Below are 144,179 nucleotides of genomic sequence, written 5' to 3'. Positions count from 1 at the left end.
CATCAAACACATCATCAATGCAGTTTAACCCTTGTGCTGCATTAGATTTTTAACACCGTTGAGTGCATTAAGGACCAAAAATGGCCACATATTAAACATTGCCTAAAATATTATATATTATTATTATTTTCCACTTTTACCAAGTTAAATCTTTTAACCAGCATCAGTCCTCATCATAACTACCAAAAATGTATTCAATTTCAGGATTTTAACCCTTTAATTACCAGTTTTGTTTGCGAAACCATCGATTTGTATTAGAGGAGGAACCACAAAAATTCAATTATTTTCAATAAACTAAATGCAAAGAGAAAACTTTAGATTTGGATTATCACAGTCCAACTTTGCAAAAAAATCCCACTTAGCGCGTTAGAGACCAAAAATGGCCACCTATTAAACATTGCCTATTGCCTAAAATAAGGTGCATTTCCACCCATAGGGAATAAATATGTAGTGACGTCATCTGGTGGAATACACTATGTAATGCAAATATAATGCTTTTGCTTCAAAATGAAAGGATGTTTGTGCAAAAATCATGTTTCATGTATTACTGACAGCCTCGGATTTAAACAACGTTTTAATGGGTTTCAATGGGCCATTTTTGGTCTTTATGGTGCTGAGTGTTACTATTTGATCTACACAGTGTGTGTTATACATATTTTGCAAAATGGGATCAAAAAAAAAAAGCATTAAAACAGCCAAAATGGTCAAAGAAATTAAACTGCAAAAGACCAAAAATGTCCCTAATGCAGCATAAGGGTTAAGACAAATCCAGACACACACACACACGCCTCCACATGCATGCATGATGACTTTAAATGTGATTCTCTCTGTGATCATTGCTGGACTATTTAGATAGATTGATAGATTTCTTTATTGCCATTGTACAATTTACAAGCAAGGTAGACAGTTAAGAATAGTTCAAGTACACATGTGATCCTGGACCACAAAACCAGTCACATGGGTATATTTGTGGCAATAGCCAACAATACTTTGTATGGGTCAAAATTATCGAATTTTTTTTTTTAGGATATTAAGTGAAGATAATGTTCCATAAAGATATTTAGTAAATGTCCTGAATTTAAAAATATATTTTTGTGAGTGGATGCAGCAAAAAAATAAATAAATCTCAATGTATAATGTGTATTGCAATGTGCAAAAAAAATCTAAATCTCAATTTCAAAAAAATGACCCTTGTGACTGGTTTTGTGGTCACATATTACAATCAAAGCACCCAAACTGCACGTTAAAAAAAGGCCCATCACACAAGGAGCATTATTTAGTGCCTCATCTTAATCAAATGCAGTCCTAAATTGAACATTGACGGCGCTATCAGGGACATATTCTCTGTGACCAGCAGATGGCAGCATGTTGATTAGGATTGGCGCTATAAAGCTTCATATCTGAAGTGGTCAACCATAGGATGAGTCCAAATGATGTTTATTCTCATTAAACAAGACTCACTTCATCCACGATGAAGAAAAACTACAAAGGATATCTCTTTAATATCTCAATTGTTTCTCCTAGAGTATATGGTGAGATTAAATGGAGGGCAAATGGAGACTTTTGCTGAAAGTCTTCCTGCTTCTCATGTGGTTCTTTTTGAAGTAATAACTGCATGCTTTCATACAAACTTTCATTAGAAATGCCACATGCACATTGCATAATGCTTACTGTGAACATAATGCTTACTACAGTAATATAGTATACACTACATATGAAGTATAGTAAAGTAAGTATGCACATACATTATGCTTGTATTCAATTTCAAACATAAACACGATGCAGTGGTTCGCAACCAGGGCTTTAGCAAACTTACACATAATTTAAATTAAACTACTAGAATATATAAACAATTTTATTTAAATGTTATGTTATAAAATATTTATCCTTAATTCTTATCCAGTAAATCACGGATGACTGGAAAAGTCATGCAAATTCATTGGCTAATAAAAGTTGGAACCATAAAGACCATTTGGGTGTGGAAAACTTGATTTCCTCCCTATTTACATTAAAATCAATCATTTCATAAAAAAGGACTGGATCGTTTATGGTTAACTCTTATTTGAAAAAAAAAGTCCCTGTGAATTGATCAGCAAAAGATTGCGTTTCTATTTACTGTATCACATTCTAGCGTTTGTCACGCAATAATCGGTTGAGCCAGTGTTGATGAACCTTAGAAACAGACATCAGTCTTCCATATAACAGCCCACCCTTCCTATACACTTACTAGCAGACAGATTCCCAGTTGGTTCGGAGTGGTTTGGTCTCCTCTGCAGACCGCCACATCAGTGCCGCAGCTGCACAGGTCAGTGTTTAAGCCCCGTCTCCGCCTGATCACGTGACGCATTCTCACTCTATACCAGTGTTGTAGTCGAGACCAGTGATGCGCGGGTTGATCCGAAATGAGCGGGTGCCTGCGGTCACCCGCGGTTACGGGTCATCCAAAAATGTTTTTAATGATGGTCGGGTCGTTTGAAAAAAGATGCTAATTAAACATTTGTATTAATATAGTACTAGATACAATTTTTGATGAAATATACAGCTCTACACATTATTGGCTGAATAACACGAAGATAACACACAAGCTCAGTCTAAACAGTTCTCGGTTCTGTACTGGTGATTCGAGAACTGAGAACTCGTCCCTGTGCGTTCGGTAGTACGCAGTATCAGCTGCTCGTGTTCATCACTTCTCTCAACAGTGGCACCAACATGTCTCGGTTCAGTGAACTGTTGGAGTTACTGGAGTAAAATATAATTGAGGATATTGTTTTATTTCGATTCGGAGGGACTGTCAGGCATGTCTGAAAGTGAGTAACTTTAGTAACTTGTGGATCAGCACTGACGCAAGACGCGAACTGTTTCGAACGATTCAGTTCGATTTAGTGTACTGGTTCAACCGGTTCACTAAAAAGAACCGGTTCAAAAGAACGATTCGTTCACGAACCGGTGTTGTGCCTAATTCCGACCCCCCGGCAAAAGACTACCCCCTTTCGCGTGCACGCGGACAGTACCGTCGTGTTTCCGGTAGATGGCAGTTAAAACACGCAACGTTCGGTTAAACGCTTCACTGATCCCCACTCCAAACGTTCAAATTGAAGAAAATCTGTTATTTTCCTGTAGATGGCAGTATAAACTCAGAAACGTAATTGCTTTTCAACCCTAATCGTAAAGGAAACTGGCACGTCCGTAGCAAATCTCTTTTGATAAACGCTTCGATGGCGTAATTTGTTCCATTTTTTCTTCTTCTTTTTTTCTTTTCTGCTTAGATGCAAACCAAGCTATGCATTATATTGTCACTTACACCGAAATGTTTATAATATTCCAATAAATTTATGAAATAAAATACATACACAAGGATTTTGTCTTGGTACTGAAGCTTCCAGTGCACATAATACAACAAGAAACATGATAATAATAAAATATGAAAGTATAAAGACACGATAGGTTTAGTCATAATGAACTTTAACAGATTATGAACATATTTATTTAGTATTTTATAAATAATTTCTTTTCTCTAAGTACACAAACGCTGCCTAAAATGGGTCTGAACACCAACACAAGCAGCAAAACTGTTACATTTCACTCTATTAACATGGACAGATTTAGTTATAAAGGGGGTATTATTTGGGCAGGCCGTTTTTACCCACCTGCCTGGATTATACCCCCCAATTTCTTCTCTCTAAATACCCAAATGCTTCCTAAAATGGGTCTGAACACCAACATAAGCAATACTGTGTGTAAAATGCTATATTTTACTCTATTAACATGGACAGATTCAGTTATAAAGGGGGTATTATTCGGGCAGGCCGTTTTTACCCACCTGCCTGGATTATACCCCCCAATTTCTTCTATCTAAATACACAAATGGTTCCTAAAATAGGTATGAACACCAACACAAGCAGCAATACTGTGTGTAAAATGCTATATTTTACTCTATTAACATGGACAGATTTAGTTATAAAGGGGGTATTATTTGGGTAGGCCGTTTTAACCCACCTGCCTGGATTATACCCCCCAATTTCTTCTCTCTAAATACCCAAATGCTTCCTAAAATGGGTCTGAACACCAACACAAGCAGCAATACTGTGTGTAAAATGCTATTTTACTCTATTAACATGGACAGATTCAGTTATAAAGGGGGTATTATTTGGGCAGGCCGTTTTTACCCACCTGCCTGGATTATACCCCCCAATTTCTTCTCTCTAAATACCCAAATGGTTCCTAAAATAGGTATGAACACCAACACAAGCAGCAATACTGTGTGTAAAATGCTATATTTTACTCTATTAACATGGACAGATTTAGTTATAAAGGGGGTATTATTTGGGCAGGCCGTTTTTACCCACCTGCCTGGATTATACCCCCCAATTTCTTCTATCTAAATACCCAAATGCTTCCTAAAATGGGTCTGAACACCAACACAAGCAGCAATACTGTGTGTAAAATGCTATATTTTACTCTATTAACATGGACAGATTCAGTTATAAAGGGGGTATTATTTGGGCAGGCCGTTTTTACCCACCTGCCTGGATTATACCCCCCAATTTCTTCTCTCTAAATACCCAAATGGTTCCTAAAATGGGTCTGAACACCAACACAAGCAGCAATACTGTGTGTAAAATGCTACATTTCACTCTATTATATGGACAGATTTAGTTATAAAGGGGGTATTATTTGGGCAGGCCGTTTTTACCCACCTGCCTGGATTATACCCCCCAATTTCTTCTATCTAAATACCCAAATGGTTCCTAAAATGGGTCTGAACACCAACACAAGCAGCAATACTGTGTGTAAAATGCTATATTTTACTCTATTAACATGGACAGATTCAGTTATAAAGGGGGTATTATTTGGGCAGGCCGTTTTAACCCACCTGCCTGGATTATACCCCCCAATTTCTTCTCTCTAAATACACAAATGCTGTCCATGTTAATAGAGTGAAATGTAGCATTTTACACACATATTGCTGCTTGTGTTGGTGTTCAGACCCATTTTAGGAACCATTTGTGTATTTAGATAGAAGAAATTGGGGGGTATAATCCAGGCAGGTGGGTAAAAACGGCCTGCCCAAATAATACCCCCTTTATAACTGAATCTGTCCATGTTAATAGAGTGAAATGTAGCATTTTACACACAGTATTGCTGCTTGTGTTGGTGTTCAGACCCATTTTAGGAACCATTTGCGTATTTAGAGAGAAGAAATTGGGGGGTATAATCCAGGCAGGTGGGTAAAAACGGCCTACCCAAATAATACCCCCTTTATAACTAAATCTGTCCATGTTAATAGAGTGAAATGTAGCATTTTACACACAGTTTTGCTGCTTGTGTTGGTGTTCAGACCCATTTTAGGAACCATTTGCGTATTTAGATAGAAGAAATTGGGGGGTATAATCCAGGCAGGTGGGTAAAAACGGCCTGCCCAAATAATACCCCCTTTATAACTGAATCTGTCCATGTTAATAGAGTAAAATAGCATTTTACACACAGTATTGCTGCTTGTGTTGGTGTTCAGACCCATTTTAGGAAGCATTTGGGTATTTAGAGAGAAGAAATTGGGGGGTATAATCCAGGCAGGTGGGTAAAAACGGCCTGCCCAAATAATACCCCCTTTATAACTAAATCTGTCCATGTTAATAGAGTAAAATAGCATTTTACACACAGTATTGCTGCTTGTGTTGGTGTTCAGACCCATTTTAGGAAGCATTTGGGTATTTAGAGAGAAGAAATTGGGGGGTATAATCCAGGCAGGTGGGTAAAAACGGCCTGCCCAAATAATACCCCCTTTATAACTAAATCTGTCCATGTTAATAGAGTAAAATATAGCATTTTACACACAGTATTGCTGCTTGTGTTGGTGTTCAGACCCATTTTAGGAACCATTTGTGTATTTAGATAGAAGAAATTGGGGGGTATAATCCAGGCAGGTGGGTAAAAACGGCCTGCCCAAATAATACCCCCTTTATAACTAAATCGGTCCATGTTAATAGAGTAAAATATAGCATTTTACACACAGTATTGCTGCTTGTGTTGGTGTTCATACCCATTTTAGGAACCATTTGGGTATTTAGAGAGAAGAAATTGGGGGGTATAATCCAGGCAGGTGGGTTAAAACGGCCTGCCCAAATAATACCCCCTTTATAACTAAATCTGTCCATGTTAATAGAGTAAAATATAGCATTTTACACACAGTATTGCTGCTTGTGTTGGTGTTCATACCTATTTTAGGAACCATTTGTGTATTTAGAGAGAAGAAATTGGGGGGTATAATCCAGGCAGGTGGGTAAAAACGGCCTGCCCAAATAATACCCCCTTTATAACTGAATCTGTCCATGTTAATAGAGTAAAATATAGCATTTTACACACAGTATTGCTGCTTGTGTTGGTGTTCATACCCATTTTAGGAAGCATTTGGGTATTTAGATAGAAGAAATTGGGGGGTATAATCCAGGCAGGTGGGTAAAAACGGCCTGCCCAAATAATACCCCCTTTATAACTAAATCTGTCCATGTTAATAGAGTGAAATGTAGCATTTTACACACAGTTTTGCTGCTTGTGTTGGTGTTCAGACCCATTTTAGGCAGCGTTTGTGTACTTAGAGAAAATAAATTATTTATAAAATACTAAATAAATATGTTCATAATCTGTTAAAGTTCATTATGACTAAACCTATCGTGTCTTTATACTTTCATATTTTATTATTATCATGTTTCTTGTTGTATTATGTGCACTGGAAGCTTCAGTACCAAGACAAAATCCTTGTGTATGTATTTTATTTCATAAATTTATTGGAATATTATAAACATTTCGGTGTAAGTGACAATATGATGCATAGCTTGGTTTGCATCTAAGCAGAAAAGAAAAAAAGAAGAAGAAAAAATGCAACAAATTACGCCATCGAAGCGTTTATCAAAAGAGATTTGCTACGGACGTGCCAGTTTCCTTTACGATTAGGGTTGAAAAGCAATTACGTTTCTGAGTTTATACTGCCATCTACAGGAAAATAACAGATTTTCTTCAATTTGAACGTTTGGAGTGGGGATCAGTGAAGCGTTTAACCGAACGTTGCGTGTTTTAACTGCCATCTACCGGAAACACGACGGTACTGTCCGCGTGCACGCGAAAGGGGGTAGTCTTTAGCCGGGGGGTCGGAATTAGGCACAACACCTGTCATGTCTATGATCACTACAGTCTGCAGAGAGATGGAGGCGGCAAGAGAAAAGGTGAAGACTGGGGAGTGGAAGCTGCGCAAATACACAAATAGAAAGTAAAAGTGCGGGAGACATTTGCTGAAATAATGAAAGATGATGACCAAAGTGCTGGCTTGCCTTTGTTATGTGTAGGCCGTCTTCTTGCGATGCTGTGTTGTTATACGTCTATGGCCCAATAACGCTCCGATGACGATGAGCATTTACTACTTTAAAAAAATGCGGTCAGGAAGCGGGTCGGGTACAATATTTTTTTTACTTTTTTTTGCGGTCCGAGTTGCGGGCGGGTAGTTGAAAACGTCGGTCGGTTGCGGGTTGTTTATACATTGACCCGCGCATCACTGGTCGAGACCACCTCACTCGAGTCCGAGTCGACACCGAGACCAGAGAGAGTCGAGTCCGAGTCAAGACCGAGTCCATAGAGAGTCGAGTCCGAGATCAGAGACGGTCGAGTCCGAGTCGAGACCGAGACCAGTGAGGGTTGATTACCTAATTTACTTTTATTTACTTAGAGAAATCCTTTTTTTTCCCTGAATTTACTTAGAGTTTAAAAAATATGATCAGTTTAGGGTAAAAAGGCAAAAAATAAAGGGTAAAAAGTTTGTCATGCGCAGTTGCGCACTAGAAAATCACCAATCACTGGGCGTGTCAATCAATTTAAAGAAATATTTTATTAACATACATTAATAATCATGAAAAATATTTTTAATTGAACTCGAGTGGACTCTGGAATAATTCCGAGTCCTAAAAAAAAAAATGTTCGAGTACGAGTCAATTCCGAGTCCAAATGGACACGAGTCCATGACAAGACCAAGACCATTAAAATATGGTCTCGAGACCGAGTCCGAGACGAGTCCGAGTCTCGAGTACTACAACACTGCTCTATACGCTAAAAACACGTTCCCCTCGAAACACCCCGATGCACGACCTGATCATGTGACACATTCTCACTCTACCATTTCACAAGATGTAAACAACACTGGTCCAGAAGCACTTCCTGTTTCAGTTTTTTAACGCTACATAAAAGCTGGGATAAAATACAACCAACAGAACATTTAAAACTGAATCTTAAAGTTAAACAAACATCTTTAAGATGTTTTCTTTACATGTGAAATGAAGAAAACAGTTACAAACTGAAACAGGAAGTGCTTCTGGACCAGTGTTGTTTACATCTTGTGAAATGGTCTATACGCTAAAAACACGTTCCCCACGAAACACCCCGATGCACAATGTCCAGCTCCACTAGAATCCTGCTGGAATCTTCACCAAACTTCCTTTATTTTATTTTTTTTATCTAGTTCCTAATGCCCTGGCTCTCTCACCTCGTCGATGATGCTACTAAAAATAAAGTCACTTTATTGGCTGATTGGAAAAGGGGAATTCCTCTTGAATGCGTTGTGATCGTACACTGATGCTCTTGTGTTTGCATTCCTCTCAGCTGTATGCCGCCTCTATGCGAGGTCTCCACCAATCGCAGCCTGGATAACCTGGACTGTTTGATGGCATCAGGGGACGCGGGTCTGCAGAACTGGGACACTGATGGGGGGTTCGGTCAGCGCTGCTCCACGCTGGGACGAGGGTCTAACATGAGACAGGTCACAGACATCCTTTCATTTATTTTCAATTATTAATGCATCATTGTTATCATTGCTAAGCGCATTGTAGCTATTAATACTTAGTTTAATGCACAATTAACTGGTGCACATTATCATAAATTAAACAGAACTTGAATTGAAGGAGGCCAGCCCTTACCTGACACCCTAGCAACCATATAGCAACCCCCAGAGCCCCCTAGTAGTCAAGTCATCTTCATTTATATAGCGTTTATAACCATATTGATTGTTTCAAAGCAGCTTTACAGTGATTATATACTCTCAGAAAAAAAGGTACAAAAGATGTCACTGGGGCTGTACCCTTTCAAAAGGTACACTTTTGTCCATTTTAGGTGCTAATATGTACATTTCAGGTGCTAATAAGGACATTTTAAGTGTTAATAGGTACATTTTAGGTGCTAATATGTACGTTTTAGGTGTTAATATGTACGTTTTAGGTGTTAATATGTACATTTTTGGTGTTAATATGTGCATTTTAGGTGCTAATAAGTGCATTTTAGGTGTTAATATGTACATTTTTGGTGTTAATATGTCCATTTTATGTGCTAATATGTACATTTCAGGTGCTAATATGTACGTTTTAGGTGCTAATAAGTGCATTTTAGGTGTTAATATGTACATTTTTGGTGTTAATATGTGCATTTTATGTGCTAATATGTACATTTCAGGTGTTAATATGTACGTTTTAGGTGCTAATAAGTGCATTTTAGGTGTTAATATGTACATTTTTGGTGTTAATATGTGCATTTTATGTGCTAATATGTACATTTCAGGTGCTAATATGTACGTTTTAGGTGCTAATAAGTACATTTTAGGTGTTAATATGTACATTTTTGGTGTTAATATGTGCATTTTATGTGCTAATATGTACATTTCAGGTGCTAATATGTACGTTTTAGGTGCTAATAAGTACATTTTAAAGGGTTAGTTCACCCAAAAATGAAAATTCTGTCAGTATTTACTCACCCTCATGTTGTTCCAACCCCGTAAGACCTTCGTTCATCTTCGGAACACAAATTAAGATATTTAAGATATTAAGATCGCTCCTGCATACAGTCCATAGGCTTCTTGAGGGACTGGCTCTTGTTGTCCTCGAAAAGTCATAAAAGACATTGTTAAAATAGTCCAAGTGACTACAGGGGCTCAATCTTAAGTTTATCAAACGACGAGAACACTTTTTGTGAGCAAAAAACAACAAAAATAACGACTTTATTTCAACTATTGGTTTATTTCTCCCTCTGCGCGAGTCAGGTTACTAGTTTAATAGCGTAAGCTTCTGTTATTGTACATCACACGCATCACACACACATGACCAGCGTCGGCCAATAGTGAGCCTACGTGTGACGTAGCTCTACGCAATCACACTACGTTAACTGACTTACAGGCTCATGGAGAAGGAAGTGAATAGTTGAAATAAAGTCGTTATTTTTGTTGTTTTTTTGCGCACAAAAGTGTTCTCGTCGTTTGATAAACTTAAGATTGAGCCCCTGTAGTCACTTGGACTATTTTAACGATGTCTTTAATGACTTTTCGGGGACAGCAAGAGCCAGTCCCTCAAGAAGCCTATGGACTGTATGCAGGAGCGATCTTAATATCTTAAATATCTTAATTTGTGTTCCGAAGATGAACGAAGGTCTTACGGGGTTGGAACAACGTGAGGGTGAGTAAATACTGACAGAATTTTCATTTTTGGGTGAACTAACCCTTTAAGTGTTAATAGGTACATTTTAGGTGCTAATATGTATGTTTTAGGTGTTAATATGTGCATTTTAGGTGCTAATATGTGCATTTTAGGTGCTAATATGTGCATTTTTAGTGTTAATATGTACATTTCAGGAGCTAATATGTCTATTTTAGGTCCTAATATGTATATTTTAGGTGCTAATATGTACGTTTTAGGTGTTAATATGTACATTTTAGGTGCTAATATGTACCACTAAGGTACCAATATGCAGCCTTTGGGTACAAAAGTGTACCTTTTGAAAAGGTACAGCCCCAGTGACAGCTTTTGTACCTTTTTTTCTGAGAGTGTAGGAAATTACGGCCATGTCCACACTATTGCGTTTTCATTTGAAAACTTATATTTTTCTCTCCGGTTTGGCCTTCCGTCCACACTGAGATGTTTCTGTTTAGCACTCGCAGAGCAAACGCTGAAATGTGTCAGAGAGGTTTTGCTGTTCACTCGACCTCAGGAACAGAGTGTTCCAGATTAAAAATGCTGTAAGACATCCTAAAGCTAGTTTAAGGAGACGTGGAGGGTGGGAAATCAGTTTGAGGGCATGTTATCGGGAGGAGATACTTGGCTGTTCGCCTACATTCCCTCTCAATATGCTGATGAAGACATCAAGAAAGCCAGTCGAGGGTCTGAAATGTTGATGATTTCTAAAGAGGGAAGAGCATTGATTTTTTTGAAGATCTACTTTGCCTACTGGGATTACTGCGAAGGCTGATGGATGTTTCATGGAGAAGTTGTTTCTGAGATTGGAAGAACGCTGTCGGAGAGTCAATGTTGGTGAATCAAAGGGAAAAAATTCCTAGGACTTATCTTGTGACTTCTTTTTTTAATTCAATGAGCTTTTTCACTTTAATTACTGCAGTTTGGTATGTTTGTCTATTTGTTTGTCAGGTTTATTTGTCAGGTTAATCTGTTGTGTCCCTGTGGAAAGTGTCAACTCCTGGATGAACAAACACAAACTTTCTCTTTACTCTTCACCATCTTAACGCTCATTCAGGCTTGAAAACTACCGCTGCTTTTCCTTCGAGAGAGATTGAAACGTGATTGTGTTTTGGTTGCAGGATAGTTTGGAAAGGTCATTTTAATCACAGAAGGACTCTTTCTTCCTGATGAATTTGGAGAAAAAAAGAGAGGACTATTATATTTCAGGTTTAAGACATCCTACTCTGGCTGCTTGAAAAAGCAAATCCCTTTGTAAATAATTTGTATGTCCTGCTTAAGTTATGGAAGGTATATTATATTATATAATAAATTACAAATATATAAATATTTAAAGGAGTTCACTTTTTAAAAAAAAATTGCTGATAATTTCACCCCCATGTCAGCCAAGATGTCCATGTCTTTCTTTCTTCAGTTGAAAAGAAATTAAGGTTTTTGAGGACAAAATTCCAGGATTTTTCTCCATATAATGGACTTCAATGGGGACCAAACGGTTCAAGGTCAAAATGACAGTTTCAGTGCAAACTGTTCAAAGGGCTTTTAACGATTCCACATGACGAATAAGGGTCTTATCAAGCGAAACGATCACTTATTTAATAAATAAATAACAAATTTTAAGTTTTATAAGCTCAAATGCTCGCCTTGCTCTGTTCTGTGACGCACGTTTGTGACTCTCCCGTTCATCAAAATGAACGAATCTTTTTCTGAGTCTTATGGTTCATTCAGTGAACGAAACGAACAAATTGACTCAAAATGAATGAATGAATGAATAATTTTATTTCTTTTCATTTCCTTTTCCTCTTCAGAACATGATCATTGATAACAGAGCATATTTAAACAAAATATAATAAAAACAAAATCTCAGCATGTTTAAAAGAGAAGAAAAAGAATATAGAAAAAAAAAGGAGAAGGAAGAAGCTAACTTATATTTACCTTCCCCTTTTACAAATCTAGATTTGAAACGGCTACTGTTTTCTCTTTACAAAATAACATAATTTAGAAAATAAATAAAAAATGAATAAAAAATAAATAAACAAATAAAAAATGAATTGATTTGTTCATTTTGATGAACAAGTTCGAACAGGAGAGTCATGAACGCTCACCACAGAACAGAGCAAGGCGAGCATTTGAGCTTATAAAACTTAAACTTTGTTATTTTTTTATGCCACATTTGTTGCATAGACCCAATGGAAACCAGTCAAGATTCACAAAAGCATGGAAATCTGCTGTTGGATTTAGCGCCGTTTGCTCTTCATGTCCGCTCCCGGCGCATCCTTCACGCGGGTCGATTCAACCTTCATGTGTCCTTTCAGGTGGAGCAGTGCTACGGGGGACACGCGGCTTACGGCCAGGTGGACTCTCACACGGTGGAGGCCTTGGATCTGCCCACACCGACCTGCTTCCGGTCTCGAAGCCACAGTTACCTGAGGGCCATCCAGGCCGGCTGCTCGCAGGACGACGATACGGACTCCGATGAGACTCCACCTATAACCTCATCCATCAGTAGCTATAACAGCGTCACCAGTGAGTATCGCACGCATGCAAACGCACCTTCAGAGAGGATCACATTAATGGATCTGCTATATACAAAGTTCTGTCATGAAACTCTAGATGCTTGCAATCATATTATTCTCTATAGGGCAAAGCTGATTGGTTCCTTCTGTATCAGTAGCCAATGAGCTCGCAGCTCAGCCCTCAAATACTGTTGCAGTGCGCTTTCAGAAACCCTCCACCTTCCCCAGCTCCACCTGTACAGATCATGTTCAAGGTTCAATTTATTTATAAAGCACATAATAATACAACAGGAGTTGACCAAAGTGCTGTACATAAGATACAATAAAATAAACTGTACATAACATGCTGTACAGAGGATTTATTTATTTATTTAGAAAAGGGACAGTGTACATTAATAAACAACATTCTTAAATATAAATGTACCCAAATTAGCCCAAAGGCCAGTTTTAGTGAGGATAAAAAATCAGTGAATCACAGTTAAATTCTACGCCTTTCTATCTCAACCTCTCAATAAAAACCAATTACACCAATACGTACTCATCGACAATCAGGTTATGGATAAATTGAATAATCATGAACAAATTATGGACAAAACATGGACAAATTTTACACATTTCCATGACCTATTGTTTCCAAAAACCTATTACATCATGGACAGTCCAATGCTAATGCAAAAAAGTAAGTCTTTAAGTGACCTTTAAACTCAATGATGGTCATGTACGTTATATTGTACAGCAGCAGCACACGGCAGTGTGTCGTGTGTGTGTGTGTGTGTGTATTGGCACTAGCGAGTCCCGTACTTGCAATAACAACAGCAGAAGTGTAGCTGATCTATTCCACCAAGACCAATGTCAAACATGGTCATATAATTATCATGCCAAACACTCCCGAGTTGTCATGACAGAATATAAACCACTTCAAAATCAAAAGAAACAAGTGAGAAATGTTTTGTGCAAAGAAAATCAAGCCTGTTTCTATGACAGTTATAAGTTTTGCACTTTTACCCATTCAATTCTCATTGTTGTAATGCATCCAGATATTGTTTTGTGTGTTTAGTTTTCATTATTTTCAATTTGGATTCTCATTTAGGGGCTCTGTAAAAAGGAAAACGTACACCAGCATCATGTTTTTTAACAAGATTCACTCTTTTATTATTCATTAATCTCAAACTCTATTGTTTTAAGACAAAGATGTACATCTGAGACATACAATTATATACACTGGTTCAAAAATTTAGGTTTTATCCACAAAAATATGAACCAGCACAACTGGTTTGACCATTGATCGTTATCAATAAATGTTTATTGAGTAGCAAATGACCATATTTTAATGATTTCCGAAGCATCAATGTGACTGTGAAGACTGGAGTAATGATGCTGTATAAAATACAGCTTTGATCACAGGAAATAAATTACATTTTACAATATATTCACAATACATTGTAATAATATTTCACAATATTACTGTATTTCAGATCACATTATGCAGCCTTGGTGAGAAGAAGAGACTCTTTCAAAAACCTTACTAAATCTTAGCAATCGCACTTCTGAATGCAGGTGCATGTCGTCCTGCTGTGGTTTATGACTGTGGGCCTGATTGATTTGGTCTTGTTTAGTGCATTTCAAACATGAAACACTGATGAAGGCCAGTGAATGAATGATGCATGTGACCATATAATCACTGAACACCTGATGCCAACCGCTGCAAAAAAACTAGATGCGACGTGGTTGTCACCAATCACAGGGATAGCGCTGAATTTGCATGTGCATAAACAGAAATCATAAGCTTTGATAATGTGGACAAAGTTCACGACGACAGGCAATATAAAAACTTTATGATAAGCACAGGCCGATCATCATGATGTCATTTTATTGAATCCAAAGTTGATGTCGGTGCAAACAAACAAGCCCTGTTTTTCTTTCAGACCTTAGTGTGAAGTCGGATCGCTTTTCCTTTGAGAGGTCGGCATGTGGGCAAGTCCAGACAGATGATCTGGATTCATGGTGTGAGAGTCAAAACAGCCGTAGATCATAAAGAGTGTCTCATGATGGTCCTCTTAAAGAGATAGTTCACGTGAAAAATGAAAATAATGTCGTCATTTACGAAAGGCGTATATACGTGCATGCATCAGGTCAGGCTTTTGGACAGATTTGGTCCCAGTTCATCATGTAAACTACAGGAATCATCATGTTTATTACATCTCAAACACTCTAAGAAAAAAAGGTACAAAAGCTGTCACTGGGGCTGTACCTTTTCAAAAGGTAAACTTTTGTCCATTTCAGGTGCTGATATGTACATTTGAGGTGCTAATATGTACATTTTATGTGATAATTTGTACATTTTAGGTGCTAATATGTACATTTTAAGTGTTAATGTGTACATTTTAGGTGCTAATATTTACATTTTAGGTGCTAATAAGTACATTTTAGGTGCTAATATGTACATTTGAGGTGCTAATATGTACATTTTATGTGATAATATGCACATTTTAGGTCCTAATATGTACATTTTAAGTGTTAATGTGTACATTTTAGGTGCTAATATGTACATTTTAGGTGCTAATGTGCATTTCATGAGCTAATATGTCTATTTTAGGTGTTAATATGTCCATTTTAGATGGTAATATGTCAGTTTTAGGTGTTAATATGTACATTTTAGGTGATAATATGTACATTTTAGGTGCTAATATGTCATTTTCATGAGCTAATATGTACATTTTAGGTGCTAATATGTACCACTAAGGTACCAATATGTAGCCTTTGGATACAAAAGTGTACCTTTTGAAAAGGTACAGCCCCAGTGACAGCTTTTGTACCTTTTTTTCTGAGAGTGAATGGCCAGTGCCAAGTGTGTAACAGAGTTGTTTCTCTCACACACGCACACACAAGTTTTCTGACCTACATTTGTACTGGTGGTGTCCTGCGGAGATGAGTCCTTGAGCTTAACGGCTAATGTTTTTCGTCCCATCATGACCGACTCTGGCAAAACTTCCACTGCAAATAAAACCTCATCTTAGGCGGTTTTCAGAGGAATTAACAGACATCAATCAGATTAGTTTGGCACAACGCTTGATAAACCAGCAGCCCGTCTGCTTTTTCACGTTTCATTAAAGATGATCTACTTTATTTTTTATTGCTTTTCACCGTATTTCGATATGTCTTATAATTGATTATGCAAGCTGGACACAGTCCAGATTTATTAAATCAAACAACGTTCTCATAATTTCATGATGCTTAAATGTATTGACATTTATCTTGAGTCTTGAAATGTGTGCTGCTACACTCGGAACACCAAATAATAAAATCAAGTCTATTTTAGGAGAGGAATCTGGCTAATGCAATTTAGTTTACAGTAGGTAGCAAGCTGTCAAGAAAAACAAACCTTGGCCGACTGTTTATCTCTTCCACACTTCTGCGTTTAAAAAGCCAGTGCTGTCATTGTCCAGTCCAGCTATGTTTGGAATAGCATGCGATATTATATGCACACACACTGTGCACAGTTGTTATGAATGTGATTTTTCTATACGCAACAACAACACCCAGATGACCTATATGACACAATGAGCAGCTGCATGTGAAACTGTATCCCACAATGCAAAGCACTCGACTTGACGTATCACGAACGCTACGTTCCAAGTTAATGGCTAAACGTATCTTTAGAAAAGTTCACAATGCTGTTGCAGATTAAATATGTGGATAACTTTGAATTAAAATATTTCGTGAGGTTAGATACTCACTCAAACCCCTTTATCTAAACGTCTCTTCTTGACCATCAGACTCGCACGTCTGCCATGTTTGTAGTTTTTAACACATTTTATTCGTGTTTGTAGTTCTAATGGAATCCTCGTCCATTGTGCAATGGGTTGTGGGTAGCACGGATCTGCACTAACTGGAAAAAGTAGATCTTTGAAATACTTACTTCAACATACTAGGATTTGGGACACACTTATTCTAATTTCGAATACTATTTAGGATAGATCATGTACAAATTAGGACGCAGGAAAAGACTTAATATATAGAAAGATAGTGCACTCATAAGATTAAGATATTTTACGATTTTTTAGATTTAGTCCGAGAGCTTTCTGTCCCTCCATTGAAAATGTGTGTACGGTATACTGTCCTTGTCCATAAAGGAACTAAAGACATCATCAAAGTAGTCCATGTGACATCAGTGGGTTAATAACAATGTTTTGAAGCACCACAACAGAACCGGATTACATTTTTGGGTGAACTAACCCTTTAAATGTTAGTGTGGCAAGCCATTTTTGAGATTTCAAGAATTCCCCATTCATGTAGATAGGAGTTGTTTTTTTGAATGCCCGAAACAGCTTTCCAGAGGTGTTGCAAATATGGCCGCTGAGTGAACAGGATTTCCTTGAAAGGGACTTTATCATTCCTGATGTGATGGATGAATTGAAAGTAATATCAGCCACGATTTTTAAATCTCTTTCAGTCGACCAGATTACCAAAGACAAAATTAGATAACTTAGCTTTCTGTATCATAAACATGGAGCAAACTGTTTCATTTCCCTCTTAAAAATAGTGGGCAGAATATAAGTTAGTCCCTTTAAAAAAACAGTCCAACAACTCCCACCGACAGCATGTTATTCATTGACCAAACGACCTGGCATAAAGGCACTGAATTCATTATTATCTTCAAAACTCATAAGACAAAATCACATAATATCCAGAAAAGGACTTAATTTTCTCCTGCTATATTATGTAGGCCTAATATGTTGATTTAAAAGTCTTGCTGTTGCATCAAAAGCAGTTTATAATGGCATAAAGATGCTGTATCTTAAAAAAAGATATGAAAACTGGATATAAAAAGTTAGTCAGTGTGTGGGTTTAGTAACGATAGAGAAACAACAAACACACTAAAATAACGATAAAGCGGGCATGCGTTGTGTTCTTTGTGTTTCAACCAGTAATAAGCCCAAACACGGTCTGTATTCAGCAAATAATATCAAAAAAGATCAACCCGCGACTGCCTAAATCTAAATTTGGGGAACTAGTCTAAAATTGCTTATAAGCATAGACAGTAAACGCTTATAAGCAGACTTGGCAACTGCTGAGGAGAAGTGAGAACGAGCGCGCAAGCGGGGATTCTGTGTGACGCACGAAAACAGGGATTCTGATTCGACCGCGTCAATGCCTTAAGCCCCGCCCCCCGACCAATCAGTGCGCAGCGAGTGAACGCCTCGAGCGCGTCTTTCTCCAATCCCGCGTCCTGAAAGCGGATTACCGGATCGGTTCTTTTTCCTCGACTCCTCGAGACGTGGATGGTGGGATCTGTTCAACGGAAGGATATTATAGAGGGTGGGAGGAAACATCACGGAACAAAAAAAGAAAAAGAAAAACCCTTTCAGTGGATCACTTAATTGCGTCTTTTCTGTTCTACGTGACGTGATGGAAGTACGGCATCGACGGTGATCGCTTTACACCGAGAGGAAGAGGAAAATGAAAAGGTGTGTGGATTTTTATACCCGGAGTGAGGGGAGCGAGCGCGCGCGCGCGCAACGCCTCGAGACGGATCGCGTGTGCTGCTGGTTCTGGCATGTGCTCGGGGTCAGAGGAAGTCACAAACATCACATCTGATGTTAGCGAGATTTAGCGTCACAGAAGCTTTTCAGTTGATCATTTTAATATTTGATTTCGTGATATTTTGATTGCATTAGCAGGTTAGCTCATGTTAGCATGTGATGTTGGCTACTGGAGGTGTGTTTAGAATGATGCATCCGTCTAGACAGGCAAAGCATGACAGCATTTCCTACCTAAACATGACAGCTTACACTCCTGGCATGCTGATTTTCATGTTTATGCTGCCTTGGGGCATTTAATGCATCTGGGTCTATGGTTGCACGTGTGAGATCTGAATCTGATCACACACACACACAATGGCCAGTTTCTATGCACCGTGTTTTGAATTAGGTCACATGCATTTGGCAGGAAGGGATAACTTTGAATAGTGTTTGCATAGTTTTTAAATCTCCCTTGATTCGTGCTGAAAAATGAAAGGTACAGGGTCCAAACACAAGGAATGGGTTAGCTATTATTTTGCATAATCTCATGCAAATGAACGAGATTGCATGGAACATTTTGTAAATGCTGTAATGCATTTATAATATGTTTGAAAGGTTACTTTCTGCCGAATGGACTAGATTGTCCTACTTTTAGCCAAATGCTTCTCTTGTTAAACATGTGGTCTGGACTGGAGAGATGTAATCCTTATTAGGGTGTGTGTTTTTGATTAATTGCACAAGTCTGCATGTGATGAAAGGAGTGTGATGTAGTCTCTGTAGTGTAGTCTGTTACACGTCTTAATTATTTAAAGGGATAGTTCACCCAAAAATGAAAATTCTCATGTCGTTTCAAACCTGTAAGACTTCGATTATCTTCAGAACAAAAATGAAGACATTTTTAATAACGTCTGAGCGCTTTCTGTCCCTCCATTGACAGTCAACGCAACTACCACTTTGACGCTTCAAAAAGATACAAAACACAGAGATTGTAAAACTAATCCACGTGATTTGAGCGGTTTAGTCCAAGTTTTCTAAAGAGATTCTAATCGCTTTATACGAACAGATTGAATTTAGGCTTTTATTCACATATAAACATTCTTCAACTCGCACATCAGTAAACAGAAGCTCAAGCATGTTCGCTGGATGTGCAAGAACCAATGAGGTTCATTCTCATGTTATGCTTAAAGGAGTAGTTCACTTTAAAAAAAAAAAAAAAAACTTTTGCTGATAATTTACTCACCCCCATGTCTTCCAAGATCGAAAAGAAATTAAGGTTTTTGATGAAAACATTCCAGGATTTTCTCCATATAATGGACTTCAATGGGAACCAAAAGGTTCACGGTCCAAAAGACACTTTCAGTGCCAACTGCAAACTGTTCAAAAGGCTTTAAACAATTCCAGATGATGAATAAGGGTCTTATCTAGCGAAACGATCGCTCATTAAAAAAAAAAAAAGTTTACGTTTTATAAGCTCAAATGCTCGCCTTGCTCTGTTCTGTGATGCGCGTTCGTGACTCTCCTGTTTGAACTCGTTCATCAAAATGAACGAATCTTTTCCTGAGTCAATTCGTTCATTTTGTTCGCTGAATGAACCAAATGACATGAAAATCATGAAAAAAGATTAGTTCATTTTGAATGATGAACGAGTTCGAACAGGAGAGTCACGAAAGTGAACTACTCCTTTAATGTTCGAGTCTCTGCAAGAACCAATGAGGTTTGTTCTCGTGAGTCAACCAGGTTCGGTTGATCTTCTGTTTATATTTGCTAACCCAGGGACAGAAAGTGCTTAGATTTCATTAAAAATATCTTTATTTGTGTTCCAAAGACGAACAAACGTCTTACAGGTTTGGAACAAGTAAATTATGACAGGATTTTTATTTTTGTGTGCACAAATCCATGCTTTAAATCATTTACTCGCCCTCATGTTGTTTCCATTGCAGCACAAAGTAATTATTAGCTCTTATGCATTAAACAACAGTCCGCAGTGACCATGTTAGTCAAGCTCCAAAAAGCATCACGAAACTAGGAAACTAGGCCTAGATCATATTGACTCAAGCAATGGCTTTTTAATAGACGCGGTCACGATGAAATGTCATATGAAACATATGTTTTTCATACTTTCTCCTCACTCAATGAATAAATTGGAGCAGCACAAAAGCCAGTAGCTACATAAAATCATAATTTCAATTTTGGGTGACTTTCATTATTTTAACAGCGACTCTTTAACACTGAAGGAGAGAGAGCCAGTGCTGGCACTTCTCAAACTCAGTTTGCTGGTATTTTAGTGCCTGTCCTCCGCGTTCACAGAAAGGCCATGCGAGGTTTGGCAGGGGCCCCGGGGCAAAGCGACTGTCTCTAATGCGTTAATCTGGCCTGAGCCTTCCCTGTACAGCCAGAACTGTGTCATAAACTCATATCACCCTCAGTGCAAAGTACCAAATATTAAAAGCAAACTGTGTTTTATTCACGCCTCTCGACTGTTAAAGTTCCCGAGGGAGTCCTGTTGTAATTAATACGGTGCTGCATTGAGATTTGTTCTCGGTATAAAAGTGTTTAATTAAATTGCCACTGCATCTCAGAGAAGCAATGCTGAAGTAAGTCGTTCAATAGCTGTCAGTGGAAATAATTAGCCGTTGCACTTTCGTTACTATGGGGTTTGTGCTTTCCTTGATGGCATCATTTCCATGCTATTAGTGCATTACTGTTACCGATGATCATGCTTTTGACTCTTTCGAGTGCCATAGTGTAGCTTGTAGGGCTTTTTTGAGGTAAATGTGACTACATTTTTTACTAGCTGTTTTATATTGATTAGAGCCCGACCGATCAAGGATTTTGAAGGCCGATACCGATACAAATATTATTGGGTTTTAAAATCCGATATATCGGCCGATTATTATTTTTAGTAAGTTGTGCTGTGTCTTACAACGTACCTTCTAATGTTCATTCATGTCTAGGTCAACACACACCCCATCAGACACAAACACAGACACATGTATATAATCATATTTTATGCTGTAACTAATATTAAAGAGGCAGGAAAAAAGGAGAAAAAAATATATGTTTATATATGTGAATGCGAATTTAAAATGGGTCATTTATGTAGAAGAAATGTGGAATTATTTTTTGAATTTGGAGCTTTCTAGACTGAGAAAAGCCAGAACATGTATTTTTGGCTAATGTGGATGAAAGACAACAACTCCCAGAACGCACTTGCTTCGCTGCCCTAGGAGGCCACGCCTACCGGTAACAGAGCGCAGTCGTTAAACAACAAGTCTAGGCTACTAGTGAGTCTCCGTGATGAGTCTGCCCGAAAATGTGTTTCGAGATCGTCCAAAATCTCCGGGATTGGGCTTTTGCGTTCTATAGTCGCCATTCATCATGTTTACTGTGGCGAGCGGGACGAGTGAGGGCCGCGGGAGAACGCCGCGAGGCCGGTGGCGTGATTACCGATGAGCGACACCTGTGAGACGCACCGGTCTCGTATCTCTTACGGAGGAGCGGGAATTTTCTTAAACGCACATCAACCGATCACTTGTTTAGCGCTCATGTAAACACTACATTCAGATCCACCAATGGAATGAATTCAGTCAGATTGAAACAAAAGCTGTGCATGTAAACAATGAATGGCGACTGCAGAAAGCAAAAGCTGAATCCCGGACATCGACGGCCGGACATGTCTGGAAAAAAGAGGATGGTAACCCCTAAAGTTACTACTCAGCTTTCTCCACAGAACAAGAGCCTGCTAGCTTAGCTTACAAACAAAGATGGCCGACACTATGTGTTCATTCTGTGAGTGAGATCGCCCTCTATGGGCGGGTTGAGGACATGCGGGACGGCCCCGAATACTGACTGTAGTCTTTAGCCTCTGGACAAAAAATCCACCGATGACAGAAAATTACGATTTTCGTGTCATTGGAGGATTTTTCCAGACAAAAAATACATAAATCTCTCGTCTCAGGGGGATATGAGGGTGAAAAGCATAGTAATTGCAAAATACTACAGGTTTCTACTAATACAAAGCTTAATGCTAAATCCTGAAGTATCACTTTAAGGATCGGTTCTTTGGATTTTAGAATCAATATCAAAATTAGAATCCATTAAAATCAAGAAATCGATATTTGTCCTAGTAGGTGAGCAATAATCCATTTATCCATCAAATCGTCCCGTGTCATATTATCATTAATCTGTATTACCAGTCCAATCGTCACAGACTGCTGGCACCAGACGGAGAGCACAACACACACTGGACAATGCCAGTCATCTGTGCTAGAGAGAGGAAACAGATTTATCCAATATTGTCTGAGCTCCACAGTGCCCGCACTGGACTTGACTGGCACTGAGTCCTCTGTACAGCACAAGATAGAGAAGTATTGTTCAGCAACTGACGGATATTAGCCCCGATTGTTCAGTAACACGACTCATTGTGCCTGTCGCGAAACCCCTATTTTATAGCCATGTTCTTCATCATTGATTGACATAACACAAATTTTACATTTCATGACTAGTGTTTGATATTAGGGATGCACGATATATCGGCCAGCATATCGGTATCGGCCGATATATGTTCATTTTTAATGTTATTGTTATCGGCCTGGTAAGAAAATGTAGCCGATATAGTAAAGCCGATAAATAATGTATTATTCCCTTCAGCTGAGACACTTGTTGAGCAATGTTTGTTTTTGAATTTCTTGAAATATGTTTGAAATCTCTTCAGAAATTTTAAATACGGTTCGGTACAACATGCGCACCGCAAATCTGTCATATCGGCTATACAACACTATAATGAGAACATCATTATAATTGTGCGCTTGGGACGTGGATTTAATTGTGAGACTTTTGTGTTTGTAATCAGGCTCTCAAAATTAGATAAAAATTTGGATTTAAGTTTATCGGCAGATATATCGCTTATCGGCTTTCAAATATAAAGAATTATCGGTATCGGCCAAAATTTTTATATCGGTCCATCCCTATTTGATATGGTATATGACCAGTGTTGGGCATGTTACTTAAAAAAAAGTAATTATAGTTATAGTTCTCACAAAGCGTTACATCATTATAAAAGTAACTAATTACCAGGAAAAGTAACTATCGCATTACTTTTTAATAAAATGTCAAATAACTTGGATGCCCCCTATATTAAATGTTGAACGAATGAAATGACACTAAATAAAATAAGTTATTATTATTACTATAATAACATAGTACATATATAATAACATTGTCACTATACTACTAAGTACATGATACTTATTTTTTGCTTTGGAAAAAAAAATTATATACTGGTCAAAAGTTTAGGGTTGGTAAGATTTTTTTTTAATGTTTTTGAAAGTCTCTTCTTCTCACCAAGGCTGCATTTATTTGTTCAAAAATATAGTAATATTTTGAAATATTATTACAATTCAAAATAACCATTTTATATGTGAATATATTGTAAAATGTAATTTATTCCTCTGAATAAATTTTTAGCATCATTACTCCAGTCTTCAGTCACATGATTCTTTACAAATCACTGTAATATTTGTGTTTAATGCCATCACACTAATTCCTAGATCCTTTCTTTTTGCTTTTTTGCCATAAAATATTTTTTTAAATTATTATTAATTTAAAATAATCTGATAATTATTTAACAGATATTGTCTTTAAGATTCAATCTAGTTTAAGACATAGTTCCAGTTATATGCCGCTTATACTGACTTTTTACAGTGGCATCATTTGTCTCATCCAGTCTTATTCATTGTATTCATTGTTTTGTGTTTTATAATGTGAAGCTGTTTGTGCACTGATATATTTCTTCCCATCGGTTTACATTGGCCTACACAAATTTGAATTTCCATATTTTTAAGCAATTAGGCCAATAGATTATCAAACAGACATCGCAACATTTCATTTCATAATAAATAAAACATTTTGGGGTTGAATTTCAAAAGTAACCGTATGGTGATATAAAATGACTCATAATGGTGATCTAGAATGACTCATACCGTACGATTATGGTCATGCCGCCCACTATCTTGTACAGGTTCAGAGCAGCTTCTTCTACACTGTTCGGCAGGCTAATAATACGGCGTCAAGCGTTATCATCAGGGTTCGTGACACGGCGTGCGAAACCTGGAGTCTCGTCAGCAGATTGTAGGCCATGTTTTGTTGGCGCAAGCCAACACATTCCTGACGCGGTCTGCCATCAGCCGGCATGAGAGGAATGCTGTCGAGATTCTAGTATGTAAATGCCTGTCTTTGTCTCATCTCTTCCTGATGAGAGCAGAGGCTGCTGGGAAAACAAAAAAAACTTGTGACATTCTGAAGAGACTTTGTATTGGTTGTTTCTGGGTTGGTGAGAAAAATGTCAGTAAACTCCAGCTCACTGTACATATGTTTTTGCATTGTAACTATTATTTTAATAGTTCTTTAATTCAATATTTTAAAAATAAATGTGATTAGTTAATTATTAATAATGTTTAAAAGACATTAAAAAGTCGAAAATGTAAAAAGGTCCTCTTTAAGTATCCATTTAAACAATAGTGAGAACTAGGGCTGTCAACATGGCTGAAAAGCTTCTTTCTTAATTATTAGCAAAATTGTGTCCTAAACCAAATCAAACATGTTATATTTAATTGAAATGAAATGACATTCACTTTTAAAACAATTGTTCTTAAATTAAAATATAATTTACTTAATGTGCATGCAAAGAAAATTAGATAACAGGTAACCTGAGAAAACATGCATACGTTAACAAAGGGCTGTCAAATTTCAAATATTTGAAAAATTTGAATTTGAATTTTTGGTGTGTCAAGACATGCGAGACATGCATCTGACACCAAAAATTCGAATGCATGGTGTTTCGCATTCAAATGTGCAGTTTGTTTGTTTTTTTGTGACGAATATTTAAAATTTGAATTTTTATTTGACAGCTCATAGTTCTTTAATTTAAAAAAAAAATGAAATTGTTATTAGTTAATTGTTAATGCTGATAGATAAGCAATATAATAATTGCATATAATCCAATCAAAACCAGTCATCACCAAAAAAAAAGGAAAAAAGTGAATACATTATTAAGTCAAAAATGTAAATAGGTCCTCTTTAAGTATCGCCTTGGTACTGAAGTAAACTCTAGTGAGAACGTTCTTGACGGTCCATCTTCCTGTCTTTTTTTTTTAGTCTCCACGTGTACGGCTGTTTGTAAGAAGGCTCCTCCTCCTATTCCTCCACGCATCACCTCCAAGCCCTACATCTCGGTTACGGTCCAGAGCAGCACCGAATCGGCCCAGGACACGTACCTGGACAGCCAGGACCAGCGCAGCGACATCAACAGCCAATCGGGACGCAGCAACTCCTCCGACAGCCTCGCCAGCTCTCGAACTGGGAGTTTGGCCAAGAGCGTCAAGCGGCCGCCCATCCCTGCCCCGCGGGAACCCGTCCACCTGCCCAGCGCGAGAGTGACCACGCCCCCTCCCGCCATAGTCCCGCCCTCACCGGATCCCAGAAGCGAGCCTGCGAGTCTCACGCTGGGACCTGACGAACCACAGGCTCCGCCCAAGAGGAAACTCTCATCCATTGGTATTCAGGTGTGTGCATAAATATTTTAATGTTGTCGTGATTGCTATTGGATTGCAGTTTTGGTATCTGGTCATGTGACGTCACTGCCATTGGTAGTCGCTGCTCATTTGCATATGAGCTTGAAGTCTGCTCAGATTTGTTGCGTCTCCTGTAGTTTCGAAGCAACTTCTGGTTGTCACTGTGAGCACAGTTTTAGATATTAAAAAGCTGTTTTTGAGCTACATTTTAAGATATTTTGGATTTTACAATTTATTATTGTGGTAAAATAAATGCCCTTCTGTACTGTGAAGGGCCATTTAAGATTAGGGCTGAAACGATTAATCGACAATGTCAACAATTTAAAAAAAAAATGTCGACGATTATCTTTCTTGTCGAGTAGTCGTTTGATCTCGCTTGACCTAATGTAAGGGCGTGCAATATCGCGATTTGACCGCTACGCCGCTGTGGCGTTAGAGTGTAATGCAGCCCTTTACAAATACTATTGCGGTAAAAGAAAAAAACAGCTCTAAGTTCATTAAAACAACTATTACTAAAGCTAAACTGATTATTCTTTTTTTATATTATAGTTTTAACTAATTGAACAACACTGAAAAAAATAATATGCTTTATCTAATCAATAAAATTGTGGCAACATATTATAAGCAATATTATTAATTAAATTGTACAAATTAGAATTAATTAGAATGTTAATTTGATTAACTATTACTCAATTCTAATTTGTTCAATTTAATAAATAATATTGCTTGTCATCTGTTGCCACAATTTTATTAATTAGATAAAGCATATTCATTTTTACAGTGAATCTGAATAATTGTTTCAAACTTACTGATTAGCCGGCAAAATAATCGACGATTGATCATCAAAATAATCGTTTGTTGCAGCCCTATTTAAGATATGTATTAGATACATCTTATGATGTCATGCGTACAGTTCATACGGTCATTGATCGGAACAGGCTGATTTGTTGAATGCACAGTTGGCTTGGATATGTAAATGTGGGCAGTCGTATGTTAATGAGCTCATGCATGTGACATAGCATGACTAATTAATTCATTTAATGCTCTGGGGAAACTAGCGAGGGAGGTTTGATTAATAAATGTTAAGTACGTCACATAATACGTTGCTTTATTTCTGAAGAGCGCGAAAAATCCAGCTTTGCGTCAAATGAGCTGTTAAGGCCCTTGCACACCGAGTCGTATTTGTGATTGGGTGGCTCTAAATTGTCAACACCATTTAGACTGCTTGCTGCGGATGCGAAAACTCAGAAAATCGAACCCGATCAGATTTTTTTTCATGTATTTATTTCTTAACGTGCGGATGTGAATTTAGTGCAAGGGCCTTTAGTGATGCGTTGCACTAATTGTACGAGGAGATTTGAGTTGTATCATAACTATTGTTTAGCATTAGTTTTGTTGGATTTAGTGTTGTCAAAAAACTCGGTACTTTGGTACCAAGTCGGTACTAAAAAAAAAAATGTTACGCTACCAGCTTTTCTAGGTACCGAGTACCAGGTTAATCCAGTTCTGTTCTAGACGCGATGTCTGAAACGTGCACAGTTGCGTCCTCTTTATAACGCTGATATGGCTCTCTGTCTCTGAATCCACTTGTTGAAACGAAAGGAGGAACGAGCCACATATGGAAATATTTTGGATTAGGCTAATGTCACGTTGCCATAAGAGGCCGATTACATGCAAATTCGCAATTTCAAATATAGGCGCGATTCAAGCGCGCTCCTAATAAAAACTCGTTGGCGTTGCATAGCAACGACAGACGCCGCGTGAGAGCAAGCGCTTTGGAAAGAATAAGCACGCGCAAAAATATAATTAAAAAACACGCGCGACATGTGAACGGCCTCTAAAGTGCTTTCGGGGTAGTTTTACGAGTACATGAGCACAGTAGTATCCACCCGACACCAGAGTACTACTGGTATTGTCATTTAATGTCAGTGCCAGTTCTAGGCGTATTCTTGCCTTTATAACTCAGCAGGTTTAAAAAGCCTTTTTAAAATTACAAATGAATGCAGTTTTAGATTAAATAAAAGGACAGTCAAGTCAAATAAAACATGTTTTATGGTAATGCTACAAAGATACCATTCAACAACATTACTTAGTTCACATCAACACATTGAGTGAACAATATATTTTTACAACATTAATTAATGTTTGAAAATGTTATTTATTACAAACACCTGATTGTTCATGTATGTTCACTTAATTCATTGTGCATTAAATAAATAATGGATTAAAACTGTTAGTGTATACTATTGTTTATTTTAGGTCATTTTATCTAATCTTTTTCTAAAGTGTTTATAATACAAATGTACAGTTTCCATACTTGTAACCGTGATAAACACTTAAATATATGTAAATTTAAACTAAGCTTTGGTACCGAAATTGGTACCGAGAACCGTGAATTTTAACTGGTATTGGTATCGAATACTGAAATTTTGGTACCGTGACGACACTAGTTGGATGCGTCTCAGACGAGTGTTGTTTTGTCCGCAGGTGGATTGTGTGCAGCCGGTTCTGAAAGAGGAGCATACTCCCACGACCAGGTTCCAGTCCATCGGGGTTCAGGTCGAAGACGGCAGGCCGTGAGTTTTGCACCCTTGAGCGCTGTGGAATTTGATACGGCAGCACTTCTCTCTGAGAGTGAGTGTGTGTGAGTCAGCTTTCTCAGCCATGTATGGTGCTGGAAACACTCAGAAGTAACGATTGAGTGTAGACGGCAGGAGATAATGAGATTCTGCTCTATTTTCATATCTTTGCATCTCTTGTCTTTAAGTATGCTGTCTCCCACACACCAGCTGTCTGTCTTCCTCCCGGCCTACCTTCCTCTTCAGCTCCTTCTCTTTTCTTCCTAAGACGGTCAAGTGTGATGAAGCATATCGAACAGCTTGCTATTTTTTTCTGCTTTATTAACATTTAATTGATATTCATAGATTGATTTGAAGTTCTGTTTGTTTGGGTTTTGTTCGAAGCGATTTTATTAGAGAAATAATGTTGAAGAACATGGCAGTATTTTGGAGGATTGTTAATTGGTTTGTTTTATTTTTCTTCCTTTCTCTCATCTACTATTCTTTATTTTTTTATTAAACATGACAGATTTGTTTCATATATATGTGTATATATATATATATATATATATATATATATATATATATATATATATATATAATATTTATTGGTGGTGATAAAAGAGAAAAATTTAAAAAAATTAAAAATTAATTAAAAAATGCTGTAGTTAATATTTTATTTTTCAATACTTTTGTGAAGAATACATTTGTTGATACTTTACTTTTGTGAAGTCAGTAGTTAATATGGCACACCTTTTAATAATAATATCAATAAAATAAACATATATATAGTTTTTTTATTGATATTATTAAAAGGTGTGCCGTATTAACTACTGACTTCAGAAAACAAGCATTTTTTTTTAATTATTAAAAGAAATATATATGTGTGTGTGTGTGTGTGTGTGTTATGTTATGGTAAAATGAATTTATTGGTGGTGAAAGAGGAAAAAATTATTGTTGAATGGTTTTTAATAATTTCTGAAAAATTCTTGTTTTGTGAATATCAATAAAATTAAACAAACAAAAACTATATATATATATATATATATATATATATAGTTTTTTATTGATATTATTAAAAGGTGTGCCATATTAACTACTGACTTCACAAAACATGCATTTTTTAAATTATTAAAAGAAATATATATATATATATATATATATGTGTGTGTGTGTGTGTTATGGTAAAATGAATTTATTGGTGGTAAAAGAGAAAAAAATTATTGTTGAATGGTTTTTAATAATAATTTCTGAAAAATTAATGTTTTGTGAACATCAATAAAATTAAACAAACAAAAAAACTCTATATATATATATATACTCATACAATTATATAACTAAAATGTATTCATTAATCTGTGTGTGTGTGTGTATATATATGAAGAGTTCAGATGCAAAAGCCTCTAAATGCCATTTGAAATTTTCTTCTTTAATGATGATTTTTATCAAACTTGTATATTTCAGTTCAGTAATTTCACTTAAATAACAATGATAATTACCTATTAATTGTTATTTCAGTGAAATCACTTAACTTAAATAAACAAGTTTGATAAAAATCATCATTAAAGAAGAAAATTTCAAATGGCATTTAGAGGCTTTTGCATCTGAACTCTTCATATATATATATATATATATATATATTATTAGCATCATCATTGTTATTATTTTTGCCCAAGTACATTCAAGCAGTCTTCCAGCATATCGATTTTTTCATAATGGATTCATAATGGGAACTAATGTAGATATCCAGCAGAGCCGCGTGTGGACCTGCTGTTGAACTGCTGCGGTGTTGCTCAGTGTCTCCTCTCTCCGTGTGTGTCTAGACTCAGTCGCTTCACGAGCATGGCGTCGAGACAGGAGACGACGGAGACCGAATCCCAGGAGCAGAACGACGGTAAACCCTCGGAGAGTCAGACGGCCAGCCGGTCCGTGGAGAAGCTGGACCCGGCTCTGGACCCGTCCTCCCTCCCCCCGCCGGACCCCTCTCTGCAGGCCGGGACGGGGAGCGTGAACGGGTCCGCGGAGCAGCCCGGGGGGTCGGCGGGCCTCAGGGACGGGCGCTGCTTCCAGAAGCTTCTCCAGGCCGAGACGGACCGCATGGAGGCCTGGTGTCGACAGATGGACCTCGAGACCAAAGACAAACAGCTGTCAGAAGAGGGTGAGATGCTCGCTCGACACATAAAGGGAGGGTTCACCCAAAAATTTTAATTAGCCCATAATTTACTCACTCTGAGGCTGTCTTAGGTGTATATGACATTCTTCTTCTTTAGACGAATACAATCGGAGTTATATTAAAAAACAATTCTGTCTCGTCCAAGCTTTAAGTGCATTCATTCATGATAAAAGTGCTCAAAGGATTCATGATAAAAGTGCTCTCTCTCTCTCTCTCTCTCTCTCTCTCTCTCTATATATATATATAGATGATAGATAGATAGATAGATAGATAGATAGATAGATAGATAGATAGATAGATAGATAGATAGATAGAGATTTAGTTATAAAAAGTAAAAAAAAAAAAATAAATTTTGGTGTGTATATATGTGTATATTTATATATATTTATAGTTATATATATATATATAAAACTATATATGTATATTTATATTAAATATACATATATTATAATATTTATATATCATATATATATTATATACATATATTATATTATACTATAAATATACATATATTAACTATATATGTATATTTATATATATATATATATATATATATATATATATATATATATATATATCTGAAAAGTTCAGATGCAAAAGCCTCTAAGTGCCATTTGAAATTTTCTTCTAGAATGATTTTTTATCAAGCTTGTATATTTAAGTTCAGTGATTTCACTTAAATGGCAATGAAGATTACCTATTAATTGTTATTTAAGTGAAATTACTGAACTTAAATAAACAAGTTTAATAAAATCATCATTAAAGAAGAAAATTTCAAATGGCATTTAGAGGCTTTTGCATCTGAACTCTTCATATATATATATATATATATATATATATATATATATATATATATATATATATATATGAATGTATGTATATGCTCACATTTTAAATAAAACAAAATAACTAGAATAGCTGTTAGAAACTGTCATTGCGTTTAAGAAGAATGTCACCCTGACGTAACCAATGTGAATGACCTTAAATGACCTTTAGTCACCATATTTAAGTGAAGCTGATTTCAGACGTTCTGACAGACTGTTATATAGTGTTGTCTGTCAGTGCCATTACTACTGATGTAAATGTGCAGGAAGCTGCTGGAAATCGCATCGATGTTGTCAGGAGCTTCCCTTTACAGACGCGCATCAAACGCCCTGCGGATCCGTGAAGAAAGGATGATATCACTCTCTCTCTAAACGTACGGCCTCATTAATGAGCTTTAATCAGAAACGGCTCTCTGTTGCCTGCTAATTTTGGCTCCTCGAGCCTGTGATTAAAGTCATTAGGTTTGAACCTGGCATGAAGAGAGAGAGAGAGAGAGAGAGAGAGAGAGAGAGGGGGGAAAATCAATGGCAGCTTCTGTGACATAATGCAGAAGTGATGGTGTGTTTCTCACTCCTCCACAGCCGGCAGATGCTAACGTAATGAATCAATGTTTCTGCTGTGTGTGTGGTTTGACTGACGGCACGTTGTCAACATAGAGATAGTAGGGCTCAGTATTGACTCGAATTTCATGATTTGGTTCGATTTCAATTCACTAGCTTGCACTTCGATTCGATATAGATTAATTTGTTTGTGTATATATATATATATATATATGAATCGGGTACAGTACATGGCAAATTTTCATGAGGAAAAAGATCAACTCTAAACTAACGCTGTAAAACTGATTTGTATAAATTAATAAAGTTATGATCCTAACTTTATAATGGCATAATTATGTTTCTACTCCAATTAATTTTTTGAAATACAAAAAAACATTAGGGATAGACTATATATCGCCACCGTATCGGTATCGGTCGATATATGTAATTTTATCGGCCCGATAAGATATCGATAATTTTATCGGCCCGATAAGAAAATTTGGACGATATATTAAAGCAGATTAATATTAGATTATATCCTTAAGATACGCACTGTTTGCCATGGTGGTTTTGAAGTACTTGAAATATGATTTGAATCGCTTTAAAAAGGGGAAAATACAGTAAACTGCTAATGTGCAGCACAAGTCTGTCATCGGCGACAAAATTATAATATAAACGCCATAATTGTGTGCTTGGGACATGGATTTTAATGGTGAGAGTAATTTATGTAATCACACCCTCAAAAAAATATATAAAAAAATTGGATTTAGATTTATCGGCCAACAGTACCGATTATCGGCTTATAAATATAAAGCGTTATTATCCGTATCGGACAATTTTCACATCGGTTCATCCATAAAAACATTTATTTAATAACTATTTTTATAAAAAACTTTTTTTTATATACTAAAGTCATTGAATGGCTTTGTTGAGGTAAACATAACATTACATTCATAATATGTACGTGACACTGTTTACAAGCTGTATTATGGACGTCTTTCTGCGGTTAAAGCACATGAGATATGATAAGGATTTCAATAAGTTGTACTGCATCTTTTAACAACCTCTTATGTTTATTTGATGCTGTAACTAGTAGTAAAGCTGAAGAGATGATCATCTGCTTGAGCGGAGGCACTACAGCGATCTGCCACGTCACAGTAAAGAGCAACAAATTGGACCGAATTTGAAATCTGAGACTTATTCATATCAAAAGTAACAAAGCAAAAAGCTTATTGTGATTTATCCGATATCGGTTTATAAAAATGAGAATCGATTAAAATGGATAAATGGATTTTTTTGGCCCAGCTATAGATAAATAGCAGGCTTACGAAGAGTGTGTGTGTGTGTTCCTGTAGTGTTGGGAGAGGTCCGCAGTGCCGTCGGCTGCGCTCAGCTCTTGATGTCTCAGAAGTTCCAGCAGTTTCGGGGCCTTTGTGAGCAGAACCTGGTGAGTGTCCTTAAAGGACCTGCGTATCCTGAGTCTTAAAGGTTTTTTTTTATGTTTTTATATATATATATTACTGTAATTGAAGGATTAAAAAATGTTTCTACTTAAATTACATAATTGTTATGAAAATTTCACAGTGCAAATCTGAATGGTCATACAAAAATATAACATGATAAAAGTAACATATATTTATTTATTCTTTATTATTTTATGAGTTATAATGATTTTTTTTATTTTAATTAATTAATTTAATTTCATTTGTATTCAATTTAAATTTAATAATCTTTCTTTTTATTTTGTTAAAGCATAAAATGTGTGTATATGTGTGTGTGTGTATATATATATATATATATGTATATGTCTTTTTATTGTATAATAATTATATAGATATATTATTAAATAATAATATATCTATATAATTATTATACAATAAAAATAGACATTTATTTATATATAAATGTCTATTTTTATTGTATAATAATTATATAGATATATTATTATTTAATAATATATCTATATAATTACTTACAATAAAAAAATCCTTGTTTCATTCAATCCTTGTCCACCTCCATTTATTCATTAAATTAATATTTAATGATTATGCGGTAATTTGAAAGAGATTGATGTGAAGAAGTGAAATGAACAGACTGAGAAGAACAAGTATATATGGACAGCATTTGACATTTGGAGACATTTGCAGTTAAATTAAAGGTAATAAATCACAACATGAATCGAAGTTTGTGTTACTGCAATACATAGCGCATCACAAAATGTTTAAAATAATCAATAATATCTTATTGTGGCTTTATTATGCTGATGTAACAGGCCGCAGGATGAGGACAAATACCATCCAATAATATCTTGCTTAGTTGTCTTACTTCCAATCTGTTGGATCAAATCTAGTCCGCCGTTCTTCTCTCCTGCTTTATACTTTCTTTGACTTGGAAACACAGCAGGAGTGCTGATCATCATCCCAGAGCCGGTCATGTGACTCATAGAGCTGTGGAAGCGCCCTCTGCTGGCGGCTGTCCTGTGCTGTAGTGTGTGTTCTGTTACACACAGGGTCTGGAATTAACTCTTTTCCCACCGGACAATTTGGCAACTTGATTTTTAGGTTACTGGACATTCAGATCTTCTACTAACCCTACATCACAACTAGGGCCGTCACTTTTGTGAAAAAATCCTTTTAATGGACAGATGTTCTCTTCCAGTTTCTTGTTTGTTTGTTTTTCTGTTGTAAGTATTTAAAAGTGCCCTCAAGCTACGAGTGTGTGATGTGTGTGTTTCCGTCAGGACGTGAACGCTCAGCCGCGACCCACCGCGCAGGATCTGGCCGGGTTCTGGGATCTCCTCCAGCTGTCCATCGAGGACATCAGCATGAAGTTCGACGAGCTCCACCTCCTCAGGTCCAACGACTGGAAGATGTCTGAGACCCAGGACAAAAAGGTCCAACTCATGTACCTTTCCAACATCCTAACGCTTCCTTTTGCTTGTTTAACCAATGTGAAGGTAGAATGAAGTTCTGGTTTCTGGTTCGACTTCAGTGTTTAGTTGGAGCCGCCCATCCTCATTATAAGGTCATGTGATAAAAGTGATGATGCTTGTAAAAAAACAGGCATAATTAGTAATATCTAGTGCAAATGTAGTAAGTGTAATGTATTTTATATGTTAAGAATTAATTAAATATTCAATTAATATTGTAATCAATAGTTGATTTTATTGTATTTGATAATGTTAATTCTTCACATATAAATACATTATTACACTTACTCCATTTGCACTAGATATTTATATGTTAAGAATTAACATTATTAAATTAATATGTAATCATTAGTTTTTATTATTATTAATTTATACATATATTTTGTATACTGCACATTATGAATTTATTCCATTGTTTTTTATTCTACATGAAATTCATAAAACACTTGTTTTTTTATTCTAAATTTATGTATTTTCAAATCATTTAAAATGTAATGTTTATTTTATAAACGTATTTTATATTTGCTTTTTTAAGTAAATGTAATTTTTATTTTAACGTTATAAGCTAGCATAGTGTATTTTAATATTCAAAATTAATGTTAATAATGAAATAGTTTTTCAAATTCATTATTAATAACGTCGTTATCAATAATTCTGCTTAATATTTCAATTATAAAGAAAATATTATTCATTTTTTTGCTTTAATTTGTATTGTTTAAATCTATAAATATATTATTAAATATTTAGTGCGTGTATCTGTATATATATGTATGTATATATGTATATATATATATATATATATATATATATATATATAATGTAATATTTAAAAGTGTTGTGTATTTTAATAGTGCTAATTAATATTAATGATTTTTATTAATTTATTAATAAATAGATAGAGTGCGACTTATTGCAAAACTCATATATATAAATATAAATTATTTTTATAAAAAATATAAAATATATTTATTTATTTATTTTCTGGTGTAACTAGGGGTGCAGGATAATATTTAATACTAATTATGAATTTTTATTTAATTATTGAATTATTGTAATGGTTAAAATTGTAAGTAAAAAAAAAAAAAAAGATAATCCTAAATAATAATCCTATTTGAATTGTTGAATGCTATCCTCAGGAGGAGAAGAAGCCAGCTCCAGCGCACACACCAAAGAAGACGGTAAAGATAAAGCCCAGCGGCGGGAAGGAGAAGAGCCTGGACTCTGTGGCCGATAAACAGCGTCAGGAGGCCAGAAAGCGTTTAATGGCGGCCAAACGCGCCGTTTCCGAGCGGCAGAACTCCGCCACCGAGAGCGCCGAAAGCATCGAGATCTACGTCCCCGAGGCTCAGACGCGACTCTAATGAACCACCAAACCATGAACTCCTCCACTCCTAGAGACGCTCATGGACACGCTTGCGGAGCCGGAGCGCACCACGCCTGGATCTAAAGGTGAACGGCCGGAAACAACGAGCAAAAATAGTAATAAAACAATAAAAAGAGCGACAAATTGAATTTGAACGCTTCCGCGTCGCCGCTGCCACTGAAGAACCTCCTGTTGACCGTTTGTTTATATGGCTTCCCCTTGTTATAATTATAAATGTCATAAAAGTTAACTATCTCATGGAATATATCAAGACTTTGTCTGTAAATTGTGCTAATATCTCTTGATGATGAAAAGAGCGCGTCAGATCTCAGACCCTTTACTCGCGTCGCGTCACATGACCCACGGACAGCATGCACTCAGGATCCTGCACGTGTGCACTTGTCTTTCATCAGCGCAGTCTTCCCGTTCTCACAAACACCTTTCTTTTCCATTTTTCCCGGCTCCGTGGAGCGCCGAGCACGGACACGTGACTTTTATCACTCGATGTGAATGTTCTGATGGTACGGCAGACGCTTGAAGTCTGGAGCGAATCACCGCAGGAAGTCGTAGAATAGCACAGGAAGCAGATTTTAGCACTGTTTGGTTCACGTCACTTTTCACTCCAGTAAAATTGAATGCAGAAACGCATTTCAGCTTGATTTATTTTCCATTTTTATTTAATAGGCTCCAAATATGTGACCACTCGACTTTTATGATGAATGTTTTTAAGACGTCGACAATGACAATGTCCAGATTTGACTTGGACCAACTGCCTGTCTGTTGTGTATTAATATTAATATTATTTTAATTCATTCCATGTGTTCTTCAGCACGGTTTCCTGATGTTACGGTTCCAGCGATGGCCGTACGACCGTGTCTGTGTGACCAATTAGAGCCCATCATTTGTGATCAGATGTTTTTTTGTTTTTTATTAGTAGTATTTTCTTTGACAGATATTAAAAACTTCCGTTACCCAAAACTCAGCTGATTTTTAGTTAGGAAAAGTTGTTGCGGTGTCAGATTTCCATCAGATTTTACTCTTTTCAGTGTGTTGTTGACCAACAGAAGGTTTACTGGGTATTTTAAACTGGGTTCAAAATACACTCTTCAGATCTGGGAGAATCACTGCCGGTTTGTTCATGTGCCGAATTACATAAAATCATAATATACACTATCTGGCCAAAAGAGACTGGATTGGATCATTATTGCAGTGATTATGTTTCTATCATTTGGCAACAGTTCTTCTAACTCTAACTGATGGAGTGTGTAGCTTTTCCTTTTTTAAATCACCCTCTATGAAAACACATTATACACATTATGACCATGTCAAGATTCAACAGGCTCAGATTGATGAATCTTGAGAATGGTTGTGAGGATCATGAAGAATCAGAGTCCAGAGCTTAAACTCAGTGAAAGTCTTTGGGATGTGCTGGACTCTTGCATTGGCAATACAAGATCTGGGAATAAATGTGATGTCATACTGAAATATGGAACATGTTTTATATGGTTGTTAAAGAAATTAAGAGCTACATACTCCTTTACATTATGGTTGGAAGAACTGTTGCCGAACATATAACATGATAGAAAAATAACAATCACTGATATAATGATCCAATCTAGACTCTTAAGCAGCGAGTGAGTATTGCATATAACATCATATTTTGAGTTTCTGATGATTCATTGTATTAACTCAATTTTTTCCAGTTCAATGAACTTAATTTTAAGGCAACCAGGTTACTTAATTTTAAGTTAAACCAACAATATTTTACTTTACAGTGTGTGGTTGAGTTGAGTGGGGTGAGTGTGTGTTCATGCAAGAGATTAGATGGCACTATTATTAATAATAATTCATACATTTTTCAGAGTTTGTATTCCATTATCAGTGTTTAACGAACAGTTCACCCAAAAAAAGACAAATCTACTTGCTATAAAGTTCTGACCGAGACGATCCCAGTGTTTCAGGAGCTTGATTCTCATGGTTTGAGTGGTGTGTGTGTGTGAAGTTCAGACTTGCTTCAGTTGAAGAACGCGAGTCATGTTCATTAAGTCTTTTATTTGTTCACATGATGATTCAGTGGATTTTAGCAGCCCCTCCTGTCCTGTCCTTATAACTATATAGTGAGTCACTGTGAAACTCTTCCATTCAAAGGTTTGGGGTAAATAAGGTTTTTAAAAAGACTAGAAGTGGCAGTAAAAACATTTAGGATGTTACGAAATAATTCTATTTCCAAATAAATACTGTTCCTTTGAACTTTCCATTCATAAAAGAATCCTTAAAATGTATTATTGCAAAATATATATTATGGTTTTATCAAGCAGAAAAAACTGGCAACATATTGATAATAGTACGAAATATTTCTTGAGCATCAAATCATCATATTAGAGGGATTTCTGAAGGATCATGTGACACTGAAGATTGGAGTAATGATGCTTGAAAATTCAGCTTTGATCATAGGAATAAATTCCATTCACATAAAAACATCTATTTTTTTAATAATAATTCACAGTTATACCGTTTTCCCTGTAATTGTTTGACCACTTAATGCAGTCTTGGTGAGCAAAAGAGGCACGGGGGTGAGTAAAAGATGACTGTTTTATGGGAATGTTTACATGCACTGATATTCCTCAAACCGAATAAATACAATGCAATTTTAGATTCTGAAAGTTGTTTATATAAACGTTGCAGTCCGTTTCCAGCATTATTTGCTTAACGACTAAATGAGGACGCATACATGTTAAAATATTGTATGCAACTTGACTGCTATTATCATTTCTGTTGTATTTAACAATGTTAGCTCGTATTTCAAACGCGTCTACCATTATCCACGCATTACTTAACGTACAATCAAATCAACATTCAGTCAATTTAGTGAGACATAAAGGCACGTCAAGACGAAACATTTAACAATTATTACTACGATTTTGACGTTTAGAACATACCTTTCTCAGTTCTGACAAGTTTATTCTTCAGAGATCTCATGATGTCGTGTTCATTGACATCCGGGCAAGTACGGACACTCTTTCACACCAAGAACATTAAGGAAAATATAGTAAAAAAAAAAATATATATATATATATATATATATGAGAAATGATATCGCTGGAATCACTTTCAGAACGATTTTCTGCTAATGAACTATTTCCCGCTAATGAACGATAAAACATTCACAGCCAATCAGAATCCGTCCTGCTTGAAAGCGCAAAAACTAAAAATTTGAAAACTAAAAGTGATTTCTGGCTGTTTTTGTTATAATGAGCTACTCCACACATGATTATTATAACTTATTTTTACGATCAGCGCAATGCATGATGGTATGTATGTAGGGCTTAGGTTAGTGACCATCGGTTGTACACTACTTTTCAAATTCTGGGATACATTGAGTATATAGGGTAGGCCTATAATAATCTTCACTATACATTCAGACAGCACTACAAAATGGCGAGCTCACTATATAGTCCACTATATAGTGAGTAATGGGTGATTTCGGACACAGCAAATATAATTATTGTTCTTTGTGTGAACGAACTTTTAGTTTAATGATCTACAACAAAACCGTTTTGATTTCTACAATAGTAATGTTGAATTTCTTGTTGGAAATTACATCAAAAGTGGAAAAAGTTGGTCAAAAACGTACATTTACACAACTTTCATTTTCAGACGACACTCTGCACTGTTGTATAGGCTTCGTGTTTGTAATAGTGCTGATATTCTGGTGTGTGTGAGGCGTGATGGTGGGGGAACCGTTTCAAGTCAAACAGGTGAAACATAGCAAATATTATGTTTGAACAGTAGTGATATTGTTTAACACAATATTTGTTAGGAGTAGTTGAATCATTCACATTGAGGTTGCATATTGACTTTTTTTATTATCTGACCAGAGTTGTTTTTCTAAGCATGACATTTGATGACAGAAAGGAATGATTGTTTGTTAATGAACTTCTGGACCAATCACAGCTCAGAATGCTCGCATTCATCAAACGTTTTACACAATTGACTCGAGCAATAAAGTAGCATCTTATGTTACTGTTTGTTATTGATGAGAAGTGTTCAGTCGTGTGAACGGTGACTTCACATCTTCAGTCTGTTTGTTCTTGTTCAACTTGTCAAGTTTCCAGACCTGCTTTTCCAACAGATACTGAAACTCAGCACAAATTTCTGAACTCTGCGTGTCGGCAATATCAGAGTCTTCAAACCTTTGTGTTCTGGTGGAAGGATTTATTATCGGATTGAATATCAATGAACTCCGATACGTTGAATCTTAATAGGGCTAAACTGGACTGAACACACTTATGGACTTTCAGTGGACATCTCGCCTGCCTTTGTACATTTTATTTATTCTTTTACATGTGATGCCTCAGATTTTATTGGAAGGATATTGTTGAACTATATATACACACACTCGCGTGTGTGGGTGTGTCAGATCAAATGTACTTCACATTGTCATGTTTTTATGCCAACTTTGGAGAGAAATATTGTAGACGTAGAGGGCCGATACTGACGCTTTCATGCACAACATCTCGTATTTGTTCAATCCATCAGGTTGTTTCTCGCACTTTTGTTTGTGTGTATATGAAACCCAGGGTTAAATGAACCGTTTTAGTGGTAAATGGCACTTTCCATTAATAGGCGGCGGCAAATTTGTGTTTAATTGTCACTTAGTTTCAAAATACAGTATTCAATATAGATAATTTAAATTTTAATTAATGTGTTTTTATTTAACTGACTAAAAATTAGCAGTGTAACCTAAACTATTTCATGATCTTCCCCCATATGACAAAATGTAAATATTCTATAAATTTGACACACACAGGAAGTTACATCATATATACCATATATATATATGAAGAGTTCAGATGCAAAAGCCTCTAAATGCCATTTGAAATGTTCTTCTTTAATGATGATTTTTATCAAACTTGTATATTTAAGTTCAGTAATTTCACATCATTAAAGAAGAAAATTTCAAATGGCATTTAGAGGCTTTTGCATCTGAACTCTTCATATATATATATATATATATATATATATATATATATATATATACACACACGCACACAAATACACTCTTAAAAATGCTGGGTTGTTTTAACCAATTTTGGGTCAAATATGGACAAACCCAGCCATTGGGTTAAATTTTTTTATTACACTTTTTTTGGGTTTGTCCATATTTGACCCAAAGTTGGGTTAAAACAACCCAGCATTTCTGTATGTGTGTCTATATATATATAGACATAGAAGTGTAGGTTGTATATATAAATACACTCACATGCATGTATATTTAAGAAATGTTTACATGTACTGTATATATATATTTATACATAATTTATATTATATATAAATATAAACATTTTATATATAAATATCACATTTTTCTTAAGTATGTACATGCATGTGTTTGCATTTATATATATTTATACACAAATAGGCTACATATATATACACGCATGCATTTATATTGGATGTGATTATTCGTTTCGAAAGGACAAATATAAAATAGATTTCATACATTTTATAGAAATAATATAAAATTGCAGTTTGTCATTCTGAGGTCGTAAGCTCCTCCTTTCACTGAACGTTTAGACCAAATGACTTTATTAAAGAGTTGTAAGCTTTTACCCTTTTTGTGGAAAGTGCCAAAACACGATTAACTGGTTTAACACTGATGAAGTTCTCTGGTTTGGGTTTTTGAGCAACCAATATAATAATGAACACATGAAATCTGATCTTGGATCAGTGAATTCAATATGCATACAGGCCCAAATCTCATCCTTGCATCTCCAGAGTCCAGAGAAAGAGAGATTTACTATAGATATCTATCATTGATGGTTATTATTTTTCAGAACTGACAAGTAATATAGATATACAATGTTACACTCTGTAGATTGTAGGATTGTTGTGGGAACATTTCTTTTACCATCAAAATAAAGTTTTATTTAACAAGAACAGCAGAACAACGGATGGTGTTTGTTATTCGAGACGTATTGAGTGGCATTGCTTTTATTTTGCTCATGTTCATTTATTATTGTATGTATATCGGCCAATATATCGGTTATCGGTTTTCAAGTACAAAGAATTATCGGTTTCAGCCAAAATTTTCATTGATAATTCTCATTTTATTATGGAATATTGCAGCATTTATTACAATAAAACATTCATCCATATTTTCACTTCTCATGTATTGTGCAAATCATTCATGTAAGGGATTAGTATATACAGAACAAGTTGCTAAATGAATCTGGCTGCTGGTTTTTACATGTCGTCCTTGTCTTTGGCGCCGTGTTTGAGGATGCGAGTGAACTCGACGTAGTTGAAGTTCCCTTTCTTGTCGATCGGCGCCTCTCGGAAGAGCTCGTCCACTTCTTCATCTGTGAAGCGGTCACCCATGGTGGTAAGCAGCTCTCGGAGATGATCCTCGTGGATGAACCCTGTCACACACACACACACACATCACAACCACTTCAGGGTCAGTCGACTAAACGCATTTAGCCATCATTTTAAAAAAAGAAAGAAGTTGTTTAAAAAATGACATTTTATGGTTTTAGGTTTTAGTTAGTTAACTATAATAATCATGTTTAGGTTTTAGGAATAATGCATGTATGGTTTTAGTCATATCTAAGCCTAAAATCAAAAGAAAAATATTTATGTAATTGTAAAAAAAAATTATATTATGCATTTTTGCTTACACTGAAAAAAATAATATGCTTTATGTAATCAATAAAATTGTGGCAACATATTACACGCAATATTATTAATTAAATAGTACAAATTAGAATTAATTAGAATATTAATTTGATTAACTATTACTCAATTCTAATTTGTTCAATTTAATAAATAATATTGCTTGTAATCTGTTGCCACAATTTTATTGATTAGATAAAGCATATTCATTTTTACAGTGTATTTCTTAGACTTATGCCTTTTAACCTATGCTGTACATTTTAACATGAACTATTCAAGAAGCTGTTGATGTCATTTTAAACTCTGAAACTGTTAATCCTGTGAACTTTATGAGGGGATAATTACAGCCCAACTTATATTAAAATGCATTAATTTAGCTTGAGATGGTGCAGTGCAGTTTATTAACACTTGAACATGTTATTTGTCTGGCAGATTAAAGTCCTCGCTGTACCAGAAGCGTCTTCATCGAAGCATGTGAAGGCGTTTCGTATGACGTCCTCGGGGTCTGTCCCGTTCAGACGTTCTCCAAACATGGTGAGGAACATGGTGAAGTTGATGGGACCTGGAGCTTCACTCATCATTCCCTCCAGATACTCGTCAGACGGGTTCTTCCCTGGGTAACACACACACACACACACACATCAACTTCACTGCTGACTCCTGCTCTAAGTTTCATTTGTGTTGGTAAAATCATTCCAGTGTGGTTGATGACAAATGGTTGATATTTTGTATGTTATTTGGCCTGCAAAATTTTACTGACAAAAGACAATATTGGAGGAATGCTAAAAAAAAAAAAGTCATCTCAAAATTTTTGATGAATGAGTTCGAACAGGAGCGTCACGAACGTGCGTCACAGAACAGAGCGAACATTTGCTTATAAAACTTAAAGGGATAGTTCACCCAAAAATGAAAATTCTGTCAGTATTTCCTCACCCTCATGTTGTTCCAACCCCGTAAGACCTTCGTTCATCTTCGCAACACAAATTAAGATATTTAAGATATTAAGATCGCTCCTGCATACAGTCCATAGGCTTCTTCAGGGAATGACTCTTGCTGGCATCGAAAAGTCATTAAAGACATCGTTAAAATAGTCCAAGTGACTACAGGGGCTCAATCTTAAGTTTATCAAACGACGACTTTTTGTGCGCAAAAAACAACTAATATTTACTTCCTTCTCCATGGGCCTGTAGTCAGTTAACGTAGTGAGATTGCGTAGAGCTACGTCACACGTAGGCTCACTATTGGCCGACGCTGGTCATGTGTGTGTGATGCGTGTGACGTACAATAACAGAAGCTTACGCTATTAAACTAGTAACCAGAGAAATAAACGAATAGTTGAAATAAAGTCGTTATTTTTGTTGTTTTTTGCGCACAAAAAATGTTTTCGTCGTTTGATAAACTTAAGATTGAGCCACTGTAGTCACTTGGACTATTTTAACGACTTTGAGGACAGCAAGTCATTCCCTCAAGAAGCCTATGGACTAGTATGCAGGAGCGATCTTAATATCTTAAATATCTTAATTTGTGTTGCGAAGATGAACGAAGGTCTTACGGGGTTGAACAACATGAGGGTGAGTAAATACTGACAGAATTTTCATTTTTGGGTGAACTAACCCTTTAAACTGTCTTTTTTTTTTTTTTTAAATGAGCGATCGTTTCGCTTGATAAGACCCTTATTCATCGCCTGGAATCGTTTAAAGCCATTAAACCCTTAAAGTTTGCACTGAAACTGTCTTTTGGACTTTGAACCGTTTGGTCCCCATTGAAGTCCATTATATGGAGAAAATCCTGGAATGTTTTCATCAAAAACCTTCATTTCTTTCCGACTGAAGAAAGAAAGACATGGACGTCTTGGATGACATGAGGGTGAGTAAATTATCAGCAAAAGTTTTTTTTAAAAGTGAACTACTCCTTTAATAAAAGTGTGTAGCTTTAGGTTTTTATATATAATCATAATAAGTAAAAAGATGAACCTCAAACCGCATGTGTTGAGAAGTTATTTCCCATGTTATATAAAACCGTATATTACCAAGAGAGGCCAACATGTCGTGCAGGTCCTCCTTATCGATGAAGCCGTCTCTGTTCTGATCGATCATATTGAAGGCCTCCTTGAACTCCTGGATCTGTGATTGGTCGAACATGGCGAAGACATTGGAGGTGGCCCTCTGCGGGCGCTTCTTCGTGGTCTTTCCTTTGGCACGCTTGGCTGCGGACATTATGACGGCTGGGTTTGGTTCTGCAGAAGAGATGCGAGATTACAGTCATTACAGGCGGCTTATCGGAGTCTGGAGGGAAATGCAAAGCAATAGAGCAATGCCGTCGACTCGGAAGATAGATGAAGTGGTAACGCTTTTTCAAATTTGTGTTAAAACAACCCAGTGAATTCATCTAAAACTTCATTTTTTGTACTGCGTGGAATATTTTACTGAAAACAATGTACTTATAAAAGCGCAAGGCCAACTAAATCAAGCCTGAAAATAGTGACACTTTAAAAAACTTTTGATTTCACTTATACAATCTAAACAATGCTGGGTTGTTTTAACCCAAATTTGGGTCAAATATGGACAAACCCAAATGTTGGGTCAAAAATATAATTTCAAATTTTAACCCAACTTCAACTCTCACTTTCAACTGTATATTTTTTTTTAATTAAACTTTGAACCCAACATTTGAGTTTGTCCATTTTTGACCCAAATGTGGGTTGAAACAACCCAGCATTTTCAGAGTGTGTGCAGTATATGAAGAGTTCAGATGCAAAAGCCTCTAAATGCCATTTGAAATTTTCTTCTAAAATGACCATTTTTATCAAGCTTGTATATTTAAGTTCAGTAATTTCACTTAAATGACAATTAATAGGTAATCTCCATTACCATTTAAGTGAAATTACTGAACTTAAATATACAAGCTTGATAAAAATGATCATTTTAGAAGAAAATTTCAAATGGCACTTAGAGGCTTTTGCATCTGAACTCTTCATATGTATATTTGGGTTACACTTTATTTTAAGGTATCAGTATTACAGTGTAAATACATTTGCGTACCGAGTACTAATATATAACTACATGTACTTACTATACACTCTAAACAATGCTGGGTTGTTTGAACCCAGATTTGGGTAAAATATGGGCAAACCCAAATTTTGGGTTAAAAATGCAATTTAAAAAAAAATTACACAGTTGAAAGTGAAAGTTAAAGTTGGGTTAAAATTTGAAAATAAATTTTTAACCCAACATTTGGGTTTGTCCATATTTGACCCAAATTTGGGTTCAAACAACCCAGTATTTTTTAGAGTGTATGCTTAGGGTTAATTGCATGTAATTATGCATAACTTGTTATTATGTAACAGTAAAATAAAGTGTCACCTATATTTAGACCCAAATTTTGATGTTTATTATAACAACAGAACCCCATTTCAAGTGTACAAGATCATATTGAATCAGTTTACATGTTCTCTGCCAGCAATGTTCAACTATAAACTTAAACTATATTATATCGGTTAACCATTTACAAAAGCAACATCGATTGACAGTTCTTAGAGTAAGTGTACCTGGTTTAGCTGTAAGACGGGAGAGAACGCCGGGTGTGTGTTGGATCTGTTCCTCTTTGGTCTGAAGGGAAGTTTGTTTGGTTTTTCAGGCTTTTCTCCACACCTCCCTGTTCCTGAGCGGCCAATGAGGTCAGCCTCCCGTCTGGAGCCTTTAGCCATACAAGGCAAAGGAATCCGAGAGCCGCAGACCTCGCATATCCTGAGAAACAGCAGAACGTTTTCACAATGGCCCGGCTCTGGCCAGAACGAGGCCTTATTTAGCAAATAAATGACTAAGTGTGCAGGACAAAAGAAACATTTCCTTTGGCAGCAAGTGCAGATGAAGACCAGCACAGGCCGGCTTTCTAAAGTCATTTCAGGCACTGCTCAGGGATTTGCATTGCATTGAAGGGGAAAAATATGCAAATTTATGAGCTGCTGGCTTTGGTAACAGAGATGTATCTTCGTTCTTCTTCTCAAACATTTATATACACAAATGAATGGAGAGCTATTTAAATGTTCCTGCTGCATGCAGTGTCTATTTTTTTAAAAAATACATTAAAAAAACAGTGTGCACAAAGATTTTATTGCATAATTAAAATAGGTGATGTTACAAATGTTCACAGTATTTTTCTATATTTAGGGGGGGAGAAAGAGAATATCAATGTAAGTCTATGCACCAATGTTCAGCTAAACAATGACGCTATTGTCTTTTTAGAGCTGCTTTATGACAGAGCTGAACTCTGTTTGCATCATTGAATCATTATTTTCCTGTTTATCCCTGCAAAGCTGCTTAGAAACAATCTTTATAGTATAAAACACTATAGAAATAATGGAGACTTGACAATGTCCAGTTACATTAGACTAAACAGCATTCATTCTACACCAACCCTTATGAAAATTAACCATGTTTTTACTACAAATAAGACCAAAAAGCATGATTATTATTTTTGTAGTTAAACAACCATGGTAATCACAATTTATTTTCTTTGCTATTGTTACCATTTGTAGTAAAACTGTCAATCAACCAATCAATTCGCCAAAAAACAAAGAAACAGAAAACATGGCTGCTACACTTTTACCAAAATAAAAACCACCGTTAATATTCGTAAGGGGATGTCTTAGATGATTTAATTTAATAAAATGTTGTTTATTAAAAGTGTAACCAATCAGATTAGCGCAATAAACCCCGCCCCCTGCATCTTCATCGCAGTGATTGGTTCGGAAGTTGAGCGGCAAATCCTACCGGCTTATCATTAATCACAAAATTTCTTCCTACAGAGGGCGCTTTACGGCTCACCGGTCTAAAGCCATGAATGATATAATAATAATAATATATGAATGAATTATGCTCATCTCATCATTTAATCCTCTTTACTAGAGACATTTGTTAACCAGAACTTTAAAAATGGCCAAAACTTTAAAAAAAATCATTTATTTATACTTGACACACAAAGAAAAATGCGCGCCATAGTGCACAACTACATCGTTTTGAAAAGCCTCATCCAGTTAATCAGCGCTGTGAAAAGTAACATGTATCACGAGACAATGTTTTTTTTTCCACAGAGGTGTTCTGGATATTTTTTGTGCACCTGAATAATGATACTTGGAAACATTAATAGTGTTGAATCGTAAAAAATCCCAATGAAAAGTAAAGATAAAATAATTATTATTTACACCCATCGCGCCTTGACCAATTACAGACTAGATCTGTGCCGCTAACCCCGCCCTTTCTGTCACTTCTACGCTAACCAGCGTTCTGGATCTTGATTTTTATTTTTTTTTATTTTTTTTTCCGTGGGCGGATCCAGTAGACACACACACACACTTCCTGCATCGCAGCGGTCACATCAAACCTTCTCTTTCCAGAGCTCTTAAAGGATTTATTCTTAGCTGAGTTTGAATGGAAAATTTGCCCTGCGTTTGAGTCCTCTCCGATTCAGGTTTAGTATATGCAGTTTTGATTTTTAATAACTCTCGGAGACTAGTAAAGCAGCAGATGTGGAATGAGACGAGGCCATTAGTGCTCTTATTTTGAGTTGCGTGATACCTGCGCAGGTGGACTGACCTCTGATCACCTGTCCGTCAAGCTGCATATCAAAGTCATGGACGGTTCAAATGACAGCAAGAAGGCGGAGCCCAGAGTCAATGAGAAGAAATGCTGTGAGTTATTATTATTATTTGTGCTAATTTTAGTACCCGTGTCTTCATAAAATGCTCAATGGTGGATCAACCTTTGTGGGGATTCAAACTAACCTTTTGGTCACTAGTACTACCCAATTATCAGATGTTATAAGGTATAGGCTATGCTGTTTTGAATTATAAATGCTTTCATTTCGAGTGCATTGATGTGGTGGATGTATTTTTCTGTAAAAACATAATTTATATCCTTGTAGATAGCTCTCTAATTCAATTCCTACTAGTAATAAGAATGCACTTACAGAGCTCTGTAATAGAATTTTTACTAGTAAAAATAAAGATATGTATAATTGCAGAGCTCTATAATTAAATTAAAGAGTTCACACCCAAGATTTTTGTATTTGCTGTCACGTTTGTCATATAGTTCTTTATGTTCCAACACCAGCGAGACCAGCAGCTCTACATTTGCTTGCATCCTCGCCGGCAGCGATATGAATGGTAGGGGAAGACTCATAAATGGTATTAACCCCAGTGACGGGGTTGGAGTAGGTCATTTATATACCGTAATGTAACGTTAAGTCAATGGCGTTCATAAACACGCTGAAAAGCGATTATGCGCGTTGATAGCACGCCAAAAATGGAAATACGAATTGGCGTGTCATATATACGCCATTTCATGAGATCAGTCTGATTTAAGCTAAAACGGCTTGCCATAATAACGTCAATAACTGGAGTGCCTTCGGTCCTGGTGAAATCCTCACTCTCTTCCACCAGCAGAGGAACTCTGAAACAGCGGAGATGTGTGCGACTGTTATAGTATAGTATTTGATGTCATTATACTGGTCTGAGTCTGACAGGAACATTGGCAGTGAATCATGTGTGTTTGTTCTGTTCCATAGCATGGGCATCATACATGACCAACTCGCCCACCGTGATCGTATTGATCGGCCTTCCCGCTAGAGGAAAGACTTACATATCTAAGAAGCTGACGCGCTACCTCAACTGGATCGGGGTTCCCACGAAAGGTGTGTGTGACTTTTTACAGACCTGACCGCTTTTCAGTTCTGTACCGATTCTGCCGGCCAAATATGATTATTCCTGGGGTTGATACACCAAAATCATTTCTTAAGTTGAACAAGAAATTAATTAAAATACATAAATTTGGAATTCATTCTTATTCCGACTGTCATGTAAAATAAAGGGAAAACATAACAGGGAATTTTAACATTTTTCCCAGCTCTACAATATTCATACAGCTTGAAATGACTCCTAATCTAGAAATAATGACGTCACGTGTTGTTCAAAAGATGTGGGAAACATTTCTAACATTCGTACTGCTATTAAATATTACACTAGCTTTATGGCCCTATGATGATAAAGATACAGTTTTATACAAATCGTTCTATATGTAGTCCACACCTGTGACGATAACATCACGGAGGAACTGGAGTCACAACGATTTTTGAACGATAAAAACATTGACAGCCAATCAGAATCCATCCTGCTGTAACCAACTCGAGCATTTAAAGTGACAGACGACAAACCCCGTGCTTAAGATAAACCGATTAGCAATCGTTAAGACTGTTGTGTGTTCGTAACAGTTGTGTGTTTCTGTCAGTGTTTAACCTGGGCGTTTACAGACGCGAGGCGGTACAGTCCTACAAGTCCTTCGACTTCTTCCGTCATGATAATGAAGAGGCCATGAAAATCAGGAAGTAAGTGTTTCCCCAGCGTGTGTACAGTTTAAACACAAGAGGATGTTTCTACAGCAGAATGACAAGCGTTTTGAGTTGGATTTTGTGACTTTATTGTAATATTCACATCAAATTATGTTTGTGGACCTATTATGCCTACATTGTGGACCTACATTGGTTTTCATGGTTGGATTTTAACCGTTTTTTTTTTCCCATATATTTGACTGGGCCCTATGAAATCCGTTTTATAATTTTCCAAATTCCGTTTGAATTTTTTTGGATTCCGTTTTTTTTTTTTTTTTTTGGTGAAATTAAAATATTTAATAATCAGAAAGCCTGTCTAATTAATAGAAACCATGAAACTTGTACAATTTAACAATAATTTATTAAAAGATTTACAAAAATTACATGTTTGGGCCATTTTTTTTTTCTCATATTTCACCCAAATTCTGTTTTCTGGATTCCTTTATTTAATTTTTTATTAAATATTTAAATGAAAAAAGAAAAAAAAATCATTTAAAAATTACAGGGAGTTCAGAAACGCTGACACTAATATAACGAATGAGTTTGTAACTGTGCAGAGATACTTCAATATCAAACAGCACAATATGTGAAAAAGCACAATAGGTCCTCTTTAAATGATGGCAAACACTGGTTGTGGTCTGATGGTGTGTGTGTGTGTGTGTGTGTGTGTCTCAGACAGTGTGCCATCGTGGCTCTAGAGGATGTGAAGGGTTACCTGAACGAGGAGGGAGGGCAGATCGCTGTGAGTTCTGCTCTTTACACGTCCAATCTTTGGACTTTACACAATTTTCTCCAAAATGATTCACATGTATTGTTTTGTGTTATTTGTTGCATAAATATGCAGTTGTTTCACAGTTTATATTGGCATATTTTTATTGTTAACTTTAAATAAAACTATATATAAAAAAAACATTAACACCCTTTTTATATAATGCATTCTAAAAGTATTTTAATGCATTAATTATGCTCCTTATAATATATTGTATGCCTATGGTCTTATGACTGTAACCACAGTTATAATACATCTAATTATTGAACACACCTTTAGATAGTATAATGCATTAAAACGCATGACAATTTTTTCAGAATCTAAAAATATTATAATGCATTTTAACTTTGGTTACAATTATTTATGAAAAGACAAAGCATTATATATAATGTGTGTGTGTGTGTGTGTGTGTGTGTGTGTGTATATATATATGTACACTATGAGTTCCTTTTTAATGCATTAAACAGAAGTTAACAAAAATCTATTGAAATAAAGCTAAAATAATATTCAATATTAAATGAAAAACTTAATTAAATATTAATATATATGCTACATTAGTATAGAAATAATACTGAAATCAAATGATTAACATCATTAGATCATCGTGCATCATATAAAATGTCTCTTTCTTTTCACTTCTTTTATTCAGATGGTGTTTTACTGATCTGTAATGGATGCATGTAGTTATATTTTATTCAAGCATGAATGCATTTTGGATGAATTTGAGATGTTCTGCGATCACATTTTCACCAGAAATGCTTATATTCAAATATTTGCTGTCATTTTCGCACTATATTCCACACCTGTATCTGTACCTATACCTGCAAAAGAGCATATAAATCAATGTCATCTCAATTAATACAATAACTATTTTCCTTTTATTATCTAATTGCAGTTGTATCATAAACGAATATAGCTATAATATTTCCAGTATGATTGCTGATTTATTTCTCATTTGTCCCTGCAGGTTTTCGATGCCACGAACACAACGAGAGAGAGACGAAACCTCATCCTGGGTTTTGCGCAGGAGAACGCGTATAAGGTGAACATCAGTCGCTCGCTCAAATATGATGAGTTGTGTGAAACATGCAGAGATCACTAAAGCTCCTGGTTTGCTCTTTATAAACCTGTGTGATTATTTTTGCTTTTGCTTCCAGGTGTTTTTTGTCGAGTCACTCTGTGACGACCCAGAAGTCATTGCTGCCAACATACTGGTGAGTGTTAAAATATTCATATTCTGCAATTAATTTCATCTGCTTATCACTGCTGTTACATCATATGATGTTGTTAAAGGGTAAGTTTTCCTAAAAAAATGAAAAAATAAAATAAAAAAGGAAACCGAGGGTGAATCATTAATGGCATCATTTTCATTTTTGGGTGAACTAACGCTTTAATGGTCGATGGCATGAAATGTCTTATTATAATTATGCAACTTTTATGTGCTTTAATTAATTGAGACTATATGGAAATATTTGTACATTTAAAAAAACAATATTTATCACAGTGAAAGATTAAATTATTGTTATTGATTTTAAAAATGAACAAATTGAAAGTAACACCTAACCATTCCACTATGTATTTATGTAATTATACATGAGCTATAATCTTGATGCTGATAAAAGTTAATATCAGTGCAATCTGGGATCAGGATGTGAAGGTTTCCAGTCCGGATTACCCTGAGAGACACAGAGAGAGCGTGATGGAGGACTTCCTGAAGAGAATCGAGTGCTACAAAGTCACATATCAGCCGTTAGATCCTGATGAACATGACAAGTAACATTACACTTTACAAGTCTCTTTCAATCCATTTATTAAAGGGATACTCCACTTTTTTGGGGGGGAAATAAGCTCATTTTACAACTCCCCCAGAGTTAAACAGTTGAGTTTGACCGTTTTCGAATCCATTCAGCCGATTATCTGATATGTAGAAGAATATCAGTAACCAGACAGTGTCTGGTCCCATTGACACATTGGCGAGTTTCAGTAACATAGAAGCCTATGGAGGAGTGATCCAGCTCTCAGATTGCATCAAAAATATCTTAATTTGTGTTCTGAGGATGAACGAAAGTCTTACAGGGTTGAAACAACATGAGGGAGAGTAATTACTGACGACAGAGTTTTAATTTTTAGTTGAACTAACCCTTTAACTTTTCTGTAGTTATGTCAGAAAGCCTCCAGCAGAGAGCAGTACAGATTCAGGACAGTTTGCTGAATTTACGTTGTTCTTTTGTAAGCATGTGGTTTTGTTTTAATGATCATAATAAAATACCTGTAAATATCTTCAAGTAGATTAGGTTACATTCAAATTATGTGGAAAACTTTGAAAAACTTGTAAGGATTGTTTGGAGAGTCGAGAGCATTTCTGTAATTCCTCAGGCGCAGCTTTTGGCTTCATCGTGACATAATCTTGCTGGAAAAATACAAGCTCTTTAAAGTGCTTCCAGACAGAGCCACAGCCATTAAATCTCTCCTTGCCTTCAGACATGTTGGATTACCTTTTATTCTCTGCTGTTTGTGTGTTTAAAGGGGGACGGGTCACCCAAAATGTACTCATCCTCAAGTTGTTCCTAACCTGTATTTTTGTTTTATACCATAGAAGTCAATGGGTCCCTTCAACTGTTTGATTACTCATATTCTCCGAAATATTTTCTTTTGTGTTTAGCAGAAGAAATATATAAATGCAGGTTTAGAACAACTTAATGTGAGTAAATGATGACCACATTTTCATTTTTGGGTGAACCATCACTTTAAATCCAGCATCTTGAAAATTGTTAAATTCAACTTACAACATACAGCCATTTATTCCAGACATTTGTTTGTAGTATTTAACTATTGTAAGCTACTTTCTTTAAAAAAAAAAAAAAAAAAAATATATATATATATATATATATATATATATATATATATATATGCAAATTGTAGCCATTTGATATTTATGTATAAATCAATGTTGACATATTTGCATTTGCATATTTGTATTTACATGCAGAGAAACTGTGGAACATAATAAGAAATACTTGTGATTTATAATAACTTTCTTACTGTGTTTTTTCCCTAAATCATACTACAAACTACCACATATTTACCAGTTTGCACATATAACTGGGTGATCTTTCTCTGGCGGTTTCAGGGACCTGTCCTTCATCCAGGTGATTAACGTCGGTCAGCGTTTCCTGGTGAACAGAGTCCAGGATTATATCCAGAGTAAGATCGTCTACTACCTGATGAATATTCACGTTCAGAAACACTCCATCTACCTCTGCCGGCACGGGGAGAGCCAACACAACGTGCAGTGCTGCATCGGCGGAGACTCTGAGCTCTCCTCCAGTGGGAAAGAGGTACTCCTTCCAGTCACTACATGATGGATAATATACTGCTCTTTTAAAGCATGATTGTTTTGTTATCCATCAAACTTGAGTTATTTACAATGTGTGCATTTGATAATTACTGTATTGTGTGTTCCTACGGGTCATTTAAAAAGCCCTAAAATAAAAATATACCATTTAAGAGGTTAAAAATTTGGGGATTGAAAAACAGGAGTGATATGCGAATGTGGTTATTAAACTTCTAAAGATTGAATTAAATACATGAGAAGTGCTTGTTTGAAGTGAAAATATGAATGAATGTTTTATTATAATAAATGCTGAAATATTCCATAATAAAATGAGAATTATCAATAGAGAGGCAGTGATATGAAAATTTTGGCTAAAACCGATAACCAATGTATTGGCTGATAAATCTAATTTTTGCTGAAACCGATAATTCTTTATACTTGGAAATCCGATAACCGATATATTGGCCGATAAATCTAAATCTAATTTTGGCTGAAACCGATAATTCTTTATACTTGGAAAGCCGATAACCGATATATTGGCCGATAAATCTAAATCTAATTTTGGCTGAAACCGATAATTCTTTATACTTGAAAGCCGATAACTGATATATTGGCCGATAAATCTAAATCTAATTTTGGCTGAAACCGATAATTCTTTATACTTGAAAGCCGATAACTGATATATTGGCCGATAAATCTAAATCTAATTTTGGCTAAAACCGATAATTCTTTATACTTGAAAGCCGATAACTGATATATCGGCTGATAAATCTAAATCTAATTTTGGCTGAAACCGATAATTCTTTATACTCGAAAGCCAATAACTGATATATCGGCTGATAAAACTAAATCTAATTTTGGCTGAAACCAATAATTCTTTATACTTGAAAACTGATAACCGATATATTAGCCTAGAAATCTAAATCTAATTTTGGCTGAAACTGATAATTCTTTATAATTAAAAACCGATAACCGATGTATTGGCTGATAAATCTAAATCTAATTTTGGCTAAAACCGATAATTCTTTATACTTGAAAACCGATAACCGATATATTAGCCTATAAATCTAAATCTAATTTTGGCTGAAACCGATAATTCTTTATAATTGAAAACCGATAACCGATGTATTGGCTGATAAATCTAAATCTAATTTTGTCTGAAACCGATAATTCTTTATACTTGAAAACCGATAACCGATATATTGGCTGATAAATCTAAATCTAATTTTGGCTGAAACTGATAATTCTTTATACTTGAAAACCGATAACCGATATATTAGCCTAGAAATCTAAATCTAATTTTGGCTGAAACTGATAATTCTTTATAATTGAAAACCGATAACCGATGTATTGGCTGATAAATCTAAATCTAATTTTGGCTGAAACCAATAATTCTTTATACTTGAAAACCGATAACCGATATATTAGCCTATAAATCTAAATCTAATTTTGGCTGAAACCGATAATTCTTTATAATTGAAAACCGATAACCGATATATTAGCCTAGAAATCTAAATCTAATTTTGGCTGAAACCGATAATTTTTTATACTTGAAAGCCGATAACCGATATATTGGCCGATAAATCTAAATCTAATTTTGGCTGAAACCGATAATTTTTTATACTTGAAAGCCGATAACCGATATATTGGCCGATAAATCTAAATCTAATTTTGGCTGAAACCGATAATTCTTTATACTTGAAAGCCGATAACTGATATATTGGCCGATAAATCTAAATCTAATTTTGGCTGAAACCGATAATTCTTTATACTTGGAAAGCCGATAACCGATATATTGGCCGATAAATCTAAATCTAATTTTGGCTGAAACCGATAATTCTTTATACTTGAAAACCGATAACCGATATATTAGCCTATAAATCTAAATCTAATTTTGGCTGAAACCGATAATTCTTTATACTTGAAAGCCGATAACTGATATATCGGCTGATAAATCTAAATCTAATTTTGGCTGAAACCGATAATTCTTTATACTTGAAAGCCAATAACTGATATATCGGCTGATAAAACTAAATCTAATTTTGGCTGAAACCAATAATTCTTTATACTTGAAAACTGATAACCGATATATTGGCCTAGAAATCTAAATCTAATTTTGGCTGAAACTGATAATTCTTTATACTTGAAAACCGATAACCGATGTATTGGCTGATAAATCTAAATCTAATTTTGTCTGAAACCGATAATTTTTTATACTTGAAAGCCGATAACCGATATATTGGCCGATAAATCTAATTTTGTCTGAAACCGATAATTTTTTATACTTGAAAGCCGATAACCGATATATTGGCCGATAAATCTAATTTTGGCTGAAACCGATAATTTTTTATACTTGAAAGCCGATAACCGATATATTGGCCCTTAAATCTAAATCTAATTTTGGCTGAAACCGATAATTCTTTATACTCGATAGCCGATAACTGATATATCGGTTGATAAAACTAAATCTAATTTTGGCTGAAACCAATAATTCTTTATACTTGAAAACCGATAACCGATGTAATTCAAAATTTTGAATTAGGCCAAGTTTAATTAAAAATGTTTTAGGCTTTTTAACGTGTTTCCCGCTAGTTTTCTAAAGCCCTGCGCGTGTTCCTGGAAAACCAGAAGATTCCAGACCTGAAGGTATGGACCAGCCAGCTCAGACGCACTATCCAGACTGCGGAGGAGTTGGCCGTCCCATACGAGCAGTGGAAAATACTCAACGAGATCGACGCCGTGAGTTTTAGAGCAGTTTATGGCTTTCATATTAACACTGGGCTGTTGTTCATTATCCACCCTTATAAAACACAGAGGTTTTCTGTTAACATGCAATTAGTCAAATTGAGTCAGATGTATCATATTTTACTCATTCGCCACAACAGAACTAATTCAGCTATATAATCCTGTGTCATGGATTATATAACACGCACTCCAACGCACAAACTCCACATAAATATAAAAAAAACAAAACTTTTTAAACCGTTAAACACGTAGATGAGGATGCATTATGTAAATGATATGCAGATGAGTATATGCATAGAAAAACAAGGTATTGTAATCTGCATATATGGTAATTTCGGCAAGGAGTCGCATATGCACATTTATTAAGATTCTTAAGAGTTTTATAAATCTGAATATTTATTGGCTTTCGGCTCCACATACACTTTTAGTAAGGACAATACACAGTTTTTAATTGCAAAAGAAAAAATGAAGTCACGTTATTGCAACAGATCGGCGTTGACGATGGAGAAACGTTTGTGCTGTTTGTTAAATTTGTATTTTTTTTTCTGTATCAGGGCATTTGTGAGGAAATGACATATGAGAAGATAAAAGAAACGTACCCGGATGAATATTCTCTCAGAGATCAGGACAAGTACCATTACAGATACCCAGGAGGAGAGGTAAGATTTTACAGGAAAATACCATTACTTAAACGTTTAACTTTCTTTATTATTTGTGAAATTTACTAGCAATTTCTGTGGGTAAACACTTTTCCCCCAGTGTACCATTATGACACCAATTTTTTTTTGCATGACCTTTCCAGTTATTTGTCATTATTACTGGATAAGGTTTTTTATGATTTGTTTTAAAGATTATTAGAGATTCACTAAATGAATTATTCAGACAAAAAGAATGATTCGCTCCCTCTTTGGGCATGTGTGCAAGTTTTACTCAACCAATCAGAATGCACCAATCAGAAACGTTGGGGCGGGCTTTACACGGTGACTACAGCGCCGGGATTTTGAAGCAGATTTTGTAGCCTACATTACAAAGATGGATGCCGCCGTCGAACATCACTCATTCGAATCAGTCCCTCTACAAATCGCATTTCATGCATCCTAACTTAATAAAAGTATTAATTTCTTCAAACAACAAAAAAATAAATCTAACTGACCTCAAACGTCTAAAAGAGACTGAACTTTAAGCTGAAGTGTGCAGTTTGTTTTAAATCTTAGAATACGTTCTCCAGTCTCTGCTTAATATGGCGAGTCAGCTGTAAATAAGCCTTCATGTCCCTCTTCTCTTGCCGTAGTCGTATCAGGACCTGGTGCAGCGCTTGGAGCCGGTTATCATGGAGCTGGAGAGACAAGGCAATGTTCTGGTCATCTGCCACCAGGCCGTCATGCGCTGCCTCCTCGCCTACTTCCTGGACAAGAGCGCTGGTTCGTCTCACACACACACACACTCACTCAAATCATAGCACGCCACTTGTGACTTCAATCAGATAATGAGAGACCCAAGTATGTCGGTTTCTGACTGCTGGTGTGATCCTGTGACAAACACTGCGGGATTAAAGTTGATGAGCAAAACTCTTCATTCACGACATGTTTGACTCAATTATGTGTTTAAACTCAGCAGATCTTCTCTCATTTTAATATGCTTGTATTGTACAGATGATTTGCCGTATCTGAAGTGCCCCCTCCATGCGGTCATGAAACTGACACCAGTGGCTTACGGTATGTGTTGATTTACATTCATGTAGGCCTAAAAACAAAAAAGTGTTTTATATATATTATAAAAAAATATGAATATATTGTTTACATTTCAAATAAATAGTTTCCTTATTAAAAAAATGAATAGCTACTTTTAAATAAATTATATAAGAATTAATAATTAAAAATATGTATGTGTATTTGTGTCTAAATGTTTATTTTTATTTGTTTATTTATTTTAATTATTTTAATTTAAATTATAAATTAAATTAAATTTTAAATTATTAAAAATAATTTACAGTATATATATATATATATATATATATATATATATATGTGTGTGTGTATTTATATTAGGGCTGTGCAAAAGTTAATTGCGATTAATCGCATCCAAAATAAAAGTCTGTGTTTACATAATATATTTGTGTGTGCTGTATATAATTATTTTGTATATATAAATACCTATGCATGCATGTATATATTTAAGAATTATTTGTGCTTAAATTCTGTATATATTTATAAGTACATAATCTGTATTATATTAATATAAATATTTTATATAGGAATAACACATTTTCTTAAATATATATGCGTGTGTGTGTATTTATATATACAAAATAGTTATATACAACACACACAAATATATTATGTAAACACAGACTTTTATTTTGGATGCGATTAATCGCAATTACTTTTTGCACAGCCCTAATTTATATATATATACATACACTCTACATGTGTGTCTATTTTTGTGTTTATTTATTTAAACACTTTTAAATGCTATTAAATTATTATTTATTTAATTTAAATTAATTAAATAACAAATAATTAAATAACAATTAAATATTAATTGAAACATTGTTAAAAATTGGCAACTTTATATATAATGTTTTTTTTTTTGGTATTTTGTATTTTTTTTTTTATGTATTTAAGTGAGATATAAATACTGTAAAAAAAATCTGATAATTTTCGATATTGTTTTTTTTCTGTTACAGGCTGTAAAGTTGACAAGTTTGACCTGAAAGTAGAAGCTGTAAACACACACCGGGACAGACCACTCGTGAGCAAACATGACATTTACCAGATTTTTTTTGGAGTTTGCTAAAGCAGCATCACTGTTGTACAACAACCATTTACTAACACACTGTTACTCATCTTCTGGGAAATTTATTTTTATTTTATGACCATCGTTTGGTTTTTACCATAATTTCATATGCATTTTGTGGTGGATGATTCTGCATGCTTATTTTGCAGTGATATTTTTAGAATCATTTGCATCTAAGATCGAGCGGTCTATCCAACACAAACACAGCTTCTGTAAATCAGCAGCTGAATGAGCCCTCAAACAAGTATTACCTCTTGAACTCTTCATGTTCCTCTAACAGAAAACTAAAGGCTGACTGTTCTGTCCACAGAGTTTGCAAACACTGTTCGTCTGTCTGTTTTTGCGGTGTAAGTCTGTAGGTGTAAGTTTGCCACTGCGGTGAGAGAGTTACAGCACTGATTCTCAGTATTTCTGGCTTGTTTTTGTTCTTTATTGGGTTGTGGATGAGAGCATGGGATTATGGGCGGCAGTGTCCGGTACAGACGAGTTTTCTCAGTCTGAGCTTTAATTTAATTGGATTTTAAAGGGCACACATCATGAAAAACTTTAGACCTCAAAGAGTTGGATGTAATATGTTGACACACTGTGACATTCTCCGCAGAGGATTTATAGTCAAGAAGAAAATCATACTGTTTTTTAAGGGGAGACACCCCAGGTGAATAGGAAAAAAAGAAACTAATAGATATCAGCGTTAAACTTCCCCAGTTGATTACTGAGATTAAGACAAATATATTTTGTATTACGAGTTTTTAGACTATTTATATTTAAATATGCAAATTAGTTATTATCTCATTGAATATGTGCTAATTTGCATATATTCCCAGAAGAGAAATCTGAACTATAGAGAAAGCCAGATTTAGAATTCATGTTTTATTTTGTTGACATTAGAGTTTTTACTTAGGGGATTTTGGATATCTCTTTTTATCGCTCCATTAATCAGAAAAAAATCCATTTTCGTTCTGTTTTTAGGTATAAAATGTTGTATAAATCAGAATCTGAATGATATATGAACAAACCCCTCTGTAAAAACCTTAAGAATATAGATAGGAATACAACTGGAAAGTTTGGTGTATGCAAGTGCTTCTGACGTGGAGATTTCTGGCTGAGGGGAAAAAACATTTTGAGGAAACAGCCTTTAAAGATTTGTATTGTACAAATTCAATTCAATTTTTCAAATCATTGTCTTATCAAATCATTAGTAACAACAATACAAACCACCTGAAACGCATACAAACTTATAACACAGCATTTATGGCCTTCAGCTGAACAGAATCCCAGTAAAAAACAGAGTACACACACAAACAGTCTCTGCCACCCAGACCTAGATAGAGTTATTTTTATTTTCTTATTTACATTTTAAATATTTGACTTACTTTTTTTGTTAAAATAACTAATAACCATGAGGGAAGGCCTGGCCACCGAGCGCTTCGATGATGTCAAAACCATGAGTACATCATTATATGTTCGGCCACATTTACACATTAAAGGAGTAGTTCACTTTTGAAAAAACTTTTGCTGATAATTTACTCACCCCCATGTCATCCAAGATGTCCATGTCTTTCTTTCCTCAGTCGAAAAGAAATTAAGGTTTTAGATGAAAATATTCCAGGATTTTTCTCCATATAATGGACTTCAATGGGAACCGGATGGTTCAAGTATCAAAAGACGGTTAATAACAGTTTCAGATGCAGCTTCAAATGTCTTTAAACGATTTCAGACGATGAATAAGGGTCTTATCATGCGAAACGATCGGTTATTTCAAAGCTTATTCCAAAAAATGTAACTTTTCTAAGGACAAATGCCAGCCTTGCTCTATTCTGTGAGACGCGTTTGCAACGTCACGTATTACGTAATTACGTTCAAAAGGTCACGGGCGACGTAGCCGGAAGTACAGAATCAAAATCGTCCGACATCGTTGTTTTACCTTTTAATTCCTTTTTTTGTAAACGGTGTTTGAGCTAGTTTGCACGTTCAACCTATGCGTTCAACTTGTAAACACTCTGACTCTGTACTTCCGGCTACGTCGCCCGTGACCTTTTGAACGTAATTACGTACTACGTGACGTTGCAAACGCGTCTCACAGAATAGAGCAAGGCTAGCATTTGTCCTTAGAAAAGTTACATTTTTGGAATAAGTTTTGAAATAACCGATCGTTTCGCATGATAAGACCCTTATTCATCGTCTGAAATCGTTTAAAGACATTTGAAGCTGCATCTGAAACAGTTATTAACTGTCTTTTGATACTTGAACCATCCGGTTCCCATTGAAGTCCATTATATGGAGAAAAATCCTGGAATGTTTTCATCAAAAACCTAAATTTCTTTTCGACTGAGGAAAGAAAGACATGGACATCTTGGATGACATGGGGGTGAGTAAATTATCAGCAAAAGTTTTTTCAAAAGTGAACTAATCCTTTAATACCTTAATATTTCATGCAGAACTGTTAGCCAATCAACAGATCAACAGATTTACACATTTACATATTAAAAAGTCTAATAGGTTCTGTGGCAGAAACAGCCTGTTTAATTACAAGGATCAAATTTGGGTGCAAGAAGCCTTGACTCATTCTAGCCCTTTATTAAATGCCTTTGTCACAGTGTCAACCACATCTGTAATATCTAGTTTGTGTGTTTATCAGGGAAGCACCAGACAAGAATTGCCGCCCACTCTGCTGAGGAGAAACAGCTTTACGCCACTGTCTAGTCAGGATCAAGTCAAACGACCTCGTCTCTTCAGCGTCGGCAACCCGCCCCGGATAAGCAGCATTCCTGCCGTGCCCTCCACACGACTCCCTCAGGCACAGGAGAATGAGGAACTGAACGAGAGCCAGGTTTAATTATATGTTAAATGGGATTTATTCCTGTGATCAAAGCTGATTACTTCAGTCTTCAGTGTCATGTGATCCTTCAGAAATCACTCTAATATGATGATTTTTCTGAAAAATGTCTGATTTATATCAGTGTTGAAAACAGTTGTGCTGCTTCATATTTTTGTGGAAACCGTAATACACTTCTATTGGACAGTAAGAGTTAATCTTTTTATTCAGCAAGGTATTAAATTGATCAAAAGGGACAGCAAAGACATGTATAATGTTATAAAATATTATATTTCAAATAAATGCTGTTCTTTTGAAATTTCTATTCATCAAGAATCCTGAAAAATAAAAGTATCCAAAAAAAAAAAAAAAAAAAATCAGTTTATAGTTGTGATGCTGAAAATTGTTGTGGAAACTGACAGATGCATCATATAAATCTCTCGAAATCAGTTGAGCTGCCTACTGTCAAATTGTAGCCATTTATATATATATATATATATATATATATATATATACATGCATACATGCACTGCAATTGCCCGTCCCTGCGATAATATAATATAATATATATTTATTACATAATTAAATAATATATATCTATATATAGATACATGCACTGCAATTGCCCATTCCTGCGATAAAAAAAATATTTCTTTCCAATTTGTAATTATATATATATATATATATGAAGAGTTCGGATGCAAAAGCAAAATTTTCTTCTTGAATGATGATTTTTTTCAAACTTGTATATTTAAGTTCAGTAATTTCACTTAAATGGCAATGATAATTACCTATTAATTGTTATTTAAGTGAAATTACTGAACTTAAATATACAAGTTTGATAAAAAATCATCATTAAAGAAGAAAATTTCAAATGGCATTTAGAGGCTTTTGCATCTGAACTCTTCATATATATATATATATATATTAGGGGTGTAACAATATATCATATCACAATATATTGCAATACAAAACTGCAACAATACGTATAGTGGATAGTTAATAAAAATTACTGTGTGAGAAAAAAAAATCTAATTTTCAGAGTTTTAGTGTCAGTATACATTTTATATATATAATGTTGATTATAATGTATAATAATGCAATGGGGGAATATTTGTGGGTGCCAAATGTTTGATGTAACCAGTAAAAAGTGGCTGACATTATTTTAAATGTATCTAGTCAGTGAAAGAGTGCAAGCATATTCGTCTAAAATAATTCAGTATTTTCAGCTTCAGAATCATGAATATTGTTATTCTGGTGTCTCTATTGTCCTTAAGTTACAAGCACCGAGTCCAAGCCTATTCATTTAAACCCACAATGTCATATCAAATTTAGCACTTTAATCAACAGTACAGTTCAGAATCGCAATAATATCGTATCGTGAAATGTATCGAATCGTGACATGAGAGTATTGTTACACCCCTAATATATAAATATATATATATATAAAGAGTTCAGATGCAAAAGCCTCTAAGTGCCATTTGAAATTTTCTTCTTTAATGATGATTTTTTATCAAACTTGTATATTTAAGTTCAGCAATTTCACTTAAATGGCAATGAATATTACCTATTAATTGTTATTTAAGTGAAATTACTTAACTTAAATATACAAGTTTGATAAAAATCATCATTAAAGAAGAAAATTTCAAATGGCATTTAGAGGCTTTTGCATCTGAACTCTTCATATATATATATATATATATATAACACACACACACCATAATTACAAATGGGTAGGAATATATATATGTATGTATATGTGTTTGTGTTTTTCAGTCATAAGTGGTTGTCGAGAGTCTCTCAAGCTTTATTTATGTGTTGACACCAACAAAGTAACCTGTGTCTTCTGTCTTACAGGAAGTACTGAACTGCTTCAGACCAGCAGACTCCATCCAAGAGTGACAACACAAACCACAAGTTGTCTGACGGCCCTCACCAATTAAACCAAACGCTTTCTGCAGACATGATTCAACTGTTTCTGACGCCCACTCAAAATCAGCAGCATAAACACTGCGTTACGTAACGCACATGAGTGACATCCATCCATCCATCCGTCCGTCGAGCGTTTGGAAGTACGGTAAATCAACATTAACAATTAATGCAAGGAAAATTGACACATATTTAATAGATTGACAGCTTGTGGCACCAATTAAACCACAGTTGAACTGATTGAGTGGGCGTGTCTCGTGCCAGCCAAGCTGATTGGCTCTCCAGGATCAGAATTCTTAAAGACACAGTGCACTTCCTGAAACTGATCTAAAAGCGAATGTTCAAGCACTCTTTTAGTTGTCGTAGCATATATTTTGTCCCGTGGTCTTAATAATGCTTTAGTTATATGATTGATTGAGGCCAAATTGGATAATTCTGTAAATATTTGTCGTGGTTTTAGCTGTTAATTGTTTGTGCTGTCGTTATTTCCTCGTATAGACTCATTCTGCTTTTTGATGTTGTGCAGAATGTTTTATTGAATATAATGAATGTGAAACGAGGAAGGGTTTGTGAAATTTACTATGGTTTTTTTCTCCAATGAAGCTTTGGAAAGGAACATCAGGGTGGTGATTTTAATAGAAAAGCAGATTGTTTTAGTTGTCATAACTGAAATGCAAGGAAAACTTGCATACTCGTTTATTCAGTCTTGAACAAATGTGTCCTTTCAGAAGCACGGTTATCTTAAGTTTTTAGTTTTACAAATGTATCTGTAAGAGCACTTAAAACTACTGAGAATATGGCATGTTATTTTAGTTTTTAGTTTATGTTTAATGTCATTTAGATGATCATTTGTTATGAACGGATATTTATAAACGCTGATATTTTGAAAGGATATTCTTAAAATCTTATAACTTTGAGTTCATGTGGTCTTATTTTATAATGCACAAAGTATGTTCTTAAAGTGCTTAATACGTGTTGAATGTTTTGACTATGCCTGTTAAGACTATGTTCTATCAACATAGTATGAAATTTCATACAAAGTGGCTGCATTGTAGTTGCATCTCGCAGCTTATTCATTTTTCATGATTGGATATTATCAGATCTGCAAGTGCCTTTGCTTCGCTACCAAAGTGTATTTAATCCAATTCAACCCATCTCTAAGACAGACTGAAGATCTTGGACCCCAAAAATACACATTTACCTCAAAGCCGACTCCTTTATTTTAATGTAATAATGTTACAGGAAATAAGTTTTGTTTTCTGGTTTCATTGTGACATCATGATAGCATTACAATATCAATATCAGTGGTGACTAACTATGTAATGTCATACTCATCTATTGATAAAACTTGTGATTTAATAAACCAGTCTGTGATTCAAGTATAGTTTTTGTCTTTTAAATATATAAGCAATCAACATTTATTAAAGTAATAATATACGCATTGTCTATTTTACTTGCTTTCTATTACATATTTTTTTCTTATAATTTGTTGTGAAAATATATTTTAAAAATTGCTCCAAGTTATATATATATATATATATATATATAAATTCTTTAAAGCAGCTCTAAAAAGACAATAGTGTTATTGTCCAGCTGAAATCAGTTTAGTGATTCATTTTGGTTTAATGGCTGTAAAGTGAATCAATAATCAATTACCATCATGTGTTCGATATTATTCTAGGTTACTACGTACGGAGGATTTGACCCAATAATTAACAGAATTTAGTTGTAGGAAAGTCCTAATCTTCCAATTTTTATATCAAATATGCATTCTGTTTTTGTGAATTGGTAAGCTGCGAAGAAATGTAGGACTATCTATCATCAGCGAGTATCATCAGCATTAGTGTGAGACCTATATGAAGAGTTCAGATGCAAAAGCCTCTAAATGCCATTTGAAATTTTCTTCTTGAATGATGATTTTTATCAAACTTGTTTATTTAAGTTCAGTAATTTCACTTAAATAACAATTAATAGGTAATTATCATTGCCATTTAAGTGAAATTACTGAACTTAAATATACAAGTTTGATAAAAATCATCATTCAAGAAGAAAATTTCAAATGGCATTTAGAGGCTTTTGCATCTGAACTCTTCATATGTTTTCTAATGTTATCTCCCAAGGGTAGCATGTGCAAGGTGAAAAGCAGCGGTCCCAGTACTGAGCCTTGAGGTACTCCAGACTAAACTTATGATGGATAAGACATCTCTTCATTTACTGATGAATTGATGAATCGGTCAGATAAGTATTCGAAACATGCCAATGCAATTCCACTAATTCTAACATTGGCATCTTAATGATGCCAATCAAAAGTTTTCTTTCATTTCAATATAATAAATTGTGCAACATTACAGTAATCTTAAAAAATTTCTATAAAATCGTCTTTTTGCTCTGGTTAATGGTTGATTGAATTTCTGGAATGATTTATCAATCAATCAATATTTATTTATACATCCATTTTTCAAGGTGAACCAAAGTGCTTTCCAAAACAATTAAAAAAAATGCAAAATGACACTTTTGAATGATTTATGTTTTATGTTTAATTTCCTTCGTAGTGTCCACATTCGCACAAACAGCTCTGGTTTAGACTGGTCTGCCATGTGGAAAAGGGTGGGTCATTTGTGCCATAGTCTTGAGCATGGCCACAACATTGGAAAAATGTGTTCACACAGCTCTGGAATAAATATAAAGCTGTCCTTTTTTTAGAGAATGTTTGTAGCTTGTCCTGAAATAACATCAAGCAAGTGAGGCATTGATATTGTTAAAAATAATATAATAAATTGTCAAATAAACATCGTCATTTTTTTCTTCCTACAGTGATTAGAGGACGTTGAATTCTTGGGAAAATCCTTCCAGTTTGTTATTTCCTGGAATTTTGATCCAATCACGTTATAGGCAAAACAAGGTGGCATTTGCCAAACACATCAAAGTTAAAACTGCACATTTTGTCTCCACAGTGATTTCATAAAAACCCTGAAGATGAAAAAGTGCCATCAGGGTTGGACAACAGAAACTGTGACATCATCACCATGTATTAAAGCAGTGCCCCACCCACAGCAGACGATCATGTCTTTCTAAAGGTGGGGTGTCGGTTATGTGTAAGACCTGCTTGAATGTTTATTCATGAATCCTTTTTTAACCTTTGTTTTACCAGCCTCACCTCAACCCTTCAGCTTGTTTTACTGGATCTCTTAACTATTGCAGAGGCTAGAATAATAATAACATCCATATCATTGTTTAGCATGTCAGACATATCAGATGATGTTATGCCTCTGTTACTATTAGTCAAGGATGACGCTAATAAGCAATCTAGCCTATCACAGAGATATTTCTGAATCCAGAAGTTCTCAAGGACTACGAAAGATAACCATGAATGTTTAGGCTGTTGGAGCTGCAAGTGAAGTAAACTGTTTTGAGAACAGTTGCTCTTATTTTCTCTAAATCTGCCAACCATCTTGTCCATGGAGATACAATGTGATTTATGACACAGTGATAATTCTGTAGGTGAAAAATCCTACAGACATTAAAAGCGCATGTATGGACTTGTTTTAATGATATCTTGCTAAACTTACCAGAGATGAACCACAGTAGGTTCTGCTATCAAAGAAAAACAAGAAGCATTTCATAAAATGAAAACTAAATGAGATTACAGCAGATAAAAGTACTGCATTAACATTAGTAGACTACATGGGGACACTTTGTATCCTGAATATATGCTAAAATGCAGTATAACGTGAATTCACAGTGTATTGTTAAAATGTACTATTTTACATTTATTCCTTCATTTACTAATTTATTTACATATTATTTTGTTCGTTAATGTATTTGTGATTGACTACGAAAATGAATCATGGTTTTACAACAAATTAAATAAAATAAACCATGGATTAACTATTAGTAACCATGTTTTTTTTTTAAATTGTTGTAATATATTTAATTTTAGTTGGAAAAAATGGTTAACAATATTTTATACAAATGGTAGTCACAAAAAAAACTGAAAAAACAAAACAACAACATGGTTACACTTTAAAAAAAAACATTTTTAACTCTTTTCATAGTCATTAGTAGCCTACCTTTTCATCACTATACAAATAGCTAGTTCTCATTCATTTGCTAGGCTAGTCACTCCTAATCAACGTAGCAGAAAGGAAAACAGAAAAAGTAAGCTAACAGAATATGCCAATAGCTACTTATTATATATTTTTTAATATAGCCTAATACTAGAGTAACTAAAAAGGCTCTCTAAAATAAATATAATTAATAGGCTAATATAATAATAATAAAATTGTATTGGATAATGTTTGCCACAGAGGGTCAAAACCACGACCTACATTCTGTTCCATTCAGAAACGCGACTTTTTCTAGTTTATTCTTGAAATTTTGATATTATTTGAATGAGTTGGTCGTTTATTGTTGTTTTACAAGCACTAAACCGAATAGAAGTGTGTATATCCCGAGGGCAGGGTTTGATTTCGTCACGACAGCGGAGCGGGCGTATGTTATAAGCAAAGGACTGTAATTTGAACACATTATTTCTGTTTTCTTCAGACAGACTCCTCTTCGTCTGCAGAAATCCGTGAATATGGCGACTGTTTGGGGGATTAACGTCATTCTCATACTTGTGTTTGCGCATTTTGTAGGTGAGTACATTAAATGCCAAAGATCGCGTCATAATAATCAACAACTTAAAACCGTTAATGTGGCACGCGCGTCATTACTTGACGTTTCTATTGACACAGTGCTCCGCTATCCCAACCACTTTATTATATGTTTTTCTCGTATTATATGTGTGAGTTTATGGCTATTCCGTTTAAGAGCAACCTTATTTGACTCGTAGGCCTATGTGATGGACACCTGTCAGAATAATAAGCTGGCTCACCTGATAAAAAAAACAAAACAATATGTAAACAGTTCAAGGCACAATTCAAGGCTGTTGGAAGATTTTGTAGTTTCATAAATATATATACATAACCATAAACACTATTAGTTAGCCTATATGACCATAAACATAGGTCATATAAGCTGGAGCAATACGTTTAGTAATTGGAGTTATTGTGCACACCTTAAGTATTTTTTCCCATAATCAATGTTTAAAATAGATTTGCTGCCATCTAGAGTCATGAATTGCATAATCTTACAGTTTCAGGTAATTTTCTGTCTTTTCTCGGTCAAGAGGGCACCAAATTCAAAAATTCTTTTACATTATATGATCCACTTTCAATGAAAGTTAATGTTGAAATGGGTGAAATCATGCTCCTTTAAGTTCGACTTTACAACATTTACACTTTGCTCAGACTATCAGTAGGCTATTACATCACACTGATGATTAAGTTGCGATGTTATTTTCAGTATGGTTGCCAAAATGCATAATTAATAATTGCCTAATCATATGAAAAGCATTTCTATATTTTTTGTGCTTTTCAGTGTCTATTTCAAAGTTTCAAAAAGGTAATGAATGTGGTGAACCAACCAAATATCTGGACAAGCAGCTGGACACCAAATATCTTAAAAAAGCAGTGTTCAAAGACCAGGATAAAGTGGCTTATAAATGTGTACAGGGTTATTCACAATCAGAAGGAAGTCGATTATCACACTGTAAGAAAGGACACTGGACAACCTTGACCATGAAATGCCAAAGTAAGATGAATCCGTTTATCTATGTCTCTAAAATATATCTTATTCATTTATTGCACCCCATCTTGTCATATTTTCTCATTTATTCCCACAGAGAGAAAGTGCAATGCGCTGGGTGACATAGAGAATGGCCAATACATTCGAGATGGACGGTCGTTCGGTGATATAGCCATTGCTATGTGCAACACAGGGTACTGAAAGCTCATTTCGATTCTTTATGTCTGAAGTCCATAAGAAAACATGGTAATATGAGAATAAATAGAGCAAGTGAAGAGGGTTGAATAAGTCTTGATGTGGTTAAGCATCATATTTATTTATTTAATACATTTTTCTCAACTTTGTTCTAGGTCTCCCTCTATGAAATGGTTTATTTTCAAACCAGTCTGTTATTATTAATATATTTGTTTTCTCATGCAGATATGTTTTGAGAGGAGAAAGAGTCCGTATGTGTCTGGAAAAAGGTTGGAACGGGACAGACCCCATCTGTGAAGGTGCTTTTAACCCTTTGTCATGTTAAAATCACCCCAACCCTTCAATTTATATTACATCAATTACAATACTCTATACACACACTCATAAAAAGCATGATCCAGTAGCGTTTCGCCAGACCTCTCAGGTGTAAGAGGATCGTATGGCAGTAAATCCGTTTTTTTTTTCGACATTATTTTGCTATAAGCTGTTTAATTGGTTATAAAGGAGCTCTACTGGTGATGCAATCATATAGGAGCAAAAATGCAATCAAATAGGAGCGATGATCCAGTGCTGTTTTTGAGATGCAGTTACATGGAAAAAAAAGTTTAATGTGTTTCGTTCCACATCCGCTTTAAGTCAGCCTATTACACGCAGGCTATGCACGATTACAGTTTGCATGTCTAATTCTTTTTTTTTTGCCACCCCAATAAAATCACTGGGTCTTAATTGGCCACAACCCTGGAAAACAGTTCTGGCTACACCCCTGCCTGGTTTAGACTCAAAGATCATCTGTTCAACACCTGTCGTGGCAAACCTAAGGATTTATCCCGGAGAGAGGACACAGTTCACACCCCAGGACACTGTAACCATCACCTGCAGTGAGGGATATGATCTGATTGGCTCATCAGCGGTCACATGTGGGCCGGATGGCCAATGGCTGACCTTGCCGGAGTGTCGCCCTAAAGGTAATTACGTCTGTTTTCACCCGTGGGCTGCATCCAAAATCACGTACTTTATCACTATATAGAGGGTATGTGACAAAATAATCCAAAAAAGTACTTCTTCCGGCGAGATTGTGACGTGTACATACGATTTACACTTTACTATCCCATGAGGCCACGGGAGAGCATTTGTGAATGGCTTTAAGGGGAAGGTCACATGATAATGACAACATGGTGGATGTAGTAGGCTACGTTCGGATTAAATTCACAATATATAGCGTGAAGTAATTAATTATTCAAAATTAGTACCTGATTTCAGATGCAGGCCTGGTTTGAAAGTTTGATCTGAAACTCCACCTACTTCCTCAAATATTTCATTTCATGTGATACGAAGAATGCATGATGCTCACTCAAGCTGGTTTCTTGCTCTAAACTCAATTTAACATCAGAAAGATGTCAGCCTCCAACATTAGATAGACATGGTTAGAAATGAAAATCCCCCTGAGATCATTTTATAATCTTGGTGACTTTTTTATTTCAATTTTTAATGGCCAAAACAGTGTTTTAATGACTATTTCTCTGTTTTATTTTGACGCTGCTCCTTTAAGAAACCCCCGTTCACATGTGAAAATGAGCACTGAAATGTTTATGCAACTTTAATAAATGCTCTATTATTCCTGTTATCTTTAGGCACATTTTGATTTGACCTCTTGAAATGTGTTGCATAAATAATATTCACTTCACTTCCTTGTTTTGCCTTCATCTCAAAAGGTCCGCTCTCAAGAGGTGTTGATCTCAAAACATGTCCCACTCCTGAAATGGGAAAAAGTGGTTCAGTGAAAGAGCTGAAGTCTGCATACATGCCGGGAGAGTCCATATCCGTCACCTGCAATGAGGGCTTTGATCTGATTGGCTCACCACAGGTTACATGTGGGCCAGCCGGCCAATGGCAGGGCTTGCCTGAGTGTCTCCCTAAAAGGATTTCCGCTCCTGGTAAGAACACATTAATATGTTGAAACCATAAAAAAAGTTACAAACAGTAGTATGCTTTGTAGTCACATCACCTCAAAAGTGACTTGACCCTTCGGGGTTTATTACGGCTGGATGTACATTATCTTGCTTACTGCACGTCTACTTTCCACTAGGGTTGTAACGGTATACCGGTATGACGGTTTATCGCGATATTGACATGTACGATTATCATATCGTGCACATTTGCTTATCCGCGGTAAAAAAAAAAAACAGAATTCACCTGCACTGCCGCATGCAACTTCTTTCAGCTTGACTGCTTACTCCATATCCGTACAGCGCTAAAAATGTCCGAGACAGAGGCTGCGAATCTCTATCTCCCGCCAAAAAAAATAAATAAAATCTGCAGTATGGGAATATTTTGTAACTTATATCCGAAAAACGATCGTGATGTTGTCCTTGAAGATGGATATCCAGTTTGCAAGATATGTGGACGAAGAGTGGCTGCAAAAGGAGTAAACACGTCGAACATGTTCTCCCATATTTAGGAACACCATCCCTCCGTGAAGATAAAGGTTATTCATAACTTTTATAACTTAAGGCCATATTATTTCTGTCATGCTGAGGGAATCCCGGTCTGTCAAAAAGACGCACACATGCGTCTTTTTGCGTTACAAAACAGATGCCACGTAAAATGTGCGATTTAAAAAGATAGATGGATAAATAAAGCAAAATATAGCTATGCAGTAGCCTAAATCAAATCGCGATGTGCGTGTCTGTGAATATACAACGCAAAAAGACTGGTGTGCAAGCCCCTTCAGCGTGTCTCTGAATGAGCAGCGCCGTTTCGTCTAGTAGATCTAGTACACACTCAAGTACGCATGACGCTCATGGTTTTTAAAGCTGTCTCAGCCAACTACGAAGACGTGAACACATGAACATATCTAGACCAGTGTTGTGCAAGTTACTTCCAAACTGTAATACATTAGGAATTACTTGTTACTGTTATTTAAAAGTAATTCATTACCTTACAATATTACTGTCCCAGAATTGTAATGCGTTACATTACTCATGTATTACTTTTAAATTACTTTCACCAAAATAACTAAGTAGAACTTAACTTTTGGGCTGGAACGATAAGCAATATGAAACCGAAATCGCGATTCGCCACACGACTCAGATCCACGAACCTACAGAATCGCGACACACCTCATCCAACTCCAGCGTTATTCTCCTTACCGTCCATATCCAATGCTGCCTTATCTTTAAATTAGGCTATTAGTATTATTTGAAGTTAACATTATAAAATACGTAGACCTACACCACAAAACTAGTTGAGGATAAATTATTTAAAATTGGGGAAGTCCAGCATTATGGACATGACATTTGCAGTCAAAACTTGAAATAAAAATTCTCAAAAAATACATGTATTGAAACGTATATAGGCTACTTCCTTAAAGGACTCCAGACATTAGACAAATATCAGTCTATGTTTTATTTTTAATATTCGGGAAAAGACACACATTCATGCGTGACAAAAAAATAGGAGGTAAAATATATTTTTTGTAATTCTGTTAATTACACTGCGCAAATCGGATGAGGAAGGGTTGGCTCTCCAGTCTCCATAGAACTTAAAATATTCATTTTATTTTAGTTCTCGTGTTCGCATTTATGAGGAAAAAACTATGTTACAGACGCGACCGCTCTGAACTGGCACTAAAAGACTGCTTTAAAACTTTCACATAGTCTGTTGCCTTTAAGAAGTAAAAGCAGACAATACACTGTAATACAACTGTAATACAAGCCTCACTGAACATGTAACGAGTAAAATATTACTGAAAATTGATTAGTAATGCCTTACACTACTGCGTTACAGCAAAAAGTAATATGTTACTGTAATGTATTACTTTTGTAATGCGTTACTCCCAACACTGATCTAGACAGAGAACACTTAATGTGCACTTTATAATTATTTTTTTAAAGAATAATCATCAAATACACTGACTGAAACTCATAGGTGTTCAGTAGGTGTTAAATGTAACACGGACCGTTTACACAGTTCGTCAGGATCAAGCAGGCTGTCTTTCCGCTATTTTTCTCTTGCTGCCAGAAGACGGTCTCCCGCGAATTTGCGGAAAGTTTTGATTTTATATGTCGTGAAGATACTGGACAAAGAGTGTTTTGACACCATGAAAGTAATTTTTTTCATCATAGTTTTTTTTTCGGTTTCTGAGTTGGGTGTATACGTTTCCAAATCTAACTTTATATTGCCTTAATCACCGTCTTGTTGGCTCAAACATAGCACCGTTTTGAAACATGTCAGCAATTCCTAGCGACTGTTAGCTAGGTTTAAAATATGTAATACACACAGCGGGGTTAATTCTAACAGAGTGGTACAACTAAGCCTCCAAGTGTACAATGATAATCAAATGAAAACGGAGCCACACAACTTTTCAGGTTTGAGTATACATTTAACTTTGTTAGACGTTCACAAACAATGTTGGGATTTAAAATGTTTAAAATTTAGTGTTCTATGAATGATAACTTGTTTATTTATTAAAAATATGGCCTGTTATTAATGCAATAAACCCTTTAAATTTTTATTTTAAGCTAATTTGTATTATCATTACTGTTATTATTAATAATAATAATAATTGTACATCATGCAGCTGCCACACACAAATCTAATTTAATTGCAATTACAATATTTATAATTTTATTTATTATTATTTATTGCAAAACTATGCAGCCCTTTTCTATGTCTCTATCCATGATATTGATCCATAATAGAAGGATGATTTGATGAGGGATATGTATGGATATCTGTCTATACAGATGCACAAACAATATCAAACTATACAAATAAAATAGTACTGAATTATGTGTGTTACACACAAGTGTTACAACTAACCCCTCTCTCTGTTACAATTAACCCCGCATATGGGGTAAGTTGTAACATTTGCACTTCTGTCACTTTCAGTCCAACTGTACGAAAATGGTAGGTCCTAGAAAAAAACTTTAAGTGTTCATTTGTAGCAGAGATGTGCATGTTGCTTGTGTAAAAAAAAAAGTATTAATCTAACCTAATTATTTTTTAATTAATTGAGCCAAAAGCAAAAAGCGTTAGGTTGTGCCCCGCTCTCCCCTACAACCTGGAAAAAAAAAAGTTTGGTTTAGCCTATGATTAAAATATATTACTATTGTGTATAGTTTTTTTGTCCATGTTTTAATTTATTAAACTTCTCTTGTGTAGACAAACTAAAGTTGTTACATTTTATCTGATTGCATTCTCAAAAATACATTTTGTATTCAATCACAGAATCCAGATCAGTTATTTCAGACAACCCAGAATTTCTGAGGAAATAAATATACATTTCATAAAGACTCTATTGAAAAAACCTTTGTTACAATAAACCATGTTCAATCAAAAACAATATCTGTTTTTATTCATTTAAGGGCCATTGTAGCTGATGCTGATTATAATAATGATAGTTTTAATATCGTATACCGTGAAACCGTGAAACCGTGAAACCGTGATATTTTCTGAGACGATTATCATACCGTGAAAATCTCATACCGTTGCAACCCTACTTTCCACACGAGTTGATAATGAGACATAATATGAAATATTTGATTAGCTCATTAATGCGAGGAAGAGCAGTTTCTAGCCGCTTTGAGCCTTAGACGAAAAGCAAGTACAAACAAGAAGGACGTTTAGGCTAAGGGATCATTTATCATCATGCGGTGTTGCAATCTTGGAAAAACTGACCTTGGAATGTCGCGACTGTCTGATATTATACTATTTTTTCAGGATTCTTTGATGAATAGAAGGTTAAAAAAACAGCATTTATTTAAAATAGGACATTTGTGTATCATTAGACATGTCTTTACTGTTAAGTTTGATAAATGAATGCTACCTTGCTAAAAGTAGAGATGGGCAGATCGAGGCTTAGTGAAACTGAAACAGTTGAAGCAAATGTGCCGTATTGCGTCTCCATGGTGACACCTAGTGGTCAGAACAGTGTAACTGCAATAAAAACCCAGGCACACCTTTTACAAATCTATTGCAAATGTTTTATTGAAAGTAAAATCTTTCAAATGCAATTATCTAATCACTTAATAAGATTATCAAGTGTCTATATGTTATTTTATCAATTGTCTGGGTTTGCTTTGATTGTTCTATGAATGTCTCAGCTAAACAAACAGACCAATAAGAGACTATTACTACCAGTATTCATTTTAATGATACGAATGTCTAATTAAAACGTCAAAAAAAAATTATAAAACTGATCAGAGATCAGGTAAAACCCACAGACACTTGTTCATTGGTTCTTATGCTGCGTTCACGTGCTATGGAAAATAGGATATTTTCCACTTGTGAACTGGTATTTACCAGTGTGTTGCGTTCAAATGCTTTTGTTGTCGTAATGTGGTAAAAAGATGGAGATCCAGACCTGTTATTTAGCTAAAACTATTTTAGATTGCTTAAGTCATCTGCGACAGCAAGAAAATGATTTATCAAAACTCAAAAGGTAAATAATATGCTGTATATTTTCTAGATCTTATATATTTTTACCATTCACGACTCTCGCGGTGCTCTCCGCCATTTTAAAAACGTCAAAGTTTATCTCATCTCGGCAACTCGTCCATCAAAATATTCTGAGTTGCCCAGTGGAAAATACCACATGAAGGGGTGTTCATGTGCATTTTCCACCTCGGCTTTTGGTATTTACCATAATTACCATAGCACATGAACTCAGAGGTCATCGCCCCCAGCGGTGAACCATTGAAATTTGAAACTGTTATGAAAATGAAGCCTCGTTTACTGAAGTCACGTGACTCTGGCAGTTTGATGCACACTCTGAACCATTGATTCGGAACACTAGATCCGTAAAGCTTCATGAATCAGTGTTTTGAAAAGGCCATCACTAGCTAAAAGATCTGAAGGATCATGTGACTAAATTTCGCTACTGGAAATCATTTCAAATTATTTTAAAACATAGAAAGCAAAATTTTTTAAACTTGAAATAATAATCCAGTAGGATGTTCTCTTGGAGCAACTGTTACAATATAGATACGATTCAGTGGTTCAACTCCTCTCCCACAGGTAAATGTGGTCCAGCTCCGTCACACCCCAACCTGGAGCCCAGAGACGGGTCGTCCACGCTGGAAGAGTACCCGTCTGGCGCTCGCATTCGTTACAGGTGCGGTGTGGGATACCAGCGGGCCGGAGGGAGCGACAGTATACACTGTCAAGCTGGCCGGTGGACGAACCCGCGGATCCGGTGTGAACGTATGTTGCAGGACCTTTAACTGCGTGTGTGTGTGTGAATCTGCTTTCAGATCCTGAGACATTTTTGGATTCCAGACTGAATTCACATTCTTGACTTTCCGCATACTTGGAACAATCTAACAATATGTTTATATCAAAAGGGAAAAGATGCGGATCTGCTGGAGAGATTGCCTTTGGCCGCTTCGAGTACACAGGAGTGGTATTCGGACATTCAGCTAAAGCCATCTGTCAAGAAGGGTGAGTATAATGCTTATTTTTGTGTGGATTTTACTGCTGAAATAAGCAGGATTTTACGGTACGGAAAGAGGTAGGGTCTATTATACCTTATTTTGGGCACATTTGCATGTGTCCATTGTGGAGAAGACAATCCCACAATGCACTGCAATGACTTAGGTGAAATGAAATAAATATAATCCATCCAAAATTGTTGATTATATTTTCAATTTTATTCAATACCAGACAGCAAAACAAATCTATGAAGAGTGTTCATGCTATTGTAAGCATTGCTAGAGCCAAACTCATGTAGGGGCCGTTCACATGTCACATCTTTTGATAGAGATGCACAATAGAGTTTTTTTCCAGGCGAGATTGAAAAAGAACCAACCCAATCAGCTTCACCCTTTCCGTAAGATTGTGCTTTTCCTCATCTCCATTAATAACTCTATAAGCAGAGCTATTGCAAGGTATTTTGGGTGCTGGAAAATCCATTTGTTGAAACTTTTCCACACGTTTTTAGACACAACATGTGAAAAACAACTGTGAGTCCAATATCTACTGTGTGTAGAGCATTCCAGATCATTTAGAGAAAAAACTAAAGGTTCTTTATTGGCATTGATAATTCCGTTAAGAACCTTTAACATCCATGGAATCTTTCCGTTCCACAAAAGGTTCTTTAAATCGTTAAAATGTTCTACGCTTTCGAAAATGGTTCTTTTTTTGAACTGATCTCTGAAATCGTCTTTGGGTAACCCAAAATGTTTTTTCTATTAACCATTTTGGGTTCCCTCTTTGATTAGCTGCGTTGACCCTTCAAATTGCGCAAATTGAAATTGTAAATCGGAAATACAACCAATGGAAACAAGTCAGTTTTGCAGAAAACTCCCATGTATCGCAAAAAGTTTATATGTTTGCATGAGGTGGTTTTCCAGGAAATTTGAAATAGAAATATTTTGCAAAACTTCAATTGAAACTTGTTTTTAGTTTAGTTTCAATAGTTTTTGCGCATTTACAGGTCACCTGGTGTACGTAACAGTCCGTCATTTTTTAAAGATGACGCGGTATGTTTGGACAGAGTTCTTTATTAAACTTTTTATTAGTCTTTTCTTAACATTAAAGGAGTAGTTTTGAAAAAAACGTTTGCTGATAATTTACTCACCCCCATGTCATCCAAGATGTCCACGTCTTTCTTTCTTCAGTCGAAAAGAAATGAAGGTTTTTGATGAAAACATTCCAGGATTTTTCTCCATATAATGGACTTCAATGGGAACCAAACGGTTCAAGGTCCAAAAGACAGTTTCAGTGCAAACTGTTCAAAGGGCTTTAAATCCAGATGATGAATAAGGGTCTTATCAAGCAAAAAAGATCGCTCATTTAATAAAAAAAAAGTTTTATAAGCTCAAATGCTCGCCTTGCTCTGTTCTGTGTGACTCTCCTGTTCGAACTCGTTTATCAAAATGAACGAATCTTTTTCAGAGTCAATTGGTCATTCAACGAACGAAACGAACAAATTGACTCGGAAAAAGATTTGTTCATTTTGATGAACGAGTTCGAACAGAACAGAGCAAGGTGAGCATTTGAGCTTATAAAACTTAAACTTTAAACTTTAAAAATGGCCGATCGTTTCGCGTGATAAGACCCTTATTCATCATCTGGAATCGTTTAAAGCCCTTTAAAAATATCGCAAAAGATCCAGCATGTGATCCAAAAAAATCGCAAAAGTTTTGCACAAATCTGTAATGGTAACGCGGCTAGGGATAAATTCGTAAAATAAATATTATTTTATTAATCTAAAAAAACTTGTTCCACTATAAGAACATTTTGTGGAAAGGCTTCTTCATGGGACCATCTAACCCATAACATAAAGCTCCTTGATAATAGTGACGGCGCTTCACTTGTGTTTGGAACAGAGCCAATGTCATTAGATATTAGTCCATCTTCGTTTCATTTTCTTTTCTTTTCTCTGATCGCTCTCTTTAGGTATGAACTGATTGGCCCACAGATGCGGACCTGCCGGGATGGAGGCTGGGACGGAAGGGTGCCTGTGTGCGAGCGTATGTCGCTTTTCTGACAGTTTTCATTTTTATATCCTATTCTTGATTTTAAATATCGAAATCCTAAAAGATGCTAAAAGAGAGTCTAAAAGATGAAAAAGAAACTAAAAGAGTCTAAAAGAAACCATTTACTTTACATTAAAACAGGGTCAGGAATAGAATACAAGATTACAGTCATTACTACAGTACACACTGGATGAAGTCAGGCATCATTTCTTCAAATCATTTTGTCATATTAATAGTTTTTAAGTAAGCTGTAGCTGTAACATATAGGATAAAATTCTGTAAAAAAAATTGTCGTGTCCGAATTCCTCGCTTCGTTTCGTTCACTCCTTGCTGATATAGTGCACTCGACTGCCAATCATTATAGGGATCAGAGAATGAGTAAACAAGTCCACGAGGGTCGATTCCTATAGGCTATCCATAGTCTGGGATTGTACTCTGATGACAGTGAGTGTGTGTTTGTGTGTTTTGCAGCCGTTCACTGTCCTCCACCCCCAGAGGTCCAGGGTGCCGAGATCTCCGACCACATGAATGACCATGTTCCCTTCGGTCACGTGGTGTCCTATCACTGCCGTTCTGGCGCTCTGATTGGTGCGAGAGAGATTCACTGCACACAGAAGGGCACGTGGAGCGCCCCGCCTCCTGAGTGTAAAGGTAACTATTAAAAGGTCACTAACACTATTCATGAAGTTGTGTAGTTATGATATTTTAGGGTTTCAGGTTGGGTAAGATGAACCAACCAAAATTTCTACTGTGCACAATGATATTTTTGGCCATATATATATATTTTTTTTTTTTGCGAGACAATAAATTCCATTTATCGTGGATTTTGCTGAACACATATTAGTGAAATATTTCTATGGCCCCTTTATTTGAATAGGTTAATTAACAGACTTGTTCCTGTGCCTTTCAGACATCGTCTGTCCTCAGCCACATGTGCCACGCGGATCAAGAATGAGGGGTTTCAGATCTGTCTATAAATTCGGGAACACAGTGACGATCGTCTGCAATCCTGGTTTGAGGCTGATTGGAGAGAGTTTCGTCACCTGTGGCCCAGACGGGAAGTGGAAACCAAGACTTCCAGATTGTGAGCGACAGAACAGAAAATATAAATATTGAAAGTCACATTTAATACAGCTGGTAGTCTCAGTCATAATGAGTCACTGTATTTCATTAAAATGAGCAGAACACTATTTAATATTTACTCGAGAGTATTGATTGTCATAAAAGAACTATATGATGACTTGATAAAACACCTTTTAGAATTCATTACTTTTTATATATGAATTATGTTAACCTACAACATTATGGATGGATACTATTTTTATTGCTTGTTTGTATTTTTGTATTCAGTATAAATAAAAATGAGAAAACACTAAATTTCTTAAAATCGAAACGTTTGGTTATTTAATCAGCGCAAAATGGGCTCAAAGCAACACATGTTGTGATGACGCTTCACAAAAAGGTTCCATTTGTTATATTAGTTAACATATAAATAACTAACAATAAACAAATATTTTAAAGCATGTATTAATCTTAACTTCAACATTTATTCAAATTTGATCAGTCGTACATGTTCGTACATTATTTAATGGACCTGAGCTGAACAATAAATAAATGAAATTTTGTCAATTACTTTAACGAATATGAATGAATAATGCACTAGATGTATTGCTCATTGTTAGATTATGTTAGTTAATGTGCTCATCCTGCGTGGGTCTCAGTGGATCTAATACCCCAGTATGATGTGGTTAAATTGGTTAAGTTCATAAGTTGTTCTAGTGTAACCCTGGTGTAAAAGAAGAAAACGGGTTAAAAAGATGGGCAGAAACACAAGCACCACAACTGACTTCCAGCCTCAGAAGATAAAAGACATTCATTCTCTCAAGATCTGATTAAAGGCTCAAAACACGGCGTCGCATTTGTTGATTGTCACCCTTGTTGAGATTTTTGATGTCCGTTTCTGAATGATACAGTAGGTCAACTTTTTTGACACTTGATATAGAGTACAACAGTTGAGTTCAGCAAGTAGCAACTCATAGGGGAATTGATTTTTAATGATAACGTATACACTTTTGAAGACAGACCAACTCTGAGGTCTGAGGTTGTTAATCGATGATATATGCTCTTAGCCTGATGTCATCATTCTCAGATTTTAGCCAGAATGTGTTTATTGGGTTGTGATTATGGGGTGTGTTTCAACCGAACCAGGAAATAAAATGCCTCTGCACTCAATTGGATAGAGCTACAACCAATCAGAGCAAGGAGTAAGTGACGAATGCTGAATCCTGCAGGAAGGACAGCAAAAACATCTTTCCGATCGACAAATGGTTGGTCGGTTGGTTTGGATCTTTGCTTATAATGCGTTTACAAACACTTTTAAAATCTCTATGGGAAAAATAAATGGAAAAAATACTTCCGTAACCAACGCCACAGGGAAAGTGTGCAGGCACTAATGCACTCTATAAAGGCTAACCCTGGAAATGCACAAAAACGTACAGTTCTTCCTCATGATCCTCGAATGGGAGGAAGATCTCCGGGACCACGATCAAAATCTTGCGTTTGTGTGGAGGGTTGATGGTCCAGACACACTCTACATTGGCTGGGTAGTTTCCAGGATAGTTGGGGGACTCTATGTATCCGATGAACACGCCTATTTCACCCCCACATTCCTGATCTGAACACATCAACAAATAAACAAAAAGATCACGTTACGGTAAATTTCTCATTAAGAACATTTACACGACTTTAATAGACCTGGTAACTTTTTATTAGAGATAAACTGATATGAACATTTTGGCTGATACCGATAATTCTATATTTGAAATCCAATAACCGATATATTGATAAATCTAAATCTAAATTTTTATATAATTTTTGAGAGCCTGATTACAAAACTTTAAGTCTCACCATTGCACCCAAGCACACAATTATGATGTACTTTTTATTTATTTTTTTTTCCGCCTATATCAGACTTGTGCTGCACTGTGGCGGTTCTACCAACTGGAGGGGGGAGGGGGGGTGGTGTCTTTGTGTTCATCTTAAAAACACTTGCTTTTCCACGTGACTAATCAGTCGGAATCTATTCTTCTGAACGTATATGGTTTGTCTATTAGCTATGTTAATATAGCCTAAAATTAAATGCTGAACTAAGAAGGAAAGCAGAGAAGAAACATTCCTCCTATTAGTACAAACCGTATCAAATTTCCAACACGGCATGTGACAAATCCTGAAACTGACCAATGCTACTCAACAAATAAATATCATATTTTGGCTCATTTATGTTGCCTCCCAATAATAATTGAAGAGTATTCAGTCTGACTATTCATATTCTTTTAATTCAAACATGTTTGTACAAGTTTCATTACCAGTACTGATATTAATTTATTCAGATATTAATTTATTCAGAAATAAATGATAATAAACCACGTTGATTTGTCTGTGACCCAGAACATATATGCAAAAAATGGATGCACAACTAACTTACTTAGTTTTTAAAGCATCTGTGAAATACATAAATGGAAATGGAAAAGTAAAATGAATAAAAGCTGAATAGCAAGGGTAAAACAGTAACTCAGCAAGCGTTGTATGCAAATTAGAATCCAGTTTTTTTAATCTTTTATTTTATTTTTTTCCAATGTTCCTTACCGATACTTTACCATGAGACTATGAACTTTACACAAGGCGGCGCATTGAGGCTAATAAAGCCGAATCCTCCGAAAAGTAACGGTGCTTCTTTGGCAATGAATTAAAAGCGAATTATGATACTGAGAAGGTATAATAGCTATTAGATTAAATACAAAGCAGCTATTTTACCTAAAGGAATTGTGTTTTAACTAACCCCGCCCATCGTATCACTCACCCCAGTTTCACGCAAACTTCCATCTATCCATTTTGATTTCTACTGTTTTCTACGCCCTTGTGACGTCATCATCGCGCATGCGCAGTGGAGTCTGCCTGTCCAGCGCTTCCTAAACACGAACGGATTCAAACTCTTGCGGGTAACGTTTCGATTTATACATTATTATTTGAATTGCGCATTTTTCCTCTACATACGCACGTATTTATCGCTGTTTTTATCGTATTTAATGAAGTCAATTTGGGCGAAGCGTAAACATTGAGCGATAAACCTCAAAACATATTTAATCCGTTCGTTCAAGCCTATGAACAGGATTTTTATAATTAATCATTGATAAGAAATGCAATTACTGATCACACTAACAAACTATACCATGGTATTAACGTTTAGCATCATGTTTTTATCACTGATGATATCACTGATTTACCTTTGAATACAAAGGTATAGTAATGTAGAAATCATTACTGAATGTTTACCACAATGACTACCATTGTATTCAAATGAGTTGTTATATGCTTTATATGAAGGTATTATAGTTAAACCATGATTCTAATTAAAAAGGCCATTTTCCTTCCCACACCCATCAGATGCTGATTGACAGCTGTCAGATGCTGATGACCTCATGGCCTCGTCCTCTGAGGTGAACGTCCACATGGAGGAGGTGGTGGTGGTCACGACCCCTGACACCGCGGGTCAGACTTCATCTGGCGATGAGGAGAAGAATATACTGGTGGCTTCTGACCCGGAACAGTCTGAGTGAGCGTTTCATTCTGTTGTGACTCCAATCATGCACTTCTTTCAATCTCTCACTTCAGCTTTTGTCTTGTCCTGCACAGGGAAAACATTATGGAGCAATCCGTGGAGTCCGAGGCCGAGTCCAGCACCACTCTCTCTCTGCCCAAGGACACTGTGCTGGGTATGAAATTAGTGTTATTTTTAAATAGGCTATAGTTTTTATTAATGTGCCCCTATTATTTTTTTTAAGGTTCCTCGTTTTTTCCTACAACAGGTTTGCATGTATCAAAGCAAAGGTCAAAAATACTTATAATAATAACAATAATTCACTTCGCCTCACTTCTCAAAGAGTCTGAAACGGTTCGTTTGTAGATTTAGTCTCTCTAAACCCCGCCTTTCTACTAGACTACTCTACTCTGATTGGTCAGATGACTCAGTCTGTTGTGATTGGTCTACTCTGCTCTGATTGGTCAGATGACCCGGTCTGTTGTGATTGGTCTACTCTGCTCTGATTGGTCAAATTGCCCAGTCTGTTGTGATTGGTCTACTCTGCTCTGATTGGTCAGATGACCCGGTCTGTTGTGATTGGTCTACTCTGCTCTGATTGGTCAAATTGCCCAGTCTGTTGTGATTGGTCTACTCTGCTCTGATTGGTCAGATGACTCAGTCTGTTGTGATTGGTCTACTCTACTCTGATTGGTCAAATTGCCTAGTCTGTTGTGATTGGTCTACTCTGCTCTGATTGGTCAGATGACTCAGTCTGTTGTGATTGGTCTACTCTGCTCTGATTGGTCAGATGGCCCAGGCTGTTGTGATTGGTCTACTCTGCTCTGATTGGTCAGATGGCCCAGTCTGTTGTGATTGGTCTACTCTGCTCTGATTGGTCAGATGGCCCAGTCTGTTGTGATTGGTCGACCGTTTACAGTACATGTCAGAAACCAAACAACCATTACCTGAATCAATTCGAGTGTGAATCAAAGTATCGCATGAAGACCATATGATGGCATTATGGAAATTTCGTTGCATTGTTACGTAGGTTTGTAACAGGAAGTGAGGCTGGATTTACAGACGACTCGTTTCAGCAGTTCAGAATCGATTCTTTTTTCAGCAGACAATTTTATTTGTCATGCACTTTGCAGAACTTTTACATCCACCAACAGCTGTGTTACACACTGCATGAAAGGTAAAACATGAAAAAGCATAATAGGGAAACTTTAAGAATTTGTTTTAACTTAAAACGAAAAATAAGAAATGTTGCCTAGCTGCAACTAGTGCTAAAACTTTGTTAATTTTATTTCAAGGAATAAAGGTGTTTTTAAATGTTTTTTAGTTAACAATATTATGACCCTGCACAATATATCATATTTTATTTGGCGTAACTATAGACATGCCATGTTCATATTTACACAGTGAAGATATCTGACGATACAGATGTGGAGGGTGATATTCTCTACCCGATAACCTGTGGAGACAGCAAAGCCAACCTGGTGTGGAAGAAGTTTGTGTGTCCCGGGATCAACATCAAATGTGTGCAGGTAAAGACACGATGATGATGCGGTCTATTTTAAAACACTTCAAACTTATGTTTCTCATTACCTTTAGGCTTATGTCTATCAATTCAGATAATTAAACAAACACAATTAGTCATATATATTTTTCTGTTTTTAGCTAATGCATTCATTTCCTTCAAAAATTTAAAAAAAGAAAATAATGCTATTGCTACGTTTAAATTATCACTATTATTATGTTTGCAGTGCTAGTCATGGCTATAAAATAAAATAAATAAAAACATATTTTATTTCAGCTAGTAGTTGCCAAGGCAAGATTTCTTATTTTCATTTCGCTTATTTTTATGTTCTAAAACTGTAATAAAAATGACTGAGAACTATAATGACATATTTTAAGCAATAAAAATAATACAGCCTATAATATAGACCATTTCACAAGATGTAAACAACACTGGTCCAGAAGCACTTCCTGTTTCAGTTTTTTAACGCTACATAAAAGCTGGGATAAAATACAACCAACAGAACATTTAAAACTGAATCAAAAAGTTAAACAAACATCTTTAAGATGTGAGATCTGTAAGATATGAGATCTGTAAGTTACAAACTGAAACAGGAAGTGCTTCTGGACCAGTGTTGTTTACACCTGTGAAATGGTCTATACAGCAAAATTGCTAAAACTTCAATGTAGTTCACTTTAAAAAAAACTTTTGCTGATAATTTACTCACCCCCATGTCATCCAAGATATCCATGTCTTTCTTTCTTCAGTCGAAAAGAAATTAAGGTTTTTGATGAAAACATTCCAGGATTTTCTCCATATAATGGACTTCAATGGGGTCCAAACGGTTCAAGGTCCAAAAGACAGTTTCAATGCAGATTCAAAGGGCTTTAAACGATTCCAGACGATGAATAAGGGTCTTATCAAGCTTTTTGGAGTCATTTCGTTCCTTTAGTTCGTTGAATCAACCAAATGACTCGAAAAAAGATTTGTTCATTTTGATGAAGGAGTTCGAACAGGAGAGTCACGAACGCTCATCACAGAACAGAGCAAGGCGAGCATTTGTGCTTCTAAAACGTAAACTTTTTTTTACTTATTATTGAAATGACTTATCGTTTCGCTTGAAAAGACCCTTATTCATCGTCTGGAATCGTTTAAAGCCCTTTGAAGCCGCACTGAAACTCTCATTTGGACCTTGAACCGTTTGGTTCCCAATGAAGAGAAAAATCCTGGAATATTTTCATCAAAAACCTTAATTTCTTTTCGACTGAAGAAAGAATGATATGGATATCTTGGATGACATGGGGGTGAGTAAATTATCAGCAATAGTTTTTTTTAAAGCTAACTACTCCTTTAAAAGTCTTTAATTTAATCTGTTGGACATTTCACATGTGCTTGATTTGATATATAACTGTCTGTGCTGAACGGCTTGCTGTGCTCCAGCTGAACGATCTTCTCATCAGTCCGAAGGAGTTCGTCTATATAGCGGGAAAATCCACGCTGAAGGACTGGAAGAGAGCCATTCGCCTCAATGGGACCATGTTAAGGTTTGTGGCACTGAGTGGGCAGAAAAAGAAGATCAACTAGACATACTGTACATTCCAGCTCTGGATGTTTTTATATTAGTATATGGTGAAATATAAAGCACAAACACTTTTCTTCTTTTTTTTTTCTATCTCACTAATCTTTTCTTCTGCAAGGATGTGTTAAATTAATCAAAAGTGAATGACAGTAAAGATTTTTTACATTGAAGAACTGTTCACAATAAGATGAGTTACGCATATTAAAGCAGTAAATGGTGACATTGTGTTTTTAAGTTCCAGTCTTCCTCATATTGTTGAAGATGAAGGAAGTGTTGTTCAGCTGGTTCTTCTTACAGGAAGATCATGGATTCAGGAGAGCTGGACTTTTATCAGCACTCCAGACTGTGTTCGAACACCTGCCGCAGTACCAAGATTGACCTGGTGGGGTCACGAGTGTCTCTCAGCAGCCAGCAGTCCACCGACACGGCTCCTGCGACCCCCGCCTCAGTGGACGGTAGTACCAACACAGTCACGTTCAATAGTTTATGTGGAGACTTTCACATATGTTTGCTCTTCAGAATGATAGTGCCATTAATCGTTTGAGCCGGGATAATGTGCAACACCTTCATTTGGTTTGATTAATTATAGAAAAAAGAACACATTAAAATGATTAATGATATAATGTATAGTTACGAATAGGGATGCACCGATATGAACGTTATGGCTGATACCGATAACCGATCATTTTTTATATTTGAAAGCCGATAACCTATATATTGGCTGATAAATCAGAATACAATATTTTTGTCTTAAAAAAAAAAAGTAATTTTTCCACTTTTTGTAATGTCTGTTCAATGTATTTTTCATGAAACACAAAAATGGCTTTGAAAGATCTTTTGGGGGTAATTCTCGCAAATTAATAGATCTATCATCATGTGATTACTTTGAATAATAATAATTTAAAAAATTGAATAATAAAAAATTGAATTTTTTTTTTTAATGATTTATATGTAAAGCACTTTGGTTCAACCATGGTTGTGTTTTAATAGTGCTATGTAAATAAATAAAAGAAAGAAAGAAAGAATTAAAATGAAAACAGAAAATAGTATCTTCAGCTTTATTAGCATAATCTGATGCAATATATTCTGAAAGGTTGAAAATATATACAAATATTATGTTAAATATTTATTTATTTTCTTAAAAACTAATAATAACTATTATATAGATTATTTAATTATTATACAATTTTAACATATAATTATGTTATGGCTGATACCGATAACCGATCATTTTTTATATTTGAAAGCCGATAACCGATATATCGGCTGACAAATCAGAATCCAAATTTGTATAATATTTTTGTCTAAAAAAAAGTAATTTTTCCACTTTTTTAAATGTCTATTCAATGTATTTTTCATCAAACACAAAAAAATGGCTTTGAAAGATCGTTTGGGGGTAATTCTCGCAAATGAATTGATCTATCATCATGTGATTACTTTGAATAATAATGTTAATTGCTTGTCATTTCTATTGGTGTTTCAGTGAATGGATGTTCAGCTTCGTTCTCCACAGATGCTGACGACAGCACCGAATGGGTCACGGCTATAGGAGGTGAGGGTGTCTGACGTTTGAGACGATCTGTGTAGTTCACTGGTTTAACTCTTTCACCGGCCGTTCTTTCCATGTCAGAGGACACCATGACCTTCTGGAGAGGACTGAGGGATGCTGGGCTGTTGGAGGAAGTCATGGAGGACCTGGAGAGAGAGATCCAGGAGATCCTCAAGGGCCTCGAGGAGCGAATCCAAGACCCGCCACTGCAGGTCAAAGGTCAGAGCTATTTCACTAAACCTGTTCATGCTAAACAATCAGTTTGAGCACGCTTACATTCATTTCCCTGTGTGCACCACTGGTCAAAAGTTTCGACACACTAAACTGAATTTGTTTTTCATGATCTTATAATACTTTTATTATACATGCACATATGTATATATATAAAATAAATTAATCACATTATTAATATGAAATGTCACATTAATTATTATATGTTAAAATGGTATAATAATCTATATAATAGTTATTATTAGTTTTTAATAAAATAAAGAACTATTTTAATATAATATTTGTATATATTTTCAATCTTTTAGAATATATTGCATCAGATTATGCTAATAAAGCTGAAGATGCTATTTTCTGTTTTCATTTTAATTCTTTCTTTCTTTTATTTATTTACACAGCACTATTAAAACACAACCATGGTTGAACCAAAGTGCTTTACATATAAAATCATTAAAAAAATAAATGCAAGAACACGCGTCATGTTAAACATCACATCTAGAGTTAATTCTAGTTAAATATTTAGGCATTTTGTTGTGTGTTTTGTCATGTTTTTGTCATAGTTTTTTGTGTCAAATAGCTTTTTATTAAGATTTAGTTTATTATTTAAAATTAGCTGAAATAAGACAAGTGTAGTATAAATATAAATATTTATTTAAGTTATATAATATAAATGTTTCATAGTTAAGTTAATGATAACTGTGATATATATATATATATATATATTCTTGTTTAATGTTTGTAGTAAGTAAAAGAACAGATTACATATATGAATATATATTTGAATATAATGCTTTAACTGAAGCAGGACATGTATGTAAATATATTCCATGTCTGTTTATTTTGTGATTCAGAATGCTGTAGATTAGATGACACACGTGTTCTGTTAGACTTCAGACTGATTGGATATTGTTCATTATATGAATCTGCCAATAGATGCCGCTCTACTCAACAATATCGTCCAGAACTTTGGGATGTTGGACCTGGTGAAGAAAGTTCTGTCCAGTCACAAGAGCCAGATGGACCGCTGTAGGGAGCAGTACACACGCAGCTTAGTGGGTCAGTACCTTTTGTGTGTGTGTGTGTGTTTCCATATCCAACCACACATTTTGGGTTTATTTTGTGCACAAGCAGTGTGGTGGCAGCATCGGGTTTTTAAACATTAATAAGCACTAGGGCTGCATGAATAATATGAAATTGAATCGAATATGATTATTAAATTGTGACGGCTGCAACTTAATTGAATGAATAAATGAATGAATCATGGATGAATGAGTAAAAAATATATATTTCAAACTGAAGAAACAAATTAAATAAACAAACGAGTATTAAAAGGAAACGTACACTCAAGGCAATGCACATAATACTCAACCCATTTGAAAATGGAACTTAAATAAATATATAAATGAAATAAATACATGCACTGTTATGCGAATCTTCCCAAACTTTAAGAAGAAGCTTTTGGGCAAAATAAAAATTAATTAATTTAATTAAAGTTAAAAAAAAAAAAAAGATGTAAAATAAAATTATTATTATATTATTTTCTTAAATGCTGGATTTGTTTTACAGTGAAAAGTTATACTAGTACAGTAATATTTCTTATTTAGTAATAATAATTAAAGTAATAATAATAATGACTATGATTATTATTATATAGCTTCTAGAGCTGTGCAAAGATTAATGGCGATTAATCACATCCAAAATAAAAGTTTGTGTTTACGTAATATATTTGTGTGTGCTGCTGTGTAAATTTAAGAAAATGTGTTAATCATAAATAAAATATTTATATATAATATAGGTTATGTATATACATATGTACAGAATTTACATGCAAATAATTCATGCATATGTATTTATATATACAAAATAATTATACACAGCACACACACATATATTATGTAAAGTAAACACAAAGTTATTTTAACTTATTTTGGATGCGACTAATCACAATTAATCTTTGCACAGCCCTAATAGCTACACAAAATTGTGGAGCCCTATAAACAAGCACAGCAAATTTAGATATATTTTTTTTAAATCACAGTTTTTATCACAAAAATCCCCAAAGCAAGATGTAACTTTTAACTCTTTGCATTTCCAGCCCTAGAGCAACAGTGTGACGAGCATCGTAAACGCGCCAAAGAGCTGAAGAGCAAATCTCAGCACCTAAACAACGTCCTGATGACCTTGACCCCCGTAACCTCGCCTCCCACTGCCAAACGCCCCCGCCTGACCCGTGCCGTTTCGGGCCCCGCCACCATGGCCCCGACCCCCGCCCAGTCCACGCACTTCACCCTGCCCATCACCCAGCTCACCGGCATCCCCCTGTCGGCTCAGACTCAGTCTCCGCTAATCGGCGGATACACGGTGCTGACGTCACCCGGGGGGGCCGAACTGCATCCCGACGGCTCCAACCTGACCGTGCTGAGCGCTGCCGGCATGCCACAGGGCTCCGCGGGACACACGTTTGTCAAAGTGGTTAGTCCGTTTCAGCTGGTCACGTTGCCCACAATGGGAGGAGGAGCCACGCTGCAGAACCTGGGAGCACCAGTAGGGGGCGCTGCAGGCAACACTGTAGTCGCTGTGCCCGTTAGTACTGTCAGTAGCATAAACACTGCCGTCGTCGAGACCGTCGGGCCGCAAGCGGACGCGGCGACAGAACAGAGGGATGACCAGAAGGAGTGAAATTCTCCTGAGAGGTTTTTTTTTTTTTTGCACGTAACGTCAATGTATCATATAATTTGAAAGCGGAGTATGAAATTTTTTGCTTTTTAATGAGGAATTTGCTACGTTTTTTGCAAAAGCATCCATGGTTTGGTGATGAAAGTCTTTTGATTGCATTGCATTTTGATTTCATTCAATGTGGTGAAATTCAGAGTATACTGTTTAAGGACATTTTAAATGCTAATCCTTAAAGTTCTGAGTTTGACCAGTGTGTCTGATTTGTAGTTATAATGTGTGTTCGCTTTGATATTTATACTGTGCACATCATTTTTTCCATATTGATGTTTCATAATTAGGATTTCTGAGAGTACTTCAGTATGATGGTATATCTGTACCTGACTTTTCATTCATTATTTAAAATTGATTCACCATCTTGTCTTTCAAAATAAATATACATTGATTGTACAATACAGCAAATTAACCTTATAATCAACAATGTGATATCAAGGATCAAATTCTACATATAGGCCATCAATATAAAATAAGCTGAATTCCACGGTGGACTGTTTTGCAGTCTTTTGACCACTTACCATAGTAAAACAATGTGTTTTAGTGGTTTCACAAAATAATCAGCATAGACTCGTATTAAGCTTGGTGGTGCTTTTTTTTGTGCATCATTGAGTGTTTCTTCACAGTGCTACATTACTTTTTTCAAGCGTTGTATTTAACTTGTACTTTTGACCAACAGGTGGTGCTGTTTATCTAAACATTCTGCACCGTGAGATTTGACTTTAAAGGGATAGTTCACCCATATTTTCCCCCATTTACTCACCCCCATGTTGTTTAAAACTTATTAAACACACAATAAGATATTTTGTAGAATGTTGGTAACTAATCAGTTGTACGGCACCAAATGACTTCCATAGTTGGAAAAAAGTCAATAGGGTCCATCAACTCTGTCTGATTATCAACATTCTTTAAAATATCTTCTTTTGTGTTTATCAGAAGAAAGAAACTCGTTTTAAACAACATGAGGGTGAGTAGGCTAAATGACAGAATTTTCATTTATGAGTGAACTATCCCTTTAAGATGGACAATTCCTGAAAGATAAGCAATCCTTTTAGTTTCTATTGTAATAAAAAGGGGTTAAATCTTAGTAAATCGTATAGTAACATAATGCAATTTCATGTTTAATTTATTGTAATCAGCTCCAAAAAAATTAAATTGGAGGGAAAAAAGTCACACAAAACATTACCCGAACAATGTTAGCAGGTAATGGTCTTGCCCTTTATTGGTCACCTTAAACAAGCATTATTTGCAGTAGCTATTGATTGCTTACATGGGGTTATAAAGTTCACTGGAAACAACAAGTGGTCGGTCACTGAAACGTCCTGAGGGCAATATTGACAGGTTGATAATGGATGATTGATTGGCAAAATGAGTTCTGATTGAGTTATATATGATACAACAGCCTATAAAGCATAGTCCTCGTGTGATGAGGGCTCTTCGTCAGAGCGCACGGAGATTTTAAAATGGCGCCGTAAAAAACCGCCATACCGCTTTTGGTTGTCCCATCTCAACTTCGGGCGAATTCTTCGCATAAAACCACCGTATCGCTTCTGTAACACCTGCCGGCTGGTGTTGTCCACCAAGTCGCTTCTTTTAGGGCCGAATTTGCGAAGAAACCCACCGTAACGTTTGACTTCATTCAAAGGAACTTCGTTGTCGTAAAGTCCCGTTTCGTTTTCCGCGGTAATATCGTCGCCCTCGTCGTCTTCCGTAAACGACGGGACGTCTCGCTCGCTTAGTTTCGAGAGGGATTCTCCGTATTTCTTCAAGAACAATCCTTTTAGAATGGCGTTCTCCTTCCAGGGTGAGGCGAAAATTTTATTTTTATTCTTATCGATCCTCTTGATGAATCCCCCGTATCGTTTGACCAGGTTGTATGGCTTGTCTTGGAGATCCTCTACGTTTAGCGCGCTTCGCTCGCCGTCGTCGTCTGAGTCGAGGTCCGCTAATTCATCCGAGAGCTCCCTTAACACTTTCTCACATCTGTCTAGTGTACCAGAAGATGGGACTGCTCCTTCACATTCTAAAGTACAAGTCTGCAAAAAGAAAAGTGGGACAATCTTGACTCTGTCCACTCTTGAAAATAAATGTTCCGTAATAGAACCTAAAGGGTTTTACAATCTTCCAAAAAGAACATTTTATTACTTAAAAAAAAAAAAATAAATAACAACATCACATAATTCAGAAACCAATACACACGGTCTGTAAAACCATATACAGAACCATATGTTAGATTAAACAACTTGGGTTTGATCCAGACACTTTTCATTTAGCCTACCATGTTTTTGGCAAATTGATTACAATTTGTATTACCACAGTTTTACTACAAATACAATGGTTAAACTATGGTTAGTGTAGCAAACCCATTTTTAATTTGTGGTTAACTAAAATGATCATTTTAGTAAAAAAAAAAACATGGTTCATTTTCGTAAGGTATTTAGGCTATATCTTTTTTTTAAAATCAGAAACTATGCATAAATTGTTTTAATTGTGCAAACTATCCTTTCTGTACTCGCAAAATCTATAATTTTTTCATCAGTATGAAGAAGGTTTTCTCACGTTCTCGTTTATAATCTAGCGAGGGTATTGTCGCGCTCTCCGTGGTGCTGAATGCGCGCGCCCCAGTGAGTTTAATTGACAAAAGAATCGAGCATTTTCAGTTTTGAAATGTTTCTATTACAGATAGACATTTCTATTTGTTAATTTACAAATGCGTAATATTTATTTGATTTTGTTTAAAACTCATTATACCAAATTTTACCATTAAACTGCCATTTTTGCTTTAATTTTCTATAAGTTTTTGTTTAATGCTACATACTATCTGCACTTCTGATTAGATGCTTACTTTGTTTTTCTGTGCAGTACAAGTACAGAGCCAATAACGACTTTAATCCATTTCTATCGGGTTTGCCCTTCTTGGATCAAATTTATCACAAAATTAAGCGCATGCAAAGTATATCTGGTCATAAGTGGTTCAAAATGAGGAGAACTGAGGGCGATCTTACCAAGCGGTTGAGTGCAGTGTCCAGGTCGGGGATCTGTTGCGCGCATCTCAGGCATTGCGCTGAACAATCTGCCTGACTCAAGGTTGGCAAGCTCAGCATCAACACCAAAACATACCACTCCATCATTTACTGGGATTCCTGTGGTGCGAGAGAAGAAAACATGAAACAAGTGACACTATCTTCCTCACATGGTCCACTTTATCTTCTCTTCAGGGACTTTTTTTTAAGAATTCACTGATGTTTGATGTTATTTAGTCTTTTTCCTTACCAGTTTCATATCCAAAACCTTTTGTACACTGTTATCGGCACGTGTGCCAACACTAAATCTTCTGCGTTACCTTGAGTACCTGCAGAGCTTCTTGTTGTCCAAGTGTCAAGGCGATCACTTGGTGAAGCTGGATGAAACTTCTTTGTTCTGTCCTTCAATAGTCACTCTTTATCCATCCACGGCTCTTATTTGGACTCAACCCAGTCTCCATACTTTTATTCACGCAGCCCACACAGCCCTCCGTATGAACGTTTATCTGACCAATGGGAACAACGAGCCAATTGATTGACAGGTCCAACCCACACGGTGATGACGTCACATCAACAATAGCTTGGCTAATACAAATAATGGGCATTATCCATGATAATGAACTTACTATGAAGTGCAAAACTGCTATGAATGTTTTTTTATCATGGATATTACTTGGTTTTAATCACTTAAGAGTATTTTATGGGTAAAATAGGCTAGCTACATAGTTTTTCAGAGAATTATAAATACACCCACTTTTGAGGAGAAGGATGGGTAACTTGTTGAGTTGAATTAGTTCAAGGCTGCAAGCTTGTGTTCTCTTATCAAAGACTGCAGCTCTTAGTCTGAATTTCCTTGCAAGTCCGTTGCTAAACATTTGTAGTGCCAGAAATCACACTTTCGGCAATATAATATACCAGAAAATGACCAGATATCAGTCTTTGTCCTCCATTAACCTGACAAACCATTCTGTTCATGGAACTCCAAAATTCATTCAATGTGTGTTTGTGCAATTCAAGGAAAGACGTGGCTACAACTGCGGTAAATCTTGTAGTGCTGCGGAATATGACTCATTTCTAAGGAATCTGCATCGCAATATTGTCAAACACTAAAGTTTTTGTAATACGCTTGTGATATGCAAGCAAGCCTATAAAATCTTGATAGATAATCGCATGCATCAATGTTTTTGCTGTATGGTCCCATCATGACGCAAAGTAGCCTACTTTTGCGAGCTTATGTAGCTCCGCCCCTTTCTAGCGCTGCGCTCGTTGTGTTCTCTCTTCCGGTTTGTATTTTCACAGCATGAAGGTAGGGCGTATGGATTAATGAATGAAGCGCTCATTTTATAATCTTCCCAGTCTGATGACATTTGTTATGACATCCGCTTCCAACATTACAACACTGATGATAACTTTCGTTAACTCTACAATAAGTAAATCAACTTCACTTGCTAGTTACTCTAATTGGTCTCAACCCGCCGACATCCGGTGCTGCGTCAGAAGCCGTTTTTGCATTAGGGTGAAGATAGTGGCAAATTACACTTGCTGTTTAAAAATATATATATATATTTCAATCTACATCGACAACTTTGAGGGTGAGTATCAGTCTTTGTCAGACACCTGGGTTTGTTGTGTGTGACGTCACCGCGGCGCCATTTTAAGGTATCGCTACTGACTGTGAGCATAGAAGAGACGAGAGTAGAAATAACAAGTAAATAACTCACAAAACTGCAGAAGCACAAGAAAACGGAGAAAATGCCTTACCACAACAAACTTGATAAATATGGTACCGTTATTTGGAGAAATTCATCCATTCAGAACATAGATCCATATGAGCTTAGCTGACTGCAGTAAGTTGAAGTGCTGATTCCGCATTGCTTTCTCATCCTCATACTTGGGCATTGTCAACTATCTTGTTTATGGTATAAGCGCATATAACAATACCAGTGAACAATTTAAAAACTATACATCTCTTAAAGCCCGCAGACATTTCACCAAGTTACTGTTCTGGATTGTAAACAAATCCTGTAAAGTTAGTAACAGCAAAGATAGGTTTGCTGTATTGATGAGGATGATAGTGTCATGTTAAGGATGGTTTAGTTTGAAAAAAAGAATGAAAAAAAAAAAACAATTCTCCAACAACAGGATACCCCAGCATAGATGCTTTACAAATAGTGGCTACGCCCATAATGCACTTCGTGTATCACGAGTGTGACGTCACCTGACAAAGACCGAGTCTCTCATATCGTGCGAAATCCAACTAGCGAATCAGTTTCTAAAATCGTTGTCTCCGTTTCTGAGAAAATTTATTTATTATATTACGTTGTACCCACATTGGACCAGCGGTTTGGGAAATGGATGGATGGATGATTCAGCTCAGACTGTCACAGTGCATTATGGGTATTGTCTAGTCTTAGAGCAAACATCGGCTGTACACTCGTTTTTGGAGTGCATTATAGATAGAGTGTCCTCGATAACGTCCACTATGGTTTCGGATACCACTACAAATGGCTCTACCATCAAATAAATAGTGCCCAATTTAAGGGTATGTGTGGCAATGTTGTGCCGTAAACTGAAGCATGCCTGTCGCGCAAATGTTTGTGACAGCATTTTTCTCAGTGAAAACTCTTGAAAATTTGCGTTCAAACGTCAGCTCAGATCTGTATACCTGTGTAAGATGAACTAGAGCTATGTGAAGTGATGTGTCGTAGTACAGTGAGAGACACTGTTGGCAGTGATGCTTGACAAGTAAATGGCAGTTTCTAAGCAACCTCACCTAACAGTATAATGTGTGTTAGTCTCCTGAGCTCATTTGGACATGTTGATCTTTCTGCTTGTTGCCAAAGAGCCAAAGAAAAAAAAATAATTTAGGTTGTCACGGAGGACGCACAGATTGATTTTCTCTCCTCCCAGGAGAAGTTCAGTGACGTGTATGAGCCAAAAGAAATGAAATCCTTATGTCTTCACAAACACTACACATGAGGTTTTGATAATAATAATAATAAACAGTGATATGTGGAACTGGAGTTGAAAGCACTGAAGAAAAAGATGCTATTAACAAAGACAATGTGACAACATGCCCCTATGGTTGTCACACTGGAAACCTGCTGTTTTTTTTTTTGTTGAAAATAGGCTATGTATATTGCACTTATTTTGACAGGTAATACCCGAGGCTGAAAGCTGGAACATTCTTCCACACAATCCTGAAGGAGGCGGTCCGGACAGAAGTGTGTCGTGCACCAGCTCTGTTGTAAGTCCTGAATAAATCATTAATCTAATGCTGGGGCCTGTTCAAACACAATACTCAATTATCCATGTGGGCCCATCAGCGAACACAGTTTTATATACTCTACTGTTCTACTGTCGGTGTTTATCCTTCCCAGTAACCTGGAAACAAAAGCACGTCAATCCTGAGTCATTACAAACGGAAACGTCCTCTTTCACAGCTGAAACTGACTTATGAAAATGCTTTTAAACATTGTGTACTTGAGATTTGAACAGTGGTCAAAGATTAGCCTCGATGACGTGAAATAAATGTTAAAATCAGTATGTTAATGGTCCTGTTTCAAACCCAGAGTCTGCGATGTTCAGGACGCAATCAAAAACATTTTTTTCGTTTTGCTAATGTTTCCATTAAGTTATGGAAATGTTATTTCTGAACATTCAATATTTCCAGTTCTTTTAAAAGCTTTGTTAATCAAAAGTTAAGGGAACATTATTTTTTTTTTTCATCATTTGCAAACATTGGAATTTTAGCATGTTCTTTAAGCATTCTGAAACCAGTTAAAAAAAAACATTAGACAAATCAGAAAAGATTTAAAAAAAAAAAAAAAAAACGTTCCATGAACAATGTATAAATAATGTTTTTTTTTTTTTTTTTGTAGAACGATTGTTCACAACTTTGAGAGTACTTTGCCAGAGCGTTTTAAGAACATTCCCTAGTTAGACATGATTTTGGAACAATTATTGCATTTATAATTTGGCAGATGCATCTTGTCATAGAAAGTAATTAAATTAGATGTCATTTAGGCTATGTTTACACGGAAACGATCTGAAGAGAAAACGCAAAAGCGGCGTTGTGTTATCACTTTAGTTATCATTCTGTGTTTAGATGAGCATTATGGGTGGGAAATCCGCATGTATATGGTGACGCAAACGTGTGTGCAGTTCGATGTAGTATGCACTCCAGACGGCTAGGTGGCGATGTGAAGCACTGCCACACAACAACACCAATATCTGAGAATATTTTGTACAACTGCTAAAAAGACTGTTGTACGTTTATCATTCATTTTGGTGGCACTAACAAATAACTTTACATCTGATGTGTTTAAAGGTGCCATATGTAATAATTGAGGTAAAAATATCCAAAAAAAGGAGCTACACGCATCAAAAGAATGAGAAGAAATAAGTGCAATGATGTCATTAAAAAACTGACAAGTTATAGTGCTGCCGAGATATAAACCTAAATTAGCATGCTAGATTACTAGCCCCGGCCCAGCAGGTGTCGTAATGCCAGTTTCGGCCATGGGAGGCGGTATGCGGGCGGGCAACATAACCACCAGCCAAACTGCAATAGACGAGTAACTTGCAGCGCTTATGTGTGTACTTGAACCTGACGTCAGTCGTGAGGAAATACAGCCCACTACTACATTTCAGTTCAGGAAAGAGTTCAAAAAATGATTGTTCGACATTATGCATGAGGAATACATTTTGGTAAGTTGTAGCATACTGTATCTTTCAATAGTGTTCATGTTCTTTTTCCATTAGCTAGTAGAGACGATCGGTTCAGGTGCGCTAGGGATCTGTGGTGTAACATGTACAAGCGCCAAAACGGTATTTATTGTTTGAATTGCGTAATAAAATTGACAGAATCTGAGAGCTTAACTAACTTGCTTGCTAAGTGTCAATTGCGCGTCTCACGGTGAATTCGTGAGAGTTGGCAGCTCTGAATGCCGCTAGCTTGATCAACATCAGCAAATGCTGTCTGTAACAATAAAAGTGTAATATGAATACCGTGAACTTAAAATAATAGCCCAGGCTTTTATTTTCCCATATCGTCGAAATGCACCAGCTTGTTTTTGAGATAGGCGTCTATGAGACGGTCTTCATCATTTAGTGTTGAGATGTTGTTCATTGAGTCTCTGATCTCTAAAAATCTCCAAATGCTCCACGTGAAACTGCGGCCTTCCAACCTTTTACTATCGTGTCAAATGATTTGAATAATATGCGCGAGAAAGAGAGAGCAAAACAGCGCTCGCTTGTGTTTGAAGACGTGAGTGCGCGCGGCCGCGGCACAACTCGCTTAATGGAGCTATACTGCCCCCATCTGGTATGGAATATAGAATATGATTTGATTTTATGTTCCAGATGTCACCTTTAAAGACTCCATTTGTCCATTGTTATTTCTAAAGAAACTTGACAATGTATAAAAGGCTCCTTTACCTTGTATCTTACGTTATGGACCCACAGAAGCAGTTTTTTAAAACAAGGCTAACGATTCCGTCATAACACGTGACTCTCTGTCGCACAGTAGAGAAATTACCGTAAGGAGAAGTTGATGTCAATCGGGGGGACGTGGAGGCATAAAGTCAAGGGAGAAGCCCATATATAATGAGTTTTGAAAATCAGCAAGTGGATGACGTAAAGACAGTGAGAAACCTTTATCAGATTGAATTGCAGCTGCGTGTGGTGTGAACGTAACCATAGCAGCAGAAACAATTGTGTTGTTGCCATAAATAATTACTGTGGGAGTTGCAACTTTTAACTTCTCATTACATCCCATAACCCCCGAATCAACAGTTCTGGAGAAGCAGGTAAAATGAGAAGACGCACTTCACAGCTTGCTCAATGGAAAGCTGGCGTGATGTGACGTATAGGCTATTAGGTAAATTCAGTGTTTTTCACGATCTCAGAGATGTGATGACAATGTTTGCAATGATTCATTTTGATAAAAATACATCTCAGAGAAGGACTTGAAACATAAAAGCTGCTACAAACACCTAATGCCTTGTTAAATGAGTGTGCTTTTGAATTCGCAAATAAATGGAGCTATTTTAATCATACTTCATGTCTTATGTGCTTTATTTTTTGGCATCAAATACACAAGAAATATGGTGAAGTGCTTACACCATATATGACTGTGATTTATGTACTGTATGCAAGAAATATTAAGACCAGTTTATACCGTTTTTAATAAAAATAAACACACACCCCCTTAAACCCTGATTTAACTATAACTATAAATTATGGATAATTACATGCAACCTACGCCAAAGCCAAACCCTAAGTACATGTACTCAGTACTTAAAGGGACACTCCACCCATTTGCATTAAGCTTTCCTTTGTTAGAAACCCAGTTGTACTATTGAATGGTCGTGCAACACTCTCATTTTCCCCTGAGACGAGAGAAATCTGCTATTTACCTTTTTCACTTCCTCCTACAATGACGCAAAATCGTCATTTTACGTCAAAGTGTAAGAGGGGGATTTCTGTAAAGACTACAAGCACTAGATCCCACCCTTTCAAACCCGCCCATAGGGGGTCGGACCTAATGCGCTAACAGACCAATCACAGATCAGTGTCAGTGCGCTTGATTTTACCAGCAGAAACCTTTTGAAAATAAGGTACTGAATACGCAGACGGATGCATTATGGAGGATTGGGATTACACACAGTGTCGGCCATCTTTGTTTGGAAGCTAAGCTAGCAGGCTCTTGTTCTGTGGAGAAAGCTGAGTAGTAACTTTAGGGGTTACCATCCTCTTTTTCCCGGACATGTCCGGCCGTCGATGACCGGGATTCAGCTTTTGCTTTCTGCAGTCGCCATTCATTGTTTACATGCACAGCTTTTGTTTCAGTCTAACTGAATTCATTCCATTGGTGAATCTGAATGTAGTGTTTACATGAACGCTAAACAAGTGATCGGTTGATGTGCGTTTTAACATTGCTAAGAAAATTCCCGCCCCTCCGTGAGAGATACGAGACCGGTGTCGCTCCGGTAATCACGCCATCGGCCTCGCGCCATTCTCCCGCGGCCCTCACTCGTCCCGCTCGCCACAGTAAACATGATGAATGGCGACTGGAGAACGCAAAAGCCGAATCCCGGACATTTTGGGCGATCTCGAAACACATTTTTGGGCAGACTCATCACGGAGACTCACTAGTAGCCTAGACTTGTTGTTTTACGACTGCGCTCTGTTACCGGTAGGCGTGGCCTCCTAGCGCAGCGAAGCAAGTGCATTCTGGGAGTTGTTGTCTTTCATCCACATAAGCCAAAAATACATTTTCTGGCTTTTCTCAGTCTAGAAAGCTCCAAATTCAAAAATAATTTCACATTTCTTCTACATGAATGACCCATTTTAAGTACACGTTCATCTTTCCAGAGGTGGAGTGACCCTTTAAACGTAGAATTACACTGTAAACATTATTTACGGTAAATAGCTTAACGTTTCAAATGATCTAATTTATGATCAAAAGAGTCAGTGAAACAAATGAATTCTGTCAAACAATGTGTGAGATCCGATCCACCCATAGCAAAACCACAACCATCCAATCAATTCCCCATGGCCAAAATCAAGCTTTTGATCTTGTTCGGCAAGCGTTTCACTTGGATGTAGGTCCACACAACAGAAAAGACTATCGCAACTTAACTACTCAACCGCAATAGAGATGTTGCAAACAAAGCTTTATTTGCAGAATAAAATATGCAGACGTTATCATCACAGCTGAGGTAATAAGCAAAAGACACACTTTAGCTCCTGATAAACGTGCTGACAGCTTTATCGGCTTGTCTTTCAGTGAGCGTGTCCATGCAGTTGTTTGACGTGTTTCTGTGAGCGAGAGTCTGAATAGCTCTTATTTTCACACTTGGAATTAGTACGAAATGACCTTGGTCTCCAAAGATACGGCAGAAAAAAAAATCAAGCGTGTTGGTGACTAAGACGGATTGACTTCCGAGTCATCTAATGAGAACTTTAAAACAGATCCAAAGCCTCTGCTTCCGACGGATCTGCTTGCTTTTACTGTATCATTCAGTGCAGCAGGAAATATGGGGCTTCTTATTCAATAGGCTTGGCCTACTTTAGAAACTCAGTTGTTGAATATTTTGTAAAATATGTGCATGGACAGAAACTTCGATAAACAGCAGAATTTTGCTTTTCGCTTTAAGTAAAATAGGGATGATTCATCTGGGAATATTTTCTTTTTTTTTGTGTGTGCATCATGCAAGTTTTAAGCAGTTTTTACCATTGTTGTTCAAGGCGTCCTTGATAAAGGATGTATTAATTAATTCCAGGTGCTCAATCTTTGTGATTTGGCTAAATTATTATTTTTAATGTCATGCATGCATTGTAGCCCGTATACTTCTCTCCTTTGCACGTTCATTAACGTTTTAAAGATAACAAAGGCATGCCATTTCTTTTAAATAATGATGTGCACGGATAAATAATGTATAATAAATTAAATATTCCGTAAAAAACATGAATTGTCAATGTTGGTTTCATAACGACTTTGCATCGAAACAGCAGCTGTTTCCTTTCTGTTTGTTTGATTGCTTAGAAATAATTCAGATAAGAGTCCACTGCGTCCTGGTCTGAGATCAGTTTCTGAGATTCCCGTTGATATGCTACACACAGCGGCTGTGATCTCAGAACAGGGTTTAGAACGGGCAGAGCACCGTGTGTCTCGTGAGCAGCGGGAAGCTCTTGTACGCGCGCGGAGGCTGAAAGCTTTCCGACGTTTCCGGACGCTCGAGCGCTCAGACACAGCAGGTGTGTTGTGTTGTTTGTGTGTTCGCGCTCGCGCCGCAGTTCAGAAGAACAGGACAGGGGACAATGACTAGCACACACATCTGTTGGTTTATATTTCTGAGAATTGGAAATAAAATGAAATGAACCCAGGTGTAGGCTAAATCCAGTCCCGTGAGGTTTTGAAACGGTTGGACCTGATTGGATCGATGTCGCTGAGTGAATCTGCTAAAACAAATGGGTGTTTTGCATTGAATAGCATTTTTGGGATCCTCAAAGAACATTTCAGTCAACAGTTCTCTAAAATAACCATTTTCTCTTTGCCCTTTGTGTGCTGATGAAGATGAACATTCTAAAAAATATATATTTTTTCCACTTTAGAAACTTTTGTGGAATGGAAATGTTCCATGAATGTTAATGGAACCATCGATCCCAATAAACTAAAGAACCTTTATTTTTAAGAATGTATGATCGTTGATCCTATCGTATTGCTTTTGATGATTAAACGCACGAATGCAAAGAAAAGCTGTGAATTACTGCAGTAATTAGTTCATGAAAGAAACATGCGGCACTAGCCTACTTGTGTGTGCGTGTGTGTGAAACATTACAGAACATCGGTTTGTCTGCCTAGTATTTTACAAATCTGAATCAATTTTGACTTGCAAAAATAAGCCTATAGCCTAAATGTTCATGATAATTGTTCATATCACAAACGTTTGATGGTTAATTAAATGTTTTATTTTAGATTTGACCGCCGCCTCTTCAAATGGCATGGCACACAATGATTGACAAGCGAAACGCGTTTCTGATTGGCTAATAAAGTGTGGATGGCTTTTCATATTAATTTTTGTTTATAGGCAGGACTAGACGAAAAAGCTATGACATCTCAAGATACGTTTTTTCAATTGTAGACACTTAAAAAAACGGACATTCCCAGAAATTCCCGTATGACAGTTCATATTTAAAAGTATTTTGTTTAAATAATGATGTTTCTTAATAGATTTTGTTATACGTTATGCATAGGCTATTTGAGTTTGTATCATCTTGTTAAATGGATGTTTAGTGCCATGTGTGTTTTCTGTTTGCGGGGAAGACTTTTGTATAATTCATCTTATGAAATGCTAACAACGTAGTGATTCTTCACGTCCTCTTTTACCACTGTATTATTATGGTTGTCATAAGGTAGGCTATAGGCTACAAAATACGTTTTAGTAGCAGTGAGTTGTTGTTTGCCGGTTTTAATAGGCTAGCAGTTTCCATGTTTGTAAATTAAAATGTAAAAGGTTGTTTTGTATGATTAGCTTACTGCTTTTTTTTTTTTTTTTTTACAGAATTATATTATCCACAGCTGCCAGAATTGTTTTGTAAAAACAGCGGGATTTTAAAGTGTATCCTATCTATCTGTCAGGCATTGTGGACACCTTATTAAAAGATCGTGAACACGCATCTTATAGGCCTATTAAACTCCAGAGCTGAAAAAAAAAACACGCTTTCCGTGCCTGGCAAAAGCAGTTGTGCAACCTTGAACACACATAGCCTACTCTAAATGTTTTTCTTTTTCAACTAGAAAGAGATCTGAGCTCTGGATATAGACACTGGTGTGAAAAAAATAAAGATTTGACGTCAGCCAGTGCTTTTCTATAGAGTTGTCTTTCCACACGGTCTGCACATCATCGCATGCGGAAGCTGTCGTTCATCTCAAGGGGGCGCCATAAACCAGTCACTGTCACTCAGGTGTTCCGCCTCCCAAAATACTGTCAGGACACAACACATGTACTCCTGCATGCCAATTAGGTTTTTTGTTTAACAAAAAAAAAAAAAAAACTACAGGCATATCAAAATATATGTAAATTAACTTGGATTTCAATCTGGAATTGTATTAATTGCATGTTAGTTTTATAATCACCTTTATTAATGTAGACCTACAGATTTTTGTTTGAAACCATTACGCAGGTGTTGCATGATAATCCTTGACTAGTTTGTATTTTTGTATTTAATAACTTTCCACTTCTTCTTTATCTTCATTCACTTTTAGTTCTATTATGAAAAAATGAAGTGCAAATAGACAAAAAAATAAAAATAAATAATTCTAATAGCTTTTTAAATAAAAAATTGTTACTCTAAAATATAAATAAATACATTTCGTGCAAACTTAGCCTGCAAAAGCACATATATTTGATCTCTTTTCATCCACTGCTGTTCAGAACAAGGTCTTCAAATTAGTACAAAATAAAATACTCGCATAATACAAAAAAATATCATAGGCGTACTGTACGCTTTTCAATGTTAATCCAAAAAAAATTATACTTCCAATGGCCTACTACAAATGCATATTATTTATTTCTATTTGGACTTACAACCCATTACTTAGCTACCTGATGGGAATTGGGTTTATTAGTGGTAGCAGATAGGGGCCATTTACACAACACCATTTTCAACTAAAAACAGAACATTTTTTATGTGTTTTGGCCGTTCATGCTACACAACAAACGCATTTTGCGACGCAAATTGGTTTCAAAGTTCAACATTTTTTAAACGATAGCATTATCGTCTCTGTGCAAACTACAAAAACACAAATGTGTGAAACAGTGCTATCATGTTCAGTCTGTAGTGTTTCTTTACAAAGTCACATCGCCACCTACTGGCCTGGCAGCAGAAAACAACGTGTTTAGTCGATTTTGTGGATCCGTGTGAACGGGAACGTTTTGACATCACATGAAAAACATTTCCGTTTTTAGCACATCGTTGACATAAATGTACCCTTGGAGTATTAAAAAAACCTCCAGAATGTGAGTGTCTAGTGAAGGAGAAATGAGTGATTGGTTGTGAAAGCATGATTTGAGCAAGCGATGTTATTATATTAATGATCTTAATGTATTTCAGAGCGTGTGTGGATACTGAGAGAGCGATTTGATGTTTAAAAAAGGAGATTTTTCCTCTTCTTTCTTCTGAATCCACTGGGCTAGAGCTTGAAGAAGAAGAGCTGCCTCTTCATCAGTGTTCATGTGAAGGTCTCTGCTCTTTGCTCTCCTCAAGCCTCATCTCAAGGGTTTTCCATCTGTACTCTTTTTTTTTTTCCCCTCAACACTCCTTCCTTACAAGAGGCTCTGCTCAAACAACATTTATGTCACGTCACCCTTTCATGAGCCTGTCCAGCTCCAGCTGAGGGGGATGTAAATCTTTAATCTATAAATGTTTATCTCCCTCATTTTGTTGAATATTAGTTTGTAACGGTTATGTTCGGTTTGTGGACTCTTACGTTGTTTTCAGTGTATAGTTCCTGTTCCTATTGTCCCTGTTGTGGTTTTTGTTTCTTTGGCTACTCATTGATTAATTGATTATGTTCACCTGTGTCTTGTTTGGTTCCTCATTTAGCCCTCAGGGTTTTACATAACAATGATGTACTTTTTTCATTTGCATTTTTTGGACAACAGCGTTCACACAGATCTGCGAAGAGAAGACGACTTAAAGGGGCACTTGGCAACTGTAGACTTGTTTTAGTTTGACCTTGTTAGTCCAATAAAGCTTTTTTTCCATTGTAAGGTGTCTACTCAAATGGTGTAAACAGCCCCTCTAGTTGCTTCTTCTCATTGTCCTGTATTGTCTTTACGTTGGTGACGCTGCTATTGATTCATGTATTCAGGATTGACACTTTTGTTTTTGTTAATAAAAATAAGATCCTCTGCTCAGTTTCTCTCGCCTGCACCGTGATTTACCAACGCATTCTCATCTCCGGGCGTCTTATAGTGACGCTTTTGAAATTGCGTCTAAATCCGACGCATGGCACCCTTTAGCGTCAATGTAACACGCTTCGGTTTGGGGTAGTGTTAGGGTTACACCACTAGGAGGCGCCTTCTGGCCCATATATGTCTGCGTCTCATATTGAGGGTGCCATGTGCATCGGATGTAGATGCAATTTCAAAAGTGTCAGTATATGACTATACATAACTACTTAAATACAAATGTTTAGCCGAACAAACATGTTAGCAAAAAGAAACAATCATTAATTCTCAAAGTAAGCCTTGAGCGTGCGTTTTTTAATTATGGCGTATCTATTCATGCACGTTTCAACGTGATTTCAATCTTTTTGATGCAATTTTTAAGTGTAAATATCATTGTATTTTCTCTAATTAATATTTCTCAACTGCTTTTTGTTCTTCTCCACAGATGATAAAGACAAGCATGTTATTGTGAAACTGTTTACATGTTTTTTCATTAATCTTTGTTGAAAAAAAATTCTGGCCTTCAAGTTGCTGTGGCAACGCTAGTGACACGATGCAGGGTGTAAAAGAGACTGACAGACAAAGAAGAAGAAGAAGAGAAAGAGAGAGGCATATGTGAGTCATACAGTGACCCTGAAACTTGAACAACAAAATCTGCCTACAGTTACAATTAATGAATGAAAAGGAAGGGTGAGAGAATTATATTGCATTGGTAATTACCTAAAAAGATAAATAAATCATCTCTTTCGATAGGCTGCAGTGTTATTTGTGAGAGAAATGTAATCAAATCCCTGAAGTGCCTGCAGAAACACGGAGGAGAGTCACACCAGTGAGATTTGTGGACGTGAGGAGATGTAATGATGTGAATCAGCCCGATGTGATGTTCAGCGAGCTGCTTTGAGTGGGCAGAAGTTAAAGCTGTGAACTCCTGCACTCGGCCCCCGTGCTCTTCTCCATTCATTTATAGTTGTGAAAGGCATTATATTGTCTCTGAAGTGTTCGTGTCCCGTGGAGTGAAGGAGCAATCAATGGAACTGATGCGAAAGAGTTTCTGTCATGACATCTTCACCCAAATAATGGCTTGACTTATCACACCAAATTACAGAGAAAAGGGAAGATAATGACCTAAAATCATATTTCAGTCTTTCTCATTTGTTAGGACTTTTGGCACCATTAATCATGTATTAATATATATATATATATATCATATATATATATATATATATATATATGTATATATATATATGTATGTATGTATATTTATTTATAGTATTTCATTGTTGATCTCCTTGGGGATTGTAGTCTGGGTTTCCCCATACTGTCTACCGCAGCGTGATTCAATTCACAGAAAGGCAGATTTTTCGCCTCATTTAGGGAACCAATCACAGAACGGGGAGGGAGCAGCAAGACGATGACGACATCTATCCCTCACACCGACGCAGTTTGTTTATATCTATGGATTCAACATGGCAGCAGACGCGAAGCTACCTTTTGATGCAGCATTAGAAATTGTTTTAAGTAGTTAAGAATGCAAGTTTATTTTGTAAAAAGAGCAGCTTTTGGCGTTAAACTTCGCGAGACCCCAGTCGTTATTGTTGTCTCTCCATTAATCGTCTTAATGGAGGACGAGGTACAGGAGGCGGTCAACCTTGGAATATCTGCCGCTCAGCTGTGTCCTGAAAAAGAAAATGCGATAAAGAATTGTCGATACCAACTTCTGTTCGGCAGTCCCGAGGCCTGGATGAGCGCAAAGTGGCAAGACATGCTAGCCACGGAGTTAGCACCTGCTAGGCATCGTCGTCGACGAAGTCCTTTAACTTATAAATGGTAAGTGATATTTATTAATATCTTATTGTCGGTATGCCTGGAGACCTACTGTGGTTGTCACAGTGCCACTATGTTGTGTTGCTATTCAATATCAATATACAGCTACGGCTTTAGTAGCATAACTTTCAGCTGTGCACACGTACTCGATTAAAGTTGTTGACTTTACTCATTAAATTACTTTTTTTTTAAACTTGTGAAGTACAAGCGCAAACAATTTCCAAGGCAAATAACAACTTCAACTTCTAAACTGTACTTAATAATACTTGTGTTTTTCTAATTGAAACGATTGGCTATAAGCTACGGACAGGCGCATTTGATAGACATTCTTAGCACCCAATAAACGGCGCCGGGCATTCGTAAACCACGCCTCAAATACGAGAAATTGTGCATGTGGTTCCCAGACCCAAGTCTCAACGAGCCAGGCTAGGGGATTGTGCAATAAAATAAATTGGGAAATAATTAATTCATCACTTTACAAGGTGCAGTCAATTGTGATGCCTTGCATGCAAAATATGCAATTAATGAATATACATGTTAGGCTACCTACGATGAAAAGGAAAAATAAGTCTGAGTATATCTGAATAAATCAATGATAAATGGACCGATATAAATATCACTCTGCACAACATCATTGGTTAAGAGAAACGTGTATCATAAAAACAAAGGAGGACAAAAACAAAGCACAATGAACCTCTTCTGAGACACAGGTTAGGTGTATGAATACATATGCTACATGTCTTCGATGACGTCAGGGGCAGTGTCCGTGTCTGAGGGAACATGCTGTACCGCACGTGCCCTCCTCCTGCCCCACCTCACGTGCCACCGCACACCATCAACTCACACCGATACACTCTCCTTTCATTTCATGAGGCAATCTTTGTTGTTGTTTTTTTTTTTTTTAAGTTGATGTTTGATGAATTTCACTGTTATCAATTTCAAATTCAGCGCAAATATGCTGTTTCAATTCCAATTTCCTCCCCCCTATCACGGAGAGGTGGGATCCTCCTACTTTGCATATTGCAGAATGCAGAATGACGCTTTTGTTTAACCATATGTATGTATGTATGTATGTATATATATATATATATATATATATATATATATATATATATATATATATATATATATATATATATATAAATGATACATTTATGAATATCCTTTTGTGTCCCATAATGTATAATCATTCTGAATTAAAAAAATAACTTTTTCCACACATAGACAAAATAAGTAACTGTATCTTTATTTTATTATTCGATATCTATCTTTTACATATTTTATATATATATATATATATATATATATATATATATATATATATTGTATGGTTTTAGTGGACACAATATTTCATTTTATTATTTTGTCTTCAGGTAATGAGTCAGTCCACTTACAATCACTTACAAAAATGCTGTACAATTCTATTAATACAAACTGATATATGATATCAAGTTCAAATTTTTGTTCAAAAAAGGGATTACTTTTAGTTTTTATGCAGTCTAATTTAATTACAGTTCTGATATAAATGCATTAAAAAGGCCTACTGTACAGACTATTGAACAATGGGCTTTATGCCCAGCTGCACTACTTCCTGAACTTCAGCCAGCTCCTTGTTTCCTGTCTGCCATTATTGGCCAAATTGATTAATTCAGGTGTGCTTGACCTCAGTAGTCATGGCAACAATCATCAGACACACCTGAATTAATCAATTTGGCCAACAATGGCAGACAGGAAACAAGAAGCTGGCTGAAGTTCAGGAAGTAGTGCAGCTGGGCATAAAGCCCATTCTTAAACAATAGTGTATTTAACATCAACATCCAATGTTAAAAAGTATTTTTTTATGTAACCTTCTCCCTTTACACACTTAGGTCAGTTCAAGAATAATGTTTGCAATTTTATATTATTATTATTTTTTTTTTTTGGACAAGAATTAAAAGAGCAGTTTCATGTCTATCCTAGTATTGATCTACTGCTCGAGGTTGACATGCGATTCAGAAAGTATTTAGAAAGTAATTTCTAATATATAATAATCTAAAATATAGAATATATGCATTTAAATCAACTCTGAAAAACAAATCGCTAGATATTGTTTAAAAAGCTTTGAAAAATCCCACCCGTCTTTTGAATGAAATGGAACAGTCCGCCGAGGCCACGCCCCCTTTGCGTTCTCCTGTTAATGTTGTTATTGTTTATGTCAGTTGGACGTTTGATAGAAGAAGTGACAAAAACAAAACAAATCTACACCCAAACCTGTCGAGTTTACCCCCCACAAAAAACAAAAAAACGAGCACAGCCAGCTAGATAGGGACGTTATGACAAATAGGATTATTGCCCCGAAACATGTGTCAACACAGGGGGTAATAAACTCATGGAGCTTCGCAACGGCACACAGGGGAGAATAACGAGCCTCCGGCGGGGCTGCAAGAGAGTCGAGCCGCCCATCGCGAACATGAGGCGGGATGTCAGTAAAGTTTTGCGCCCGCTTCCCGTGGAGACCAACGATGATGATGAGCCCATGGAAGAAGAGGACTGCTTCTCCACGGGCTTCCTTAAGAGTGCCAACCGGGAGCTCGCGACGCTGTTCTCGGCGCCCCGGTATAGTCTGATTCGGGAGGTGGGTCGCGGGAGCTACGGCGTGGTGTATGAAGCAGTCGCCCGCAGGACCGGAGCCCGGGTGGCCGTGAAGAAGCTCCGCTGCGACGCGCCAGAGAAAGTGGAGCTAGCGCTGGCTGAGTTCTGGGCCCTGGCGAGCCTGGAGAAGAAGCACGAGAATGTGGTGCAGCTGGAGGAGTGTGTGTTGCAAAGAAACGGGATGGCACAGAAAATGAGCCACGGAAACAAGCGAAACAAGCAGTATTTGAGATTAGTGGAAACTTCACTGAAAGGTAAATACAGTTTCTCGGTAGCTGTAAGTTAGCTTCTTGAAAGCATTGGCACTGTTCATAAGGTGAACTAAACTAAATGTATCTTGTCAACACAACATTGTTTTGCTTTGTAATAGAAATGAATGTTGCGTAAAAGCAATTGCACTTTTAATAATATGCATGCATCAGCATTCAAACCCTTTATGATTTTATTGTGCATCTTAAATGCATATCATGAAGGCACAAAGAAGGAAGAAGCTAGTCTGTTCATGAGGGAACATCATGTTCCAGCACCCTAAATGCATTAACCCCTTCACTCCCATACAGGTCATATCTATGTACACCTCTTGGCATTGTATGCAATTTTTTCCAGTAGGTTTAAAAATATTGTTATTTTCATGTCATTTGCATTACCAAAATCAGATTAAACTCTGCTGTAAGGTGCAGAGTGCAAGTACTTTTAAAGACATTTACAGGATAAAAAAAATGTATTTTTAAGCCATTGCAATCAAATTTCTAGCTCATTTTATGTTTTATAGCAATTGAAATGTCAATGTTTTTATTTCATGCATGTTTACAATTGCATTATTTTCTTTGACTTTTCGGGGCCTGTAAATATATTTTTTTTAATTCCCTGATATCCCATGATCATAGTTGGTCATATTATATAGGCTACATGAAATTTTGAAATATTTTACACGTCTTATCGGTGTACTCCATTTAAAACAATTTTAAAGGGGATTTTGTGAATAATTTGATACATTTTCAAAATGGCACAATATGAATGTGATGTTGTGTGGCGTTTGGTGTGTTGAGGTGACAGTGCGTTGCGTGTGAGTGCTATATTTGTGGTTGTGCTCAGCAGTTGCAGGATCTATTTTGTGCTGACTGGTGGTGTTATGTAAGTGCCACCATTTAGTGGCCTCGTCTACAATGGAAAACTAATCCTGATGTTACAGCCTTCTTTAGAAATGTTCCAGATATAAATGTTTTTGCTGATGGATTATTGGGTTATATAATGTTTTTTTGACAAATACGTCATATATGTCAGTCATGTCTGTATCGAATAGGCCAGAATATTGAGTTTGTGACCTGTAATCATGTCAGTTCGGTCAAATTGAACAAATTTATAGATCGCACCTTACTTTATATCCGAGATTCCCAAACTTTTCTTTCTCCTTCTTTTACCCTCAGTAATTTAAATGTAATATTTCAATAATTTAACAAAACATTTGCGTGTTCATGTGTCTCTGGTGTCATTTAAAGTGCCCCTATGATATTTTAAAGGGTCCTAATTTTCTCCTACAATAGGTTTACATGCATCAAAGATCAAAAACACTTTCATTATTATACATTATATCTTATAATATATATTGCATATCATCACTTAATTTCTCAAATAGTTTGAAAACGGTTTGTTCAAAGATTCAGTCAGAAATTGATTATTTCTTTCATTTGTCGTGCACTTTAATTTTTAAAACACTGCAGACATTTTACTCTGACAAACAGATATATTACACACTGCATGAATTAAAGATCATAAAAAAAGCATAATGGGGCACTATTGTTTCTATTCAAAATAAGTCAAAAATCAATTAAATTTCGCGGTTTATCAAAATTTGCTAACCCCAGTTTGGGAAATCCTTCTTCATTAGACCTAGATTTTAGTATTATAGGAAACACGTTCCCAAGTGTTTCCTTTCCCTAAGTGTTTATAAGTTGCTATACCTCCATAGGTCACAGTCCACCTGTTTTCCATGCATTTCCCAACCCTTGTTTCCTGAAGTTAAGCTATGTTGGTTATTACAGAACGCATGGCAGATTGTCAATGCTTAGCCTCATACAGTCTTTGGAAAGGGTCCAAACGTGTCGCTCAGAGGAAATCTGTGCTCAGCTAAAATCTGATTGGTGTTTTGCTAGTCGATTGGCATTAGCTAAAGCAGCACTTTGCCGTAACACTCTTTGTTGAAGGCTTTGGTTTGGACAGTAAAGCCACTGTAGTTTGAACAGAACTGGGTTTGCTCAAACACAACCGTCTCTGTTTGCGAATGAGTCTGACACAACGGCTTATCAGTGTCAGTTAGAGACCAGAAACATTCAATGAAGTGATGTTTGGCCTAACTCAGCAGAAATAGCTCAACTGAAGCACATGAGTTGATTATGGAGTGGAGTGAGCTTGATTTGCTACCATCCTGTGGTTTACCATAAAGGCTAGTTCTGACATTCTCCTGTGGAGCACATTGTTGTCCACCATTGTTTTCTTTGAATCTTCAAATTGGGACTTTATGCTTTGAAAGCATGGAGCAACTAAAAAGGCAAAATAAATTGTTAGTTGCTCAACATGAAATTAAAATTGACCCCGTTTACTTTGTTAAAAGGTTAGTTCACCCCAAAATCATGTTGTTCCAAACCCGAACGACTTAGATCTTCTTCGGAACACAAATGGCGATATTTTTGATGAAATCTGAGTGATTTCGGTCCCTCCGTTGACAGCCTAACCAACTACAACTTTGACTCTTCAAAAAAGTTAAAGTAGCACTATGTAGTTTTTTCAAACTTCATAATATATTTCCAAGACCCTTGTGATGGTACATCGACTTACAGTAGGTTAAATGACACGTCTGCCATAGCCTGACGTGGTCTGTATCGCTTTTACTTGCACTATGTAACTTCGGGTAGCACAAAAAGAACTACAAAATTCGACTGCTTTACGGCATACGTCACTTCCCCCAACACTTCCTCAAATTGTCTGTGGCCATTGCAGACTAGAGCCCGACCGATAAAGGATTTTGAAAGCCGATACAAATATTTGTTGGTTTTAATATCAGATATTCCGATATATCGGCCGATTATTTAAAAAAAAAAAAATCAGAAACGCGCAACAAAACATTAACAGATTTCCCTAACATTAGTTATTTCAAGTTATTCATGAGTTTTAACTAAACTAATATGATAATGCATTTTAAAAAGAAACTCGTTTCTTTTATTGTCACAACAGAACAGGAACATCAAAATATATTAAAGTTCTGATAAATAAAATAATAATTAGTCCCTACATTGCCTTATAAGCTACCTTACTTATCCCTTGCTTATCCCTTTACCTGCACTTTTTTAAATTCTTTCCATCAAGCTACATCAAACCATGGCTGGATCAGCGGGTTGCAGGATGTGTGGCGCGTTATACACGAGTGTTGCCAACAGGGTGCCCTCTGGTGGACAAACTATACATCTGCAACACTCGTGAAATTGTTGAAGCGTGTTCCGTCCGTTTTTATTTTATTTTTGAAATATTCATTTATCGGCCATTATAACTGCCAATATCGATAGTTTGGAAAATGCCCAATATCGGCCGATAATATCGTTAATACCGATAAATCGGTCTGGCTCTATTGCAGACATACCAAGTCTCCCGGAAGTTCCGGGAGTCTCCCGCATATTTATAGCGTCTTCCTGATGCCCGCAAATTAGTTCATTAGGCTAAATTATTGGACTATTCCGCTTCCAACCTGTAGACTACTTCAAGACTACTGTAGTTGTGCACAACAATTAACTGCAGATTTCAGCATTGAATGTCAACCAGTGCATTTTCATTGCATAATTCCCACATTCTACTATCATTCCAGGTGAGCGGATCTTGGGTCACCCAGAGGAACCGTGTTATCTTTGGTTTGTAATGGAGTTCTGCGATGGTGGCGACCTCAACCAGTACATCCTCTCCCGAAGACCTGATCCGCGGACCAACCGCAGTTTCATGAAGCAGCTGACCAGCGCCGTGGCCTTCCTCCATAAGAACAACATTGTCCACCGGGACCTCAAACCAGACAACATTCTCATCTCGCAGAAATCGGATGGTCCCGTGATTAAGGTCGCCGACTTCGGCCTCAGCAAGGTGTGCGCGGGACTCGGCTACATTGAGAACGACGACGGCGACAACCGTGTTAACAAGAACATGGTGAACATTAATAAGTTCTGGCTGTCGTCGGCGTGCGGTTCTGACTTCTACATGGCACCGGAGGTGTGGGAGGGCCATTACACCGCCAAGGCGGACATTTTCGCGCTCGGCATCATCATTTGGGCCATGGTAGAACGCATCACGTTTATCGACGCCGAATCCAAGCGAGAGCTCCTCGGCACGTACGTTCGCCAGGGAACCGAGATCGTCCCGGTGGGCGAGGCCTTGCTGGAGAACCCGAAGATGATCCTGCATATCCCGCAAAGGACACGCAGTATCATGTCGGAGGGCGTCAAGCGGCTTTTGCAGGACATGTTGGCGGTCAACCCGCAGGACCGGCCCGACGCGTTTCAGCTGGAAGCCAGAATGGACCAAGTCACATGTGCGGGATAAGCCAACGTGATTGGCCAAAACGAGCATGCTTGCTCTTTCAGGTGGGTTGCGATTTCTTGATAATAATTTTAAACATTAAACACTTCTGGCAGGTCACGTTAGTCAAGCTCGTATCAGCTGATCTACCTATAGGAATACACTATCACTGTATACATATCGAAGCTCCTTCAGTATTATTATCAGCAGCGATCGCGCTTCTCAGGAGCTTCCTACATCCCCAGCTCCTCCTCTCGTCAGTCAGACTCAGGATTTGGCATTCTGATTCCCCAGTTTGAGTCAGAATAAATTCTCAAATATGTTGTACATTAAAATCTTTATTAATGAGAATGATGGTTCTGTTGTTACCCTAAGTGTTGCATGGATGCGCATGGAGATCTTGCCCAGAACAGAACCACCCCGCCAACCCAAACTGTAATGCTAATTGTCAATCGTATTTGACTATAGTGGTCCTGACAGAAATGTTGTGTTCAGCATTTTTGTTTACCTCAGTCCAGTTTAAAAATCACATAATGCACGAAAACAAGCCGTACACACCGGGACGAATATCGGTGCGCTTTAGCGTTTTCAATTCACTCCTATGCAAGCCGAGCTTCACGCTCGTGGCTCGCGTAGTGCATTTTGGGATTGACGGCGGACCGGTGAAAGCGTTGAGAGCGTCAAAAGGTTGGGCAGTTCTCGACTTTATGCAAATATCAAGCGAAAAATGCGGTCGGCAGCCAATTGATGTGCGGTTTGGGATGTGACTTCTGTTTTGAGATTTTTAAAATATGCAAATTGTCCCGGAGTTTAGGCTGGATTTAGTGCGTAAATTATTTTGTTTACAAATTAGACGCTTGGCAGTTGTTATATGTTAAAATAATTCATTTTGGATGTGTTCATTGTGATTATACTGGCTGGGTTTATAAAAGTTTATGATATCTTTGCTTGGGGCATTTATGTAAACAAAGCTTGTCTATTTCCGAATGTAATCGCGTGCATCTCTGATGATTATACTGTGTGTATGTTGAAAAAACACACTCGCAACAGACACACCCCAAAGCGGAGACGTTATAGCGTTGCCAGCATAGATATCTATATAAAGGCTAGATATCTCGTCCACACTGCTGGCCAATGGAGCTCGACGTCTGCACCTGGCGGCCATCTTGTCACAGGCAGCTCGCTCACTCGTAACATTGTGTTAATGGTACATGTACTATTTAAATAATCATAACTTGCTCAATTTTCTACTGATTTTCAAACGGTTTGGTTTGTTATAATCGTCAGAGATGTAGTTATGACACAGCATACTTATGAATAATAAGTGTATAAATAAATAATCATCCAGATAATTATAGCCACGTTAATAACGTTTGTAAGAAACCAAACCGTTTGTAAATCCGTCAAGATTTCAACGAGATAAGAGTATTTTGTGTTCGTGCTGACCACTCATCTTACATCAGCTTGCCTGTGACAAGATGGCCGCCGGTGATGACGATAGAAACTCTAGCCTTTATATAGATATTTATGGTTGCCAGCAGCACTGAGCCGCTGTAGTGGACACGCACCGTTGCGTTGTTCATCTTCGGATGCGGCGCCACGGAAAATGTTATAAAAAGTGCCGTGCACACCGCCAGGCGATATGGGGTCTTGGTCTTGTGCACCTTACGCGCACCACCGCCAAAACACATCGCAATGACGTAATTTTTGCCGCTCGCCCTACGCTCTTGCGGACGCGGCGAGTAGCTATACACAAGGCTTGATGGTGCGTCGTCCATCTTTTTAACAGTCTATCTATGATGTAAATATACATTTATCTACGTTTTAAAGTGCTCTCAGGTGCCAAATTGATTACGATCTGAGTTTGCTTCCCAGAGTTCTTTGCCTATTCTAGAATTTCTTGTCCTTCCAGCTGCTTTGTATTTCTCTAATCAACCCTACGTAGAGTCGGTATATGGCCTCAGGGGTAACATGTACCCTGCGAGCCTGCCACGCTCTTCCCTTCACTCGTCTCACAGGCCTGTTTGTTTACCAACGCCACGCCCCGAGTTCCTACCAACATTTTGATTAACAAGATCCGACACCTTTTCAGCTGCAGAATGCATGCGGCCAGGGGCGATACCATGAATGTGTGAAACACGGCATACGCCCAACCAGGTGCGTTTTGTTTCTTGGGTTGCATCCATTTATTAAACCGGAATGGCATTACGCATTCCGGTATAATAGTTTATTGCACTTTTTTTTTTTTATGGATTTTGCATTGGATGAGTTTATAGTGAAACTGTCAGAGGAAATTGAATGGATTTCCTGAATGCAAGTCATTCGATATAATTTTTTAAATTTTATTATATTTTACTGTAGCTATATTTAGGCTTTTTAATTTTAGGAATTATACTATTTCTGCTTTTTCGCACTTTCGGGAATTCACACTACAGTGAATAACAGTGTGAATTACATTCATTAAAATCACTAAAGTTTATTATCAATGTTCTCCTAATGTGTATTTCTTTTGTTTTATTAATAACAATTATTACGTTTATTTATTTGATTTTATCTAAATGTATGCTATTTATTTATTGGTTTGTTGTTCATGTTGGAAGATTATTGAATCAATAATAATTACAGCTACTATATTTTTCCTCTAATTTCCTTTATAAAAAATCTAGGGCTGTCAATTCAGCATTCAAATAATCATTTTAATTAAGTTAAATAATATGCTGAATAATCTGATTCATAAAAATATTCACACTTTCAGTAATTCACACCAAGTACACAAGTATTGTAATGTGTTAAAAAGTGAATTGCATTCATTCATTTATTCATTCAAATCAATAGTATTTAATATCAATGTATGTTTAATGTTTTACAAATTTATTGAAAGAGTAATAATAATATTTCAGTAAAAATAATAATTCATGTATTCATTCATTCATTTATTCATTCAAATTAATAATATTTAATATCAATGTATGTATATATTATTTTATTTTATTTTTTAAATAATAATAACCTATTAATTTATATTTAAATATTTATTTATATGTAATTTTATCTAAAGTCATTTATTTATATATGAGTTTGCTGTTTATTTTGGAAGATTACACATTTTCTGAAAGAGTAATAATAATATTTCAGAAAAAATAATATTTATTATGTTTTTCCTCTGAATTGTATTCATTCATTCAAATTATATTGTTTATATTAATGTTTATTATTTTTTAATTAATAATAACCTATTAATTTATATTTAAATATTTATTTATATGTAATTTTTGTAAGATTATTTGAATTGAATTGTATTCATTCATTCATTCAAATTAATAATATTTAATATCAATGTATGTTTATATTAATGTTTATTATTTTTTTATTAATAATAACCTTTTATTTTATTTGTAATTTTATCTAAAGTTATTTATTTATTTATTTATTGAGTGTGCTGTTAATGTAATAACGAATAATAATATTTCAGTAAAAATAATATTTATTATGTTTTTCCTCTAACTTTCCTTTTATTCAAATCTAAGGCTGTCGATTTAAAAAAAACATTTTAAGCAAATTAAATAAAATGCTGAATAATCTAATTAATTGTTTATATAATTCATATTTTCTAAAGAAAATTATAATTTAAATATATTACATTGTTACATGTCATTAGAAGTAAAGTCAGTGTAGTATTTTATAACTTTAAAATGCTGTCTTCTTAATACTCCCAACCAGGTGCTTCAATGTTTTGGTTGGGAACCAATTGTTACACAACATCAGTAACACCGGAATGTCGTTCCCGCTGTGTTTATTGCATTCTTTTATGGATTTTGCATTGGATGAGGTTCAACTGAAAAGGCCAGAGGAAATTAAATGCATTTTGAAGCCACTTTATAGCACAATTTTAATCAAAACTGGCTTCATTGTTGTCCGGAGGCTAGAACATACCACAGCCGGTTTGTACTAAAACAATGACTTCATTCAGACTAGCACGCATCATCGTTATAACCTTTATTTAACCAGGAGAAAAGGCGCCATCTCCAGTGAAATGCAGTGAAGACGGCGGCTTGTTTGATGTCAAAGGATGTGAACGTGTACGTGACTCGTGCATCAGGGGTTTATGGCCTCAGTGAGCATATAGAGCAGTTACGCAACACTCCTCCTCTCCCCGACGGCCTGAATGGATGCATCCATCCGTTCAAAACGAGCAGGCCTGGGAGTGAGCCGTGGGTCGACCTGTTTGTCTTAGTGGGTTGTGAGAGGGGGTCCTTTTGCGTATTTACACCCAGAGCGCTTTCAGACGTGCTCCTTAAGCCCTCCACCGTCCCGTCCCGAAGCGCGCACACACACATTTTAGGCCCTGAGACACTGAGGGGGTCTATGGCTTCGCTTTTGACTCATGTTCAGAACATTTTGTTCTTTGCCTGTGTGCCATTGCTACTGTGTGTAGTATACTGTCACTATTCACAAATCTGCTGAATCGTTGTGATTTTGAAATATGGCGATTGTGATTTTGCTCAATAATGTTTATTATTTATTACTTAAACATTAATATGTTTATTTATATATTGTTTATTATTTATATATTGTAACTTTATTATTATTATTATGCTAAAATACTTTATATTTTTGATATTTTAAATGTAGGCCTATGTAATAATAATTATTATTATTATATTACATTAATTCATATCGATAATAATGTTTTATGTACATTTTTATTCATTTGTTTATTTTTAATGATTTTTTTTAAAACAATATTTGTATTAATTTATTTAAATTATTTGTTTTATTATTATTATTATTATTATGGGTGAGTTTGATTAAACATTTTAACCAATTAAATAATCACTGCTAGTGCTAATTAATATTATTAATCCAAATGAATTGTCTATATATCAATATTTGCTGAGAAAAGCCTAAAATGAAGATAATTCAAATGCATTGAATGGTTTTAGAAGTCAGTATACTGTAAAATAAAGCAGCCAGTTTGCAAGTTGTATTTGGTACCTTTTATAAATATACCATTTGCAGATGTAAGAGCGCTCATCTGTCATCAGTGTGTGTGGCGTGTTGTATCTGTGTTCATGGTCATTATATAAGCGGGTCATTGAGTGCAGTGCAGCTGTAATATAAGGTACAGTGTGTTCTCTGTGTGTTCCCCGACAGCCATGTCGTGTTGATCACACACACAGTAGCAGAGCTGAGCAGAAAATCAGTGTTTATGCGAAAACTAACGGGACAACATTCAAGTTTTGATCCGAACAGAACTAAATGTAAGAAAGGCATTATAAAACATCCTATTTCACAACATTTAAAACTGGGGGTGGGGGTTGTTTTCCAGGATTATAAGGAGCGAGCGAGTGTTTACAGACTTTTATGTAAGCTGGAATATCTTTAAGGTGATAATTGTTCTAAAAACAGACAGTTTTTCTATGTTTTTAGCACACTTTTCCAATCAGAGCTTGCTTTTTTGATTGTTAAACTGGTTTGGTGAGTTCTTTTTTTTTATCTATCAGAAGAAGAATGGCCTAAAACCCATCGCAAACTAATAATAAGTCAATGTAAGATGTGACACTGAAGTCATTTGTGCACTGTAAAAAAACATTAAAACTCTCTTTTGGTCTTAAAGGTGCATTGTGTAAAAATGTTTAGTATAAATGAACAGAAATGCAATATGACATCCATAAGTTTTAACGTAATGTTTTTATCACCTTAGACTGAGACATCGAGATCAAACAAGGCTTACGCTTTACCCAGCTCAGCCACAGGATCATATTAGCCAGCTAAACGTTTACTACCCTGTTAGAAATAATACATAGTTGCATAGTTTCCTGTGGTTCATCTCCCTCGCTGTATTATGGGTTTGCTTTGTGGGGACAAATGTGCTGGTTACTTTTGTGAGACAATCAGCTGATTACTATTACACTGTAAAAAAATATTTTCAAGATTTGTTATCACAACATATTTTCTTTTGTCAAATCAACTTTATAATAATTTATTTAGTTGAGATAACTTATTATTTTGAGTTTCTGATGATTAAATTAATCTCCTTCATTGTATTAACTCACTTTTTCCAGTTCATTCAACTTAAATTTTTAAGGCAAACCAGGTTACTTACTTTTTTAAGTTAAACCAACAATTTTTTTTTTTTTTTACAGTGTATTATATTATATATTAAAACCCTTGATCCTCACCTGACTGGCTTTGTAAACTTTATCCATGATGTGATTTATAATGGACTGTGGTTCAGAAACAGTGACAATGTTACACACTCTTGGCTTACTCTGTGGCTTTGTAAAAACCCATAGACTTTAGGGCGAGGGAACCGGAAGTGCTAGAATGCTAACTCACTTCCGCGTTTTGGCCTACAGAGTGACGTCGTAACTTCGGCACGATATGGACCACAGACATATACACTAGACCTCACCTTGGCTACGGCAGTTCATTGGAACGAATGCGTCGATAGAGCCGCCATCTTGAAACAGGGGAGCCCCTCCACTTTAATGCATCAGACACAGGTCTAACGGAAATAAAATCACCATAAATCACCATGAATGCGATTTTTCTTGTTTTTTTTTTTTGGTTTGTTCCAACGGTCAGACATGTATTTATCATTAATTCCAGAAAGAAAAATGTATTTTTTTTTTTTAAAAACATTCTTCCTAGTTCAGATTTCATCCGTGAACATCATACGCTGCACAAAAGTCCGCCACCATCAATGAATTCGAAGTAAAGGCAGAGATAGCAGCGTTACCTAGCTACTTCCTATGACAAGACCCCTGTTCCAAGATGGCGGCGGTTTTGACGCATGCTTAGAGCCCCAAGGTGAGGTCTAGTGTATATATCTATGGCGATGGACGAGAGCGAAGGGTCGTCCATCTTTTTTTTACAGTCTATGGTTGCACCTCTAATAATATCATATCATGTTCTGGTAAACAAACGTGTCGCTGTCCCCAAAAATGTTATTTCCCTTCACGTTGTCTGCTTGCATCGTTTATTTTTTTACAGTTACGGACACCCCTGATTATAACCCAATATTCACTCCGTTTTCTTTATGTAATCCTTTTGTGGAATATATCCTGGCTCAGTCTCTGTGAAGTAAATTCGATCGGGTCAATCTTGCAAAAACAATTGTACGGACACGAACAGCATTATCGGATTAGCGTACCGCCATAGTTGGCCGAGGATGAAATCGGATCTGATGCAGAAACAGCTTGGATGACATCAGTGAATCATTTACTTGCCAAGCGTCCGACACATGGACCCCGGATTAGAAACACTAGGAGAACAACAACAACAAGGCCTGTAGAATATATCAATGGCCTTCATTTGAGGAGTGCTGATGTCAGCAGCCCGATGTTATTGTGTTCAGGTCAGATAGCCGTCTGCAGAACCGCCTGATCAATGATGGTCATGTGCATGTCAGTCTCGCCCTAGTGTTTGCTCTATTTACTGCAGTATCACACGCTGAATTAGCTTTCCGATAAGTTATGTGTGCATTTATCTGCAGTTTGTGCAAATTTGATATTATGACAAAACGGTAACAATTTACAGTAAGGTTCAATAGTTAACTACATTAGTTAGCATGAACTAATAATGAACTGCACTTATACAGAATTCATTAATGTTTGTTAATGTTAATGCTCTGTGAAGTAAAATGTACAAACAACTTTATTTTTATTAACTAACATGAACAAAGTTTAACGAATACAGTAACAAACGTATTGCTCATGGTTAGGTAATGTTTTAATGTTTTACATTAACTAATGAACCATATTGTAAAGTGTTACCAACAAAAGTAATTTATTTAAAATATGAAATAAAATTTTATATCATTATGATAACTGAGAGATTCAAAATTGAAATGATAAATTTCGATATGCCAAAAAAGTAATAATTATGAGATTAAAAATTGAAATTGATGAAAAAACGATTTATTTAAAAAGTCATTTATTTAAAATTTAAAATATGAAATAAAATTTGATATTATTATGATAACTGAGAGATTCAAAATTGAAATGATAAATTTCGATATGCCAAAAAAGTAATAATTATGAGATTAAAAATTGAAATTGATGATAAAACGATTGAAAATGACAAATTGATGATAATAATTGAAATGACAAAATTCGATATGCCAAAAAAAGTAATAATTATGGGATTAAAAATTGAAATATATGATAAAAACGATTTATTTAAAAAGTAATTTATTTAAAATATGAAATAAAATTTGATATTATTATGATAACTGAGAGATTCAAAATTGAAATGATAAATTTCAATATGCCAAAAAAAGTAATAATTATGAGATTAAAAATTGAAATTGATGATAAAACGATTTGATTTATCATTTTATTTCATAATTTAGCATTTTTAAATCATAATTATTACTTAGCATTTCATAATTTTGACTTTTTATGTCCTAATTGCGACTTTTTTATCACTATTATGATTTGAAATGGGTTTTGTTGGATGTGTTTGGTTGAGTAAGTTTTGTTTTGCTCTCTCTACAGGTTTGCAGAGTAGAATTGCTCGCCGATGGAAAGCAAATCACAAGGAATCCTCGGAACTGTGAAATTTCTCTTGTTCTCACTTCCAGAAAGCAGAAGTGAAAAGAAAAGTCTCGACCTCTACATTAAAGACCCATCACGTGGAAATGCTATGCAGGTATCTTTCATAACACGCCGTTTTTCTACTCCAATGCATCGGATTCCAGATACAAGTCTTCCAAACTGACTCTCAGATCTCTCCAGCAATGATCTCACGTCCCTCTCGTTCTCTGCTGTGTGAGTCGTGCTGTTGTTCTGGACCAGATTTCGACACACACCACGTTGCACTATGTCCTCGAACAAGCATATCCGCTGAAACTACCTTTTACCAGACAGTATAGATGTAAATACTTTGATAATGCAGCGTTAGGATTGATCGAACGTTGTTGAATGCTCTAAAATATTCACGGGATGACAGAGAAGGAAGTTATTATAAAGCTCACAACCATAAAGACTTACTGTGAACGATGTAATGTGAACAACTGGGTACATAGCGACCCCGTCTCTCCTGTAGGAATGAATGTTTCTGACCCGAACAACAGCACTTCTGGAAAAAAACACACAATTTAAATCACCGTTGTGCCTTATTTTCACTTTTCTTTTTCTAAGAAAGTATTTGGATGGTTCTTATTATTTTAGTTTAGTTTTTTTAAAGATGTTTCAAATGATTTTGTTTTATTTGAAATGTCGCGATGTTATTTCCATGCTAATAATATTGGTTTTAACATTAGCAAAAATGTGAGAGGTATTGAACTTTGGTTTGATTTGAGTTCATTTGACAGGATCCATTGAAGTTCCTGTCGCATAATTTCTTTTTGTGTGTGTGTGCGTGTCATTTATCATCTATCAAAATACAGATCAGGTGTAGATAAAAAAATGACACTTTTTTTTTTTTGTACGAACGCCGTTTAACCAGGAGATTATTTTACTGTCTATGCAGACTGGAGAGTTGATGTTTTCTAAATAATGAATTGGTGAGGGATCAAACGTTGTTGCTGTTAATCTTGGTTTTTTATGTTCACATTATTGTAGCAAAGTGTCTAATTTCACATCAAAAACGGATATATGGAATGTTTTAGTTCCGTTGGAATGGAACAGTTTGAATTCACTTTATGGAATTTTATACACGGAACACTGCAAGATTCTGTTTCTATAGAAACCATTGATGTAGCTTGATAGTCCTCCGTACTGTTTGACACAAACACACCAGATTTTAATTATAAAAAGTGTTCACATTCAAGGTTAAAGAACATACATTTTAGGTCACAATAGGCTATATTTCTCCTGTAAACTGGATACTTTTCCTTCTGTATTTTAGTAAGGATTTCTATTCAGTGTTCTTGTTTACATACTCAGTGTTTCTACCTCACTATCACGACATCTTTAACCTCACTTTTCCTGGCTGTGGTGCGTTGCGTTTAGTTGAGTCTCTTCAGCGGTAGCACTCTTATCCGTAACGTATTAAACGTCTCGAGCTGACTTTGCATTTCACTGAATATGTTGTTATTTTATTGTTCTTTATATGAGGTGCAGAGCGAGATGAATCTTCATTTATTACGGTAAAAAAAGGTCTTTGCTTTTATCTTACATTCTTCCTAAAGAGATATGGTGATAGAAAAAAGGCGAAAGAGTGCAAACTCAAAGTCAAACATTTTGTGAGCAAATGCAAAGTTTCTCAGGGGAACAGAAAGTGAACGCAAAGTGTCTTGTGGGACGCAAAATGTTTAGCGAGTGAACGCAACGTTTCTCATGGGAACAGAAAGTGCATAGTTTTTCTGAAGAACGCAACGTTTCGCGAGCTAACACAAAGTTTCTCATTGAACACAAAATGTTTCGCGAGCGAACACAAAATTTTGCGTTGAACACAAAAGTTTTCGCGAGTGAACGCAAAGTTTCACGTTGAACGCAAAATGTTTAGCGAGCAAACGCAAACTTTCTCGGGGAACACAAAACGTTTAGCTAACGAACGCAAAGTTTCTCATTGAACGCAAAATGTTTCGCGAGCGAACGCAACGTTTCTCATGGTAACAGAAAGTGACTGCATAGTTTTTCTGAGGAACGCAACGTTTCGCGAGCCAACACAAAATTTCTCATTGAACACAAAATGTTTCACGAGCGAACGCAAAATTTCACGTTGAACACAAAAGGTTTAGCTAACGAACGCAAAGTTTCACGTTGAACGCAAAATGTTTAGCGAGCAAACGCAAACTTTCTCGGGGAACACAAAACGTTTAGCTAACGAACGCAAAGTTTCTCATTGAACGCAAAATGTTTCGCGAGCGAACGCAACGTTTCTCATGGGAACAGAAAGTGAGTGCATAGTTTTTCTGAGGAACGCAACGTTTCGTGAGCTAGCACAAAGTTTCTCATTGAACACAAAATGTTTCACGAGCGAACGCAAAATTTCACGTTGAACGCAAAATGTTTCGCGAGCGAACGCAAAATTTCACGTTGAACACAAAACGTTTAGCTAATGAATGCAAAATTTCACGTTGAACACAAAATGTTTCGCGAGCGAACGCAAAATTTCACGTTGAACACAAAAGGTTTAGCTAACGAACGCAAAGTTTTACGTTGAACGCAAAATGTTTAGCGAGCAAACGCAAACTTTCTCGGGGAACACAAAACGTTTAGCTAACGAACGCAAAGTTTCTCATTGAACGCAAAATGTTTCGCGAGCGAACGCAAAATTTCACGTTGAACACAAAAGGTTTAGCTAACGAACGCAAAGTTTCACGTTGAACGCAAAATGTTTAGCGAGCAAACGCAAACTTTCTCTGGGAACACAAAACGTTTAGCTAACGAACGCAAAGTTTCTCATTGAACGCAAAATGTTTCGCAAGCGAACGCAAAGTTTCTTATTGAACACAAAATGTTTAGCGAGCGAATGCAAAGTTTCTTGGGGAACACAACCTTTTTCGCGAGCGAATGCAAAGCTGGAACTCAAAATATTTAGGGAGTGAACACAATATTTCTCATTGGACGCAAAAAGTTTCTCGAGCGATCGCAAACTTTTTTGGGGAATGCAAAATATTTAGCGAGCGAACGCAAATTTTCTCGGGGAAATTAAAAACCTTTTGGGAGCGAACGCAAAGTTTCTCCGGGGACGTAAAATTTTTAGCGACAAATGATTTTTTTTTTTCTTTCTCCCATCTCTTATTTTTTCCTTCACCATGGCCCTTTAGCCTCTGATCTCTTTATGGATCAACACAGTTCAAATATTCCTGATATACCTCCTCTGACAGTGACTCTCTTAGGGATCTTCTAACTGTTCTATCTAGACAAAATCCACAGGAAGTTCATTTCTTTCAACAGTAAAACATATTAAAGAACATTTCAAGTCTGGAAATAGTACATTTAGTTTAACTCACCTTGAAATACCAAAAAACCTCATCGACTCACAGTAAGGTCTGCTTCCTGTCCCTCAGGTGTTCACTGTTAAATGTTTGCAGGTCAAACAAACAGGACCATTTAAAGCCAGAGGAAGACTATAGACTATTCACTACAAACACAGAAACCAAACTGTTATCTTTCTACTGAATTGTTTTCTTTCTATCCTTTGGTGATTTTTTTTTTTTTTAGATTACAGATATTTTAAATTGCACAAACGTCTTCTCATAGTTAATATTGAACTGGGTTTGGTTTGTGATGCTATGAGCCATTTGATGTTTTTGCAATGCGATCTTTCCTAAATGTACGTAGACTCTTGTTTTCTTGAAATAAAGAAATAGAAATAAATATTTCTGTTTCGATTCTCATGTTTTATCAGGTTTTGCTTTGTATGTCATGAGATTGACTTTTTTTATTATACTTGTGTGATTTTTATCACCTACTTTTAACTATTATAATTTTGACTTTTCGTATCACAATGACATAATGACTGTTATTTTCTATTTTTTATTCAACTTTTTAAATGAAAATTATGACTTGGTATGTTATCATTTATTTTATGTCATAATAATGAATAATATATTACCTAATGTCTACTTTTGTCATAATTATTACTTTTTTTTATGTCATAATCTAAGATTTACCACAATATAATTATTTTCTTATCTGGTGGAAATGGGCTTTTATATAAATGACTTAGTATTGACTTTTTTATCTCCTAATTCAAATTTTTGTCATAAGTTTGAATTTTAATTTAATAATTATGTCAATTTTGACTTTTTATCTCTTAATTTGAATTTTTATATCATACTGTTGACTTTTTAATGTGTCATAAGTATGTTTTTAAGTCATAATTTATTTCTTTTACATAAATCATGACTTACTACTTTTTTACCTCCTAATATCTACTACTGACCATGTAATAATTATGACTCGCTATCTCATCATTTTAACTTTTTTAATTATTATTTAAGACTTCTATGACTTTTAATAGCCTCTTGTTTTCTTGAAATAAAGAAATGTGATTGATTGTTGTGCATTATCAGGTTTTGGAGCCATCTAGTGCTCCAGAATATTAGCCATAATTATCATTAATAACTTTGGCACATTCTAAAATATAATCGATTTTAAAATTGCTTTTGGATTTAAGTTTCACATGACTTCTCGTAAACATAACAGGAGATGTCTGTCAAACTTTCAAGCCTTTGTTTTCCACCACTGGCCTGTTCAAACACGCTTAATTACCTTCACAAATACTTGCACATCATGACGTGACTTTGTGGTGAGCTTGGGTTTCATACACGACTGACTTAACGTCATGTTCAGTGACACCATTAGCACGTAATGGTCACATAATGCCAGCTCAGTGAAAGGTCACCCTTGAGGTCCATGTTGTGTTAAAGTAGGTCAGTAGTGTGTGATGAAACCTAATCCGTTATAATCAGTTTTGAAGTGCTGGTCAAGCACATGAATGCAGCTAATGGCCTTAGAGGTCAGGTGTGTAATAAAGTTAAGGTCTGTAATTCCTGATATACATATAATTTAAACTTTTTATAAATCATTTATTTTATGCAATTAATATTGAAATTAATCAATATGTGAATGTAATCATCTTGTTAAAATGGATTTAAGATAAAATGTCTGAAATGATTAGGAGTCAATTAGGATGCGTGTCATCATGTCTGGACTAAAAACTGGAAATAAATACTTGAGAGAGTGAGATAATAAGTGAGAGAACATGAGGGAACAGGAAACAGATCCTATATATCAGCTGAACCATATACGAAACACACCATTAACACACATGGGTGGAGACTGATAATAACTGAACATATCTATAGTATAGCCCCACCCAACAAACACACACACGGCTGTCGCTACGGGCACACAAAGTCATCGTACAACTTTTCAGTAAGACTGGACACAAAAGTGTTTTATTTCTGCAGAAACTGAGAAGGTAAACACAAAAATCACGGGAGGAAGTGAGACTTGAGTGTTTTTGTTTGTGTCATGCCCTACTCTGCAAGGACAGGAAGTGCTCGAGCAGAATGATGTAGTTGTCCTTTAAGAGCTGTGATTGGATGGTGTTATTACCATGACGACTGCAGGCAGCACATCAGGACAGATGTGTGAATGAGATTTGCTCACTCTTGTCTGTTTGTGTCACGCTGCCCTGAAACTTTGGGTATTGTTACTTGTGCTGTTCGTGTTTATTTGTTGTTTCTGACATCTAATTAAGGATTTTAGATGAAAAACAGCATTATTTATCGTTTTAACCGCATTTCACTCCAGTCGTCAGTGTCACATGATCCTTCAGAAATCATTATATGCATTTCTGAGTATTGTCAATGTTGAAAAGAGTTGTGAAAACCATATTCTTAGAAGTAGATATGGAACCTTGAAGGGTTCCGTCAGACACTTCATAATGCTTGGTCAAATATGGACAACCCCAAATTTTGGGTTAAAAATGTCATTTAAAAATTTAACCCAACTTCAACTTTCACTTTTAACTGTGAATTTTTTTAATTAAATATTTAACTCAACATTTGGGTTTGTCCATATTTGACCCAAATTTGGTTTAAAACAAGCATTTTAGAATCTTTAAGGGCTTCCAATCATGTGATCATTTTACAGATGTAATTTAATTATTATTATTTTTTAATTCATTCTAATCAGATTTTGTGAATTAAACCGCTTGTAAACATACATTAACGATAGAAAAAAAAAATAAACATGAAAGTATAATGGAATAATTTAACATTTTGGGCATAAAGCGTTAAAATTGAGTCGAGAACCCTAGATAACCATTTTTTTCTAAAAGTGTGTATTTTTGCAGGATTATTTTATGAATAGGCTACAAAGTTCAAAATCACAGCATTTGTATGAAATATAAATCTTTTGTAAAATTTGAAATGCCTTTAGTCACTTTTCAGTTAATCTGCACTCGTTCACTACAAAGTCTAATTTAAACGTTCACAATTGCGTCTATATTTTTTACTCTGACATACAGGCCTTTATAGTTTTCTACATGAAAACTTTATTCAGTGACTTTAATATTAATAAAGATAATGCTAAATAATAAATGGTGTACTGTATGACTTAAAAGGAACACGTTTGTGTTTTGAGTGAAACAGAAGATGAAACAAGCGAAAATATCAGAATAAGATGATTCCCCGCATGCATCTTGTTGACGAGCGTGACTTTGAACTCTTTTTGTTGTGTTTCTTCATCCTCCTCGGTCTTCATTATCTGGCTAAATGTCAAATGAATTGGAGCTTGTTTATGTTTATGAAGGTGCATCATTAGCTCTCGCTCTTTATACGTGCTAAACGAAGAAGCAGGAGAATCAGACAATGAGAATCTCAATGAGTTCAATACATTCTGCCAGAAAACCTCCGGAGATCCTTTATATTCAGTCTCTCATTTACTTTGCATTGTGAGTTAAGAGATACAGGGAGAAAGAGATCAGAAAGGTGGATGATTTGGGAACGAAAGAGACTTTCTTCTTATCGCCTTTCATCACACCATCACAAAAGACTCCATCAACACATTAAGAACATACAGTATTTGTATTTATGTCTCATAACTAAAAGAACCAGTATTGATTTTGCTAATAAACGGACCTGGATTAAAATGCACACACACACACACACACACACACACACACACACACACATACACACGGAAAAAACACACCAGTCCACCTTTCCTTTTGATTAGCTTTAAGAGGACGACAGACACCAGTCTCGATCTGTCATCTCACGTTGAGTCACCGTGACAATCACAAAGAGCCGAAGCTTTGAGGGTCTGGAGAAGTGCGGAGAGCTGAAAGGAAAAAAAAAACTAATGGACGGCACTCCTTTCACCCCGAGAGACTGCGTGACACACTCGACCAGACTTGGTCCATTAAAAAGTCGAAATTTCATGTAGGTTTGAACATTATTAAACTCTGTATGTAAGCTATATAGGCCTATATATTGTTGTTTTCTTCACACGTCATGCCTACACTGTGTGATTTTTACCCCCATCTAGCGGTGAAAAGATATGAACTTCCAGCGAATATTAACTCCTACGGTGGCCAATGTAGTCCAAGACTAACATGGCTTCCAGTTCGACCTCGTCCTTGATTGTTAACTCAAACGTAAACGCGAAAGGCGAAGCTTGAATTAACGGGTATGTCCCTCTTTGGCTAATGTACTTTCAAGATGGAGGGGCAACATGGCGACCGACATTTGAACACCTTACCCGTAAGTATTTTCAATGGCATATTATACACTCACGAGAATAGTTTATTACTTGAACGAAATAAATATACATTAATGAGCTTATATATTTTTGAAAGAACTAAGTGTTTTTAGCTAAGAATAAACTAAAAGAGTTAACGTACACAGTGAGTGTAGCTTATGACACGTTTTTCTCTTTATAACAAGTACAATAACTTTTCATTTAGGGGTGTAACCATTACTCTAATCTCATTTTTAATTAATTTTATAATCGATTACAAATTTGATTAATAAATAGCATACTGTTTTATATAGTAGGCTATTATATAACACTTTCGCCTATACTAACAGCATGCCCTGATACTGATGTCTCTATATGGATTTTCCCTCAATTTTAGGTGTCCTATTGTGCCCTTTTAAAGTCTTGGTTGTTTTTGGGGTGTACTAGAATATGCTTTCATGCTCAGTTGTTTAAAAAAAAAACTGCATTATTTTCCACATATTTTACATAATTACAGCTCCTCTCTCCCCAGTCCGGTTCAACCATAGACAGTAAAAGGGTTCAAGTCGTAGTTTTCGATGAAGCCCCTCAGAACTGCACTTTCACTGGTCACCGAGACATAAAAACTGAATGTATAGAAACAGCAGTAAAATATGACCAAAAAAATCGCTGAAAAAGTTTGATGACTTTGCCCCAAAATAAGGTTTAAAACGTCTTTTCCCCACAGGTTATACGTCTACTACGCATGCGCAAGGGTTCTCGTCTCCGCTGTCAACTGTGCGCATGCGTCAGTGGAACCAGACTATAGGCTTACATGTTTCCCGGCTTGATTGTTAAAAGCAGGCGATTGGCTTTCCAGCAGGAGGGGCGTGGCCATCTTTGACAACCGCCATCTTTGGCGTTACAAATTTTCCCCAATGTACTTGTATTGAGGATTTAGGAAGTGGCATGTGGCTCTACTCAGTTGTGAATATTAATGGCGTCAATTTCTAAACATTTCGAGCACGATTCAGACCCAGACAATGTTAACGAACACCAACGAAATCCAGAATGGATTTTATTCACGGACTTTGCAAGCATGAATTTCACAGGACAAATATACGTATTTGTATATAGGCCTACAGTATTTCTGAAATGTGTAAAACTAAAATTAACATTGAGTTTTGTGGTGTGATGATATGATGATGTTAACCAGGGGTTCTCAACTCTGGCCCTAATAGAAAGTTGCAGGTATCTGAGTTTAATCAGGGTTGGTGGCAAAGTGGATCTGAAGGAACCCCTGATGTAAACATACAAAGCTGTATTTTGAGTAGTATCCCCGGTGTAAAAGAAAGATAATTTTGAGTACTAGTGATACAGAGGGTCGCCAGTGATGGTCACGAGCTGAGACGAGCAGGACACGGTGTCCCGTTTGTTTGTGTCTGACCCACTTCTAAAATCCCGGACAGTCTGTCTCAGCTGGCACGTGCCCCAGCGTCGCCTGACCGCCAGACGCACACGTGATCGAGCGTCTTCGGCTGACAGCTTTTAAAAAGCAGACTTGATACACTCTAAAAAATGCTGGGTTGTTTTAACCCCAACTTTGGGTCAAATATGGAAAAACCCAGCCATTGGGTTAAATTTTGTAACTACATTTTTAACCCAACGTTTGTCCATATTTGACCCAAAGTTGGGTTAAAATGACCCAGCATTTTTAGAGTGTACAATTTAAAATAAGTATTGGACTATACTTAAAAATATAATTTATTCCTGTGATGCAAAACTGAATTTTCCCATCATTACTCCAGTGACAATAGTAATTCAGTCAAAAGTGACAATAATAGAAAATAATTATTGAGCTCCGAGTTAGCATAATGAATTCACTATATTACTATATGGATGCAAATATGCAGCCTTGGTGAGAGTAAATGATCTTAATTATTCCAAACTTTTGACCAGTAAAAATTATATGATAAATAACTTGTGAAAACATGTTTTTACATTGCTTTAACTTATCAATATAACTTATAATATATAAGTTAGAACAAATAACTTTTTTTATGTTATGCAAGAACTCATTGTTTTTAAGTACTTCTGTAATTTAAGTTAAAATGACTTACACATCCAGGTTGTGTACTTGGATATTTAAGGCAGCAACTTTTTTGTTATATTGACAGCCAATATTAATATATTAAAATCTTTGATGATGTAAATGTGTATTTCCAACAGAATGGACTATTTTGCCTGCATGTAAAACCATTGTAAAGGAATCCCATTGACTGGCATTTCCGATCTGGATCCTTTCCGCTCCTGGTGGGGTTAATCCCAGTCTAAATTGCTGTTTTCCGGGAATAGAAGAGCTAATCTGTTCTTGGCTTAAAGGAAAGTGACGCAGCACAACGTCAAATGGTTACAAATACTCGTCTACACAGTATATAACACAATATATACATGCTGCTGGAAATACCAAGTACAGCTGTTATTTAGACACTTAACATTGCATGATTATCCGTTGTTATTATTAGGTGAAGAATGCGTATAAGGAAACCCTGGATCTAATGCAATAGATTCAGACATTTATAACCATGGCTCCTAAAACTTATTGTTGGCCCAACTTTTTAGAATATAAACTGATTCTGGAAAACAACATGCTAACAACACCACTGTATTTCCCCTCACGTTTCACACGGACATTGCAAGCAAACTATCATAGTAATAAAGGTCATAGATATCCTTTAGAAAAAATATATTTATATCTCATAAAACAGCCTTTGCATGCTGACTAATGTTTGTTTTTGCCTGTATTGATAAATGGAATTGATGTAATTCTGGGTTTTATAGAGCATTTAAACCCAGAGGATTATAATGTGGGTAAATAAAAGGTGGCACACACTCAAATATCTCACGCAGACAGATGATACACGATGACAGAGCGCCTTCCAGGTGTTGTGGTGGGATGTGGGAGTCGTTCCCACTCTGTGCCAGTGGCACGAACACACAGCCGCCCACCGAGAGTCACCGGAGAGGTCAGATCTCCATCTCTCTCTCTGTGTGTGTGTGTGTGTGTGTGTGTGTGTGTGTGTGTGTGTTCAGTGCTGAAGGGGACGCGAGCAGGAGGAGTGAATGACTATTGTTATAACCTTCTGACAGCCTGCGATGCATTGTTGTACACTGGAGTCAGTCGCCTTGTGTTTCTTTGTGCTAATACTTCTGAGAACATGTTATGACATGGTCTATTTGTTTCAAGGCCTTTGGTCTTTTTTTGTCATACCAAATTAAATATAATATATAAGAAGACTCTCTCTCTATATATATACAAAAAAGTTAATCAAAGTTGTCCTAAATAGAATGGGTATAGTTGATGAAAGTTGTTTTGTTATAGTTGTTTTGATCCACTTCAAATGCAGGTATATATATATATATATATATATATATATATATATATATATATATATATATACACACAGTTTCATTTAATTACATTGATATATTTATCAATTTATATATTATACAAATTATTAACATTTATCATTTGTTATTTGTTGTATAACTTCTATAATGCAGCATCATATATAATATAAATTATATAATGCTGATATAATGCATTTAATGGATTATTTGAATATATATATATATATATATATATATATATATATATATACGTTTAAAGTTATTTATATTTTATATATTTATATAGGTTTTTTGTAAATTACATTAATATTTTACTAAAATGCAATTAAATTTATATGTAAATGTAATATATAAAATTTAATCATATATATATATATATATATATATATTATATATGTGTTAGTAAAAATAGTGATATTGTTGTATTACAATAGTTTGTTTGAATTCTTTTTTTTAGTTGAAATTAAAATCTATATATTTATTGTGTATATTTTTTTGTAAAATTATTCTACATAAATTCAAATGTACTTACTTTATAAAATGAAACATTAATACTTATTGTAAGTGGCCTATATAATATGATTTAATATATATTTTTTGTGGATCAAAAACTATCAACTTGACAATATTTTGAAAGAAGAAGAACAAAACCAGTCAAAAACTTTCTTTCTTTTTTTGTCAGCTTTGCCTGTGGTTTCAGAACAGAAACACGATTTGACCTGAACGACCGAGAACAGACGCACGCGCGCCCTCCGGCCGTGCACGCGGTGAAGAGGCGTCGAGTCTGCAGAGGAACGACCGTAAACGATCGGTAAAACAACTTCAGGGCAGCAAGGGACTAGGCGATTTTGTAGGCCTGTGTAGTGTCTTAATTCCTCCGCACTTTGCTCACAGCACCATAAATATGTGTCTCAGTGGTCAAGGACCAAAGATCCAACCTCAAAGCTGCTAGTGCTACAGACATGACGTGTGTTGCAAACTATTCATTAAATATGAACAGTTTTCACTCTATAGTGAATATTTCTAGGGACGGGATGATTTTTAAAGTCAGTTACTGTGCATGACTAACATTTTAAAATTACTTTCATTTTAATTAATGTAAAATTACAAAATATAATGTAATTTACCACATCACAAACCTTTATTATTGTACGTTCTTGTCGTGCTTATCAAAATAGAGACGATTGTCTGAATATGTCAGTGTGCTGCTTGAAATCTTTTAATGTTATAATACTCATTACAGTAAATCAGGCTTGCATGCATACAATCAATATATATATTTGGTGCACAGTATTTTCTCAACCAGTATGATCTTTGAAAAAGAAACGACCACATTACTGGAGTCTGAACTCTGAAGGCATATTTATGATGCTGGATCAAAGTTCATTCTATGCAGAAATGACCTAAGGATAAAATAGCGTGCGTTTTTTACGACTGTGTAAATTGTTTGCATCTGTTGACACCTTACAGTGGAATGGCTTTGCACTAAAGTGCTGTTAACATTTGCCTTGAGTGCCGTGAGACCTCTTGATTTAATACCTATGTGGATATTTCACCCCTCAAGATTTTCAGCATTCGTAGTCTGACAAAGACTCTCTCTGTGGGGGATTCTTTATTTATTGTTGTTTATTTATCAAATAAGATGTGAGGCCTGGATAATTTTTTTTATCATTTTATGGCTTAATACGTTAGCTAAGAGAGCTCAATGCACTGCAACTGAAGAAAACGCATGCAAATTTAAAAAACTTCATCAGTTTGAAACACGTGTGCTGGCGTTTCATTTGGTGGAGTTGTGAGTATTTCTGTATTCTTTTTTTGTATTTACAGCATGATTTTGTGTTTGGTTGCATTATGAGTATTTGTAGTGCATTTTGTATTTGGTTGCGTTGTGAGTATCTGCAGCATGTTACTGTATTTGGTTGCGTTGTGAGTATTTGCAGCATGTTACTGTATTTGGTTGCGTTGTGAGTATCTGCAGCATGTTACTGTATTTGGTTGAGTTGTGAGTATCTGCAGCATGTTACTGTATTTGATTGTGTTGTGAGTATTTCCAGCATGTTACTGTATTTGGTTGAGTTGTGAGTATCTGCAGCATGTTACTGTATTTGGTTGCGTTGTGAGTATCTGCAGCATGTTACTGTATTTGGTTGTGTTGTGAGTATTTCCAGCATGTTACTGTATTTGGTTGAGTTGTGAGTATCTGCAGCATGTTACTGTATTTGGTTGGGTTGTGAGTATTTGCAGCATGTTACTGTATTTGGTTGAGTTGTGAGTATCTGCAGCATGTTACTGTATTTGGTTGAGTTGTGAGTATCTGCAGCATGTTACTGTATTTGGTTGCGTTGTGAGAATTTCCAGCATGTTACTGTATTTGGTTGAGTTGTGAGTATCTGCAGCATGTTACTGTATTTGGTTGCGTTGTGAGTATTTGCAGCATGTTACTGTATTTGGTTGCGTTGTGAGTATCTGCAGCATGTTACTGTATTTGGTTGCGTTGTGAGTATTTGCAGCATGTTTCTGTATTTGGTTGCGTTGTGAGTATTTGCAGCATGTTTCTGTATTTGGTTGCAGCATGTTTCTGTATTTGGTTGCGTTGTGAGTATTTGCAGCATGTTTCTGTATTTGTTTGGGTTGTGAGTATCTGCAGCATGTTACTGTATTTGGTTGCGTTGTGAGTATTTGCAGCATGTTTCTGTATTTGTTTGGGTTGTGAGTATTTGCAGCATGTTTCTGTATTTGGTTGGGTTGTGAGTATTTGCAGCATGTTTCTGTATTTGGTTGCGTTGTGAGTATTTGCAGCATGTTTCTGTATTTGGTTGCGTTGTGAGTATTTGCAGCATGTTTCTGTATTTGGTTGCAGCATGTTTCTGTATTTGGTTGCGTTGTGAGTATTTGCAGCATGTTTCTGTATTTGGTTGCAGCATGTTTCTGTATTTGGTTGGGTTGTGAGTATTTGCAGCATGTTTCTGTATTTGGTTGGGTTGTGAGTATTTGCAGCATGTTTCTGTATTTGGTTGGGTTGTGAGTATTTGCAGCATGTTTCTGTATTTGGTTGCGTTGTAAGTATTTGCAGCATGTTTCTGTATTTGGTTGCAGCATGTTTCTGTATTTGGTTGCGTTGTGAGTATTTGCAGCATGTTTCTGTATTTGGTTGCAGCATGTTTCTGTATTTGGTTGGGTTGTGAGTATTTGCAGCATGTTTCTGTATTTGGTTGCGTTGTAAGTATTTGCAGCATGTTTCTGTATTTGGTTGCAGCATGTTTCTGTATTTGGTTGCGTTGTGAGTATTTGCAGCATGTTTCTGTATTTGGTTGCAGCATGTTTCTGTATTTGGTTGCGTTGTGAGTATTTGCAGCATGTTTCTGTATTTGGTTGCGTTGTGAGTATTTGCAGCATGTTTCTGTATTTGGTTGGGTTGTGAGTATTTGCAGCATGTTTCTGTATTTGGTTGCAGCATGTTACTGTGTTTGGTTGCGTTGTGAGTATTTGCAGCATGTTACTGTATTTGGTTGCATTGTGAGTATTTGCAGCATGTTTCTGTATTTGGTTGCAGCATGTTTCTGTATTTGGTTGCGTTGTGAGTATTTGCAGCATGTTTCTGTATTTGGTTGCGTTGTGAGTATTTGCAGCATGTTTCTGTATTTGGTTGGGTTGTGAGTATTTGCAGCATGTTTCTGTATTTGGTTGCAGCATGTTACTGTGTTTGGTTGCGTTGTGAGTATTTGCAGCATGTTACTGTATTTGGTTGCATTGTGAGTATTTGCAGCATGTTTCTGTATTTGGTTGCAGCATGTTTCTGTATTTGGTTGAGTTGTGAGTATTTGCAGCATGTTACTATATTTGGTTGGGTTGTGAGTATTTGCAGCATGTTTCTGTATTTGGTTGAGTTGTGAGTATTTGCAGCATGTTACTGTATTTGGTTGGGTTGTGAGTATTTGCAGCATGTTACTGTATTTGTTTGGGTTGTGAGTATTTGCAGCATGTTACTATATTTGGTTGGGTTGTGAGTATTTGCAGCATGTTTCTGTATTTGGTTGAGTTGTGAGTATTTGCAGCATGTTTCTGTATTTGGTTGGGTTGTGAGTATTTGCAGCATGTTTCTGTATTTGGTTGAGTTGTGAGTATTTGCAGCATGTTACTGTATTTGGTTGGGTTGTGAGTTTGCAGCATGTTACTGTATTTGGTTGCGTTGTGAGTATTTGCAGCATATTTCTGTATTTGGTTGAGTTGTGAGTATTTGCAGCATGTTACTGTATTTGGTTGAGTTGTGAGTATTTGCAGCATGTTACTGTATTTGGTTGGGTTGTGAGTTTGCAGCATGTTACTGTATTTGGTTGCGTTGTGAGTATTTGCAGCATGTTACTGTATTTGGTTGAGTTGTGAGTATTTGCAGCATGTTACTGTATTTGGTTGAGTTGTGAGTATTTGCAGCATGTTACTGTATTTGGTTGGGTTGTGAGTTTGCAGCATGTTACTGTATTTGTTTGCATTGTGAGTATTTGCAGCATATTTCTGTATTTGGTTGGGTTGTGAGTATTTGCAGCATGTTACTGTATTTGGTCGAGTTGTGAGTTTGCAGCATGTTACTGTATTTGGTTGCGTTGTGAGTATTTATGTTTTTGGTTGTGATGTGAGTATTTGCAGCACGTCAAAATTATTAAGATATTTTCATAATCTGTTGGTGTTGTTTTTCTATTTGCATGTTTTCTTCAGTTGCAGTGCATTGAGCTCTCTCAGCCACTGAACTGTAAAGACATCTGACTATCATATATTAAAACAAAATCACACACAGCATGTACATATGAAGTATTTACTGCAAATGAACAAGTTATTTACACACACACACACACACGCACACTAGATTAACATATAATAGATGACTTCTAACAGCCAAAGCATCTAAATGGAGACCCTGAAATCGCATGTCCTTCATATGCTCTTCATGTCTTTGTTCTCTGTTTGACGTTTTTTTGTTTCTAACCCAACTGAAGTTTATTTCCTGTCTTTGGTGATAATGAGTTAAAAAAAAAAACATTAATTAACACATCGCAGGGTCTGTTGTGCGTCACTAGAGGACACAAAACCATTAAAACTCTTCCCAATGTCACTCAAGACTCGTGGTTTGAGCTGAACGAGGTTTTGAATAATAGTGTCACATTGAAAGCTTCAATGAAAGCTATTAGCTTTGTGGACCTTTACGACAGTCTGAACTAAAGCTCTCAAAGATTAGCTTTAAAACTGATGGGCTTTGTCTCAGATTTGCAATGGTGTCATTCAACGTAAAACGTTCTTGAGATTTTAAGGATTTGCTTTATTTGCTCTGTTGGACACATTTTATTTGTAACTTTATGGTCATTTTTAGAGACAAGATTACGAGAACGACTCTGATATTATGATATCATATATATTATAATATGATACATTTCTTGAACAGATTTCACCTCTGGAAACAGAGTGACCATTTTATCATCTTTTCTTTAAATGTCAAGGAATCATCACAGCATTGGACATAAGGAGCATTCAACTGAATATTTCACTTTCAGCTTGCTTTGACTTTGTCTTGCTTGATTTCCAGGTTTGAAGAGTTCTCCGTCTTCATTTGCTAGCGTATAATCCAGCATCAGAGCGATGTAATGTTGCTCAGATGTGTGGGTGTTTGTGTCTGGCTTACGCTAGTCATGACAAATGTGGACGAGCTAAAGCTCTCTGGCCAGTGGAAGGCAATCATGCAGCGGGCCGATGAGGTCCCTGAATCTGAACATCAGGCCTTTAGACCCGTGGACACACCACTGGATCATACAGTCTGACGCCCTGAGTGTGTGAGAGAAACTCCAAGAGTGCCAACATGTGAGTTTTCTTAAACTTATGAGGAGAAAATACTAAGAAGGACAGAAGAAAATTCAGCTCTGAGATAAATTCATACAAACTAAAAACTTTTGAAACTAAAAGTTTAGTAAATTGTAGAGAATAAATAATTTACAAACGAACAAAGAATTTTAGATAAATATTTTTAAATTACATCATATTTTTATTTAAATGAATGAAAAATAAAAAAGAAATAATTTAAATAAATCAATTTAGATAAATTATTTATAGAAACCAAAAATGTCTCATAATAAATACAATTTAAATAAATAAACAAACAAAGAAATTATTTTAGATAAATCATTTTAAATAATAGATAAATAAATAAAAATATTTAAATAAGCTAATAAATAAACAATACATATATTAGATAAATCATTTTAAATTAGTAAATAATAATAAAAATAATAAATAAACATAAATAAAAATAATGAAATTATTTAAATTAAAATGATAGATAAATTATTTAAATAAGGAAATAATTCTAGATAAATATAGTTGTAAATAAATATATTGAAAATAATTTTAAAGGATAGATAGATCCTATCTATCTACACTATGCAGTGTGTGTAAAGGCAAAACATTAACTCTGTTTGCTTTAGCATTAAGCTGGTTTGTTTTGTCAGAAAGTCAAGGTGGCTTTGACTCACTCGAGTGACCCTTCGACAGAATCACACTCGGGACGGATAAACACAGACATAACGATCAAAAAGTTCAAGTGTTGTTTGCTGAATATCCCATCAGATGGATCTAATCCCGTCGAGTACTTGCCGCAGACACGATCTGACTGACATCTTGACATTTGCTTGTTCTTTACAAATGTTAATCAGGTTGATACGAGGAACGATGTCTAGTGCTGGATTTCACTTTGAGTGTTTGTCCTAGTGTTTTGATCCTATTAAGTTGATTGAATAGAAAGAAATAACAAGGCACTTGATTTAATCTAAAACAAGTTAAAGCAGATACACGTCTTCAAATTTGCATTCGTTATTTGCTATTCTGTGTCTCTAAAACTGATCGTGTCTGTACACAGTAGCCTATATGTTTTATTGAACATATTATTATCATATTAAGAACCAATCATGCTGTACAAGCAATGGTGTAGTTACAACATTGACCAGCAGGGGGAAACGAGACAACGCTAATCACACCAGTCCACGCCACGCTTGACCCTTTTCACAGACAGACAGACGCGATGACAACATCATATATCTATGGTTTAACCTCATGATCGTAAATCCTGCAAGGTTTTTTATATCCATTTTTAAAAAAATGCTAATTTATAACACTGTAGCCTACTTAGTATTATATTGCCGTTGCATAAAATTACAAAAAACTAGTTAACCCTGCTAAAGGGTAAAAATTGACATCATTCACTCTTACTGCCATGATCAAACCCTCTATTTTTTTTTCTCTTTTTGAAAGTTGTAAAACATATTGTCGAGTTTTTCTTTTGCCATTTCAGAAAATTGGAACATCGCATAGCCTATTTAATGTAGCTAACGTTAGTCTCTCATTCGCGCTAAAAGTTTACCCAACTAACTTAACGTACATCGACTTCCGCTTCCGAAATGTGAAACGGTTAAACCCCTTTTAAATATGTTGTGAGGCCTATTTGTCCTATATTAATTTAAGATATAAAACATTAAAATACCAAAGGCCTTAAGTTTACTTTACAACCCAGTCGACCTAGCTTGACAACTTGTGCCATTTAACGTTAGACAAAAACAAAGGATTTGCCAACACCAATTTCACCGAGGACTGCAGATCTTCAAGAACCGGAGCATGATGAAGAAAAAAGTGAACCTGTGTTTGTTTTGGGGGTATGTAAGTTAGTTAGCCTATATGTATAATACCATGCATTC

General features: G+C 36.0%; 7 protein-coding genes and 1 long non-coding RNA gene across 15 annotated transcripts in view; 6 read left to right on the top strand and 2 right to left on the bottom strand.

Moving 5' to 3' along the window:
• The window catches only part of dlgap4a (DLG associated protein 4a), a 148,544-nt gene extending 111,080 nt beyond the window's left edge, over positions 1 to 37,464 (top strand). For both annotated transcript variants that reach the window (XM_089124466.1, XM_039652552.2), the window contains 8 exons: positions 8,644 to 8,800; positions 12,806 to 13,016; positions 25,684 to 26,090; positions 28,587 to 28,675; positions 30,481 to 30,815; positions 33,550 to 33,641; positions 34,935 to 35,087; positions 36,260 to 37,464. In XM_089124466.1, coding sequence (XP_088980592.1) covers positions 8,644 to 8,800; positions 12,806 to 13,016; positions 25,684 to 26,090; positions 28,587 to 28,675; positions 30,481 to 30,815; positions 33,550 to 33,641; positions 34,935 to 35,087; positions 36,260 to 36,484 — 1,669 coding nt within the window. In that variant the 3' untranslated portion in view covers positions 36,485 to 37,464. The remainder of the gene's footprint in view (positions 1 to 8,643; positions 8,801 to 12,805; positions 13,017 to 25,683; positions 26,091 to 28,586; positions 28,676 to 30,480; positions 30,816 to 33,549; positions 33,642 to 34,934; positions 35,088 to 36,259) is intronic.
• Positions 37,465 to 42,080: 4,616 nt separating this feature from the next.
• myl9a (myosin, light chain 9a, regulatory) lies at positions 42,081 to 46,858 on the bottom strand. The gene is made up of 4 exons (XM_039653120.2): positions 46,709 to 46,858; positions 45,191 to 45,397; positions 43,613 to 43,774; positions 42,081 to 42,908 (listed from the first exon to the last, which is right to left on the bottom strand). Exons 2-4 carry the CDS (start codon positions 45,375 to 45,377, stop codon positions 42,733 to 42,735), a joined length of 525 nt encoding a protein of 174 aa, XP_039509054.1. The 5' UTR covers positions 45,378 to 45,397; positions 46,709 to 46,858; the 3' UTR covers positions 42,081 to 42,732.
• Positions 46,859 to 48,506: 1,648 nt separating this feature from the next.
• pfkfb2a (6-phosphofructo-2-kinase/fructose-2,6-biphosphatase 2a) lies at positions 48,507 to 66,311 on the top strand. The gene is made up of 15 exons (XM_089124772.1): positions 48,507 to 48,850; positions 49,726 to 49,851; positions 50,445 to 50,541; positions 51,220 to 51,286; positions 52,281 to 52,355; positions 52,471 to 52,527; positions 52,962 to 53,086; positions 54,444 to 54,651; positions 57,240 to 57,386; positions 57,947 to 58,051; positions 58,684 to 58,813; positions 59,045 to 59,107; positions 60,079 to 60,143; positions 62,827 to 63,018; positions 64,861 to 66,311. The coding sequence occupies exons 1-15, from the start codon at positions 48,793 to 48,795 to the stop codon at positions 64,903 to 64,905; spliced, it is 1,560 nt and encodes a 519-aa protein (XP_088980898.1). The 5' UTR covers positions 48,507 to 48,792; the 3' UTR covers positions 64,906 to 66,311.
• Positions 64,941 to 81,630, top strand: LOC120463442 (membrane cofactor protein). 4 transcript variants are annotated; one of them, XM_089124769.1, is made up of 13 exons: positions 64,941 to 65,080; positions 67,887 to 68,009; positions 69,478 to 69,569; positions 70,354 to 70,566; positions 70,658 to 70,754; positions 70,981 to 71,054; positions 71,505 to 71,720; positions 72,468 to 72,689; positions 77,773 to 77,958; positions 78,099 to 78,195; positions 80,155 to 80,228; positions 80,706 to 80,885; positions 81,145 to 81,630. In XM_089124769.1, the coding sequence occupies exons 3-13, from the start codon at positions 69,512 to 69,514 to the stop codon at positions 81,348 to 81,350; spliced, it is 1,623 nt and encodes a 540-aa protein (XP_088980895.1). In that variant the 5' UTR covers positions 64,941 to 65,080; positions 67,887 to 68,009; positions 69,478 to 69,511; the 3' UTR covers positions 81,351 to 81,630. The 4 variants fall into 4 exon arrangements, with proteins under 4 accessions (XP_088980895.1, XP_088980896.1, XP_039508488.2 ...); XM_089124770.1 differs by lacking the exon at positions 81,145 to 81,630 and having other exon boundaries at positions 80,706 to 80,896; XM_039652554.2 differs by lacking the exons at positions 64,941 to 65,080; positions 67,887 to 68,009 and having other exon boundaries at positions 69,404 to 69,569.
• A 2,518-nt stretch (positions 81,631 to 84,148) lies between these two features.
• gmeb2 (glucocorticoid modulatory element binding protein 2) lies at positions 84,149 to 92,816 on the top strand. 2 transcript variants are annotated; one of them, XM_039652810.2, is made up of 10 exons: positions 84,149 to 84,232; positions 84,678 to 84,846; positions 84,927 to 85,006; positions 86,236 to 86,360; positions 87,773 to 87,876; positions 88,209 to 88,366; positions 89,395 to 89,463; positions 89,542 to 89,679; positions 90,622 to 90,744; positions 91,784 to 92,816. In XM_039652810.2, the coding sequence occupies exons 2-10, from the start codon at positions 84,713 to 84,715 to the stop codon at positions 92,365 to 92,367; spliced, it is 1,515 nt and encodes a 504-aa protein (XP_039508744.2). In that variant the 5' UTR covers positions 84,149 to 84,232; positions 84,678 to 84,712; the 3' UTR covers positions 92,368 to 92,816. The 2 variants fall into 2 exon arrangements, with proteins under 2 accessions (XP_039508744.2, XP_039508743.2); XM_039652809.2 differs by having other exon boundaries at positions 84,906 to 85,006.
• A 769-nt stretch (positions 92,817 to 93,585) lies between these two features.
• On the bottom strand, positions 93,586 to 95,917 carry pdyn (prodynorphin). Of its 3 annotated transcripts, none has more exons than XM_039652811.2 (3): positions 95,759 to 95,917; positions 95,421 to 95,558; positions 93,586 to 94,451 (listed from the first exon to the last, which is right to left on the bottom strand). In XM_039652811.2, exons 2-3 carry the CDS (start codon positions 95,544 to 95,546, stop codon positions 93,819 to 93,821), a joined length of 759 nt encoding a protein of 252 aa, XP_039508745.2. In that variant the 5' UTR covers positions 95,547 to 95,558; positions 95,759 to 95,917; the 3' UTR covers positions 93,586 to 93,818. The 3 variants fall into 3 exon arrangements, with proteins under 3 accessions (XP_039508745.2, XP_039508746.2, XP_039508747.2); XM_039652812.2 differs by having other exon boundaries at positions 95,689 to 95,887; XM_039652813.2 differs by having other exon boundaries at positions 95,768 to 95,887.
• A 2,426-nt stretch (positions 95,918 to 98,343) lies between these two features.
• Positions 98,344 to 107,719, top strand: LOC148970678 (uncharacterized). The gene is made up of 2 exons (XR_016148231.1): positions 98,344 to 98,685; positions 107,061 to 107,719. It is a non-coding gene; the product is annotated as an uncharacterized LOC148970678 (long non-coding RNA).
• Positions 107,720 to 111,899: 4,180 nt separating this feature from the next.
• On the top strand, positions 111,900 to 129,185 carry stk35 (serine/threonine kinase 35). Its single transcript, XM_039652461.2, has 3 exons — positions 111,900 to 112,608; positions 116,211 to 116,973; positions 125,410 to 129,185. Exons 1-2 carry the CDS (start codon positions 112,092 to 112,094, stop codon positions 116,930 to 116,932), a joined length of 1,239 nt encoding a protein of 412 aa, XP_039508395.1. The 5' UTR covers positions 111,900 to 112,091; the 3' UTR covers positions 116,933 to 116,973; positions 125,410 to 129,185.
• Positions 129,186 to 144,179: the final 14,994 nt, after the last annotated feature.

The sequence above is a fragment of the Pimephales promelas genome, chromosome 20, assembly GCF_988280905.1.
Source record: "Pimephales promelas chromosome 20, fPimPro1.hap1.1, whole genome shotgun sequence".
Lineage (NCBI taxonomy): Eukaryota > Metazoa > Chordata > Actinopteri > Cypriniformes > Leuciscidae > Pimephales > Pimephales promelas.
This window is presented reverse-complemented; position numbering and strand designations above follow the sequence as displayed.

What these genes read in the sequence shown, in the direction of transcription:
- myl9a (XM_039653120.2), bottom strand. Translation starts at nt 45,377, where the DNA reads ATGTCCGCAGCCAAGCGTGCCAAAGGAAAGACCACGAAGAAGCGCCCG. An exon ending in CGACATGTTGGCCTCTCTTG is followed by an intron (nt 43,775 to 45,190) that starts GTAATATACGGT and finishes TGTGTTACCCAG; the next exon opens with GGAAGAACCCGTCTGACGAG. An exon ending in CTTCGATGAAGACGCTTCTG is followed by an intron (nt 42,909 to 43,612) that starts GTACAGCGAGGA and finishes TGTGTGTGACAG; the next exon opens with GGTTCATCCACGAGGATCAT.
- pfkfb2a (XM_089124772.1), top strand. Translation starts at nt 48,793, where the DNA reads ATGGACGGTTCAAATGACAGCAAGAAGGCGGAGCCCAGAGTCAATGAG. An exon ending in GATCCTGATGAACATGACAA is followed by an intron (nt 53,087 to 54,443) that starts GTAACATTACAC and finishes TGGCGGTTTCAG; the next exon opens with GGACCTGTCCTTCATCCAGG. An exon ending in ACAGATACCCAGGAGGAGAG is followed by an intron (nt 58,052 to 58,683) that starts GTAAGATTTTAC and finishes CTCTTGCCGTAG; the next exon opens with TCGTATCAGGACCTGGTGCA.
- LOC120463442 (XM_089124769.1), top strand. Translation starts at nt 69,512, where the DNA reads ATGGCGACTGTTTGGGGGATTAACGTCATTCTCATACTTGTGTTTGCG. An exon ending in TGTGTTTGCGCATTTTGTAG is followed by an intron (nt 69,570 to 70,353) that starts GTGAGTACATTA and finishes TGTGCTTTTCAG; the next exon opens with TGTCTATTTCAAAGTTTCAA. An exon ending in CCCGCGGATCCGGTGTGAAC is followed by an intron (nt 77,959 to 78,098) that starts GTATGTTGCAGG and finishes TTATATCAAAAG; the next exon opens with GGAAAAGATGCGGATCTGCT.
- gmeb2 (XM_039652809.2), top strand. Translation starts at nt 84,713, where the DNA reads ATGGCCTCGTCCTCTGAGGTGAACGTCCACATGGAGGAGGTGGTGGTG. An exon ending in TCAACATCAAATGTGTGCAG is followed by an intron (nt 86,361 to 87,772) that starts GTAAAGACACGA and finishes GCTGTGCTCCAG; the next exon opens with CTGAACGATCTTCTCATCAG. An exon ending in CCCGCCACTGCAGGTCAAAG is followed by an intron (nt 89,680 to 90,621) that starts GTCAGAGCTATT and finishes ATCTGCCAATAG; the next exon opens with ATGCCGCTCTACTCAACAAT.
- pdyn (XM_039652811.2), bottom strand. Translation starts at nt 95,546, where the DNA reads ATGATGGAGTGGTATGTTTTGGTGTTGATGCTGAGCTTGCCAACCTTG. An exon ending in ACACTGCACTCAACCGCTTG is followed by an intron (nt 94,452 to 95,420) that starts GTAAGATCGCCC and finishes TTCTTTTTGCAG; the next exon opens with ACTTGTACTTTAGAATGTGA.
- stk35 (XM_039652461.2), top strand. Translation starts at nt 112,092, where the DNA reads ATGGAGCTTCGCAACGGCACACAGGGGAGAATAACGAGCCTCCGGCGG. An exon ending in AGTGGAAACTTCACTGAAAG is followed by an intron (nt 112,609 to 116,210) that starts GTAAATACAGTT and finishes CTATCATTCCAG; the next exon opens with GTGAGCGGATCTTGGGTCAC.